Genomic DNA, 114,385 nt, shown 5'->3' with positions numbered 1-114,385 from the left:
AGCCTCTTACATCTCATGGTTACCATGTCTCTTGACTGCATCATTTTCTCTTGTGCGTAATTTAATTTTGTATTGTTTTGTACAGTAAATGCTGTACAGGCTTATAGCCTAGGAGCAATAGCCAGTACTGTGTGGTCCAGGTGTGTAGGAAGCTCTGCCATCTGGGTGTGTGTAAGTGCACTCGGTGATGTTCGCATGACGACAAAGTTGCCCAACAATGCGTTTATCAGGACATATCCCCGTCATTAAGAAGCACATTGCTCTTTGGGCACTTCCACTTTAGGAATTTAAATAATCATAATCAGAGAAGTGGCCAAGACTTATGTACAGGGTGTTGGAAAAATTAGAAACAACCTAGTAAAAAACAATTATGTTACATTAATATGGAAAAGTACATTAAATAAATTTATTTTGGAAGAACATTTAATGACATTAGATATATGATTATAATTTTAGCAGTGCTTATATAATATTAATGTGCCAGGGACTGTTATAAATTCTTTACATGTTTTAAATCATTTAGTTTTCACAACAACCCTGTAGCTTTATTAGTCTTATTTTATAAATTATAAAGAGATACAGTTTATAAGGAAACTGAAACCCAGAGACTTGAGGTAACTTACTCTATGATGATGTTTCTGAAGGTGGGGTCCATATACCCCTAAGCGTCCCAAGACCGTTTCAGGGGGGTTGTAAGGTCAAAACCATTTTTTAATAATAATACTCTGATGTTATTTGCCTCCTGCACTATGTTAGCACGTGCACGGACACGGAAGCCATGGGTAGAACTGTTGGTGGTTTTTACAAATCCAAAGCAATGATACCAAATGGTATTGGTAGTCATTGTATTCTTGACCCCCACATGTTCATGGATTAGAAAAATAAATCGTGCTTCATCAAATTAAAAATTTCTGTTCATCAAAAGTGGGTAAAGCCCTGGCCGGTGGGGCTCAGTGGTTGGGTGCCATCCTGTGCACTGAAAGGTTGACTTTTTTCTTTATAAGTGCATCAGGTGCTGTTTCCTTTTTTAAAAAAATATATTTTTATTGATTTCAGAGAGGGAGAGATAGAAACATCAATGATGAGAGAGAATCATTGATTGGCTGCCTCCTGCACGCCCCCTACTGGGGATAGAGTCCGAAACGGGCATGTGCCCTTGACTGGAATCTAATAGTCTGCAGGCCGACACTCTATCCACTGAGCCAAATTGGCTAGGGCAAAGATTGACGTTTTAATTTCCCATCAGGGCACATGCTTGGGTTTCGGGCTTGATCCCTGGTAGGGGGGGCTTGCAGGAAGCAGCCGATCTGTGTTTTACTCTCACATCAATGTTCCCCTCTCCCTTTCTCTCTCTCTCTCTCTCTCTCTCTGTCAAAAAACATCAGTAAGTCCTAGCTGGTGTGGCTCAGTGGACAGAGTGTCAGCCTGCAGACTGAAGGGGCCCGGGTTCCATTCCAGTCAAGGGCACATGCCCGGGTTTCGGGTTCTATCCCCAGTGGGGGGCATGCAGGAGGCAGCTGATTAATGATTCTCTCTCATTGTTGATGTTTCTATCCCTCTTTGAAATCAATAAATTTTTAAAAATCAGTAAAAACGTGGGTAGTGAAAGTATGTCTCCCTCTCATTTCCATCTTGTTCCCCTCCTTAAAAGGCCATTACCTTAACAGTTTCTCATTTATCCTTCTCAAAATATTATTTGCATTAAGAAGCATAGTTATTCTTTTATAAACACAAGTGTTAGTGTACCATACATACTACTTTCATCTAGCCTACTTTAAATTTAATGTTTAAAAAATATATATTTTATTGATTTTCACAGAGAGGAAGGGAGAGGGATAGAGTTAGAAACATCAGTGAGAAAGAAACATCGATCAGCTGCCTCCTGCACATCCCCCACCGGGGATGTGCCCACAACCAAGGTACATGCCCTTGACCGGAACCGAACCCGGGACCCTTCAGTCTGCAGGCCGACGCTCTATCCACTGAGCCAAATCGGTTAGGGCTAAATTTAATTTTTAAAATGGTTTACAAAGTAATTTATAGTTTTAAGATTCAAAGATTTTCCGCACTCTTGCTTCTACAACTTCAATCCCTTCAGCTAATTCTTCCTGTATTTACTTCTTTGTTGCTAAATAATAAGCTTATATGGCTACTTGCTAATTTTTCAATTTTAGCCACTATATACACTTTTTACAACATAAGATTAGGACTTAGCTCTCTAAATACTCCACATGGAACACTCATCCCTTCTTCCAAGAGTAGACTCTACTTCTTGCATAAATTAGTATTTATTGTGTTTATAATTATGACTATATAATTTTGTTTGCAATGGAACTGCATGAGTATTATGATTAAATTTGCCTCCAAGGCACATTTTCCTCCGCTGGAATTTATCATTGCCCTGTGTGTGTTTTTTTTTTTTTTTCATTCCTTCTGTCTGAAGTGTAAACCTTCTCTCAAATTTTCGGAACACAGCAGGTAGCCTGTTGACCTGGTGTGATGGCCTTCTGCTCCAATCTGTACTGGTTGCAATTGGCCTGCAGCAAAATTGCTCTGGCCCTTCCCTACACCTACATACAGGGAATCCCTTTGTTGCTCTTCTGTGTGGATCCTAGATACCAGGTTTTGATTTTCCTTGGTTTCATGCTCTGTTTTAGTAGAATTCATCATCCAGTAGCTTCCTGAGGAAGAGAGCACAGAAAGTAAATTTCCTGTGTTTGCACGCCTAAAAACACCTTATAGATATAAAATAATGTTTAGAATTTTGAAGATTTTCTAGATATCAAGGGTATTATTAAGAAATCCAATGCTACCCTGGCTGGTTTGGCTCAGTGGATAGAGCATCCGCCTGGGGATTGAAGGGTCCCGGGTTCGATTTCGGCCAAGGGCACATGCCTGGGTTGCGGGCTTGGTCCCCAGTAGGGGGCGTGCAGGAGGCAGCTGATCGATGATTCTCATAATAGATGTTTCAATCTCTCCCTCTTCCTTTCTGAAATCAATAAAAATATATATTTTTTTAAAAAAAGAAATCCAATGCCATTCTGAGTATGTGAGTATCCATTGTATGCAACCTGGTTTTCTGACAGCCTTTGGAAATTCTTCTTTTTTAAAATATATTTTTTATTGATTTCAGAGAGGAAGGGAAAGGGAGAGAGAGATAGAAACATCAATGATGAGGGAGAATCATTGATCTGCTGCATCCTGCAGGCCCCCTATTGGGATGGAGCCCCCTACTGGGATGGAGCCTGCAATCCCCAGAATCAAACTGGGGACCCCTTCAGCCCGCAGGCTGACGCTCTATCCACTGAGCCAAACCAGCTAGGGCTAAACATGTTTTTATTGATTTAGAGAGAGGGAAGCATCAATTTGTTGTTCCAGTTATTTATACATTCATTGATTGCATCTCATATGTGCCCTGACAGGGATTGAAGCTGCAACCTTGGAATATGGGGATGACACTCCAACCAAATGAGCTACCCAGCCAGGGCCTGTTTTCATATTTTTAGTTTACAAAAAGTTTTTGTTATTTTCTGAATGTTCCTATTTTTTAAAAAGCATCCTATTCTTGTATCATGAGAACAATATCTTCTCTTATTTTTTGGAGGATATTAATTGCAATTTGGGGGACATTTTTGTCTTTCTTTATCTTTTGGCTCCTGTCTTTCATGTTTGAGACTGCCCTCAGTTCTCTGAGGAACCTTGGCTGTCTTTCTACTTAAGCGGGAGACCCAAAAGGTCAGCAGGGTGATAGGGTCAGAGACTGTCGGCCAGTGTGCCTCAGCGTGGGGCAGGGGAGGGAGGGACCAGTTTTTTAGTTTCTGTAAACTTTTTCTCCTGGGCCACTCATTATCCCTGCTCCCCCCCCACCCCCCCGCAAAGGAATTTTCCAATTCTGTCCCTGCTTTCAGAGGACTAAGAATTTTTAAAATCTTTACAAGTTCTAAGATTCCAATTATTTTGTTCATTTTTGGTTCCCCTCTCCCCACTTCGTAAGTAGAATAGAAAATATTAAAACTTTAGGATTTAAACTCCTAGACCTATGACTTCCCATTTTTCAAAATATCATCTCTCATTTGTCTACCTCTTTGTCCTTGTACTTTTATGCTTTTTTATTTCTTAACTGTCATGTTGATGTCCATATTTAACTAGAAGCTCCTTACCTCCTGAAGTCTCAGTTACCTCTACCTCATAAGGTGTAACAGGATGTTGAAAGAGAATTTTTCTGTTGTTTTGGAGTCTGAGCTGAGTTCTCAAGGAGAAAAGAACATGTAGGTACCCCTCATGGTAAAGAAAGACTTTACTAGACAGGCAAAAGGGCATAAATCTCCAATAATGAAGGTTCCTATCATCGTGGTCAGCCCATATAAGTTGGTAAATTTACTGGGATAGAGCCCACAACCTGGGCATGCACCCTGACCGGAATTGAACCAAATACCTCTTGGTGCATGGGAGGACCCTCAATCCACTGGGCACCAGCGGCCAGCACAGAACCACTTGTAACAGCCACGCCCAGGTTGCCAGCGGCTGCGTGCGCACCGTCTACGAGGCTCACCGGCCAGCTACGGTGTGCGCGAGGTGGCACACTGGGCTAGCAGATGAATTCTGCTAGTGAGTGCTGATTACAGTATCAAGGCAACTCTTTTTTCCAAGCACGTCTCTCCCTTCTCCCGCCTCTAGGGGGCGGGGCAACAAAGCGCGGGAAAATCGGCCTGGACTCCACCCTCATCCTTGCTGGGGGCAGGGAAAAAGAGATCTTAAATGGGCAATGGATATATCTATATCTATGTATTTATACACACACACACACACACACACACACACGCAAATATATAATTCAGGGTGTCCCCAAAAATGCATGCACTGTAACAGCTGTTAGCTCAATTTTGAAAATGAAATGTATTTTAATAAACACTGCCTTTATGATTATTGTGTATACATTTTGGGGGACACTATGTGTGTGTGTGTGTGTGTGTGTGTGTGTGTGTGTGTGTGTGTATTTTGACTCCCTGCTCCCCTTCACGTGTTTCCGGAAGCCTACCAACCTGCCGCTTTAAGATCCCTTTGGAAACGGCCCAGGCCACGCCAGCACTCTAACGTCACCTCTCCCCCACTTCCGGTCTGCATGCCTGTCCCAGGCTTCAGGTGCCGGTTCCTTCCACACTCCAGCACCTGCTCTGCTCCAAGCCCTCCCGCATTGGGGGGAGCTGTGGGTGACGCCAGCCAGCTATGGGCCCGCGCGAGGACCCCATCCATAGGGCGATCTAGACAGTAGGAAAACCGCAAGAAAATAGTCAAACCAGATGACGTAATGTTTTGGGTGACGTCCCATTCTCTCTCTTCTGCATGGCATGACTGACATTGGAGTTTAGCCTGAGAAAGCGCAGACAGATCCTACACATCCGGGTCCTTTCAGAGTCGAAGAGATTCTCCTCAAAGTATTCACCAAATCGAAGCTGAGAGTTCCTGAAATTTGTATAAGTGAACTGCAGGCTTTCGGGATCGCGGCCAATCGGGAGCGAGGGGGCGGAGATGCACCTGGAGAGTCACCGCCTCCAGCAGCAAAGCAGGGAATCAGATCGGCTTCTTCCTAAACGACAGGTAGCGCGGCCAATCGCTTTTGAGATGCACAGATGGGGCAGGTGGCGGCACAACCAATGGCAAGAGGCACTTGAGAAGGACTAGGCTCCTTGCCCAATGAAGCTAGGAAGACCGTGCGGGGTTTGTCCGGAGCGGCAGTGCTCAAGGCCAACCCCGTGTGGGGCTGGGAGGGGCGCAGGACTGAACGACGAGGGGATTGGCCAATGGCGAGTACGAAAGCCGGCCGCCCAGACCGGGGACGCCGAGGGAGCTGAGGAAGGGGGAGGCCGAACGGGAGAGAAGCAGGAAGTAGCGGCGGCGGCGGGGAGGGCTGCGGTGGCGGCGGCGGCGGCAGCGGCTGGAGCAGGGGAGGGACCGCCGGCGCTCAGCCCGCACTGGGAGCCAAACAAGTAAGCGCGCCGGGGGTGAATATCCGCCCTTGGCTCCGCCCCCGGGGGGCGGGTAAATGCCCCCGCCCCTCCCCCACTTGGTCAACTACCCCCTTCTCCGCGCCGTCCCCCGGGGGCTGCTTCTAGGAAGGCCGGGACCCCGCTCCCCTTCCTTGGGGCGGATGGGCGCAACCCCCAGCCTGTTGAAAGCACAGCCCCTCGCCGGGTAAACGTGGAGGGCGGGCCGGGGTCTCCGAGTCCTGGGGCTTCCAGCCCAAGAAGCGTCCGAAGCGCGGCCCGGGGGCTGGAGGCTGCGGGGTGTCGCGACCTAAAATGGTGTCCGCGTCCAAGGGTGGGGGCGGGGGACCCGGCAGGCCGGAGCAGAGCCTGCACCCCAGCTGGGCGCGGGTCAGCGTCCGGGCCCGGGCGGGACTCGGGCTCGCGCCCTGGCCGCCGCGCGCCTCCCGCTCAGTCCCGTCTCGAGGGGTCTGGGGCGGAGACTGCGGGGCGCTGGGCGGCGAGGGGCGGCGGTCGGAGTTGGGACGGACCCCCGTGGTGTCCCCACTCCTCCGTTTCCGCGCGCCTAACCCCCTCGGGAGTCCTGGGCCCCGAGGTGCTTGCTGTGCGGCGGCTCCCTGAGGGCCGGTGCGAGCGGGAGGCGCCGCACGCCTCAGTTTCCCCTCTGGCTTCTCCCGTGTACACCCCGCCCCTTCCCCGCAGCGACGGACGTGCTCCCGGCGCCGGCCCTCGGCAGATGGCAGGGACTTAATTCCGCCCGCTGCCCAGCTTGGCGGCGGTCTAATCGCCCCCAGCCGCCAGCCCCTCGCCCTCCGCGTTGCAGGCCGCTGGCCAGGGAAAGGGCTGTGGAGCCCCCACCCAACCCGGGCCAGTTCACCCTCTTCCTGTTAAGCCCTTTCCTTTGGCTTTTGGGGAAGAACGGAGGGAAAGGGGGGGTGGGGGCGGAGCCCAAGAGACTGGGCGCAGCCGCCGCAGAAAGGCCTGGGCTGGGAGGTGGGGGAAGCCTCTTTGGCCTTGAGCTCCTCTGCGTGGTCTCCTGTCTGCTCCCGGCTCTCGGCCGACCTCTAAGTCACTGGGACGCCAGAGGGGGAGTTGCTTGGAGGAGGCGAGTTTGCAGATGTTTTCTCACAGTCCCCATTGATCTGTGCTCCGCCAGCCGAGTGAAATGTAGCTCAGGCCTCCCCAGGTCAGGAGAGAGCCGGGCAGAAGAGGGCCTAGCGATCCATCAGGGCCAGAGGCAGGAGATGGAGGGCTTTGTTTAAATCCAGAGCCTGCCGAATTGGGGTGGGTGGGTGAGGGGAGAACGCCCCTTTCTTCCTCTAATTGGTACCCTCACCCTCTACCCCCACCTTGGTCCCAGCAATGCCACCTGCCACCTGCTGGGACTATCTCCAGTTTCAGTCTAAGACTAGAAAGAGGTGAGAGAATTGGCCCTGGGAAATGGCTTCAGCCCGGGCAGGGAACGTGTAAAGGGGGAGACTTGAGTTGCTTCTTCCGAGATATCGGTGCACTGATGGGGAAGGCTGGGAAGGGAGCGGACCTGGGTCCCCCACAAGCTCTAGGCTGGCCTTCTTGTTGGTTTAGTGACGTCAGACTTGTGGGATTTTATTTTTTATTTTTATTTTTTGTACTGGGCAAGGTTGGGGTTGGGTGAGACTTCCTGGGCTACTGTCGCCAAAGGAAAATTAAATGGGGGAGGAGTGCCGTTAGGGGATAAAGTGGGGTGAGGGACTCAGAGCAGCCATGGTAGGGGAGAGGGGGCCTGGCTTTTCCCCATGTGGCAGCTGTGCTGAATAAGCTTGCACCCTGGAGTTCTAGCCCTGAGAGAGCAAGATGTGGAGGTAGGAGGGGCGGCCAGGGGAGGGCCCAGGCTCTCTGGGGAAGGTAGGTGAGGGAGCACCAGGTGTTTATGACGGAGGAGGCCCTTGTGACCAGGCTCCTCTCAGTTTTCCCCTGTCTTTTCTCTTTGTCTCTTTCTCTTCCTGTGTCTTATTCTTGGGTGATTACACTGAGTCCACTTCCCTCTGTGAACCAAGCTGGATCTCCAGGTGCCAGTGATGACCCAGGTGCCTCAGATTCGACCTTTTCATTATCCCTGGCTCTTGTCTCTGACCCCAGCTCTAGATTCCCAGTGCGTACTCCTCCCCAGCCCTGCCACGACCTGACATGGCCTTGTTTGTCCTGTCTTCATTAATTGTATTCTGGGTTCTGTCACGTTTACAATTCCATATCATGCTCAGGACAGCCCTATGATATATGGGTTACTTGCCCCCTCTTTCATTCAAATGACAAAAGTAAGGCAATGGAGTAACTTGCTTATCTCCAGCAGGCTATTGATAAAGCTGGAATGAGAATCATGTCTTGTGTCTCATGACATGGTTTTTCAGATCTCTGTAAACCCTCAGAAGATCCACGAAGAATATGAATGGAGCCCGGCCCGCATGGCTCAGTGGTTGAGCATCGACCTGTGAACCAGGAGGTCATAATGGTTTGATTCCCGGTCAGGGCACATGCCTGGGTTGCAGGCTCAGTCCCCAGTGGGGGGCATGCAGGAAGCAGCCAATTAATGATTCTCTCTCATCATTGTTTCTCTCTCTCTCTCTCCCTTCCTCTCTAAAATCAATAAAACTATACTTAAAAAAGGAAATAAGAATATGAATGGACACCATGCTGCCACGAATGAGCTCTTAAACAGAGCATTGTGCCTGTCCTCCTCCTCAATAGTACTGATGAGTTGACTCGGCTGGACACAGGAGGGGCTTAGGTGGTTTCACCCAAGACACACACTGAACTCCCTCCGTCTCTGTTACTCATCTTGTATACGTATTTCTGAGAAGTCTTTTCCTCTGCTTTCTCTGGATCTTGGTGTCTTCTGTGGGATGTGCACACCACATTTCTCCCTATTTTAGGGTTTGGCAAACCAAGCGCCTCTACCACCTCTCTAGGATTGCACTCTGATGGAGGTGTGCCTCAGTCAGTGTACGTGCGTTTCTGAGAGGAGATGACCACGGAGACCCGGAGGGAGGAGGTCAGGGTTTCTGCTTCCAGAGATTGCAGTTTCTCCCTCTTCTTCCTGTTTTCATCAGGTCTGGGACTTGCCGCCATGGGAGACATGAAGACCCCTGATTTTGACGACCTCCTTGCTGCCTTTGACATCCCCGACATTGATGCAAATGAAGCCATCCACTCTGGGCCAGAAGAAAATGAGGGGCCAGGAGGCTCAGGGAAGCCAGAACCCAGTGTAGCGGGTGAATCTGGAGAAGCAACAGCAGCAGCTACTGGGGATGGCCCTGGGGTTTCATCCCAGGTCTCTGATCATGACCTGTCGTCGGGGGATATCTCAGTAGTCAGCGTCATTGTCAAGAACACTGTGTGCCCTGAGCAGCCTGAGTCCCTGGTTGGAAGTTCAGGAGGGGAAGGGGTCCGGCCTGGGGTTACGATTAAGGAAGAACCTGTGGGGCCTCATCTGATGCAGAATGGTTTTGGGGGCCCTGAGCCATCCCTTCCAGGAAACCCCCACTCTCCAGCTCCTCCCAGGGAAGGTACCTGGAAAGAAAAAGCCATAGAAGGCAAAGCACCTTTGGACCTCTTTGCTCATTTTGAGCCTGAGCCAGGGGAGCACCCTGATCCCCTGCCTTCCTCTGTGCCCTCCCCACTGAGGGGAGGGACCCTGACCCCACCTCCTTTCCCTTCTCCCTTTGAGCTGGCCGAGGAGAATGGCCCCGCCCTTCTGCCGCCTGGTTCTCCCCCACCGCTGGGCTCCCTGAAGCAGGGCAGCGGCAGCCCCCTTCATCCCCAGGGCATAGCCCGGCTAGGCTCAGGCTCTGAGGCTGTGGGCATCCCTGCCAGCCCCTCACCTCCTCAGATTGCTGGGGTGCCCTTCTTCAAGCAATCTCCGGGGCATCAGAGCCCTCTTGCCTCCCCAAAAGTGCCCAGCTGTCAGCCCCTAAAGGAAGAAGAGGATCAGGGGCCAGTGGACAAGTCTCCCCCAGGAAGTCCCCAGAGCCCTTCTAGTGGAGCTGAGGCTGCTGACGAGGACAGCAATGACTCCCCTGCCTCCTCCAACTCTTCTAGGCCCCTCAAGGTGCGGATCAAGACCATTAAAACATCCTGTGGGAATATCACAAGGACTGTAACCCGGGTCCCTTCAGACCCTGGGCCCCCCGCCCCCTTGGCCGAGGGGACCTTCCTGGCTGAGGCTAACCTCCTAAAGCTGTCCTCTGCAGTTCTGACTCCGGAGAGTCCAAAAGTGGTGAACGTCCATTTGGGGGATGGCACAAGGCTAAAGGGCACTGTGTTGCCTGTGGCCACCTTCCAGAACGCAAGTACTGCCATGCTGATGGCGGCCAGTGTGGCCCGCAAAGCTGTGGTTCTGCCTGGGGGCACTGCCACCAGCCCTAAGACAATTGCTAAGAATGTGCTAGGACTGGTGCCCCAAGCCCTGCCCAAGGCTGAGGGGCGGATAGGGCTGGGGATTGGGGGGCAGAAGGTGAACGGTGCCTCGGTGGTGATAGTGCAGCCTTCCAAGCCGGCCACCGTGCCAGGTGCCGGGGGCGGCACGGTGATCTCGCGGACGCAGTCCAGCCTGGTGGAGGCCTTCAACAAGATCCTCAACGGCAAGAACCTGCTGCCTGCCTACCGGCCAAACCTGAGTCCCCCTGCTGAGGCCGGGCTGGCCCTGCCTCCGACAGGCTACCGCTGCCTCGAGTGTGGGGATGCCTTCTCACTGGAGAAGAGCCTGGCACGGCACTATGACCGCCGGAGCATGCGCATCGAGGTCACCTGCAACCACTGTGCCCGGCGCCTGGTCTTCTTCAACAAGTGCAGCCTGCTGCTGCATGCCCGGGAGCACAAGGACAAGGGGCTTGTCATGCAGTGCTCACACCTGGTCATGAGGCCTGTAGCCCTGGACCAGATGGTGGGGCAGCCGGACATCACGCCCCTGCTGGCTGTCCCACCTGCCCTCGGACCTCCAGTCTTGTCTGCCTTGGGCAAGGGTGACGGGGCCATCGCCACCTTTGCCATTTCTACAGTTGCTGCTGAGGCCCCTGTGCTGCCACTCTCAGCTGAGCCACCTGCTGCCCCTGCCACCTCTCCTTACACATGCTTTCGCTGCCTGGAGTGCAAGGAGCAGTGCCGGGACAAGGCGGGCATGGCTGCCCACTTCCAGCAGCTTGGGCCCCCTGCCCCTGGGGCCACCAGCAATGTGAGTTGCTTTCCAGTGCCCTTCCTGGGAAAGGGGCCAGCCGGGGGCTAGCACAGGGAAGGTGCGAGGGGCTTGGTTAGGAGAAGTAATGGGGGATAAGCCACTCCTCCCGGACTCACCTTGTTTCACCCTTTTGACAGGTGTGCCCAACCTGCCCCATGATGCTCCCCAATCGCTGCAGCTTCAGTGCCCACCAGCGCATGCATAAGAATCGACCTCCCCACGTCTGCCCTGAGTGCGGGGGCAACTTCCTGCAGGCGAATTTTCAGACCCATCTCCGGGAGGCCTGTCTGCACTTCTCTCGCCGTGTGGGATACAGGTGCCTCTCCTTCCCACAGTGTCTCCACACTCCCTCATGCCCTTGCTGGCCTCCTGGTTCCTAGCACCAACCTTTCAGATGGCCTGTAGAGAGCCCCATCTTTCCTGCTCAGTCCCGCGGCCCTGGTGTCCTGGCAAACAGAGCAGGGCCCCCTGTGCAGCTCCAGCTCTGCCTCAGTGGGCCTCCCCTGGGGATTGTCTCTGCAGCTCCCTCCTGCCCTCACCTTGCTCAGGCTTCACCACCGATTAGCTTCTCAAAGTCCACCCAGTCCTTGAGGATGAGCGTCGGGGGGAGCGGGGGGGGGGGGGGGATGGAGTTGGCCCACCTCACCACCGTGCCTCCCATGTCCTCCCTAAAGGTGCCCCAGCTGTGCTGTGGTGTTTGGGGGTGTGAACTCCATCAAGTCGCACATCCAGACGTCACACTGCGAGGTTTTCCACAAGTGCCCCATCTGCCCCATGGCCTTCAAGTCTGCACCCAGCGCCCACGCCCACCTCTACACCCAGCACCCCAGCTTCCCCACGCAGCAGGCCAAGTGAGACCTGGGATGGGGTGACGAGGGGTGGGCCAGAGGGGCTTGGGCCCTGGAGGGGCAGGTGTCTGCACTGTCCTCTCCACCTGCACAGGATGATCTACAAGTGCGCCATGTGTGACACGGTCTTCACTCACAAGCCCCTCCTCTCCTCACACTTCGACCAGCACTTGCTGCCCCAGCGCGTCAGTGTCTTCAAGTGCCCATCTTGTCCTCTGCTTTTTGCCCAAAAAAGGACCATGCTGGATCATCTCAAGGTATAGGAGTCAAGGGCTGGAGTGGGGGTGCTTGGCTGTGTTGACCTGGTGCAAGGGTCACATAACCTTCAGGAAGAGGGGGAGGGGGGAAACAAGGATTGTGGCAAAGCCAGGCCCTCCCCACAACCGCCATCCCCCTTGTCTCCCTCTCACAGAACACCCATCAGACTGGTCGCTCGGGAGAGGAGACTGCTGGGAAAGGGGCCGGGGATACTCTTCTGACCCCTAAAGCTGAGCCTGAGGAGCTGGCTGTGTCTCCGGGAGGAGCAGCTCCCCCTATAGAGGAGCTGTCTTCCTCTTCAGAAGAGGACCTACCCAGCTCCCCAGAGCCTCCTCATCCACCCAAACGGCCCCGGCGGGATCTAGGGAGCAAAGGCACCAAGGGTGGGGGTGGGGGCCCTGGAGGCTGGACCTGTGGCCTTTGTCACTCCTGGTTCCCGGAGCGGGATGAGTATGTGGCTCACATGAAGAAGGAGCATGGCAAGGTGAGCAAGATGGGCTGGAGGGGCAGCCTTGGGGTTGTCCTGTGTGGCAGTGGGGCTCGGTCCTGCAAGCCTGGCTCTGAGGTTCCCCTCCCTGCTCTCCTAGTCGGTGAAAAAGTTTCCCTGTCGCCTGTGTGAGCGATCCTTCTGTTCCGCGCCCAGCCTGAGGCGCCACGTCAGGGTCAATCATGAGGGTATCAAGCGAGTTTACCCATGCAGGTAACCCTTTTCTTCTTACCCTTCCTGTTTCTGCCCATCAGGTGACCCCTCCCATTCCCTACCCCTTCACGGTCCCCCTAAGTATTTGCCCACCTGCCTCTTGTGCGAGTGGACTAAGGGTAGAAGCTCTAGTAGTCCTCCTCCTCTCGAGCCACTGGCCTTGGTCTTCGGGCTGTGCCCTTGGCACCCACCCCGCACTCTCCCCTCTAGGTATTGCACAGAAGGAAAACGCACCTTCAGCAGCCGCCTCATCCTGGAGAAACACGTTCAGGTCCGGCACGGCTTGCCGCTCGGGGACCAGTCTCCTGGCCGGGGGAGTATTGTGGTTCGGGGCCCCGGTGCCAGAGCCCAGGTAAGCCCCCCTGCTGGGGTAGAGTTGTGGGAACTGCAGAGTTATAGACTGGCCTCCGCAAGCTAGGTGGGGGTGCCAGGGTCACTGGGGTGATGGGGAGGCCCAGTTCTTCACTATCTTCTCCAGGGGCCAGGACGGAAACGTCGGCAGTCCTCTGACTCTTGCAGTGAGGAGCCTGACAGCACAACACCTCCAGCCAAGTCCCCCAGGGGTGGACCCGGGTCGGGAGGCCCCCTGCGCTACCGGAGCGGGGGCTCAGTGGAGCAGAGCCTCATGGTGGGGCTGAGGGTTGATGGTGGGACCCAGCAGTGCCTCGACTGTGGCTTATGCTTTGCCTCCCCTGGCTCCCTGAGCCGGCACCGCTTCATCAGCCACAAGAAGAAACGGGGTGTGGGTAGTGCCAGTGCCCTGGGTGTGGGGGATGGGGAGGAAGAGGCGCCCCCTCCAATGAGGTCCGACCCAGAGGGTGCAGATTCACCCTTGCCTGCTTCTGCAGGTCCACTGACCTGTAAAGTCTGTGGCAAGAATTGTGACAGCCCTCTCAACCTCAAGACCCATTTCCGCACACACGGCATGGCGTTCATCAGGGCTCGGCAAGCGGTCAGTGGGGACAACTAGCCCCAGACCTGGACTGACTGGCCCCCTCCCTCTTCCCTGGGAGCCTGGGTCACTGCTGCTCCACAGGCTGGGGGGTTTCATTGTAATTCACATTTTGTTCAACTCCTCTCCCCCTAGTCCCCAGAGACAACAGACTTGAGCATTCTAGTTATTTGCAGTCCCCACTGTGGGTTTGGCCCTTGGATCCTAGTAGAGTGGGCCCTCCATTCTTCCTTTCTTAGCCCAACACTAATTATGCTCCTGCTGCAGCCCGCGTGGGACTGGGAGGATGGGACTTCCAGGCCTGCTAGACAGGTCCAAGGAGAGACCAGTGCCACAGTCACACTCCACAGCCCCTGCAGGCGGACTCCAGGCCTGGCCCTGCCCTAGCACCACCCCTTAGATTCCCTGGCACTCAAGCCCCCCACCCCTACAGTGCCTTTCACTTGTTTTTCCCCCCACCCCCAGAAATCCAGGGGGGGTTGGTAGGGATGAGTCCTGTCAAGGGGGCCCAGGGAGAGGAGGGGGCAGGCTCTCAGGAATCCTTTATTCTTGTAGTAATAATACTAACAGGGGGGGAGATGGGAAGGAGAAAACCAGACCATTAAACTGCTTGTGGTTTAATCCCCATTCAGGCTCTTTTTGATGTGACTTGGACAATGTAGACTTGATGGAGGGGGTGAGAATCAAATCTAGGGAGGCCTTTCTCTGGGAAGAAGTGGTACTGACGGAGACAGGTAGGGAAAAAGCAGTCTTCCTCCACCTCGTTCTGTGTGGCACATCTATTCGCTTCTCACTCACCCCACCCCCCAAAAAATACAACTCAGAAATGACACATGGCTAACTAAGGACTTTATTTCAAACAAAAATTAAAAAATCGAGAGCTATTTCCCTGGGTGTGGGAAGGGATCAGGGCAAGGAATTCCCTGTGGCTAGGCCCATACCCTCACGTAGGGGAGGGGTTGTGATAACCCTTCCTGGCCTCTGTGATGCGGATCTTGGCAAGGTCAGGGCCCTGTGCCAGAGCCCACCTGCCAAGGGGGGGGCTAGGAGTCAGTCCCCGGGGGGAACAGTCAGGCAGCAGCATGGCCAAAGGCGAACCACAGGATCAAATTGTAAGTACCAAGAACCCATTCTCCCCCCTTCCTGGGACCTAGGACAGATTAAGAAGATGGCCTGTGGAAAGAACCTCTTGGACCCTGGCGAGGAGAAGAAAGGCCCAGTGCCCTCACATCTGTCACCTCTCTTCTCTGGGGGGCAGTGAGTCCTGGAGTCCCTCAGGTGGTAATACTGACACCGCTGGGGGCAGGGAAGCCCCAGCAAGCCTGGACCCCACAGCTGCCTCCCCTGGCAAGCTCTCCAGTCACCACATGATCCTTTGTATTTCTTGCCTTCCATTTCCCATGGGTGGGTGGGTGGGGTTTCCTGGCTTGGGGTTTCTCCCAGGGAGGGTCCCCTGAATGCCCCACCATGCTGGGGCCTGAGAGAGGGTGTCACATGATGCCGTTGGTGAGGTACTGGAAGCCATCGTAGAGCTTGGTGGTGATGGACCGCATGCTGCCGTCCACCATCTGCTCCACCAGCAGCTGCAGTTGCTCCTCGGTCATGCTCATGTGGAACCTCTCCTTGAGGTTGCGGATGGTGCTGGAGCCGTGGAAGCAAGGGAGCTGAGAACCTGGGGAGGCAGGGATGGCAGAGGCTCATGGACGGAAAGGAGGGAGGACCAGTGGTAACAGCCCAGCAAGACCTTAGAAAGACCCCTGAGTATGTGGATGCAGTTCTGCTCGCGCACCGCGCAGAGAACAGAGAATGGCGGGAGGCCGTCTTGCACCCATCCTCATGCCATGCTCCAAAACCCCTCTATAGGTGAGGGCATGAGGGTAGAGGAGGGCAGGGGGCCAACACCACATCTCCCCCAGTAATAGCTGAGGGAGCCGAGTCTTAGGACCCAGAGGGAAGGCTGGGAGAAGGTCCTGGGTAATGGGCCCTGAGCTGGGCACTTATCTGGTCTGCAGGGCTCTGCCTATGCTACGTCTGACACTCACAGATGACCTGGGCCACTGTCGTCATGGGGCCAGACAGGGGTGCTCCTGAGCAACGGCGGCAACCTGTGGGGTGGGGGTGGGGATGGGGAGGAGGAGGAGACTGGCAGCTCAGAATGGGTGTATACTGCACCCCTAAGGAGTGGGGTTAGGACAAGGGCCCAGAGGGCTGGGAGAGGAGGGACAAGACTAGATGATGGCAGTGAGGACAGGACAGTGAGTGGATAGGTGACAGCTGAGGAACTTCTCAGCTCAGAGCAGGAGGGATGAGTATCGGGACAAGGAAGGGGCCTGAGGACGGGGCGATGGGAGGCCAAAGCCCAGTGGGGAGGAAAGTGGGGACTGGAACACCTGAGCTGGTGAAGAGCTGAGTGATGGGAGGAGGACCAAAAGGCTGGAGATGAGACCGTTCTCTCTCTCGCCGAGAGGAGGTAATTTCTGGGGCCTCCGCCCATCTCTCCCCTAGCTCTGTCAGGAGGCATGTCCCGAAGGAGAAACAGGGCACTGGGTCAGAGCTGGGAACCCCTGCCCACCTGGTGTCGAGGGAGAATGTACTTCCTAGAAATTCCATGCTGGGCACAGCCCTGTCCCCACCTGCCTCTCCCCAGCCCCACCTTGCTGCATGATCTCCACGATCTGCACCACCTTGTCCATGTGTTTCCGAGCAGCAATCAGCCCCTGCAGCATCAACATCTTGTAGTAATTGAACATGTCACCATCCAGGCCGCCCATGACCTGTGGGGAGGAGGAAGTTGTGAGTATAAGGGCTCAGCGTACCCCCAGCCAGAACTCCCACCTCAGGGCAAACATGCCAAACCCCACTACTTCCCAACTCTCAGCAGGCAGGAAGCCTCGGACAACCAGCCTCACCCTGACTTACTGCCATTTCTGTTCTGTTTGTCCGTAATTTGGGGGGAGCCCACTAGCTCCCCCTCCCATGACAGAGAAAGAACACAGTGAGGCACCTCTCCTTCCTGACTCACGTCCACAAACTCTGTGGTCAGCTTAAAGGCTGACGTCTCAAAGCCCAGGTTTCGGGGAGAGCTGGACAGGATGAAACCGAAGTCAATGTGGATGATGTGGCCCTCTGCGTCCAAAAGGATGTTCCCATTGTGTCTGAGGAGGGCAAAGGAGAGGAAGGCAGTGTCAGTCAGTGTGAGGTGGCAGCCTCAAGCTGAAACACTGGCCACATGACACCGGGCAGGGAAGTCCCTGCCATGTTTCCTGTAACTCAGTCCAACCTCCTATGACCTAAAGCTACCACAGAAACTGGAAATCAGGAACGTAAACTGCTAACAAAGGCTGTGGGGTCTGAAATCGCTTTTATTGACAACTTCATAGTTTAGGTTGTGATTCTATCACCCAAACTGATCCCAACCTAGGAAACCCAGAAGAAGGGAAGAAAGCCTCTGAGGCTCCCCCAGCTGTCACAGAGGCCACGCAGTTGGCTCAGGCCTCAGTCAGAACTTATGTACTTGCATTTTCTGTGAGCCCCACCAGAAGGGAGTGGCAGGCTGGGAGGAGTTTAAGTGTAAAATAATGTGGGGGCTTCAAGGGTGAGTTCTAACTATCTGGTAAGTCACCCCAATAAGAAATGCCAGGCTGCAATGACCAAGGCCAGCTGCAGGAAGAGGAGAGTTAAAGACGAGTCCAGGTCTGTGACCCTAGACATGAATAACCAGGAGGAGGAACAACGAACATGCAAAGCCTGTGAGGCCTGGCCCATTCAGGATAACCAGCCTCAGTGTCAACAGAGGCTTTGTTAGGCTGAGCGCTCCAGGTCTGAGGCTACCTTCTCCGCGGTTGGTCTGAGTGGCCAAAAGAGGGACAGAAAGAGAGCCAGTCCCACCCGAGTCCCCTCTACTCTGGGAAGCACTACGGTTCCACCTCTCCTTCCCGGGGAGGAAACAGGCCCCGAGAGGTCTGCAGCAGCGAGGGAGGCTCATTCTGAGGCAGCGCAAGACCCTAACCTGCATCTGCTGCGGGGCCCGGGGCAGTGTTGCCAGTTCTTCCCACGGGCTGATTCCTTCAGGGCTTGACTACATCTATTCTTTTTTGAGTTATTATTAAAGGTTTCTCAGCTGCCTGTTCCCTTCTCCTCTCCCCCCTTTTTAAAGGATGAACTCTGACCTTCCAAATACCTTCCTGAAGGAAAGCCACAGACCTGACCAGCACCTGCTTCCCTGCCCCCATTTACTCAAACCTGTGGCTCAGTTCTAGGCTGTGCCCTCGATTCAAAACCCTGACTGTTTAGGGACAGTCTAAAGCTTGTAAACAAATTCCTTATAAACAATTACATGTTCCTTCAGCCCTCAAATGCAAAGCCTCCACTGGGGTCATTTGTAGGGCTGACCAGATGGAATGAGCGCAGGTTCTGAAAGCTCTCTGACCGCCAGTCCCCTCATAGGAAACACCTGTCTGAGCGTTTCCAGCTGGTTTCCATAAAAGCATGTCAGGCCACAGCAGGCACTTACCAGTAATAGATGCTAGACTTCTGACAAGCTTCTCTGTTGGCTAGATCCTAAAGTGCCACCGTGTCCTGGGAGCTCTGAAAGCTCGGCCATTGTATTTCTGCCTTCCCAGGGCAGCTGCCCTATGCCCGTGAGAGGTGCAACTCACAGGAGCATTCAGGATACTGACCCTGAGTCACGTCTGGGTGGAATTATTTTTGTACGCTATGTTGTTCACCTATATGCGAAGCTGGGCCTCATAACGGTCACGTGATATTGGAAAAGACAGCTCTGGGGAAAGCAATAAATACTTAAAACATTTTGAAAATTGTATGTTGGAATAAAAGATTTCAGGGTTGGGAGTTTCAACTCTGTCTCCTCCATGCCTCTCGTATCTTCTCCTTTCTGCTCTCAGTCACTACCACCTCCCTCAGGTCAGGACTCATTACCTCCTGCTTTGTTGCTTAAAGGCCTAACTATAACCACCCTCACTCAGTGCCACGGGGTGCACTCACTAAACAAAGACCGGTCCTGTCATTCCTCACCTGCAAAGTACAACCCCTCAGCCTCACTGAGCAGGTGCTTCTAGTCTGGCCTCTGCTCACCTGTCTGACATCGCTGCCTACTATTCTGCCAGGCAGCAGAGCCCAAACTTTTCTTAAAATGTTTATTTTTTGTTATTCGTTGCTCACACTGACTTGTTCCTCTGGAACTCTGTGTCCTTCCGCCACAGCTTCCTCTACCCTCATTCTCCTTCATTCTTAAAAGCCTGCTTGTTCAAACCCTTGCTTCTCCCCATAAATCCTTCATATCTCGCTCCTTTACCCTAGTACTTGTCAGTCTGTCTCTCTGGCTTAATGGCACGTGAACATGTCTGTCCCTGCTTAAAACATGTTGTTTGTCTCATCTTTTACATCTTGGCAGTGGAAAGTGGTGGTGAGTATACAAGAACTACACATGAAGGGAGAGATAGCCCTGGACAAAAGGATGAGGGTCAGGAATTTACCTACCTGTCCTTGACTTGCAGCAGGTAGCAGACCAAGCAGTAGCCAGCGCAACTTTGCACGAAATTGCGCTGGGCACTGAGGAATGCCTCAGTGGTGTAACTGCCATGCTCCTGAAGGAAGTAATCGAGCAAGGAGAGCTGTGACTGTTTCTTCACCTGGTGGATGGACACAGCGTTGACCACTGGTTCAATCATGCCACTGTCAGCCGAAATCACAAGAATCTTGTATGGCTTGATCCACAGCGGCACTCGCTCCTGTTCCCAAATGGACTGTGAGGAGACACAGGACCATCATCTTTCATTCAAATTGGGGGAGGAGGCGAAACGCCCCGATCCCTAACCTTGGACGGTTCCCAGCCCTGGTGGCCTTGGATTCTAGTCCATCAAGTGAGTAAAACCCATGAGGACCAAGGAGTTTTAAAGAAAACCCAGGCTCTGACCAGACACAGGGAGGTGTATGGGAAAAGGCATCTTATAGGCAGATAGTCCCGAGAAGGCAGAGAGAACAGGGCACCACACAAGCAGCGAGAGTGGGAGCTATTGATTCAAATTCAAGGAACAGGGAAAAGGACTCAGGTCCACAGAAAGCTCCTCTAGAAAATGAAAATATCTGTGTTAAGATCTGGACTAAACAGGTGAAGCTGCTGGCAGGCGACCAACCCAGAGGCTCCGGGGACTGACGTCTCAGCACACTGCAACCCACTTACGAAGACCAGATGGGAGTTTTTATCTATTTATTTTATTGAATTTATTGGTTAATAAAATTATGTAGGTTTTCTCCAAAAAAATTCCTTGTCTTCAGTGGGTTTTACTCACTTGATGGACTAGAATCTAAGGCCACCAAGGCTAGGACATTGGTTTATGAAATTATAGGTTTCAGGTGTACAATTCCATAATATATCTACTGCATATTGTACTGTGTATTCACCACCCAAGGTCAAGTCTCCTTCCATCATAATTTATCCCCATTTTAACCTCTTCTATCTCCGCCCATCCCTCTTTCTCTCTGGTAATCACCATACTATTGCCTGTGTCTATAAGCTTTTCATATGGGAGTTTTTGACTGAAGGACAAAGCCAGCAGCCTGAAGTTCGAGAATCAGAGCGGGTGCAAATCACAAAAGGGCCACAAGAGGTTGCTGTGGAGCTGTTTTGTGGCTGTACTTGCAGGGGAAGTACAATAGGGAAGAAGCACCAGCTTTAGTTTAATCTACATCCAGTGTAGACCTGGGCAGGAAGCTGTCCTCAGTAGATTCCCTTTGAACAATCTGTGTGGTCCCCTCAGGTGGGCTGCAGTGAACTGAGTCCCTTCCTTCTCCCTCCCTGTCTTACCTGCAGCTGTTTCAACACCTGGAAGGCCAGCAGCTCTTGCCGAAGATCATCCCCGCACTTGACAATGACTGACAAGAGCCGCCAATTGGGGAGATGGCCATAGGGGGAGCCCTCTCTGATCCGCCTGCATAGAGAGAAGCAAAAGGTGATGACAGAGACAGAGCTTCTACAAAAAATGCAAATTCAACTCCCCACAAGGCAAGGACTGGGACTGCCTGGAGCATGATGGATTTGCGGGGAGCCCAGTGGACACTGGGATGGTGCAGTGAGTTCCTGCAGTTGTCTCCAAGCTTTGAGAGGTCTAGAGACACCCGCCTCCCACCCAACTCACCGCACTTTCTCCTGCCAGGGCTCTTTGAGAGCAACTGCAGAAGGGTCTTCTGGGTCTCGTTTGAAGGCTGTGGGGGTGTGAGCCAGCTGCTCCGAAAGGCGCCGTCTAGCAGGAAGAAATGGTATCATTTGCTTGGAGGAGTTACCCCAGAGCCTCATGTCCCTGTCTGCGGCAGCACTGCCTGCACTGTTTCCTTGATTCTAGGCACAGAGAGAAACCTGGGCTGAGAGACTCGTGGAAGGAAACATGCAACTGATACCTTTTTGCTAACCGGATGGTTTGGAATCATGATAAAATGATGATCACCAGGCCCTCCCATTCCTCTACCAAGATTCTGGTTCAGAACAGCTGTGGCTCCAGCATCTGCATTTTCAACAAGATCTCTCTCCCGATTCTGACATGTGAATCCTTGCACCCACTCTGAGAACGCTGCTCTAATTCCTCCCTCTGCTGCTTTCATCCCTTTGGAGTCCTTTTGACATTTAATTTCCTTTTTTAAAAAAAATGCATTTTATTGATTTTTTTTACAGAGAGGAAGGGAGAGGGATAGCGTTAGAAACATCGATGAGAGAGAAACATCGATCAGCTGCCTCCTGCACACTCCCCACTGGGTATGTGCCCACAACCAAGGTACATGCCCTTGACCAGAATCGAACCTGGGACCTTTCAGTCTGCAGGCTGACGCTCTATCCACTGAGCCAAACCCGTTAGGGCAACATTTAATTTCTTTCTGTAGTAACCTAGTAATTTCCCCACCTGCCCCTTCACTGCCTCAAGTTTGGTGGCCTCAGGACAAGGACAGAGTAAAAAAAGAGGAAAGGGAAAGACATAGGCTGACGGAAGAGGAGAGACAGGCAGAGCCTTAAAGAGGGATGAAAAACGAGAGGCAGTGTGGTCTGGCCATACCGGATGTCCCCTGCTGCAATGAACACAGGCTCCTTGCTCTCCTGGCTGGTGATGCTGTCCACAGAGAACTGGGAGATGTTGTCACAGCTGTTGGTGTGCACTTCAGGGAGCTGGGGAGAGCAGGGGATGGCAGGTCAGAAGCGCTCGGCACAGGTCTCGCTTCTTTCACCTCCTCCACAGATCACCTTGAGAGTTTTCTATCTGCAGATTATGATCATCCCTCTCTTCCTAAGTCTGCTCCAAACACCCTCCCCTGGTTACATACCATCCTGATCACTGGGACCCCAAACTGCCGAGGCACTCACATAGGCCCTACAGTGGTGTTTCTCAAAGTGGGAACTACCTCTATCAGAAACACCTGGTATGCTACTAAAACCATATGGAACCATCAATCTGGATTAGAATTACTGGGAATGGATCTGGAAGTCTGAACTTTTTTTTTTTAACCCTTACTCAAGGACCTGCTCAGAGAGAGGGACAGGGAGAGAAAGAGTGTAGCATTGATGTGAGAGAGAAACATCGATTCCGTATGTGTTCCGATTAGGGATTGAACCCACAACCCAGGTATGTGCCCTGACTGGAAATTGAACCCGCAACCATTATTGTGTACAGGACGATGCTCCAACCAACTTGAGCCACTCCAGCCGGGCTGGAAGTCTGAATTTTTAACAAGTTCTCTAGAAGACTCCCAGCACACTCAAGTTTGCAAACCACTGCCATGACCATCACAGAAAGCAGACCTTTCAGTCATTTTTTTAAAAAATTCATTTCAGAGAGAGGAAGGGAGAGGGAGAGGGATAGAAACATCAGTGATGAGAGAAAATCATCAATCTGAATTGCCCCTATTGGGGATCAAGCCCATAACCCTACCCCTACTGGGAACCGAATTGTGACCTCCTAGTTCACGGGTCGATGCTCAACCACTGAGTCACACCGGCCAGGCAGAACTTTCAGGCTTACACTGAGCTCCCACGGCTAGGGATGCATTTACTATTTTCCCTTAAGGTCCAGAACAGACTCTCCAGACTAGGGTCCATGACCATTTCTTCAATCTGATCTCCCCTTCTCTCTCTAACTATCAAGTCCCTTCTCTTCTTTTCCCTTTGTACCAGAGCATTTCTCCTCAACTCCATCATCACTTACTGTACACTGCCTTGTTGTATATCTTAAATGTCTGTGTCCAATCTCCCCAACTGGACTGTAAGCTCAAGGACAGTCTGTCTTTCCCCAAAGTTGTGTCACAGCCCTACATCAAATCCTCCCCTGGCTCCGTACAATCCCAGAATAAAGTTTAAGTTTCTTCCCACAGCGTATAGGCCCATGCGGGCCTCTCCAGCCTCATTTGTCACCACTTCACACATCATACAAAATTTCTTTCAGGTCCTAAGACGAGCCACGCTCTCTTGTCTTCCAGTCATTGCACGTGCTATCCCCTCTGCCTGAATAGGTAATTCAAACCCATCTTTAGGCCTCAGCTGAGATATTACTTCCTTGAGGAAATCTTTTGGGGTGTGTCCAACCCCAAGTCTGGAGTAAGTGCTACCCCCACTATCAAGTGCTCTCATAATTCCCCATCCTCTCCAGCATAACCTGGGTCACACCACACTACAACTACCTGCTGGCTAGTCCTCTACTCTCTCCTGTTAGGTCAGAAGCTCCTTGCAGGCAGGGGCCAGGTCTTGTTCACTAACACACAGCATTCAGGCACAAAGAAGGCCCTCCATAAATAGTTCTTCAGTGAATGAACAAATGTTAATTTACCATTTTCTGCTTTTCTAAAACAAGTTTATATAGCAGGTGTTCAATAAATATTTTGATTAAATTTCTCTTTCCTCAGCTTAGAAGTTCCTCCTTCCATTTAACCTAAATTCCTGCTGGAAAATGAGCTCTACCTGAATCTACTCCAGACTAGAGCTGTTCAGAGCTTTCCCCTTTCATACCCAACACTACCTGCCCCTCTCATTTGTGCGTTGCCTCAGCCTGCCTCAGGGTGTTGTCTTGTCTCCAATACACCAGCAGCTCCTGGAGAATAGGTGTTGTTGCCAGTATTACCTCTGTGAGTTCCCTCACCTCCACCTGCAGCTCGCCTATGTCGTCCACGGACCAGGCCTCATCATCGTTGTCATAGTTGGGCACAGTACTAAAGCTGCCTGCCCGCTGCTCATGGGTGATGCCGCATTCGGGCAGGTTCTCTACGGACCGTGTGCTCCGGATTCGGTTCTCCGGGATCCGGGCAGGGACATTGGTGGTGTCAAAGTTTTCACATTCAAGGACTTCCACATAGATCAGGTAGGGAGCCTGGGGGAAAGTGAGAACAGTATTTGCAATTCACCTGCACCACTGTCCCCCAAATCGCAACTCTATTAACACAGTTGTTCCTGCTGCCTGCTCCTAGCTTCAACCCGCAATCATCAGTCCCCTGACACTATGAATGCCATATTTAGGGTAGGAACTTGTCCTATGAACACCTATGTAAAGAATTTGGGTGAGAGAGTGCACCCAATCTTCAAAATGGCTCAGCTGAGTTTCAAAATGTGTAGATGATGCAGTTGGGCAAAACCATTCCAAACTATCGGTTACAACCCATCAGAGAGGCGTGGGAGCCTCTCAGGGCTTGTCCTAAAGACAAAAAGACTGGGAGAGAGTGGGCACTGTTTCAAGCAGGGCTCTAACCTTCACTACTTCTAAAAGGAAAATCTGAACCCTGAATACTATTCCAACCAGCAGATAAATTTAGCTAATTCTCTCCAATGTGAATAAGGCATAATCTCTCCTTCTTGCCCACTCTGTTCAGAAAAAGTCTTAGAAACAAAATATTTCTCTATTCCCATGTTGCTATATCTGGAAAGCCAACAAGTTATAGAGGGTTATAGAGAGGTAGAGAGTGACTCTCTCCTGAGACATGGCAAGAGGTGAGCTGGGAAGATCAGGCCTCTGTGGTCCAGAGAAACCAAGCCCAAGAAGGGAACAAGAGGGCCCTCAGAATCACCACCACGAAGTCAAGTTAAGGTGGACACGTGCACATGAACCAGGAAGGAGTCTGGATGCTGGTCGGGCACCTCTAGGCACAGACACAAACCCTGGACAGCCATGGAGTAGAGCCCACCTACCTTGTCCTTGGAGTTGAGGACAACAGCCTGGGTGTGGGGCACGCGGACCACGTGGTGGTCAAAGCCAGCAGTGGGCAGCCAGACTCGGGCAGGGAGCTTATGGTTAAGCAGGGAGAGCTCTGAGATCAGCCGCTGTGTTTTCTGCTCCTTAGTGGGGAGCGTGGCCAACCGCTTGCCGATCGCCATCAAGGACTTGATGAATTCTCTCTCAGGAGCTAGTCTGACAGGCTATAGAAGGTTGGGGTGAAGTAAAAGATGGTAAAGAAACCATAGCAAAAAGTGGCCCTCCCACTCAGTCACTCCTGACCGTGCAGGCCAGGGGTCTGTCTGGAGAACCCCAGGGAAGGAGCTACCTCTCAGCCTAGTAGATTCCACCCACCCCTGGCAAACTGAGCTGGGAACAGGTGAAAGCCAGCACATTCCTTTCCACAAGCTGCTCAGTGGGGTAAAGGAGTGTGGAACCAGGTCTCTGGGATGCACTCCTCTTCTGAACCCGAGTTCCTCAGGAACTGTCCCAAGGCTTCAAGACGGGTGGGGGTTACAGGACTCCAGAGCGAAGAGCTGCTTACACCTAAAGTGCTTCACCCATCTGGAGAATGAGGGTGTCCCTCTCCCCACCTGGATCCCTGGCCGAGCCCCAGCCCACAAGGCTAGGGAGGGGAGCCCCAAGTCAATAGCTCCCCTTTCAAAGGAGGACTCACTCCATTCAAATGACTTTTGTTGCTTTACATGGCATCCCCGCCCACCCCACGATTTCTTACAAGAGGTCAATGCGCATGCAGGGGATGAGAAGAGGATGAGCAGACTCGGGATTAGGGGATGATCAATGCGGAAAGAAAAAGCAGGTGGAGGGAGACTGGTGTGGGCAGGTAGGAGGGGAAAGCAATGGCTCCTTTCACTCCTCAACAATGGCCCTGAAGGCCTGTCTCTTTTCTGTGATTCCTCCTTGGGTCCTCTTCCCCTACTTCTCAGGACGAGGGTCCCCAGATCTGCTCCCTGTTGTGAGCTTGGCTCCTCATGTGGGCACTTCAGTCATTCCCAGAAAGGGCAGTCAGTCTGGGGGGTGAGGTGGGGTGGACTAAGCTAGACATGAAAAGGGGCTCTTTTCCCTAAGTCCTCCTACCGTAAGGGCATTTTATCAAGGTAGCCACCCAGCTCCCCATCCCGTCTCCCCTCAGCTAGATAAGAACAGTATCTCCTCTGTTCACAGAAACAGTATTTCATTCACCAGACTTTTCTCTCCCTCTCTGTGTCTTGCTTAGTTTCCTGATTGAGAATTTCTACCCTCACTCCCTCAGACTGCAAAAAAGAGCTTCTTTCGAAAGCTGGGCAGTACCGGCCCACCTCTGCATGTGTGCAGAGCCAGGTTCAAAGGAACAGCTCATCTCTCAGCCTCTACCCAGCAAGGGGCTGGCTCTGGGGCCCCACAATAATGAAACAGGGTGTCTGGATCAGTCACGAATGCCTTGTGAGGCAGGGTTGAAGAGAGATTCAGGAAGACAATAGAACGAGGCTTCTGTGGTCCCTGGAAATATCCCAGGGGCCTAACAGAGAAAGAGAAAGAAAGGAAGAGAACTCACTTCTTCATTCATTCTGATCCCCTAATCCATCCACTCAGGTGGCAAATGGTCACTGTTCCAAGGATCCTCCACCCCAACCAATTCAGAGTCATTTCAGATTGAAAAAGGCAGAATTCCTTCCCCTCTTCAAATCAGCATTTGGGATGGGGGCCCCTACGTCACATGAGCATGTTTGAAATGTGACCCCAGGCCTCCAAATACAGGCTCTGCCACGTGGGAGGAGATAGGAATCATGATTGAAAGGGGATCAGCACAGAACAGAGAAAACTGATTGGGTAGACAAATCAAAAATAAAATGTAAAAAAAATAAAAAAATCAATCATCCAAACTCCCAGAGGGTCCAGCATTTCCTCTCACGTCTCTGCCCAGCAACAAGGTCCAAGACCCTGTAGGACCGGAAGGTCAGGAGTTATTCCAGAGGCAACAAGAAAGGAGAATAATGATTAAGGAACATCCTGCAGGGAGCTGGGAAAGGGAAGAACTCAGACCTGGGAGAAATGTGGTTGAAGCTAAAAAGAAAAAAAGACTGTGGGGAGATAAAACTTTCCTTCAGACCAAATCCTGTTTGCTTTTGGAATCAGCTCACCCAGCACAGGGCCTAGCATTTAGAAAACACTGAATAAATATTTGATGGTCTGATGGCAGAAGCCATGGGGAAAGGGTCCTGGGTGGGAGAAACAGGATCCTGGGGGCTTCTGCCAAGCAGGTGTTGGCATCACTCCAGGGGTAAATTCTACCTCTCCCAGCTGTTGGATCTAGAGACCCAGGAGCTGGGGGCTAAATCACACTGCATCCCAGCTGTCCCTGGGAAAAAGATCGACTGAGTTCCACTGAGCCTGGGCTCAGGGCACTGGCGACAGGCAGGGGACTCCTCCAGGCCTGAGAGGCCTGGGAAGGAGGGGCTGATCTCCCAGGAAGAAAAGGCACCTTTTAACTCCAGCCTTGGCCTGGGGACTTAGAAGACCTGGGGACGGAGAGGAAATGCGGCCATGGGGGGAGCCTGCCACCCAGTCCCAGCCTGGCCCCACTTACGGAACTGAATGAGTTATCAATACTCTCGGTGCTGGAGGAGAGCTCCTGGGAAAGGGCCGAGGGCAAGGGGAGAAGAAAGGGGCAGGGAGGGAGGGGAGAGAGACAAAGGCAAAGAATTTAGGTCCAACTTGGATCATACCTGCTTCTCTTGTGTAGCTCTACCTTTCTGCTTTAATGAAAGAAAGTCAACCCAGAAATGCCGCTTGCCCAGAGTTATGACACTGTGGGAGATGCTGGAAGGCTAGCTCAGACCTGAGGTCAGAGGGTTAAAGAGACAACAGCCTTGGTTTTTTCACTTTCTTCCTTTCTATTCTTGCCTGCAGGAACGTTCTTCTTGGGACAGAACCCTAAAGCTGGGACCCTTAGTGAGGTAACCCTGCTCTCAACCAAACCCTTCTCTGTGGAGGCACCACAGAGGGACTGAATTTAACAAGCTGCATGGCCCCTTACTACCCATATTGGAAACCCTGTGTTCCTCTAGCTTCTTGGAAGCGTCAAGGAGGAAGCAGAAAAGCTAAACTTCCAGTGCCAGGTGTTATGTCCTCTCAAATCAGCCTCATTATCACCTGGGAAGCCTCATCCCAACCTTAAATCATGTGACAAGGGGTATCACAGACCCATGAGCATGAAACCTCTGGGCTAGATGCTGCTGGAGTAAAGGATGAATACCTTTCCTATCTACCAAACCTCCACAGGCTTCCTACCAGGCTATTTCACATGACAACCAATTACAATTTGTTGTTGTAAGTTGGGAGCTAGGTCCTAGCTTACTCCCTCTGAGAAAGCTGAGCAGCTGAGCAGCAGCTGTCCTGGTCCCAGCCTAGGGGGTTTATCTAAACCTTGCCTGTGTCTTACTGGGATCGGTGAGGAAAACAGGGGAAAGGGCCAAGCTCACTCAGTGGCTGTGCTACAGCTCATGCACAGGCCCATCCTGGGTTCTGTGCAACAAGCTCTCCCAAAGCAGGGAGAAGGGCAATATTTGTGCACAAACCTGCAGTTAGGGGAGGGGCCTGGACTTAAGAGACAAAGTCCTGGGAGCTCTCAGGGCAGAAGGGCAGTGGTCACTGAGCTTTTACTCTGCAATTAGCATTTCAAGCATCTACTTAATTCAATTCCGGGGTGTAAGTTCTATGCTGGCTGGAGGTCCTGTAGTCAGGCCATTCCTTGAAGAATCTGGGGAGAGAGGCACTTTGGCACAAGCCAAACACTCCCCAGGCAGGGAGATCTGAGGAGCGAGGACACCAGTCTATTATGACTTAGTGGTTCAACTGCTACCCGTGCACTGGTGGGGGAAGTAACAGCAGGAGGATGCTGGCTCCATGAACAATGATCCAGCTGAGCCTCCCACAGACAGGTCCTGTCTGACTCATTAACAGCCTTGGGGGAGGGGAGGTATATCATGACCGACTCCTCTCTCCTACTCTGTACACTTGAGTCACTCACACTGAGTCAGCTCCAAGGAGAAAAGCTGCGTCCAAGAAGCTGGTATCACACCTTATCGGGCTGGAAGGCCCACTGGGGCTTTCAGTGTGACATGCAGCAGATTTCTCTGTACAAAGGTTGCAGTTCTGGAAAGACAAAGCTGATCCACTAGCGTGTCATTATAGGGCAGGGTGTGGGGTAGGACGTAACTCGGCCCCTCCCTAGGCCAAATGATGTACCATTTGGTTATAAATGGGAAGGGAAACTGCCTAAGCACAGTTCCCTGGCGAGGCTGACAAATACGGTTTTGCAGAGGTGGGCTTTGGGGATGGCAGAGGGGAGAAAGCAGTGCGAGTGCTGACTGTCGGGGAGTGTCAAGGACCCCTCGTTAAAAGGATAGGAGGCTGTGAGATCGGGGCAGAGAAGGGCTCTCGGAGAAGCAGCCTTCTCTGGCCTCACCCTCGAGAGCTCCTCCACTGGTGGCAGGAGCGCAGGTTAAACTCAGACCCTGTGGGGAAAGCAAGGGATGGGAGCAGCCAGGTCTCCTTCTCGAGTCTCTGTTCAGAACTTAGAAAACTACGCGCCCGGTGTTAGTAAGCTGTATACATCTTCCTTATATGTAGGCAACAACTTTTCAAGAGTCAGAAACTCCACCAAAACACTGTTCAGATAGATTCAGTAAAGTTTCAGGATACACAATCAAGAGCCACAAACTAAACAGTGCCCTAGATAATGGGGTCTCCATGCTACCGGGTAAGTTCCTGGAGAGAAGGACAGCATTTTATCTTCCATCCTCCACTGCCTCCAGCACGGGGCTTTACACATTGTACAAGCTCAACAACTATTTGTTGAGTGAATGAATGTTGCATGACAGGAGAGAAGGGGAAGTATTGGTATTTGGGGGACAAAGGTCCTCAAAATGCCAAAGGCACTTGGAGAGACCTCTGTGCTGCAGGTTCCAATGCTTAGACTCCTAGCGATATTCCTGTTTACTCTCTCACTCTCACATTTCCTGAGGAGCTGCAGTGGACTCAGGTGTCTTGTCCTGCCAGCATCAGATAACCTGGAGGCTGGGATGCAGTATCTCCTTCCTCTCCTAGGTCTGGTGTTCCACCATAACGAAGCCAGGCTGGGAAGAATGGCAGCTGGAGAGGCCACACTGAGGATTCAGGCACTCACAAAACACCTGCACCTCAGTGTGCTGCCCATAACCTCACCTGAGCAGGGGTCAGATGCAAGGAAGAGGGACTAAGGATTAGAGGAAGAAAAGCCCTGAGGTTCGCCCTTTCTGATGCTAAGATGAGGACACAACACACAGAGAAAAGGCAAGCCTGACAAGAGGCACCTGGGGTTCACTTCCAAGTGCTCACACTCATACTTCTATAGACTTGACCCAAGAGGAAGAACTCCCAAACCTTTCATGACCCTAGTCTCTCCAGATCTGGATGATTCTTCTTGCTTTGCAACAGCCCCCTTTATGGCCTTGGGCTTCCCTGCCAAGTACAACCAGAAATTAAAATGGTCCTTTTAGTTCTGAGAAAACAGGGGGGCTCTGCCCATGCCTGAATGTGGGAATCGAGATGGCTAAGGCCTCGGCTGTTCTTCCCCAAATGGACTCTGACAGCTGAAAACCAGGAAAGCAGATGCTGAGAAATAACCAAGACAGATCAGCTGAATGATCAGGAGTACCAGCTGTGATGTGAGGTCCAGTCTGACAGGCACTAGTTGAGAGACCTTGGGCAAATCGTCTAGCCTCTCTAAGCCTGTTGACTCAATGGTAAAAAAAAAATATCTGTCTGCTAGGGTGGTTGTGAGGATTAAATGTAAAATACTTCACATGATGCATGTAAGAAGCGCTCAATAAATGTTAGCTCTTTTAGCCTCACTGTTATTAAATGGATCACAATAAAATACTGAATTTCCAGAGAAAGCAAGCTCTATAGTCTCCTTCTCTCCTGTGCTTTCCCTTCCCTAGTCACTCTGACCTCCTTCTTGCTGAAAGAGGTCCCACTGTATCAAAACTGTGGGTGGGTTATGTGCCCCACAAAGGCAGATGCCAACACCATGGCTATATGCATTTTCTAACAACTGCAAATTCCTCATTCTTTTCTCCCTTCTTTTCTGTGCTGGGCTGGTCGCCAGGATGGGAGCTAGGCTGGTGGTGAGTCAGAGGGGGGAACTGGGGAACCACTGTCTGGCTGGGATACCAGGTCACTGACACTTGGTTGTCCATTGGGCAACTTCGCCTGCTGACAATGTGGGAAGGAAGGTGAGTATAACCTACTGATGGGCTTATCTCTTCCCTGCTCTGTATCCTAAATGGCTATCTACAACTACTGCTGTAGCTCAGTCTTCTTTCTAGACACTGGGCATGTCCGTGATTCACTCTATACCAAGATTGCTTCCTTCTTTCCTTGTGCTCCTCCTAAATGATTTGGGAAAGATCAACCAACATCCCTTCCCCTAAGAAAAGACAGGTAGCAGGCAGGCTGCAGATGCCTCAGTGATAAAGAATGAACCTTACCCTTATGAAAACAAAAAGCAGGGTCTTCAGGGAGTGAGGGAGGGATTATGAAGAGGAGTGGTCAGGAGAATGAGGCTGAGGTTCTTTCTGAGGTTCTATTTAATATCTCCCCTTCCCAGCACACACAAAATTCACACACATAGTCCCTTCTCCTCCCCATGGTTGCTGCTCTGAGAGGTTCTGGTAGATATCCCAGGTCTCAAGTCAGGGTGGGGAGGGTCTCTGCCACAGTTCCCAGTAAGTAAGGAGTTAATGGAAAGGCAGTGCCGTTCAGTAAAAACACCATTGGACACAGTCAGGTGTACCAGCCTTGCTTTTAGCTCTATGACCTGAGACAAGTCACTTTATCTCTCTGGGTCTCTGAGTTCTTCCTTTGTAAAATGAGGTAGCTGGGATACATGAATTCTAAGGTTTGTTTCCATTCTGACATTCCATGCTTTTATCAGTGAAATGAAACAGATGGAAGGAAAGAAAAGGACAGAGTGACCCTATGTCAGACATCCTGTCTCCATGCCACCTTGCCCCTCTGTCCCTCCCAGGGATTTTACCTCATCCTCATTCTCCACTTTGGGGTTGCTGGCTGTTCGTTTCAGGTTGCTGCTGAGACTTATACTGGCGGTGGCATCTGACTTAGAGCGCTGGTGAGTCCTTTTAGAGGGAGACAGCCCTGTGTCAGGGGCTGGGCTCAAGGAGGGCAGCTCCCTCTTTCGGTGAGCTGGCTTCAGCTCATCTGAGAGGATCAGCTTCCGTAGCTTGGTCCCACGGGAGTGTCGTTGAGTGGAAATGTGCATGTCTGAAGAGTAGGCCCCGAGCAACAGGGCACACTGTAGGGAAAAGTTAATGCTCTGGCGGCATCGGTGGACTATGTAGGGCTTGATGGCGTCACCTACGTCCTCATCCATGTGGATGTACATGTTAAGCAACTGAGGCAGATAGAAGTCCACGTCCTCATTGCGAAAGCAGAAGAGCCGATTGCCGATGTAGGCTTGTACTCCAGGCTCCTTGGAGTTATACAGGTATGAAATGGCCATGGAGATGTCAAATAGTTTGGACTCAAACAGCCTCAGCAGCCAAGACTGTTTGGCTGAGTTGTTCTGCCGCCGCCTTCTTGCTCCCTTGGCTGTGCCCGAGGCCACAGTGACCCCCATCTCATCTTCCTCCTCTCGTATCTGGGCAGGAGGATCGTCCAGGCAGCGGATCTCACTGTCCACACCATCCCCATTGACCACCTCCAGCGGAGTGCCTCTGCTAGAGACGGCCACGCCGCCGTGCAAAAGCTTGACCTTCTCTAGCACCTCCTGGCAGGCCTTTTGGGCCACTTCGGGGTCAATCACTGATAGCTCCCCGACCCCCTCCGTGATGACGCTTAGCAAGGAGCCCCCATTATTCCCTGATGGACCAGGCGTGGGCTCAGAAGCTGGCTTCAGGGGCGCAGGTTCCACTACCGTGTCTCCCATGGCCACAGCCAGACTTCGAGCTTCCAAGCTACAGGAGGGAGGAGGGAGAAAGGAACAGAAAGGGAGATACATACACATAGAGGTTAGTGGTGCCATCCTCAGGTCTTCCCTTTGCCATGAACCTTCCCAGGACTCCTTCAAAAACAGATGAAGCGCCATCTCCCGCCAAGAAGCTTTCCCTGACCACCTCCCCTCTGATCACCGCTTTCCCCTTCATTCCTTCTGAATTTAGTTACTCAGCTTGGGCTCTGTTCCTAACTTGTATTTGCAAAATGTTGCTTTATATGTGTTATGTTTATACAGGGTTACAAATTCTTCAGCTAGACTGAAAAGCAATTCTGGTCTTATTCCCTTGTCCCTATTCTATCTTTGTGCTCTTCCCATGTCTCCTTTAAAATGCCCGCCATAACCTTTTTCTTTTCCTCTTTAAACTGTATTTCCTTCCTCATTAACACTCCATACACAGGTTCTGAGTATCTCACCTTTATTTAATATTAAAGTCTTGATGTATTTTTCTAGTTAGTGATACATTTTTACCTTCCCTTTTAGAATCAAAGTTCCCATGGAATAAGGGCGAGCAATACCAAGCCAAGCTTCATTTGGAAATAAATTCCTCTAAAACAACTATCAACCACCCTGCTGAAGTTGTGCCATGTGTCTAACTTCATGATGTCATTTCCTCTTTCTCCAGTGCTGTGGCAGCTAAAGTATAGTGGAAAGAGTCCTGAACTTGGGGTCAAATAGGCTGGAGTTAAAAATTCTGCCATTATGAAATGTATAAACTTATGCAAGTCATGTGGCTTCTGAGTTTCAGTTTCCTCGACTGCAAAAATGAGAAAAACATAGGTTTTTATACCTCACTATTGCCACACAGAATAAATAACTTCACGCACGTAAAAAGATCGAGCATAGTCTCTGGCATAAAGCAGCACTCAGTAAATGCTAGTTGAATCCTAATTACTGAAAAGCTTAGTAAACTGTGTGTGTACCTGTGTGCGTGCACACGCATATACTGTTTATTATAAGGGAAGTGAATTACAGTTACCTTGTTTGAAAATCTTCCAAAACATTTATGACAGCCCTCTGCTATCCCAACACTACTTTCCCCATTATCATACACACACTCCAAGAATTGGAGGGGCTGTGGGAGAAAAAAAAAAAAAAAAGGAAAAGAAATTAGGCTGGAACTCATGGGTCTAGAACATCTAAAGAACAGGGGGAACAGGAATTACACAACCAGGAATCCCTCTCTGGAGGGCGTCTTGGGAGGAATTTCAGTGAGAACACTGCTGACAAAAGCCATTGCCTTCCTAAAGTGATTCCCCAGAGCCTCACCAAATCCAGATCAGGAGAATCAGTGCAGAACAGAAAGAAATTTCAAAGTAAGGACCGGGAGAGGCACACAATGTCAGATCAACCCAGCTCAAGAGTATGACTGTAGTCAGCTCAGAGGCGTCCTCACAAAAATGCAGACAGAGTGAATCTAAAACATGCTCAAGGATGTGAGCAACAGAAAGGCACAGGCTGCTGTAGAGCTGGAGTGCAGGTAATTTCCAACTAACAGTGGCCTCACCTTTGACCCTAGTGAACCTGGGTGCATATACTTTGTGGAGGTGGAAGGAGGCTCCAGATACAGATGCACTAGTCACTCTGGAAAGCCCCATTTTCCACCGTCCCTTCTTACACCTCTAACATGTTGAGTCCAGGTTACTTTCATCTGCCCAATGTTCTGTAGTCTAGCTCCCTGTCTCCCAGCAGTCAGCATTAAAATCTTGCAGGAAGGCAGAGGGAACTCTTCTGTTCTCAGAGATCACCAAAAAAGGCTACTTCAGTTTATCTTTCTCCCAACTCCGTCAAGTAAGACGTTCACTCCCGAATTTAATATCCCGATGCAGTTTGAGTTTGTCATTGGTAAAAAAAGGTGGCAACTCTTTCACTATACTCTCTCCCCAAATTATGCAGTGCCTTCTGAGCAGTAGAACCAGCGTGGCTGCCTGCATGGATCTGTCTCTACTCGCAACTACGGGTTACACAGGAATAAGAAGAAGAAAGCTTTAATCATCCCCTGCCACACCTCTATAGGGCACTCTGCACCAGAAGGTCATTCTAATTCAACCGGGACCACTACCTTTTAGGTCTACTTAGAAACCCTCATGACAGCTTCAATCGTTTCACGCAAACAACCCTTTTTCTTCTCAATCTCCCTATGCTTGGCACATCTTTCCCATTTTCTCTACTCTAGAGACTTTCAAGTCACCAACACCTCGTAAGGCCCACTTTTCAAAACTTCCAAGAAAAATGAAGTTAAGACCTTCTCCCACATACAGCGTCTCAGATCTCACCAGGAAATGCAGTGGTTGTCTGCTCCCATTGATCACAGTGGGGATTATTACTGGCACCAGTAAAAGAGGTAAGGATAACATTTCTTTCACCCTGGGACTCAGCTAGGAATCCCCTCTGACAGTATTCAGGGGACTTTCCCACTGAACAGAAACCCCATTTGGCAGCCGTTACTCCCCAAGGAACCAGACGATGTCAAGAGGTGCAGGAAAATCAGACTTCTCTCCTGTAGACGCAGCTCTGCCACTGGAAACTGCCCAGCTGGGCCTCCCTCCTGGCCTCTCTGAGCCTGCATCTGAAGCAAACAGGGGGGAAGGAAGTACTGAGGGGAATGTAGGTTGTTTTTGTTAAATTTAGACAATAAAAAATAGGAAAGGTATTCTCTAAAATCTAAATCCAGATATGGTCCTCAATATCAATTCGTATTGAGGACCATATCTGGATTTAGATTCATTCACTTTCAAATGCAAAGAAAAAATAGCACTGATAAGGAACCATTCTGAAGTGAAAGGACTAGAAAGTGAAAGGAAAAAGGAAGAAACAGGTCCTGCAATCAGCACCCTTCTTACAAGCCAGAGAGTAAGTAAAAACTGAGAGAAGACAATCAAATGCCTCCCAGGGCTCTCCATGACATGCAGACGAATGCGGCTCCACATGTTGCACTAGGTGCCCGATGTGGCCTTCCAATGAGACTGGAAGGGAATCGAAGGGGCCTCCCTTACCCCAGCCAAGCAGCTGGCTTCTAGGAAAGGGGAGCGAACGGCCTGGGTTCCACAGCTGTGTCTGGGCAATGTCGGGAATCCTCATCTGAGCGCCAGGGGGGTTTTCAGAGCAGAGCAGCTGTAGAGGGCAGAGGGGCTACAGGCATGTGTTCTGTGTGATTGAGCGTTTAAGTAAATGTCTCCAGAGGACTCTGGGGTGAGGGAATGTTATCACTTAACTTGGCTTTCCACTTCTCTTCACCGCAAAAGATTCTATGCAAACAACCCTCCATTGGCCTCCTTTAAAGGATTTACTGAACTGGTCTCTGCTAGGACAGGATGGTAAAGAGCCCTGAATCCGTCCTCTCACCCTGTTCATCACCATTCCCTTCTTCAAATATTTTTCCATGGGCTAAATAATTATGAATTGGTTCAGAACAATCCCCATGTTTTTATATGTTCCTGTATTTTCACAGAATGGCCTTTAAAAGATCATCTGATTTCGTGCTCTGTCTCCAAAGAGAAGGTGAGATCAACTTTCCTCCTCCTTTGAGATGGATCATATGAATTGGAAAAAGGGAAAGCGGAGCCAGTATCTTCATCCCACAAGATGGGTCGTTGAGAGAGACTTAAAGTTAATGGAGCCCAGCCGGTGTGGCTCAGTAGTTGAGCAACAACCTCTTTCTCTCTCTCTCTCTCCCCTCCTCCCTTCCTCTCTCTCTAAAATCATTAAAAACATTTTTAAAAAAGTTAATGGGAAAGAGGGAGCACCTGATATCTTGCTCCCCAGTGTATGTCATCAGTTTGGCTCAAACTCATAAACATTCTTTAAAAATTGTTAATGGAAAAGAAAAGGAGGTTCAAATATGTTATTTAAGGTTTCCTTAATAATGAAATAAAAGTAACATAATCACTTCCTTAAGTGAAAATGACATAATCATGTAGACAAGAGGCATAAATCCTAGAGCTTAATCCTCTTTGTAACAACTAATAAATCCAGAAATAGAGACACAAGCATTTTATCTGAAGTTCTGGCAATAACCTTCAGAAGTCAACACTGAGCTAATGAAGAGGTTACTTCTAAAGGAGTAGGAGAAGAGATGAATGGAAAGTCCTGCTGCTTTTCATCATAAACCCTTAGGTACCATTGGATTTGTTACCAAGAACACATATACCTTTTATGATGATTTTTTAAAAAGCTGCTCTTCAAGAGAGACTCCACATCACTCGAGGCTACCTGTTCTCCTGTTGAGAAGTTCCTTCTCATGCTTTAAGGTCTAATTCACACCTTGCTTTGAGGAGGTCTCAGCTCATCTTTCCCCCTTGACCTCAATGATAGAGATGGAGATTGAGTACTACTTTTTCCTTGTAGAAACAAAGGGCCAAGCAGTCAAGCAGGCTCAAGCCCTAATAGGAACCAGGTAAATGGTTACCCAAAGCCCCAAGGGGGGTTGGCATCCGGAGAGAGGGCATTCTCAAGCTACCAGCAGGAGGGCAGTGGTCTCAGGATAGTTGAGTCAATATTGAATCAGGCTGAGAACTCTCTGCAGTGCCACGGAGCTAGTCTAAGCAGATTCCAGCCAGACAGCCCAAGCCAGCTCTGGGAGCCTCTGCTGAAACAGACGACAAAGAAAGCAACCTGTACACTCACCTCTCTCTGAACTGATCCTCCCTGCTGCAAGCCCCAAATGGGCTTGGACTAGGTTCTCTCTTATCTCATGCCAATGACTGAAAGGTTCCTCCCAAAGTTCTTCCCCAAATCAAAGAATCTCAATTTGCTGCTTTGGATGGTGTTCAGCAAATATGTTCTCATGCAGTGTGAACCCAGCTCTGAGAAGCAGGAAAACCAAGGAAATACGATTTCTCTTCGGAAGTGCTTCCAAGGAGTAAAGCTGCTCCTAAAAAAGGGAGGTGATGAGCAGGCTGCACTCTGGCTAATGAGGAAAGACAAGGGAGGAGTGGGATGAGGTTGTGTGATTACTTTCAAACAGGCCTAGAGCCGGAAGATGAATGGAACTTCACGCGTCCTCTTTGCTATCGCAGGCCGAGAGACATGGCACGCAAGGGGGCAACTAGTTCCCTAAGTCCCAACTCACTCCAATTCTCTTCTCCAGCTAGCTTCCTCAAAGGTCTTGGCCGCAAACATCCTTTCCACCTATGGAATCTGGAGTTATGGATCAAGTACAAGAGGACGAGCTCAGCAACTATTGCAGTGGCGGGGGGAGGGGGGAACGGGGATGGGAGGGCAAGGTAGACGGAAGGAGCAGGCCTGGAGCTTGTCTTTCAAACAGATTTACTCCCATGGTTGTAGACTAGACCAAGGAAAATTCTCCAGACAACTCAACCATTACTCATAACTTTTGTCTGAGAAACCCAGAATGCTTTGTAAAAAAAAATAAACTGAGTCTACCCCCTACCCCCAACCCATATCCTGCTATTAGCCTATCACTGCCCTGATGCCTATAGAGTGGGCCACTTTCCCAAAAATGTCACTCTAGAGGTCAAGTAGGAAGTCACGTGAACCCCGAAGTCCTGGTTTTGAATGGACGCGTTCTTCCCCTTGTTCCTGGGCTCCTTTGCCCAGTTACCCCCCAGCCCCATGCCAGCCTTCAGCTCTTGTGGAATAAACCAAAACGACTCCAGTAAACCAGACAGTAAACTGATTCCTTTGGAATCTGGGCAGGGGGTGGGAGGTCATTCTACACTTTGATCCCTTTAAGACAAGGCTAAAATTATATAATTTAAAAAAAATCCCCCCCTCTCCCCCCAAACAACTTCATTCAGTTTCCCGGCAGGACTGTTCATCCCTCCTAGAGGCTGATCCTGAGCAGTCAACAAAGTGTAATCGGACAGGGGCTTCTTCAAACCGTGCTCCCTCCTCCAGAAACGCCCGGGAGACAGCTGAGGCTGCCCCTCCTCCCAACACATTTTCTTCTCGGTTCCAGGTTTAGCTGATCCTGAAATAAGTGGTTTGCGGCGGTAAAAGAGCATGACCCAGAACCCAGAAAGACCACAGGAAAACCAGAGCCAGGTGTCACGAGGGTCAGCAAAGCCCCGCCGCTCAGGGGAAGAAGGTGTCCGAGTTGGAGATCCTGGACGGGAAGAGGGGCAGGAAGAGAGCTGCCAAGGCTGGAGTACTGAGGAGGGGGCAAGGGAAGCTGGAGAGAGTTACCGGAATCCTAAAACACCAGAGAAGGGTAAGGATCACGGTTAAAGCCTAATTCAGAGGATGGTGTGGGAATGAGGGTGAGACCCCCTGCGGACAGGGACACAGGCAGCTCCCGGGAGCCCGGAGCTGGGTGGTGGGCGGTGCGGTAATGGAACCTGAAGAAGCGAGGAAGAGGGGGGGCCACAGCCTTCAGCGCAGGGAAAGGGGGACCCGGGGCGGGGGCTGCACAGAGGCATCTGTGGGAAGGGGCAAAGGACGAAAAGGGATAAAGGCGGAGGCCCGGGGAGAGGTTCGGGGCAGGAGCACAGGCTGGGAGGACAGACCAACAAGGAGGGACATTACAAGAGGCGTCCGAGGTGAGAGGAGTCCACGACTGGAGAGACAACATAATTCGGGAAAGGCGGCGGGGATAGGAGGGAGGGAGGGAGGGGGGAACCCCCGGGACAGAGGGAGGAGCTAAACAGAAGAGGAAGCCAAAAGGCAGAGAAGTACCCCAGGCTTGGCTGGAAAAGGGGGAGAAGGAACCCGGGGTGCAGCTGCCACCGGAGGGCAGTTTTGTAGTCGAACCTACGTGTGGGGGCGGGGGAAGGCTGTGCGGGACGGGGGTGGCGGGGGGGAGAGGAACCCCCACAACACAGGGCAAGGAGGGCTCACGGAGTAGGAGTCGCTTACCTCCGGGGGACCCCCGCGGAGGGGGTGCGGGCGGTCGGGGTCGGGCTGCCGACACCGCCGCCTCAGCAGCAGCGGCCGCTCCTGGGTTCCATTGGCCGCCTGCGCTTCCCTGACAGCGGCCGCGGCGGCTGCACCAGGCCCCGGCGGCGGGGCTGCCCTCGGCGCCGCCTGAGGGGGCCTTCGCGCTGCCTCAAGTTCGGCCGGGCTACACAAGCTCCTCTTCCTCCCTCCGCACAACCGAGATCCCCCCCCAAAAAAATATCCCCAGTAGGGCTTGATTCTTCTAAACCCAAGCCCTTTTCCTCGGGATAGGCTTTCCTGCTTCTCCGACGCTCAGGCCCCCCTACCATCCCATAGTAATCTAAGGAGTCCAGTGAGCTGCCTGAAACACGCCTGTTCAGAAATAGGAAAGGGGGCGGGGAACAGATGTTTGGAAGCGGGAGGGGGCGGGGAAGAGGTCAAGGGGCGGGGCCTACGGGTGGAAGGAGCGGCCAGTCTTTGGGAGGCGGACCTAAAAGGTGGAGTTTGGGAGGCTAAGGAAGCCGAAAGGGAAGTGAATTTTCCTGAATCAGGGGCTGGGGCTCCCGGCGTTGAGTGGCGGGCGGGCGTGGGTACCCAGTTAGAGGAGGAGCACAGACATATTGCGTGCTTCCATAGGTACATGCAAATGCCATGTAAATAAGTCCGTTTGAGTTAGCGAATAACTGCAATCAGTGCCTTTACCTCCTCCCCTCTTCTCTTAGTAAATCAGGCGTGGAATGGACGCTGGGGCCCAGTGAGAGAGGCAAAGAGGGAGGGTGGGCGGAGAAGATAGTCACCCTCGAATACCCTTTTCCTGTTCATTTTAAAGGACGGACGGGGCCCAGATTACGCCCCTTATCGCTTCGGGAATCTTTCCTACCTTCAGTGGTTCGACTTGAGGCCACGGTTCTGCCTCGGAAGTCACCACTTGCCTGGGTAGCCTTTGGCCTCCGGCCTCTGGACCTCGATCCCTCTAGGGAGCGGCTGGACAGGGCCAGTTTGGGAGAGGTGAGTGAAATGACAAAGGCTTGGAGGGCACAACCCTTTCATCAAAACTGAACAAAATCATATGAAACTAAACGAATGAACAAAACCAACCCTGCAGCCCTAGCTGGCTTTGCTCAGTGGATAGAGCCGTTGGCCTGTGGACTGCAGGGTCCTGGGTTCGATTCCAGTCAAGGGCACATGCCCCGGGTTGCGGAGTGTGCAGGAGGCAGCAGACCAATGATTCCCTTTCATCATTGATGTTTCTCTTTCCCCTCTCCCTTCCTCTCTGAAATCAATTAAAAATAAATATAATTTTTAAAAAAACCAACCCTGCAAATGACCTCTGTTGTTGGTTTTGTGTATTTGCCAGCATTTTTATTGATTGGAAGCTCTCTCCATCAGAACCTCTCTCCCAACCGTCATAGGGCCTTATTTTACGTCGAGGCTAGTGCTTATTTTGTGTTTTTATTGATTTTTAGAGAGAGAGAGGGAGAGAGGTAGAGATAGAAACATCGATCAGAAAGAAACACCATCCATCTGCTGCCTCCTGCAGCGCTCCCCACCGCCCTCCACTGGGGGTCGAGCCTGCAATCTAACAGGTCACCCTCCTGGTTCCTGGGTTGACGCTCAACCACTGACCCACTGAGGTGCTAATTATTTGAGCCCAGGTCTCAGATGCCACCTTCCCTGCCACTTATAGGCTGTTTGATTTGGGATGACTGATTTAACCTCTTTGTACCGAGGTTTCTATGTCTGCAAAGTGGATCCAGGAATATTAACTGTCTACGGGGGTTTGTGAGGATTAAGAGTACAGATTACTACCATGTGTAGTACTAGATTTCCATTATTGGGACAATAATATAGGGTAAATGGTGAAAGAAAAGAGGGTCACTGCTTCGGTTTAATTGGAAATATATTTTATGTCATGACCAGTGAAGAACACAGACATATCTTTACTGAGATACGTTTCATAAAACAATACTTACCTTTACTATATGTAATGCATTCTGATATTTTCTATTTCACTTTTTTTTAAAGTTTTGCATCTTGCTAAACAGCTTCATAATCTACTAATAGGATACAATCTACAGTTTGAAAGAACTGGACTAAATAAATGTTCAAAATCATACAGAAAGTGGTAAAGCTAAGATTTAAACTGAATTCACACTCTTTCCAATAAAAAAGTTTCCTATGAACAATTGATAAATACTGCTTTATTAATTATGTTATGCTTAGTTTTATCTTATAGGATGGAGCAAGCAGGATGATCCTAGACAAAGAAGTAGACCTACTGAGAAACTATAACGAGACAAAATACTTAGATGAATATATAATGACATTAATTCTTCTGTTCGGTATGTGAGTGAATGTGGTAGTTGCTTTGAAAGTTGTTACCCACAAAAGTGGGCAATAAATTTATTTGGAGACATAGACTAGACATAGAGTTTGTCTTAGTTTAACAGCAAAATATTATTTCAAATTTTAGTAAATTATAAATGATCTTTAACTTCATTTATGATAGAGCTAAAATGAAAGAAGATGACACGGGGTGGGAGGTAAGGTAATGGGGAACAGGGTATTGGGGAGAGAGTAAGAAATGGTAGGTAGAGAGGAAGCAGTACAGTCCCCAAAATCTTAGTTTAGCCCTTCATCTAATGAACTGAAGATTGCTTGGACTACAGAATAACTTGTTTCATATTTTAAAAATCGTGTTTTAAAATTGGACTGCTTAAAAACTACCTATCCTATCACCAGTGATTTATTTTTCCATATGTCTATCACCTCTACTGTGTCAGAAGCCTCGTCCAGTCCCTCATCCCCTCCCACCGATGCCTGGCTGGTTTCTTTTGACTCCATTCCCACATCCTAGAATGCAGACTTTATACCTTTTGTACATTCATTCAATCAACACTGGTTGTGTATTCTTTTAGTTTATTTCCCACTGTTGTTCATACACATCCATTTTGCTGACAGGTCTTTTTATTGGGTTATTCTGCCATGCCCGCACCCCCAAAACCCTGCTTTTCCTGGAATGCCCTCTTCTTTTCCACCAATCTGTCTACTTACCTTAAAGGATTAACTCAAGCCTAACTTTTCCATGAAGCCTTCCCAAATTACTGAGTCCAAAGTGACCTCTCTGAGTTTACATTCAGCTCTTGCTCTTATGCAGTAGAGTGGGTATCATGATTTAGCGCTTTTTTTCATGTCTTATGTTGTTCTGTTCTTATTTAAGAGTTAGACTTTTCCAGCTAAATTCCTACTCACCTCTACTGGGAAGTCATTCCTGATCCATGTCTGAGTTATGTGCTATTCTTCTGGGTTACCACAGCTCTCTGTGCTTACTCTTAACGTAACTCACTCACACTGTGCTGAGATTACTGAGTTGAAAATAGGGCCCAAGTCTACTAGCTTCTAAAATGCAAATACCTAGCACTTAAAAAACAAGGGAAATATTAAAACACAGTAATCGACTCCTACTTCTGATAGCATGGATAGAGAAAGGGTTTTCCCATTAAAATACAACTAGATCCTGGACAAATTATAGCAAGCATGATATTTAGCACATTGCTGAGCTTGCTAGAAAGGGAAATCACAAAAAGAAGAAAAAAATAACATCAAGCTGAAACCTATGAAGGATGATCAACATGCAGTAGGAAAAGCAGGTTTGCCCTAGGTCTTAGGACAAATGCCAAAACCAGTATTGTGAGCAGAAGCTAAACCTTGGGCCTAACCAAGGAAGGGGAGAAGCTGGCACTCCTGAATTAAACTGGGATCTTGAAGGGGCTAGCACAGTCCCTGGTCAAAAGCAACTTTTGGCTCCTAGTGAAAGCAAATACAAATCCTCTCTGGAGAAAGGTACCCACAACTGAGACCCTCTGGATTCCTGTAGATTAAGTTTAACAAAATATGAGCTCGAAACCCAAAAATGGAAAATATATAAGGAAACAAGCTACCACAGGCAAAACAAAAAAACAGATTTAGACATCCAAGATAAGTTACAGAATATAAAATAACAATGCAAACAAATTTCAAACAACTGGTATCACAGTTGGGTTATTCTGCCATGCCCGCACCACATTCTCTGAGCACAAAAGATAAGCTGAAAATATAAAAAAAGATATATTTTTAAATATTCAGGCACTTGGAAATTATAAAACTCTGAAATAATTCATGAATCAAAAAAGTCATAAAGGTAATTTAAATATTCTTAGAACTAAATAACAAAATACTTTACAACAGAAAACTTGGAGACTGTAGAGAAGCAGGTCCTTAAAAAACTTACACTAGAAAAAAAAAGTTTGAAAATTAATTAGGTAAGTATCAAAATGAAGAAGTTATAAAAGAACATAAAATTAAATCTAAAGAAACCAAAAGAAAGGAAACTATAGATAAGATCCGAAATTAATGTAATGGAAAACGAATACACAGGGAGAGGACCAACAAAGCCCAAAGGAATAACTGAAGATAGATAAGTAGCCCTGGCCGGCATGGCGCAGGGCAGGCGTCCTCAAACTACGGCCCGCGGGCCACCTGCGGGTGTTTTTGCCATTTTGTTTTTTTACTTCAAAATAAGGTATGTGCAGTGTGCATAGGAATTTGTTCATAGTTTTTTTTAAACTATAGTCTGGCCCTCCAACGGTCTGAGGGACAGTGAACTGGCCCTGATTAAAAAGTTTGAGGATCCCTGGTGCAGGGGGTTGAGCATCCTCCTGTGCAACAAAAGGTTGCCAGAGGGGTTGTGGGCTCAATTCCCAGTGGGGGGCGTGCAGGAGTCAGCTGATTGATATTGCACTCTCACATAAATGTTTCTCCTCTCTGTCCCTCTCCCTTCCTCTCTAAAAATATTTTTTTTTAAAAAAGATAGACAAAACAACAAATTTCAAATTTCTGATGCAGTTGATCAAAGGAAGAAAAAGAAAGCACAAGTAGTAGAAATGAAAAAGAGGACATGACTACACAGAGCAAAGGCAAAAAAAAAAAAAATTTCATTTAATAAAAGACAAAATTGCCCTCGCCGGGTTGCTCAGTGGGTAGAGTATCGGCCTGCAAACTGAAGGGTCCTGGGTTCGATTTCAGTCAAGGGCACATACCTAGGTTGCAGGCTGGATTACTGGTCTGATCAGGGTACATACAGGAAGCATCCAATTGATGTGTCTCTCTCACATCTATGTTTCTCTCTTTGTCTCTCCCCTTCCCTTTTACTCTTTCTAAAAATCAATGGGAAAATATCCTTAAGTAAGGATTAACAAAAAAAGAAAGAAAGAAAAAGAAAGAAAGAAAGAAAGAAAGAAAAGAAAAGAAAAGAAAAGAAAAGAAAAGAAAAAAAAGAAAAGAAAGCAATTCGGTTCATTTCTTTTTTTTAAAAAAAGACAAAAAATGCACAAAGTCTTAAATACTTTACCTAATTATACTAAAAAAGAAATGAAAAGCCCTGGCCGGCTTGGCTCAGTGGATAGAGTGTCAGTCTGTGGACTGAAGGGTCCCAGGTTCAATTCTGGCCAAGGGCATATGCCTGGGTTGCGGGCTTGGTCCCCAGTGGGGGGCATGCAGGAGGCAGCCGATCAATGATTCTCTCTCATCATTGATGTTTCTACCTCTCTCTCCTTCTCCCTTCCTCTCTGAAATCAATAAAGAAATATATTATTAAAAAAAATGAAAGCCCAAATAGCCTATAATTATTAAAGAGATTGGATTAATAGTTAATATTTCCCCCACAAAGAAATGCCAGGCTCAAATGGTTTAATAGGTGAGTCTTACCACTTTCAGGGGATGGTTCATTTCAATCTGATAAAAACTCTTCCAGGAGGAAACAGTCTCCAGTTCAGGATATACAGACCAAAAAAACCATTTTAGAAATCTTGCTAAAAACAAAAGCACTAACATACACAAGAATGCTCATAGCAGCAGTTTGTAATAGCAAAAACTGGAAATAACTCAAAGCCCATTGACAGGTGAATGGAAAAGTAACTTGTGGTTTATGTACTGATGGAATAGTATGCAGATGAAAATGAGTGAATCATAGCTATCTACAATATAGGTGAACCTTAGAAATTAATGTTAAGTGAAAAAAGCAAACTACAGGATATTATTAGAGAATAAATTTTTCATAAAGCTAAAAGCAAAACTGAACAATACATTTTTAAATACATATATATATATATTAGGTAATTAATAAACACAAAATTAAGGACAGTAGTTACCTCTAGGGAGAGGCAGGGGCTCGGACAGGGGAGGAACACAAGAAAGTCAATGATATTTCTAATGTTTTAATGTATAGGTTGGGTGATGGGTCATAGGTAGTCATTTAATTATTATACTTCATAATTTATTCATGTTAAATATATTTTATAGATCTCAAACATTACATATTATAATTTTTAAAAATCTGTGGTGGAAATAAATGAACAAATGAAGTCTCCCTGAAAGAAAATCTAAATTTCTTGGAAAGAACCAAGATTCCCTGACAGGAGCTACCCTATGCAAAAGACAAAGTAGTAGGTCCTTGATAAATATTGGTTGGATTACTGCTTTTCCCAACGACCCACCTGGAGGGTCGGGATCCCCTTCCTATTGGTGTTCCCATATGCAGAGCTACCTCCTCCACACAGCTGGCCTAAACCTGGCTAGTCCAGACATCTGTATAAGAGACTGACACCTGGTGGATACAGAATGAATTTAATAAAATGATTAGAAGTGAATCTCACTCTATTTAGTGATAGTGGCAGAAGGGTGGAGACAGGGAGGCAGAAATGAGGAGAAACTAAAGTTCTGAAACAAGGAGCTCCATCTCTGAGCCATAGGTGAGAAAAAAAAAAAAGGTGTTGTCATCTAAAGGAGACTAAAGAGATAGTTCCTAAAGGAGAGCGACTTTCCTCTCATTTCTTCTGAGACCAGAATCAAAAGAGGTTACAGCTGCAGTAAGAAAAATGCAAGACTATGAGGGGAAAAGCAGGTATAGCTAATCTTAACCTCGCAAGCTAAAATCACTGGTACTTCATAGTAGTGGCCAGGTGTCAGCCGCCTCCCCAGGAACTTCCCCTCCCAGTTTCTAAGGAGGCTAATCCCACCCTTATTCCACAGCTGCAGTCCAGATGTAGGCTACGCAAATTAGCACATACAGCCCCCTGGCCACAGGGATTGGATAGGGGTGGGCATGTGACAGTTCGCCTAATCAGAGTGAATCGTAGGTTTTTTTTTGCTAGGATTCTTGGCGGAAAGATGCCCCATTTCTGATTGGACCTAAATGAGGAAACATCATAATTCTAGGGGTGCTGGCAGCCACAAGGCAGCCCAGGGTTCCTATGATCCTACAGAAGGTAGAACAGTGGGGGTGGCGAGGCAATCAGGTATTTGGAGATGTGCTGAGCCACTGGATCAGCTTTGCCTGGAGCGAGCACTACCTGTGGACTTTACAGTTACAGGAGCCAGTAAATCTTTGCTTTTAAGCCAGTTTTGAGTTAGGTTTTCTATTACTTAAAACCAAAAGATTCCTAGCGTATACATTCATCGTATCACTCCATCCCTATCTTCCCCACAGGGTAACACCCGGATCGGATTTACTGGTGACTCTAAAGCCAAGGGTACTGAGCTGAAAGGTCAGGGGCAGGGAGCAGGCACTGCGTAAGACAGGGTGCCTCAGCCGTCTGTACAGAAGAGCGTGAATTCCCTTTGGAAAACAAGAGCCAGAGGAGAAGCGAGGAAGAAGGGCTTTACAAGGCAGACAGGCAGAGTTCACACCTGGTTATAAACACTCTTCTCTACGGATTTATCACGGGGGCGTTGCTTTGGGGTCTTTCTGCTCATGGGATGAGGAACTTGGAAGCTTATGCCCCTTTAAATCTTTATTACCCTGTGCTACAGTATCTACCTCTCCCTTTCCCAAATGAAGAGCCTCCTTGTGGCTTCTACTGCCCCTGATGACACTCACTCTCTGGTGGATGAGAGGAATTTTATCTTCCCCTCCTTTGGCATGGCGGGAACTGGAACTGGGGCCCCTTCCTCCTTTAGAGACGGCACCATCCTCCTGACCTTGGGCGAGCACCGTCCCCTTCTCAGCCCTTCCCATTGGCCCTGGCCTCTCTGACCCTCCAGCTGAGCTGCTTTCCTCTCTAGTAGCCCACGTCTCCCGTGGTAACCTTGAGGACTGGGGAGAGTCCATGGCAGCTGCTGGCTTATCAGGGGCAGAATTCCTTTCCCTACTTCCACCCGATTTTTTCCGAGGGCGCCCCCGTTTTCTTTTGGCATCACTTCCTGTATCCTCTATATCCTGCTTTGCAGCTTTTGCTGGTGGGTCCTGCCCGTTGGTCTCACTCATATTAACTTCGGCTGTCCTCTTGACACCCTTGTCATGAGGTCCTGGGTCACCACCTAGGCCGACCTCCCTACTCTCTGTGCCCAGGGGCTGAGTGAGCCCCCCAGGTGGAGCTTGCCCAGGTCCAGGTCCAGGTCCAGGTCCAGGCAAAGCAGGAACAGTCGGTAAGATCATATTAATGATGGGCACAGCTGCCTGGGGTCCCCTAACTCTATTGGACACAGGCAGGGCAGTCAATTTCAGAGTGCCTGAAGAAAGCTTGGGGGTCACCATGGATGGAGAGACGGCGATTTGCTGAATAAGTGGGCGAGGGGCCCGGGGGAGGAGCAGAGGCAGCCGGGCCATCAGGGCATTAACCTGTGGGTTATTGGCTGCTGGGGCCGGACTCTCTACTACAGTCTTCTTCCGTTCTCCGTGTGCTGAGGGACCAGCCCCAGCGCGGGGTTCCAGCTCCTGAGGAGGCTAAGAAGTAAAGAGAGGACACAGTAAATGGGAAGAAACAGGCACAGGAGGTGAACGCAGGGGACCCACGGAGGAAGGGTACATTAAGCCTGAAGGACAGGGCAGCAAGGTCAGGGGCTCCAACTTCCTACCTGGGTCAGTCTCTCCGGCTTCTTTTGGGCTCCACCCTCCAGGTTCTCTACACCATTCTTAGATTTAGACGTCCGTTCCCGGGGGGCATGTTCATCCTCTTCTGCAGAAGTGTCAGAAAAAGTAGTAAGTTGAGGAGGTAACAGAAATGGAGGGATACGGCAATTCTGACTGGTAGAGGTAGCGGAACGAAGGTGGCCTAAGGCATGTCCTAGAAGGGTCTCTAGGAATAGAAGGCCAATTCAAGGTGTCTCTGTCCTAGCACACGGGAGGGCTTTTGAGGTTGAAAGTGGCGGAGGGTTTCTCAGGACAGAAGACAGGGTCCACCCACCAGCAAGCCCCATGGCCTTGAGCACGTGGGCATGTGCAGATCGGGCGGAGATGAGATGATGTTGTAGCAGGAAGCGGGCGACCTCAACGATGGAACTGAAGGACCGTTTCAGGATTCGCTCCGCCCAGTCGCAGGTCAGGGCACAGGCTGCCTCAACCAGTTCATCCCGAGGTGCTGGGGTGACTTCTGGGCCCATTTCTGGCTGCAGTGGGGGAAGGACATGCCTCATAATACTCCAAACTAAAGGACCCATGGCCCCTTCTGAACATCCACGTTGACCACAGTAAGACCAAACTAGGGATGGGATTAGCCTGTCCCATCCCGTCCCGGAAACCCACATGTGCTCTTCATCCTCCGCCTCAGCCAGAGGGCGGGCAGAAGGGCACACCTCTATACTCAGAAGCTATGTGCAGAGTCACCTAGGCTGTGTCAGTCTTCAAAACATGTCCCCAAGACCTCTGACTTCTACCTTGGAGAGAGGAGTGCCATCAGGGTTGTTACTTACACTCTCAGAGCCCTTTAGGTCAAGGCCAGGCAAGGGTGGCATAGATACCAAAGTCTTTCTTCGTATGCCACTGTAGCAATATCTGACGTAAGTTAAGGAGAAACCAACATCGGGGGATCACCAAGCCCCTTAGCAAGGTTGGGCTGTTTCTACATATCCTGGCTCTCCATATCCATACGTGTTCCTCCCCAGGTCCTCTGGCCCCAAGCTCTCCAGTCAAGGATACTTGGACTGACCCCGGCCACCAAGCCTTCGGGCCTTGATGTCAGGGAAGATCTCTCTGATGATTTTGCCAAAGTTGGCTGTGCTGAGTGGGCGGCAACAAGCGAGGCTCTCACAGTACTTCCTGAGTGAGGGGTGGGGGCAGAGTGGGAAGATACTCAGAGAAGGAGGTCATGGGTGGGTTCAGAGGGTCCCTGGGGATGAAGTTTGGGAAAGCTTTTTAAGAAGTCAGGCTCTCCCAAGGCAGGGAGCTCTCCAGAGACAACGCACCCTTCGACTCCCCCTATCCACCCACCGATAGGCATCATAAACGCTTTGCTTTGGTAGACAGGTGTCAGTATGCTCTTCCAGGTGGTTTCGGATCCACTTGCAGGCATACATGTACTCCTCATTGTTCGGGGTACTTGGCTCCGAGCTGCAGAAGAGTTAAAAAGAAAACCATTACTAAATCCTCAACCGTTGTCCTGGTTCTATCCGGACTACCACTTCGGTAGTGCCGGACCAAGTCACTTCACTCAGAATCTACTTTTTGGTAAGTCAGTGCAGGACAGGGACGTTTCTTCTTGATCAAGGACAGCCATCGTGAGTATTCCTCTTCACCCCACCCTGTCCCAGTGAGCCTTTTAAGAATCACAACCTCTGACATCTGAAAGCCTAGCACCAAACATACCTTTTGTCTCCAGTACTGGGCCCTGAGGGGAGCTGAAGGTAGAGATACAGCTTGTCACTGTCTGAAAATTTCTGTACATCTTGCTGAGGTAAGGAAGAACAGAGGCAAGAGACATAATAAGGCCAAGAAGGACCCAAGGGTGGACCCTCTGATCCGTACCAAAAAGTCTAGCTGACTTAGGGACTGTCAGACTGAAAAACGTCCTTAGAATGATTTAAGGCTGGGTGCCCGCTGCGCTCTGAGGAACCCGGATGGGCCACCACGGTGACAGGGGGAGCAGAGGGGATCGACTGATTTTATTGCTATTGGGCTTCCATCCAACAGGTCAGAGAGAGATGAAGTGAGGTGCTCAAGGTCAAAGTGGTAGTAAGTTGCAAAGCCAATTATCTTCTGGACAGGGTAGACATCACTGCCTCTCCCACAAAAACCTTTAATTTACTCATGTCTTCACCAACCTCATCCCCCACCAGTTCAATCTCTCTATTGCCCCTTTCCCCCAAAATACTTACCAAGATTCCCTCTACTTTGTTCTGCACGGCCTTACTGTGGAGAAGAGGAAAAAGCGGGAGGTCAGACAAGATTTCCCCCCATCCTGCGTCTGACGGCTAGGGGGAGGAGGAGGACGCCAATGCCTGGCAGGTGCTCAAGAACTGCTCCCACGTGAAAACGCTCCCCCTCGTCAGATGCATTTGCTCAGGGGGAGGCAGTTCATCTGCAGAGGAAGTGGGGTGCCCTGGGGAGCTATCCTGGGGATCTATACAAGATTTGGAGGTGGTGACGAGTACTCACGAGATGGTACCCCGGAGCCTCTGCAGAAGCGTGGTGGGTTCCCCGGCGTCGGCACCGCCTGAGCGGGCCCGGCCCGCAGGCTTCGGGCTCTTGGTGTCGGCTTCGTCTTCTGCCATCCTGGCATGAGGGCGAGAGCTGACAGGAGACAGGCGATTTTATGTCCCTTCCCTGGAGACACCCCCCCCACCCCCCAATCCTCATCTCTCATCGCTCTACCCAGAAAGAGAAGTAGAAAGCAAGCCTCCGAATGTCTCCAGTGTTTTTGTGTGTGTTTTTTCCTCTCTCACCACTTGCCTTCTCCAAAAATTAGAAATCACTCCATTACTTCTCCAGGCCCATATATATATATATACACCCCCCAAAAGTCCTTTGCCATCCCCATTCTATCTGCCCCACCACCTCCTTGCAGTCTCCTATATGTGGAAAAGCTGTAAAGGACGAGACAGGAGGATAGGGAATCCACGCGAGGCAGAAATTTTCATTTCTGACTCTGACCTCATACTGCCCTTTTCTCCCTCAAAAAAAACCCACAAAAACAACCAACCACAAAACGAAGTTATTCTAATTCTCTAACCAGACGCCTCACCGTTGCATTTGCCCTGGGAGGTCAGGAAGGATACGGACATCTTCTGCCCTTTAGGCTCGGGGGTGGGGGGAGAAACTGGGCCCAAGTTCTCATTGCTTAATCTGGTCGCCGCTCCCCCTGCCCAAGTCGCCAGCCCCTACGTCATCGCCCTCAGCACCCCATCCCGATGCGCGCCCCCACCCGCGGCCCTTCCCCCTCCATTCAATCCCGGGCTGCTGCCAAGTGGGGGGCTCAGGGTAGCGGAACTCCCGGGCGGGGCGCAGGAAGCCCGGCTGGGGAAATGAGGTCCCAGATTCGGGGCACGTGCACACGGGGTGAAGGCGCTGCTGAAAAACACGGCGAAGATGTTTCTCTCCTCTCCTCCCAACTCGCGGGGCCCCCCTCCCCATCTCGGGATCGCCGCCTTCCCGCACAAGCAACAATAAAGGTAAGGGAGAAAGAGAAACTACCTCGTAGCCACCTTCACTCCAGCCCAGCCCCACGGTCCTGGCCCGGCGGGCTCGTGCGTTGCTTTATTTTCTTTTCCCTGAGTGGCTGGAGCAGCCCCGATCTGCCCGGATACTCGGAGGGCCTGCTCTCTCATTGGTCGCTGCCGCCACCCGGAGACAGAAGGCGCCGGCTCGCCCGGGCGGCAGCTGAGGTCTGCCTGGTAACAGAATCTGATTGGTCAACAGGGGAGGGAAAATCCAAAATTGGTCTTATTTGAGTCAAGAGGGGGAAGTCCGGGTTAGGTTTCGGTTAAAACTGGGGTCGGTTGGGACTGCAAGGTCCCAAGAGGTTCTTCTCTTAAAGGGGCCGCAGGACAAAAGTCCGGGCGCTTGGCCCCCCCTTTGGTAGCTTCCTTTTCTTTCGCTCTCTCCTTCCGTGTTTCGGTTTGGCCTTCGTTCGTCAGAGCTACTGGGAGGAAAGAACCAATGGGTGATTAAAAATAACTGGAAAACGATGGGTAGTAGTGATGGAAATTCACTGTAAGCTCACATAACCCCCTTTCGATGAAAAATAAGTCGAGCCATTTCTTCCTCCAACCCCCATAGGTATAGAGGCACAACAAACCCGCCAGCAGGCTCGCTGTCTTCATTGGTGGAGGCCTGGAAACCTCAGCAGCTGTGCTAAATGAGCTGAATTGTAAGCTAAAATGCCCTGGTGTTCCTTGGTTTCCTGTGTCTACTTTATTTCCTTACAGAGGAGTTGCTAATGCCTTTGCAGCCCCGTGGTTCTGCACAGGGGAACACTAGAATTGTGGCTGACTCCCCCAGGGGCATGCTGGACGCCCACCCGAACTTTTTACTCTCAGAGAACTTCCTCCGGAATAGGTCCTGGGTTCTTACCCCTCTCCGTTAGTTAGGCTTTGTAGGTCGTGACTCAGGTGGAAGCAATGCACTGTGAAAAGGAATCAAGGGAATTTCAATTACAGTTGGAGTCTGGAATGTCTCTAGAGGGAGCTCTCACACTCTGAGCAAGAAGAGCCGACCTGGCATCTCTACCGGAAAGGTGCTTCTACTGGACTCCCGGGTAACGGGAAGGAAGATTTTCTTCTAGCCCAGCAACAAGCCCAGCCAAGGAGAAAAGTGCTGTGCAGCCAACCAACAGCCATTGTCACCCTGAACTCTTACTTTCCTCCAATGAACTTCCACTTTTCTAATGATGTCTTTGACCCACCTCCTTCCTATGAAAGACTTGCATTAAAAAATATATTTTTCAATTACTTAGCCTCTGTGTATTTGTGTTTTTCAATTTTTTTTTTGTAATGGGTTTCTACTTTCATACTATTGTGGTCAGAAAAGATTCTTTTGATATGCTTTCAATCTTCTTGAATTTATTGAGACTTGTTTTGTGGCCTAACATGTGGTCTATCCTGGGAAAGGTTCCATGTGCACTTGAAAAGCATATATATTGTGCTTGCTTTGGGGTGAAATGCTCTGAAAATATAAATTAAACCCATCTCGTCTAATCTGTCATTTAAGGCCACTGTTTCCTGTTGTTGTTTTTTTAATATACTTTTATTTTTTACAGAGAAGAAGCGAGAGGGATAGAGTGTTATGAACATCGATCAGCTGCCTCCTGCACGCCCCCTACTGGGGATGTGCCCCGCAACCAAGGGACATGCCCTTGACTAGAACCGAACCTGGGACCCTTCAGTCCACAGGCCAATGCTCTATCCACTGAGCCAAACCAGGTAGGGGTCCTTTTTAATTTTCTGTCTGGAAGATCTACCCATTGTTGTCAGTGGGTTGTTAAAGTCCCCTGCTATGATGGTATTACTGTTGATCTCTCTCTTTATACCCATCAATATTTGCTTTATATATTTAGGTGCTCCTGTGGTGGGTGCATAAATGTTTATAGGTGTTATATCCTTTTTTTAAAAAAAACATATTTTTATTGATTTCAGAGAGGAATAGAGAGAGGAATATTAATGATGAGAGAGAATCACCAATTGGCTGCCTTCTGCATGCCCCACACTGGGGACTGAGCCCACATCCGGGCATATGCCCTGACTGGGAATCGAACTGTGACCTTCCAATTCACAGGTCAATGCTCCACCACTAAACCACGCCGACTGGGCTCTTTTTCCATCTCTTAACCTTGATTCTGTGTGTGCCTTTTGATCTGAAGTGGGTCTTTTGTAGACAGCATATATATGGGTTTTCTTTTGGAGAAGGCGAATTTGTTAAATTTAAAAGGTCAATATTGTAGGCACAAGCAGCCATGCACTGCCCTCTGTTGGCCAGGTAAGACGTGGCATAGGAGCTATGGGGTGCATGGATCTATCTGTCAACACTAAAAGCCCACACCAGACTGAGACCTCTTCCCAGGCTTGCTGTTAGACCAGAATAAATTCTGTAAGAGTCAGTGTTTTGGGGGTGCCTTCTAGTAGAAGTCATTGCCCTGTCATTTCACACTAGAAAAACATAGGCCACATCCCAAGTTCTGTAGTTCAGAGAGTGTGCATTGAGCTCCTGAATCCGGCCTTGGGTTCTAGGACAGTCCTTGTCTGAGGAGAGGCCTGGTCAGGGAACACTGGAGTGCACTCCTCTCCACAGCTACCCAGGGTGGAGGAGGCTCGGCCCCTTTTATGCTGAATCTATGCTTACGCAATTCCGAATCTCACCCTCACTGGATACTTGGGAAACTGAGGCCCATAGAGATCCAGGGACTAGCCAGGGTACCTAACAGGCACAGTCCAGAGCAGGGGTCCTCAAACTTTTTAATCAGGGGACCAGTTCACTGTCCCTCAGACCGTTGGAGGGCCGGACTATAGTTTTAAAAAAACTATGAACAAATTCCTATGCACACTGCACATACCTTATTTTGAAGTAAAAAAACAAAACGGCAAAAACACCCGCATGTGGCCCACGGGCCGTAGTTTGAGGACACCTGGTCCAGAGGTCAGGAGTGTTCCGACCTCCTAGGCAAGGTTTTAACCTCTCCCATAAGATTGGTTTGGAAATTAGAAATCCTAACATATTGGGAAGCTCTTGCCTATTTCTGCCTATGTGGGGACTGATTTTTCTGGGATCCAGTAAATGAGTACTGGCCCTGCGTCTCTCTCTCTCTCTCTCTCTCTCTCTCTCTCTCTCTCTCTCTCTCTCGATATATTGACTATGGGAGGGATACTAAGAGGAGCATACACAGAGGAGGTGACAGCAGAAAGAAAATACAGATTGGAGTCACTTCCTATACATGATAGCACTCCTCCAACTTTATACATATCTTTCCACATGTGCCTGGACATTATTATTTCTAAGAAGTACATACTGGAATAATATCATTGTGCGGGCAGGAGACAGACAGGCCCTGACAGTCACAATGGCTCATCCAGGATCAAGAAGGGGACTCAGGGAAGGGGCTCACAGGAAGTGAGGTCACTTCCCTAAAGAACTTAGAACCCCCGTTACCAGGCAGCCACATTCTAGCCACAGCCCAACAGCCAGTTCACTTGGCAAGAGACACTTGATAGTTGAAGATGTCCTCTTGCTGGTTCTCCAGTTCTCGGGGCTCTTGCTTCCGGAGACCCCGCAGTGGGAGTTTTTCTAAACTCTGGAGACGTTGGTTTAACCCTCATCCCCGGCGTCTCTGGCCATTCTCCAGGCGATCCCCTCAGGTAACCTGTCAGCCCAGTTGAGGCCGGGCCCCCTCTGGGAGCCGTCCCTGGGCAGCCCCAGCCCCTCCTCTTCATGTGGGGGAAGAGGGACCTGAAGGGAGGACCCCTGGGCAGGAACAGGTTGCAGGGCGGGGCATCTCCTAGTGACGCTGTCATGATCACGGCCAGCACAGGGCTGGCAGGGTGGAGAGGGGCTTTCTGAGGGCCTTTCATCTGTGCCAATGAGAGCCCTAGGCCCTCAGGCCGTCACATCTTTCCTGTCCTTCGTGGAGGTGTGAGTACAATGTGGTGTGTGTGTCTGGAGTGGGAAGAACCACAGGGTCTGCGAAGCACAGACCGGGCTCTGAGGCCTTCCGCCTGGCGGCGGGGCACTGTCTTTACAGAGCGCCCCACAGGAGGTCAGACCAGAGGTCAGACAGGAGGTCAGACCGGAGCTGACTGAGGGGGTTCTCCCGCAGGAGGCACAGGGGCCCCACGCTGCCAAAGGAGTGCAGCTCGGTCTCAAGGTGAGTGCAGAGACCCCAGTAGTCAAAGGGCCCGGGTTCCAGAAGCCACCCCGCTACTCCCCTGAGCCCCTCCCTAGAGTCCTGCTCCCAAAGGAATCTGGGTTTCCCTCTTCTCCCCCAACCCACCCTCCCTGTCCATCCCCTCCTGGCCAGGAGCAAAGTCACTGTCTGCATGTTTGTAGGAATATCATTTCACCTCATGTTCAGTCAAGAGGATTTCTGCATTTTTCTACAGATTTTCCTGTTTTAACACCCATCCCCAAGTGTCCATGTTGGCCTGACAATCCTTATACTCCTTCTCCCAGTCTTACCCATCATCACGATTAGTAGGGATGCTTGTCCCCAAAGAGACATGGGGCTCAGGGTACCATAATTGTTGCTTTGCAATTTTCGGCCCCGGAGGAATGCATCCCTGTGGTTCCTCCAGGTCAGGAGCTGGGGTCTCCCAGGGCTGTATATCATACTCCCAGGGGGACCGGTTACCATGGCAATCCAGCCCTTCACTGCTGTGGAACCTGGAGGTGATCCCCTTCTGTTGCCATGTCAACGATGCTGCCCTGAACATCTCACATGCCCTAATCTCCTGACCCCTCCCACCCCATGAAAAGCCTGTGTGTTCTCATCTGACCATGGGCTGCTTTGTCAGAAATCCCAGGATGACACTGTTAATACAGGGACGTGCTGTCCATCCTCAGCCAGCAAAATATGACCTAAGTTACTGATGTGCTTCATCATTCCCCTCCTCCAATTCTACTTTTCATGCCAAGAACATTTTCTCTCCTGCCCCCAGTCACTGAGGGCTTGGGGGTTCGGTCTGAGCTGCAGCTGCCAACCCACCTGGTGGTCCGTGATGCTGTTTTGACTGCATGTCCCTCCTCTGTCCCACCCCAGGGGCAAGAAGCATCAACCGGGAGCACAAATAAAGCCTGTGTGGTGCAGACCGCCCGGGCACACCGGCTGGGCAAGCTGGTGGAGCACCTGGTGCCTGCCGTCCTGGGCAGGGACCCCGCCTTCGTCCCCACCTTTCTCTGGAACTACAGAACTTTGGCCACCTCCCAGCAGGTGTTGGACCTACTATTGACAAGGTGAGCACCTGCCCCTCCACAGCGCAGTGGTCATCCGGGCACTTGCTAGCTGTGAGTCTTCAGGTCACGCATCTCCTTTGGTCTGTGTGCTCCTCTGAATAACGAGCGGGGTGAACCCAGGAGCAAACTCATAGGATAATTATAGAAACCTGGTGGGGTCCTCCCTGTAACGTGCAACGTGCTCTCTGGGTGCCTGGCCACTGGAGAGGGCTGCAGGGGTGGGGGGATGGGGGGTGGGGGCAGGCAGTGGTTGTGCTAATTGGTCATTTTCTCTTCCTCATGACGAAGCCTCTGCCTCATCCCTCACTTTCCTCGGGGCCTTGGGCTGAGCTGTTTTCTCATTTGAAAAGGAGATTGGAGATTTCATTAGGGTTCTCTGTCCTGGGTGAAGCCAGAGCAGGAATCCCAGGGGGGAGCAGCCGGCTAACTGAGATGCCTGTGATGGGGCTCGTTCATTCAGCAAATGTATCGGCAGGTGCAGGCATGTTCTAGGCACTGACCACAATCCAGCGCACAGAGCAGACCCCAACCCTATTTCCAGAACTTCCTTGTAGTCAGGAGTGAGACAGTCACCCTAGACTTCACAGGCAGGTAGCGTCCACAGGGCAGTCGATGTGACGTCCTCCTGGCCTCCTCTAGGTATGGCTGCATCTTCCCCTATGCTGAAGAGGATGGTGGGCCTGTGGACCAGCAGAAAAAGTGAGTGGGCTTTGGATCAGAACCGTGAGGGGCGTATAGGGACCCCAGGCTCCCACAGGGATACTCTGGAGGTTAGTGTGGAAGGAAAGGCCAGGCCTCAGACTCTGGGGCCCATGTCTCTCCCCAGGGCCATCATCTCCATCCTGGGCATGTGGCTGGACCAGTACCCTGAGGATTTCTTCCAGCCCCCAGAATTTCCCTGCCTGGTGATGCTGCTGGCCTACCTCGACCTCAATTTTCCAGGCTCAGACCTGGAGCGCCAGGCCCAGCTGCTCCTTTCAGAGCTGGAGCGCCGTGAGCCCGCAGAGGCAGAGGCAGAGGGTGAGGAGGACTCGGGGTGGGTGATGTGGGCGCGTGGGGAGGAGATGGGGCTCGGCCACACAGAGAAGAGCTGTTAGAGGCCAGGGGCAGAGCCGGCGCAGATCACCATCCCCATGGCCTGCAGTCCGGGAAGACTTCCTGGGGTGGGCTCTTGAGCGGGGACTCCATCGATGGGTAGGACAGAGTTTCTGTCTCTAGAAGGCACACCGAGGCAGTCATGGTGACAACATGTTCTCTTCTGGGATCCACAGAACCAGCTCCAGAGCAAGAGCAAAAAAGACCTCAAGAGGCAACGCCGCCTCCAGTGGCCTCTCCAGAGCCAGAGCAGGCTCCGGCACAGCCTTCCCTGACCTCCAAGAGGCAGAAGAGCCACCTGCAGCTCCTGCGAGGCCTGTGGTCCCCGGTCCTGGGCCGCAGCGTGGCAGCTGCCACGGCAGAGAGGGCTTCCCCTTGACATGCAGTTTTTAAATATCTGTGTTTATCTTACATATGCCTAGAATTTTAATGTAGTTTTGTATAATATTCAGTTAAAATAAAATATTTTTAAATAAAATCTAATAATATATTAATAAAAATAAAATTTAATTTAAATAAAATATTTGTCTATGATCCTTCAAAATGTAACTTCAGCAGCATTAAGTACATTCACAATTCTTTTAAAAAAATATATATTTTATTGATTTTTTACAGAGAGGAAGAGAGAGGGATAGAGAGCTAGAAACATCGATGAGAGAGAACATCGATCAGCTGCCTCTGCACACTCCCCACTGGGGATGTGCCTGCAACATGCCCCTGACAGGAACCGAACCTGGGACCCTTCAGTCCACAGGCCGACACTCTATCCACTGAGCCAAATTGGTCAGGGCTCACAATTCTTTATGACCATCACATCATATCACAATCACTCTCCAGTTCCAGAACATTCTCATCCAGGACAAACCCAGGACCTGTCACTCCTCATCCTCCCTACTTGATCCCTGTCAATCACTGATCTCTTTCTTTCTTTTTTTAAAATATGTATTTTTATTGATTTCAGAGAGGAAGGGAGAGGGAGAGAGAGATAGAAACATCAATGATGAGAGAGAATCATTGATTAGCTGCCTCCTGCTTGCCCCCTACTGGGGATCGAGCCTGCAACCTGGGCATATACCCTGACTGGGAATCAAACCGTGACCTCCTGGTTCATGGGTTGATGGTCAACCACTGAGCCACACTGGCCTGGCTAAATTTTATTTTAAATTACAGTTTATATTTGCCTGCCCAGGTTCTATGTTGGTTTGACCAGCTGGTGGCCTTGTTAAATTGGAGGGTTAAAATGATCATGAGTAAAAAGGGATAAAAAAAAATAAGCTGAGCCCTAGCTGGTTTGGCTCAGTGGATAGAGCGTCAGCCTGCGGACTGAAGGGTCCTGGGTTCGATTCTGGTTAAGGGCACATGCCTGGGTTGTGAGCTTGATCCCCAGGAGGGGGCGTGTGGGAGGCAGCCAATCAATGATTCTCTCTCATTGATATTTCTTTCTCTCCCTCTCCCTCCCTCTCTGAAGTCAATAAATAAATATGCTGGGGGGAAAAATGGTCATTGTAAAAGTTAGAAAATACCTGTGATTCCCCCCACCCCTCCATAAAACCAAAATTTACTCTCTCTTTCTTATTGATGAATACTTAGTTAATTTATGAGGATCCACTGTGTTACAGGACCTTTTCCAGACATTTTCCTTCCATGATTCTGCTGACCCTCAAGGCACTGTTTAGAGTAATTTTTACCATTTCTTTTAAAGTTGAGGAAACTGGGAGGGAGAAAAGTAAGGTTATTTTAAAAAACCACACAGATAATAAGTAGCAAGACCTGGATTCTGTCCCAGGTGTGTCTCACTTCTAATCCAGGCTTTTATCTGTGATGATACACACACCTCACAGTTTCTTGTGAGGATTAAATGAAATAAAGCATGTGGAACATTTAACACAGTCCCTGATACACAGCAAGTCCCCAATAATGTTTGCTTCTTTTAAAAAAAATATATTTTTATAGATTCCAGAGAGAGGGAGATGGAAACATCAATGATGAGAGAGAATCATTGATTGACTGCCTCCCACATGCCCCCTCCTGGGGATCGAGCCTGCAACTAGGGCATGTGCCCTTGACCAGAATCGAACCCAGGACCCTTCAGTCCACAGGCTGATGCTCTGTCCACTGAACCAAACTGGCTAGGGCTTCCTTCCTTCCTTCCTTCCTTCCTTCCTTCCTTCCTTCCTTCCTTCCTTTTCTTCTTCTTCTTCTTCTTCTTCTTCTTCTTCTTCTTCTTCTTCTTCTTCTTCCTCTTCTTCTTCTTCTTCTCCCTTTTTACTCATGATCATTTTATCCCTCTAATTTAACAAGACAACTAGCTGGTCAAACCCACATAGAACCCAGGATAAATTTATAAGCCAATTTGTAATGAAATGTACTTTTATGATATTTTCAGAGAACATGACATTGTTTTCCCTGTGATTCTTTTGCCTACAGAATGTTTTTCATGTTCTTAATCCTGAAATGCAGGATTTGGGACAGTTGTAGTAATCCTATAGATGCCCACTAGAGGACAGAAGAAAGGCAACATCAGAGAAGACATATTCAGGGACCAGTTGTCCTTGGTTCCAGGATAGAGCATAGACCTTCCTATTATGGGAAACTCAGACACCAGAGCCTGAAAATTGTTTTGATTCAGTTAAATAATGGATCAAAAATCTCTCCCAAAGTTGTTTTGTTTTGTTTTGTTTGCCTTTCAAAGGTAGTAAGGGGACAATTTTCATTTTATCATTTTGTATTTATACTTCTATTTTGGGTCTCATGTAATTTTGCATTTTTTTCATTTGTTTTCATGCTCGGCATCAAACACCACTATATGTAAAACTTTTGAAGGCTGGTGTGTGAGAAGCTCATTGGAATGACACTAAGTCTGCCTTTTCCCCTCAGGATTATTGTTAGTTCTTGGTAAGAAACAAGAGACTGAGAAGCTGGGGAAGAGGGCAGCTGCTAAGTCAGAAAAAACAGAAACACTAAGTAATCTCATGGACCTGGACAGAAAAAAAAAAAAAAAAAAAGAAGAGGAAGAGGAACAGAAAGGAGGAGGAGGAGAGGAAAAGAAGGATCGGGAGGAGCAGGAGAAGCGAAGAAGGAGGAGAAAGACAGGTGGTTGTTTTTTCCAGGGAGTATTAATCCATTATGTGAATATACAACGGTCTGTATATCACTTCTCTGTTGATGGACATGTGGGTTTTATCCAGTTTTCCTGGTACAAATCACATTGCTGTGAACTTTCTTAAAGAACCCTTTTTGGATATATGCATTTATTTTTCTTGGTAAGTAAGTAGAAGGGATATTACCAGGTAACAGGGCAGGTATATTTTTAAATATGGGAGCTGCCAAATATTTGGAAAATGGTGGTGCTCAAGTACAGTTTAATCAATATCACATTGTAAGCTCAGACATACTCAGTCCTGGGATTGAGAGAAAAAACAACTTTAAAAAATCTATTTTTCTAGGGTATGTGTCTTCACCTTCTTTCAAATTCTTTTTTAAAAAAAAATATATTTTATTGATTTCTTACAGAGAGGAAGGGAGAGGGATAGATAGCTAGAAACATCAACCAGCTGCCTCCTGCACACCCCCTACTTGGGATGTGCCCACAACCAATGTACATGCCCTTGACCAGAATCGAACCTGGGACCTTTCAGTCCACAGACCAACGCTCTATCCACTGAGCCAAACCAGTTTCGGCCTCTTTCAAATTCTTAGTGGCATCTATCAAGATGGCTGTGGTCTCACCAAGTGTCACCACTGTCCTATTCAGCTCCGGCAGTGGAGTCAAAGAGATACTCCAGGGCCACCACTCCAGTCTCAGACTCAGCTCTGTACCATTTAAAATGATTTCTTGTGCTTGCTTTCCATCCCTCCATTGTCTGGCCTGGATTGTACCGGGCCTGTTAGCTGGTCATGGTCACAGACTCTGTCCATGGCTCTAGAGCAGCCCAGGCAGGAACCCAAAGGGCCCATTTTGGCCAGAGAATAGCAAAGAGATCCCCTTTGCCAAGAGGACACCAGAGAAGCGCTGAGACCAATGGGCTTGCGTGGAAAGAGCGCACAGGTCAGGTGCAACGGAACAGAGAGGAGGGAGGGCAGGGAGAACAGTTGCATGGTTCCTGGGTCCATTCGAGGCACCCGGTCATTGGTCAAGAGCCCAGAGCACTGACCGCTGGCACCACGGAAAGGGCCCCTATGGCGTGGGTTACAGCCCTGGAGGGGTGGTGTCCACACTGCTGAGAGCCAACTCAAGAGCCAGGTCCCAAGAAGGTAAATTATGACAATGTCTGGCACCCAATGAAAGAATGCCAGGCGTGCACAGAGGCAGGAAGGATGACCCACATTGAGGAGAATAATCAGTGTATTGAAACCGAACCATAACTGACTCGTTGCTGACATTAGCAGAGAGGATTTTAATACGATTATGATGGGTGTTATTATGTCTGAAGAATTCATTAGAAACTTGGAACATACTAGTATATGAATGTCCAGAGTCAAACTTTATAGATGAAAACAATAATGTCTGAGAAAATAAATTCACTATATAGAATTTATAGATTAGACATTGCAGAAAAAGGATTGGGGAACATAAAGCCATGAACGATTGAAAATATAAAAAATGAAACAGAATCCAAAAAATTTTTTAAATCAGTGAGTGATAGGGCAACTTTAAAAGGCCTAATAAATGAGTAATGGATTCCCTGAAAAGACTGGGGGTGAAGAGACAATTTTGAAAAAACAATGACAGAAACCTTTCCCATCATGATAAACATTATAAACCCACCAATCCAAGGAGCCAAATGAACACAATGAGCGAGCACGAGAAACAGAAAGAAAACCACATCTAGTAGTCACATAATTAAATTGCTCAAATCCATTGAAAGAGCAAAAATCTCCCAAGCTGCCAAAGGAGAGAGACATGCCACATACTGAAAAAAAAAAAAAAAAAGTCAGATTTCTCATCAGAAACAGTGCAAGTGAGAAGATGGTGGAGCAGCAGTTTTAAAGGACTGGGGGGAGGGGGGGGGCAGGTCAAAGTAGCATTCTATGCCTCCCGCAGAAGTCTTTCAAAAATGAAGGTGAATGATGACATTTACAGAAACATAAATGCTGAGAGACTTCACCACCAGCAAACCCACACCACAAGCAATGTGCTTCCAGGAAGAGGGACAACTGATACCAGATAGAAATCTGGGTGTACAGGAAGGGATGAAGGACGACAGAAATGGTACCTGCACGGGAAAATATATAAGATGTAAGATGTCTGTCATATTATTTACATCTCTTTAAGAACGTGGGATGGACACAACAACAGTAATAACGATGGATTTCGGGGCTTATAGCATATGCCAAGTGCAATGCATGACGACCACAGCATAAGGGCAGGCAGGAGGGAAATGGGAGAGGTACTCTACCACTTGAAGGCAGACTGCGGTAAGTGACAGGTGTGTGCTCTAGAGCCTAAAGCAGCCGCTGAAATAACAAAGGAGAGAGTGATATATAGTAAGTCAACAAAAGAAGAGAAATTGGAGTCCTATAGAAAGCACGTAAACCCTGCGTTAGAGCAACTAACTGCTCTTCTGGGACTCCACCCTATAAAATGCTTGAACAAGTGGTTGGATATTTGTGCAAGACTTTTAAACCCACATTAATTTGAAAAGTATATGAAAAGTGTTCAAAACACACTACTACAATGTCTGCTGGATTTCCCTTGACCTGTTTTATGCCCCTGAGTTTGGCAGGTTTGGCAGGTCCCCCTGTAGTGCAGGAGGCGCAGAACACAAGAGGTTAGTGGAGACCTCTTCCCAGTAATGGTTGAAAGAGCATGTGCTGAGAAAGAGGTGCAAAGGTTTGGCTTCTTTTCAAGAGTAAGAAGGACGTCCCTGGGTGGGCTCGAACCACCAACCTTTCGGTTAACAGCCGAACGCGCTAACCGATTGCGCCACAGAGACCTACAGGGGCCTACGTCTCCATGTAGTAGAGATCAAGTCCTTAGTGACCGCTAGGTAGAGCCACATCCCTGTTACTGGACAGAGGACCGTGTAGACTCCAAAACCTCGGAAAACCCTAGAGGGGCGGCGGGGGCAAGAGGTGGAGTTCACGCTGCACGTTGGTCGCGTTTGAAACGCGGGCACTGGGTGATGCCGAAGGCAGTGGGCAGCCGAGTGGCCTCCCTGGCCTTGCTCTACTCTCTCCTTAGATGTCAGCGCCCCAGAGACGCCCGGAACCGGGACTCCCTGGGCCTGAGCCGAGTGGGGCCCAAAAGCAGCTGAACGACCCGTGGGCTCCAGTGATGACGCTTCTCGTTTGCTTCGGCTGCAACCGACCTCACGGAGGCTGCAGGGCACTTACCTGGCGGGGGACACACCTTCCCCTGAGGTGGTGCCCAGAGCAAAGCGCCGGTCTGTGGCCCCCAGATAAGGAAGGGGCGCCGCCTGCGGGGGTTTGGACCTGTGTGTAAAAGCTGAATTCCAGGCACCACGGAGGTTCCTGCCGTGACTCGGATTCGAGCCGAGGTTGCTGCGGCCACAACGCAGAGTACTAACCACTATACGATCACGGCGCGCCACACCCGCAGCGCCACTCCGCGCTCTTGCTCCATGAGCTTTGACGTAAAACCATTCCATTGACTGCGCTTTGTTCCTGAACAACCGCAGGCATCTCCTCTTTCCTGCTCATTCTGTTCCCCTCCCTTCCCCTCAATTCCGACGATAAAACAAAACAGACTCCTCCTCCTCCTCCCCGCAATTCTCATCTCCCCAAATCCGGCCCAAGCCTCTGCCCCCGGTCCCCGTCCCCATCTCCCCCGCACTTTCCCGCCTCCTCGCGTTTGCCACGGCGACCCCAGCCTCCCCACTCTTTCCAGCTCCCGTCGCACCGACCGCTGCGGAGCGAGGGCAGTGCCAGCGGCGCAGACTTGGGGGCCACTTTCTGCGGCTTCCCTGGCATTTCCCCGTCGCCCGGGGAAGCCGGATAAAGTGGCCCCCGAGTCTGCTCAGCAGGCTCTACGCAAACACGGGTGACGTTCGGGAAGGAGCAAGAGGACCCAGCCCTCTGCCTGGCTGGCCCTCGCGGGGTTGATTTCGAGGACAGAACCAAAGGGAAGGCCTAATGGTAGAAAGCCCCACGATCTCGAGACGAGTCTCAAATCCCACGTCCAAGTGAGCCGCCCCCCCCCCCCCCCCCCCCCCCCCCCCCCCCCCCCGCGCCCTGATCAGGCAAGTCCTGAGACCAGGAGCTGCAGGGACTGTGCACCCGGCTGGTTCTCAATCGGGGCGATTTAGTCACCTCTTCTCCCCCCCCCCGTCCCCTCCCCCATCTCCTCCCCCAATGCACACCAAGCCCTCGCTGTGACTCTAGTGCTCGTCTGGAGTGGTCGCGCCTGGGGGAAGGGGCGAGAGTTTCCCGCCGGCATCTAGTCCGCAGAGTAACTCAACACCCAGCAACCCATCCCTCGTGCAGACCCAGCTCGGCACACCGGACCGACGAGAGAACACCCGCCTCCTTGGATGTGGGGAAGCTCCGGCGACCGAGAGAACTTCAGGTGGTTTCTGGCCAGAGCATCCGAACGGATGGACTTTCCATCAACCAAGCGGGGGAAATGCGGGGCGGCAGGTGGCGGCAGGTCCGGGGCGCAGAGCCTCCCTTGAAAGCGTGTTCCACCCCGCTATTCGGGTCCCGCACCCCGCAGAGTGCCTTCTGAGGTTGGGGATCCCGGGGTCTCACCCTGGGCGCCTCTCCTCTCGCCTCCTCCCGACCACTTGGTCCACTGACGCGCCCAGGCGACCTTCTCTCCACGCGGGGCCGCCTCGCAAAGGCGCGCTCCCGGGCGGTGCGGAGGGGCGGCGGGGGCAGGACAACTCGCTCCCGGACCGTGGACGTGGCGGGCTGCGCGGGCGCTCGGTGGGCGGTCTGCGGGCTTCCCGGGTGCAGAGGGCAGGAAAGAAACGTGGCCCCTGGAAGCATTCCTGGGAGGATGGGTGACGCGCCCCTCTCCACCCCTCAGCGCGCAGGAGAACCGTCACTCTCTTCCGAACTGCAGGGGCAATCGGAGCACTTACCGAGTCCCTGGTGGTCTAGTGGCTAGGATTCGGCGCTTTCACCGCCGCGGCCCGGGTTCGATTCCCGGTCAGGGAACTTCTTTTGCGCCGTCTGACATCTGTCCTCCCGCAGGAATCTGCTTCATCTCCACACGTGCGGTGTCGTGTGCTCCTCGCACCGAGTGAGTCTTCAGCTCCCGCAGAAGGGACACGGGGGCGCGCGCGGCGCTTCTCGGGGCTCACGGGTCTTGCTTTTCTCTACGGCAGCCGCCCTCCCGCACCAGGGGCTTCAGAGGGCTCCTCGGCCTCCCGCTCAGGCTTACGGGGCCGGCCGTGAGGAGGTCGCATCCCGGGGGGCTGCACCCGAGCCCACGCTGCTGGCGGGGCACCCGCCGAGCCGGCTCGGCCCGCATCACTGAGAGGGGGGCGGGTGGGTGCGCGCCCCGGAGACGCGCCGGGCGGCTGGGCCTCCCCAGCTCGGTCGCACACAAAGGTTTGCTCGGCTTCGGAAGAGGGGCCGCCGCCAGGGGGGACTGTCCGTCTGTCTGTCAAGCCGGGCAGGGAGGTGACAATGGAAAACGCTGGTTGCCGTTTGCCGCCGTGAGCAGCGGGGGGAGGAGGAATCAGCACCAGCTCCAAACCGCCGGACCGGGGTCCAGGCCCACGAGGACGGTTGCCTTTAAACCCGTGGGCTCTTCCAGGTGCGGGCACGGCGCCCCTTTCCCTCCGAAGACCGGCTGGATAAACGCGGTGTCCTCTGGCCCGGGGGGGAGCGAGCAGACGGTGGGTGACGGGACCCGCCGCAGAGCCGCAGAGGGAGCAGCAGGTGACCGCGCCGTGGCTGCGGGTCGCTGGGTCCGGCGCCGCTGCTGCCGGGCGGAGGGGGAGGGGTCTCCCGTGTGCGTTTGCGGGGCCGGGGTGGCGGCCCTGAGGGTACGGAGGAGGGATCGGAGGCTGCGCGGTGCTGGAGGCGCTCACACTTACCTGGCGGGGAGACACGTGATCACGAAGGCGCTTCTCCCGGGGAGGCTCGGCCGTGCACCCAGGGGCTGGTGAGCCCCACGAGCTCTCCCCTGGCCTCCCCGGTTCCCGGTGCCACACTGCGCCGCTCCGGCCCCACAGCGTGCGGGTTCGCCCCTCCCAGCGCTTCACCATCTCCCAGGCTCCCCCATTTCCTGACCCAAGTGTGCGGACCCCTCCGCCTCCTGCGCCGCGCCTCCTCCTGTTTTGTTCTGGGATCCAGAATGGGGATTGGCACGTGAACCGCGTCCAGCACGGCCAGGGATGAACCTGAGGAGGGGCGGTGGAGGATTTCCAAGGCTCTCTGTCTCACCTGGGCCCAGGGACAGTTACTTCCACCTGAACAAGGTTGTGCATGTGGCCTGGCTTCTCTCATTACACCAGTCCTCCAAACCACCTGGAGAGCCCGGACTAACACCCTCCTAGGGCACCGTGCCATGGCCAAAGCTACAGTGTCTCAGGACAAATGGGCATAAACATTGGACCAGACTCATGCCCCTGCCCCAAGGAGATCACCTCTCTGGTTGACACAGGTATGAAAAACAATCCTAATAGAATGTGATGAGTTCTACAGTTGACCTTGACCATAAGCATGGAGAACATGAGCCCATTGGGGATCACACACAAGGCTCTCTTTAGGATGTGATTCCTAAATCCTACCAGAAAATGAGTAAGTATATGTCTATCCACTTCATCCTAATCTTTAATGTACCGTGGAATGGCGGGAAGCACTGTGAGATTAAACAGAGGTTGGAGAATTCAAGGGAGATTAGGTCCACCTCAGAGGCCATGGTCAGTCGACTTGTACCAGCAATGGCCTTGGAAGTGGGGCCTCCCACCGAGCGGGAAGCAGCTCCTCCTTTCGGGAGATCAGGACTGTGGTCTCCACAGCAGCCGTTTACGCTTTCAAATGACACTTTTTAACAAACTGGCCTCACTTTCCAGGGTCCTTTCCTAAGTTTCACAGCCGACTTTGAAACTGGAGGTTTTTACATTTTTGATTGCTGTTAACATTAGATGCGATGGACCTCACCTCAGAATTTGAACAATTATATTTTAACAAAACAAAAAAAATAGTTTTAGAGTAAGGACTATGTGCTGGAACTGCTAGGGACTAGAGATCAGTGAAGCTAAAATAAGAGTTTTTCCTCCCTAATTTGGAATACGGTCATACGGGGACAACGACGTGATGGGGTTCCCATAGTACACGTGGGCTTAGGGGACAGGCAGCATACAGGGGAAAGAGCACATTTCTTTATGGGGAAGTGGTCTGTGTCCACGTCCAAGGAGGATCCCTAGAGAGAAGTTCAGAATTCTAGTCTGTTGAGATATATCACATTAAACAGGAAGGTGAGGGACTGGAAGATATTCAGGCAGAGGGAAGCATTAGGAAAATGGACGAGTCAGGAGGCAGTAAGACATGTTGGACGGGGTGGCAGGTACTGGGACCATCAGGAGGCGAGTTCCCAGGACAGGAACAGGGATGGCTGAGCAGAGAGGAAGTCAGACACCAGCTCTGGGAGCCCTGGCAGGATGGTTCCTAGCAGAGACCAGCAGTCCTGGTGCAGGAAGAGAGAAGACAAGTGGAGGGATTGGTTCAGGCTGGGAGGTTTGCAGGGAGGGTGTGGCCCAGAGGCAAGTCAGCACCAGAGATTCTAGTTGGTGGAGAGCAGATGGTGTGGTGGATCATGGGGTGCAGGCTGCATAGCGACAGAGCAGGGCTCTGACAAGAGAAAAGTGAAAAGGTCCGGGGAAGCAGGTCCTCCTGAGTTTGAGAGCAGGTGGAATGAAAAGGAGGGGGGGAGGGGACAGACAGTAGTAGCGAGAGTCTTGCTGGGCAGGAGGGTGGGGCTGGAGGCACCATTTTCACACCTCCCTGGGCTCCTGCTCCCTGCAGTTCCTGGATCCCCAGATGCTGATCACAGCTTGAGAAGGAAAAGCATGGCTGGGGCCAGCAGAATGCTCTGCACTGCTGACCCCGGGACCTGGCACGCTGGCTGCGCTAGGGAGCAGGGGCAGAGGTGGACAGAGGCCCTGCTGAGAGAGGAGGTCAGTTGTGCTGGAGGCCAAAGGGAGGGCACCCTCCTGGCACATTCCTGGGTAATCCCCCATGGAGAATCCACAATTACATTCACCAAGAAGGCGCAGTACTGACAGCATAAGTAGCCAAAGAAAAGCAGGAAACAGGCTGTATCTGGGCAAGAGACACTTTATTGTTTCTTGGGGTTTCTGGAGGCCTCAGGCTGGGCTGGGCTCACTGTCCTCCCCCAGAACAGAGAGGGGCTCCGTGGCTATGATCGTGGTAGTCCGTGGCTATGACTCCCAACACCGACAGGAACTCGGAAAACTCGATCTTCTTATCCTTATTCTTGTCATGGTCCTCAAAGATATGGGCCAAGAAATCTTTGCCCCTTTTGTCCTGTGGAAAAGACAAATTCAGTCCCAAAAGTGTTATGGGTGGGAGAGGAGGAGGAGGAGGCAGAGAGGGGGAGAGAAGCACCTGGGGCCGCACAGGTGTAGCTGGTGTGGGCCAGTGGAGGGTGTCTGGGGGTGAGGGGGACGTGAGCATTACCCTGCAGGTCACTGAGGGAGATTCCTTGGACCAAATATCATCATGAAAGAGAGACCTAGTGCTGGTGGGCAGACTCTGGCCAGAGCCTCACTGATCAATGAGCTGGTGGGTGGGTGGTCTTGAGACCCAGACCTGCTCCCCCCACCCACTTCCAGGACCCCATCTACCTAAGTTCTACCCAGAAACTAAAGATAGGCCCTACCCCTTGTCTCTTCATTCCGAACCCTCCTCTCCTGTCTCCTATCTGCCTTCCCGAATCTTCCATGCTAAGTGCCCTCTTTTGCTCACCTACTCTCTGTGTCACCTAATAGTCTCTCTTTTTGTAATCAGTTCAGTATATTCTAACTGTCAGACTAAATCAGGTCTACGAACGAGTTTTTCATTGTAATGAAAGGTGTTAAATTTTATCAGCCATGGAATTTCTATCGCCTTCCCTTGGATCTCAGAGAACCTAATGGCGGCTTCTAGAGGCAGAGCCTGAACCTATGGGCTTCAGTCTCCTGGATGGAGAGTGACAAGTGGGAGGGGACCCATTCTTCACTCTCCTATTTGACCACCTAATAACCACCCTTGATCTCCAGATGCCTCTACACTTGGCCACCTGTATCATCTCTTTCATCCTGATAATAACTCAGGAGAGTCCTCTTAGGCCTTTTTGCAGATGAGAATATGGAGGATGAGGGAATGGGATTGACTTGTCCAAGACCCTCCGCCATGCCAGGGCCCAAGCAACCTTGAGAAGTCACCCAGACTCACACAGGCCTTGAGGAAGTTAGGGAAATTCTCCTTCAGCATCTTCAGCAGGCCCTGCTTGTCGATCTTGTCATCAGGTTTGGTGTATTTGTGGAACAGGTCGATCAAGTCCATCACGGACTTCTCAACTGGAGTGTTGCTCATCTTGGTTTTCAAGGAAGCTGCCAGAGAGAAAGACGGGACCGTTGTTATCTTTCCCCCCAGGTGAGGGTCCCTAAGTCAGGACAATGGGGTGGGAACTGGGCATCCAGTGAAGTGAGGCTCAGGTGGAGCAGAAGGAACTGTATCACCTAGGAGGTGGGATGAGAAGCTCACAAGGAGGAGAGTGTGACCAAGGCTGGGGCCTGGGCCGTGCAGGTCAGGGCCCAGAGGAGATGGAGGAGAACACAGAAGCCCACTGTGGACAGAGCCACAGGAGCAGAAGCAGAGAGCGTAGGGGTCAGCCACACGGAAAAGGACTGACGTTTTAGTTGGAACCTGAGCCAAACACAGCACTTGGAGGACTCTGCTCTTCAAGAGCATCAACACCAACTCCTCAGGGTCAACGTCAGGGTTAGAGTCATGGGGACAAAATAACTTCCTGACTAGTCTGGCCTGACCCGCCCTGAGCAGCTCTTGGAACGAGACCCCTGAGGAGCCCATTGTGAACATGAAGCAAACTCTAAATGAAATGGGCCCTGGAGGCTCCCAGCGGTGAGTGTGAGTAGGAAGGTCAGTGTGAGCAGAGAGATACAGCCCTGTCCTGAGCTCCCGCAAGTTTTCCTGGTCCATCCCCACCAGGGGGAAAGGAGGACTGCTGAGCAGTGTTGGCATCATGTTTGAAATAATCAGAAATACCTGCCTCAGTTTTAGACTCTTGGGTGGAATGTGGGGAGATAGGCTCCTTGAGGTGACCTTTGTACCTCCCTGCTATCTGGAACCCCAAGGCTAGACCACATTTAAGGAAAGAGGTCTGACTTCCCAAAGCCGGTACCTCCACCTACAGTCTGGACCCCAAGCAGAGAAATGGGACAGTGCAGCCCTCACACCCCAGACTTTCCAAAACTCTCAAGAAATGTGTGTGGCTCACATGTGCGGGCATCTGACAAAAACTACCATTGTCTCCTGATCTGGGAGAAAGATCCTCCCTGTTATGTCCCTAAGTGAAACCACCCAAGGCCTTCTGTGAACTTGGCCGAGGTCAGAGCTGAGCCCTGTGCACAGAAAGTCACTGGTCTTTCCCTCAGGTGAGGAGAAGGTCCAAAACCTTAGTTGATGGGTCTCTGATCCATGTAGTGGCAGGTCTTCTCACCAGGACAAGGTTAGTGGGACTCCCAGGCTTGGGTTTAGTAGAACCTTCCAGACTTTGACAGAGACACCCACTCTCCCCAGAGGTTGGGGTGCAAATTGTGTCTTCCCCAACCTGTGGTCTGAGAGTCAGGTGAGTCCAGAGAGAAAAGAAGAGGAGAGGAAGGGTCATTTCCTCAGCTCCCAGCACAGATGTTTCCACAGAGCTGTCACACAGAGGACAACAGAGCAATGGGAGCATCGGTCCAGCCATCTTGTAGATGAGGTCCTCTGGACCCAGTGGGATGAAGTCACACAGCCCCATGACAGGCAGAGCCCCATGACAGGCAGAGCCCCATGACAGGCAGAGCCCCATGACAGGCAGAGCCCCATGACAGGCAGAGCCCCGTAACAGGAAGAGCCCCGTAACAGGCAGAGCCCCATTACATCTGGACCCAGGCTCCTGAATCCTCTCCCATCACCGCTTTCCCTACTCCTGCAGACAGCAGAACACACTGGGCCCTGAGCACCCCCTCTGACCCCCAGCAAAGAGTCAGGTGCATACTTACCGGAGCTGACGAGGTGTCACTGAGGAGAAGGATGAGTGTGCTGTGCATCTGGGCAAAGACTGGTCCCTTTATAAGGCTCAGTCTGGCTCCACCCAGGCACTGGGAGCCTTTGGGTCATATCTGTCTACTTCCTGGACCATTGTCCCATTCAGGGGCACACACCTAGAAGAATGTGTTCATCATGTTCCTGTAAAAATCCTAGGCAACTCCCAAGGGAAAACACCCAGAGCCTTCTTCTGTCCTCACTTTACTGGGATCAGGGGTGTGGAAGACAATGGGATGTGTTTTGAAAGCACAGGAATTGTGGTAGAGAAAACTGGGTTTCTGAACTTAAAGAGGGTGGGACTCTGAAAGGCAGCATGGTCTGTGTTTGCTCATCACTCAGTCCTTCCACAAGTTTGTTCTGGCATCTAACAAAACTCTCTCCAGCGGTTAATAAGTCCATAATGATACCGCGAATCACCTTACCTGTCATATTGACATTCCTCCTAAAACCTTATGAGATGGTGCTGTTACCCTCATGTTGAGGACGGGGAATTGAGGGATTAAAAGATAAGCAAAGTTCCCATGTGTATAAGGCTAATAGCATGCTCAAGATGTGATTCCAATAAAGCCTGATTCAAACCTCCCTCCTAACCCCACTACTAGACCTCTGGGGTCACTGCAGGGCCTGTGAACTCAAAGTCCAGGGTCACCTCACTCCAATCTTCACGTTGAATCCTCATTGGAGGGGTAGAAGGCAAACAGTTGGCATGACCCACAGTGACAGACCAGAAAACACAGAGAGAGTAGTGGCTCAGCATGTCACCTGCAGGTGAGGGAAGACAGGAGGTCAAAGCTCTCTCTGAGTCCTGGCATTAGCCCCACACTCTAGAAATTCACTTAGTAGCTCCAGGGCCCACCGGGACCCACCAAGGAAGCCACTGTCTGAACTCAGGGATGGTGACCACCATGAAATGAGCCAGCAGGAGATTGGGCAAAGTTGCCTCCCCTCCTATGATGATGCCTTCCTATAAATTCTTCAGTGATGTTTCTCCTTCCCTTATGCAAAACAGTCTGCTTAGGAGTCAGTGGCTCATGCCCTGAGGTCTGTTATGTCCTAACCTGCTGAGGAAAATCTAGTTCAGGAGCGGGAAACAGCTTGGAGGTCAGGATGAAACCTGGGGACCTCTGGGGACATACCATGCTGATTCACTGAAGAGTCCTTGTTCCTGCTCTCTGCTCCCCTTAGAACATCCTCCCATGTAGTAAGGGGACTGCTCAGGCATTGGGCACCCTGGGACCAGGCCCACCGCTGAGCTCCTAGGTCAGGCCCCCCAATGCACTGGGCCTCCAGACTGCAGCCTGGCCTTTCTGTCCCCAGTTATGTCCATGTTTGCATCAACACCAGACCTCTCTAGTTCACTCATTTAATTTATTCTCACCTCCACTCAAAGCCTCCCAGGAAGGATACACAGAAAACCTGGAGCACGAACTGCCTTCGGGCAGGGGAACTGAGATGGCATGCCCACTTTGGCCCTGGTGTAGCTTTTGAAATTTGAACAATGTCAAGATACTTTAAATTAGTTTTTAATTATTTTAAGTTTTGCTTTGTTCAATCCTGGCCTCACTTTCAGAGTCTGAACCATGTATAGTCCTCAGCTTCCGGAATCTAAACATCATTGATCTGTTGCAAGGTCTCTCTGTTATTTTACTTATTTTTCCTTAATTTTCATTACTATTCAATTTCCCCCAAAAATCCAAAAAAAGAAATATATGTTTTCTGTTTATTTTTATGAATACTTATCAATGTAAATGATTATATTGGCCTATGTTCTATCTATGTCCTTTATTTGATATAGATCAATCATACAGAAAAATACAATAAACTACAATGTACAGCCCAATGAATTATTTCTAACTCCTGTGACTGCCACCCAGGTCAATGAATGAAATATTGGCACCACCCCTACCAGTCACTGCCCCTTTCCTTTCTTCCCCAAAACCATCATCTGGACTTTTATGATAAGGCTCTCTCTTTGTTTCATTTGTATTTTACCATTTAAGCAAATTTACTTGAAGGGAAACATATCCTGTATATTCTTCTGTGTCTGCCTTAGTTTGCCCAGTATTACATTTATAAGCTATATCCATGTAGTACTGTTTGTTCATCATTGTATGCTATATATCTTGGTATGAATATCACATCATTTTCTATAATTCTGCTTTAGATATCACATGCCCTCAATTTCCTTGTTTTCCTTTTGTATGGTTTCCAGCTCAGGTGACCAGGGATTTTGACCTCTGACCTCATGTTCCCGTGGGCATCAGCCACCCTGCCTGGTGAGGATGTGGAAAGGGCCCAGGACAGGCCCTGGTTGTGTAAGTCCTGGGTGTTTAAGGAAGAAGAAGAGGATGAGCCCATGTTTCAGGGACCAACTTCAAAACAGCCCTGTTTATTGTCAGAGACATTAGTGTTTGCAACTATTGTGACTGACAGCCAAGTCCCACCCCAGCATCTCCCTTATCACTCACCACCGAAAGGCTGTAAAAATCTTCCAATCCCTGAGCCAATAGTCCTTTGGCAACATGGTCTACACATCCAGGTCATCACTTGGAACCATCTCGCAAGCATTTACTGTTTATCCTGAGCCGCTCTTTCATTCATCCCAATGGACTCTGGACCCCAGCTGTCCTTGGCTGTTTGGAGCTGAGACCTGGACCATTTGTTCAAGGTACAAAATTTAAGGAGAACCCACTGAGCACCACTCACTGTGCTTTAGGATGAACATATGGCAAGAGAAAATTTTAAAGAATTTATCTCCCTTCAATGCTCACACTTTAGAAGTGAAGACAAAAAGAATAAAACAGAAACTGTGGATGCTGGAGATGTACAATGACACACTCTATAACTCAAGAAGAGAGGGGTAACTTTCTGGGGAGGAGAGGTGGACCGAGATACCTTAGATGTGGCATTTGAGTGAATGTCAACACCTAGTGTTCAAGCAAGCAAACCAGGGAAAGAGATTCCAGACCATGACATGTGAGCAAAACTACAGCGCAGCACAGACATGACATCAGGAGGACAGAAACAAGTCTAGAGCCAACAGTGTTGGAAGTGAGAGGTTTGGGACAGGCACCAACTATGTCCAACCCAGTACCAACCCCTCTTCCGAACTAACAGAGCCCAGTTTTGCTTGGGGTTGGAGTGCCCAGTACCTCCATGTATGTGGAGTCTTGTCTAAGCCATTCGGAGAGTCCTGTCCCTGCTTTCCCTGTGCCCCTGGCAACCAAGAGTGAACATGTGTCCCACCAGTTCTGCTCAATGAAACTGAGTGATGCTGGGCCAGGCTTCTGGGGCTCTGCTTTTCTGACAGAAGGGGACAGGGAGAGCTGGCCCTGCCCTGCCTCAACCCATGCCTGGGTTGCTGGTCCTGGACAAGGCAGTCATCAAAAAACACTTACCCAAGTGAGTTGAAGAGTTACAGCTTCATACAAACCTCCAAATGAATGATTTTAGAAGCTTTAGTCATAATTGCCCCAACTGGAAGTAACAAGATGTCTTTCAAAAGGTGAATGAATAAACAAACTGTGGTACAGCCATACAGTGGAATGTTATCCAGCAAGAAAAAGAATTGAGCTATCAAGCCACACGAAGACATGGAGGAAACTACAAGGATAGTGCTGAGTGAAGGAAGCCATTCTGAAACAGCCACATACTGTATGGTTTCAAATATATGATGTTATAGAAAAAGCAAAACCATATTGACAATAAAAATATCAGTAAACGTCAAGATTCAGGATAGGAGGGGATGGCTGGATAGGTGGGGCACCGGTGATGTTTAAGGCAATGAAACTACTTTGCATGAGACTGTAATGATGAATATGTGGCATTACACATTTGTCAAAAACCACAGAATTTCACAATACGAACTGAACCCTAGTTAATCCATGGACTTTAGTTCATAATAATGTATCAATATTGGTTCATTAATTACAACAAATGTTCCACGCTAATTAACATGTTAATAAACAGGGGACACAGTGGGGAGAGGGGGTATATAGGAAATAAACTCTCTGTTCCAAAATTTTCTGCCAATCTAAAACTGTTCTACAAATTAGAGTATATTAATAATAAAAATAATAAGATCATGTTTCTTTTTATTGTAAGCCAAGTTTGATTGAAACAAATAGCCCTAAGAGTTTTCTAGGAGTTCCCTCCTGACCAATGATGCTGGGTTTATGAGCAAGCATTCTATTTTCTTCTTTTCTATATTTTTCTGGAGCTCTCTTACAATATTATCTAAAAGCTAGCTAATCAATTGAATCTGTTGTTTGAGAACTAAGTCTCTGAATGTAAACTTATTAGCATTTTAGATTTTCTGTCCAACAGGAAATTACTTAACCAATTTATTTTATTTATTTATTTTTAAAAATATATTTTTATTGATTTCAGAGAGGAAGGGAGAGTGAGAGAGAGATAGAAACATCAATGATGAGAGAGAATAATTCATCAGCTGCCTCCTGCATGCCCCACACTGGGGATTAAGCCCGAAACCTGGGCATGTACCCTGACCAGGAATCGAACCGTGACCTCCTGGTTCATAGGTCGATGCTCAGCCACTGAGCCATGCTAGCTGGGCCCAATTTATTTTAATTCCTTTAATTCCATCTCTCCTCCCCAGAAAGTTACCCCTCTCTTCTTGGGTTATAGAGTGTGTCATTGTACATCTCCAGCATCCACAGTTTCTATTTTATTCTTTTTGTCTTCACTTCTAAAGTGTGAGCATTGAATGGAGATAAATTCTTTAAAAATTTCTCTTGCCATATGTTCATCCTAAAGCACAGTGAGTGGTGCTCAGTGGGTTCTCCTTAAATTTTGTACCTTGAACAAATGGTCCAGGTCTCAGCTCCAAACAGCCAAGGACAGCTGGGTCCAGAGTCCATTGGGATGAATGAAAGAGCGGCTCAGGATAAACAGTAAATGCTTGCGAGATGGTTCCAAGTGATGACCTGGATGTGGAGACCATGTTGCCAAAGGACTACTGGCTCAGGGATTGGAAGATTTTTACAGCCTTTCGGTGGTGAGTGATAAGGGAGATGCTGGGGTGGGACTTGGCTGTCAGTCACAATAGTTGCAAACACTAATGTCTCTGACAATAAACAGGGCTGTTTTGAAGTTGGTCCCTGAAACATGGGCTCATCCCCTTCTTCTTCCTTAAACACCCAGGACTTACACAACCAGGGCCTGCCCTGGGCCCTTTCCACATCCTCACCAGGCAGGGTGGCGATCCCCACGGGAACATGAGGTCAGAGGTCAAAGTCCCTGGTCACCTGAGCTGGAAACCATTCAAAAAGAAGACAAAGTGATGAGCATGTGGTATTTAAAGCAGAATTATAAAAAAATCATGTCACATTCATATAAAGATATATATAGTACACTAGTACAGTGAAAAACACACACAGTACAACATATAGCTTATAAATGTAATACTGAGAAAAATAAAGCAGATACAGAAGAATGCATAGAATATGTTTCCCTTCAAGTAAAATTTGAAAGCAGGGGATATTGCAGTGTTCAGAAATGTATGCTTAGGTGGTAAAATAAAGATGAAACAGAGAGAGGGTCTCATCATAAAAGTTCAGATGATGGTTTTGGAGAAGAGAGAAAGCAGGCTGGTGTGGGCGGTGGCAACGTTTTATTCATTGACGTGGGGACAGTCACAAGTGTAAGAGATTCATTAGACTGTGTATTGTAGTTTGTTGTGCTTTTCTGCATAATTAATCTATATATTTTTAAAAAACATGGATTGAACACGGGCCAAAATAACTATTTACATTGGTGAGCATGCATAAAAATAAACAGAAAACATATATTTCTTTTTTGGCTTTTTTTTTGGGGGAAATTGAATGGTAATGAAGATTAAAGGAAAATAAGTATATAAGTAAAATAAGATACCTTGCAACAGATTAATGTTGTTTAGATTCCGGAAGCCAAGGACTATACATAGTTCAGACTCTGAAAGTGAGGCCAAGATTGAACAAAGCAAAACTTAAATATAAAAATTAAAAATGGATTTTCAGTATCTTGACATTGTTCAGATTTCAAAAGCTATACCAGGGCGAGTGTGGGAACGACATTTCAGTTCCTCTGCCCCAAGTCACCCCCTGCTCCAGGTTTCCTGTGTGTCCTTCACAGCAGGCTTTTAGTGGCGGTGAGAACACAGTACATAAGTGAACCAGAGAGGGCTGGTGCTGGTGCAAATGTGGACATAACAGGGGACAGAAGGGCCAGGTGTGGAAGCCCAATGCATTGGCGGTGGGCGGGGGCAGGAGGCTGACCCAGGCTCAGCGGTGAGCCTGGTCCCAGGGTGCCCACTGCCTGAGCAGTCTCGTCACTCATGGGAGGATGTTCTAAGGGGAGCAGAGAGCAGGAACAAGGATTCCTTAGTGAGTCAGCAGGGCCGTTCCCCAGAGGTCCCCAGAGGTCCCCAGGCCTCATCCGAACCTCCAAGCTCCTGTCTCCTGCACCTGACCTAGATTTTCCACAACAGACCCTAGGGCATGGCCACTGACTCCTAAGCAGACTGTCTTGCATAAGGGAAGGAGAAACATCACTGAAGAATTTATAGGAAGGCATCATCATGGGAGGGGAGGCAACTTTGCCCAGTTTCCTGCTGGCTCATTTCATGGTGGTCACCATCCCTGAGTCAAGACAGTGGTTTCCTTGGTCGGCTCAGGCAGCCCCCAGAGCTGCAAAGTGAAGTTCAAGAGTGTGGGGCTAATGCCAGGACTCAGAGCTCTGACCTCCTGTCTTCCCTCACCTGCAGGTGATATGCTCTGCTCTCTGTGCTACCTGGTCTGTCACTGTGGGTCATGCCACCTCTTTCCCTCCCAGTGCTCCAGTGAGGACCCCACGTGAAGAGGGGAGTGAGGTGACCCTGCCTCCCTCCCCTGGACTTTGAGTTCACAGGCCCTGCAGTGACCCCAGAGGTCTAGTAGTGGGGTTAGGAGGGAGGTTTTGAATCAGGCTTTTTGGGAATCATATTTTGACCTGGATGTCTATTAGCCTTGTATACATAGGAACTTTGCTTACCTCTTACTCCCTCAATTCCCCGTCCTCAACATGAGGGTAACAGCACCATCTCATAAGGTTTTGAAGGTTTAGGAGGAATGTCAATATGACAGGTAAGGTGGTTCGTGGTATCATGATGAACTTATTAACCACTGGAGAGAGTTTTGTTAGATGCCAGGACAAACCTGTGGAAGGACTGGGTGATGAGCAAACACAGACCATGCTGCCTTTCAGAGTCCCATCCTCTTTAAGTTCAGAAACCCAGTTTTCTCTACCACAATTCCTGTGCTTTTAAGACACATCCCATTGTCTTCCAAACCCCAGCCCTAGGTTTCCTTACCCACAGAACAAGGCTCTAGAATAGTGCTATCCCTTGGGAGTTGCCTGGGATTTTTACAGGAACATGATGAACACACACTCCTAGGTGTGTCCCACCCACCTGAGTGAGGCAATGGTCCAGGAAGCAGAGAAAGAACATGGCCCCAGGGCTCCCAGTGCCTGGGAGGAGCCAGGAGGAGCCTTATAAAGGGACCAGTCTTTGCCCAGATGCACAGCGCACTCATCCTTCTCCTCAGTGACACCTCGTCAGCTCTGGTAAGTCTGTACCTGTTTGCCAGGGGGGTTCATCAGGGGCCAGTGTGTTCTGTGTGCAGGAGCAGGGAAAGCGGTGATGGGAGAGGATTCAGGAGCCTGGATCCAGTCTCTGCTCTGCCTGGTATGGGTCTTTCCAACTTCATCCCCCTTGGTCCCGAGGGCCTATGTCCAACAAGATGTCTGTACTGATGCTCCCACTGCTCTTTGGGCTCTTCTGTGGCAACTCTGACATCCCTGGTGGGAGCTAAGTATCGGAACCTTCCTCTCCTCCTTGTCTTCTTTTCTCTCTGGAATCATCTGACTCTCAGGCCACAGACTTTGCACCCCAACCTCTGGGGACAGTGGGGTCTCTCCCAAAGTCTTGAAGATTCTCCTAAACCCAGGCCAGCAATGCCCACTCACCTTGCCCAGGTGAGAAGACCTGCCACTACATGGATCAGGGACCCATCAACTAAGGTTTTGGACCTCGTCCCCAGCTGAGGGAATGACCAGTGACCTTCTGTGCACAGGGCTCAGCTCTGGCCTTGGCCTAGTTCACAGAAGGCCTTGGGTGGTTTCACTTAGGGACATAGCAGCAAGGTTCTTTCTTCCTGATGATGAGGAAATGTAGTTTTTGTTAGATGCCCGCACATGTGTGCTCCATGCACATTTCTTGGGTGCTGTGGAAAGTCTGAGGTGTGAGAGCTGCACTGTCCCATTTCTCTGCTTGGGGTCCAGACTGTTGGTGGGTATACTGGCTTTGGGAAGTCAGACCTCTTTCCTAAATGTGGTTTAGCCTTGGGGTTCCAAATAGCAGGGAGGTACAAAGGTCACCTCAAGGAGCCTATCTCCCCACATTTCACCCAAGAGTCTAAAACTGAGGCAGGTATTTCTGATTATTTCAAACATGATGCCAACACTGCTCAGCAGTCCTCCTTTCCCCCTGGTGGGGATGGACCAGGAAAACTTGTGGGAGCTCAGGACAGGGCTGTATCTCTCTGCTCACACTGACCTTCCTACTGACACTCACCGCTGGGAGCCTCCAGGGCCCATTTCATTTAGAGCTTGCTGTATGTTCACGATGAACTCCTCAGGTGTTTCATTCCAAGAGCAGCCCAGGGTGGGTCAGGCCAGACTAGTCAGGAAGTTATTTTGTCCCCATGACTATAACCCTGACATTGACACTGGAAGAGTTGGTGTTGATGCTCTTGAAGAGCAGAGTCCTCCAAGTGCTGTGTTTGGCTCAGGTCCCAACTAAAACGTCAGTCCTTTTCCGTGTGGCTGACCCCTACGCTCTCTGCTTCTGCTCCTGTGGTTCTGTCCACAGTGGGCTTCTGTGTTCTCCATCTCCTCTGGGCCCTGACCTGCACGGGCCAGGCCCCAGCCTTGGTCACACTCTCCTCCTTGTGAGCTTCTCATCCCACCTCCTAGGTGATACAGTTCCTTCTGCTCCACCTGAGCCTCACTTCACTGGATGCCCAGTAACCACCCCATTGTCCTGACTTAGGGACCCTCACCTGGGGGGAAGGATAACAACGGTCCCCGTCTTTCTCTCTGGCAGCTTCCTTGAAAACCAAGATGAGCAACACTCCAGTTGAGAAGTCCGTGATGGACTTGATCGACCTGTTCCACAAATACACCAAACCTGATGACAAGATCGACAAGCAGGGCCTGCTGAAGATGCTGAAGGAGAATTTCCCTAACTTCCTCAAGGCCTGTGTGAGTCTGGGTGACTTCTCAAGGTTGCTTGGGCCCTGGCATGGCGGAGGACCTTGGACAAGTCAATCCCATTCCCTCATCCTCCATATTCTCATCTGCAAAAAGGCCTAAGAGGACCCTCCTGAGTTATTATCAGGATGAAAGAGATGATACAGGTGGCCAAGAGTAAAGGCATCTGGAGATCAAGGGTGGTTATTAGGTGGTCAAATAGGAGAGTGAAGAATGGGTCCCCTCCCACTTGTCACTCTCCATCCAGGAGACTGAAGCCCATAGGTTCAGGCTCTGCCTCTAGAAGCCGCCATTAGGTTCTCTGAGATCCAAGGGAAGGCGATAGAAATTCCATGGCTGATAAAATTTAACACCTTTCATTACAATGAAAAGCTCGTTCATAGACTTGATTTAGTCTGACAGTTAGAATATACTGAACTGATTACAAAAAGAGAGGCTATTAGGTGACAGAGAGTAGGTGAGCAAAAGAGGGCACTGAGCATGGAAGATTCAGGAAGGCAGATAGGAGATAGGAGAGGAGGGTTCGGAATGAAGAGACAAGGGGTAGGGCCTATCTTTAGTTTCTGGGTAGAACTTAGGCAGATGGGGTCCTGGAAGTGGGTGGGGGAGCAGGTCTGGGTCTAAAGACCACCCACCCACCAGCTCATTGATCAGTGAGGCTCTGGCCAGAGTCTGCCCACCAGCACTAGGTCTCTCTTTCATGCTGATATTTGGTCCAAGGAATCTCCCTCAGTGACCTGCAGGGTAATGCTCACGTCCCCCTCACCCCAGACACCCTCCACTGGCCCACACCAGCTACACCTGTGCGGCCCCAGGTGCTTCTCCCCCCTCTCTGCCTCCTCCTCCTCCTCCTCTGCCACCCATAACCCATTTGGGACTGAATTTGTCTTTTCCACAGGACAAAAGGGGCAAAGATTTCTTGGCCCATATCTTTGAGGACCATGACAAGAATAAGGATAAGAAGATCGAGTTTTCCGAGTTCCTGTCGGTGTTGGGAGTCATAGCCACGGACTACCACGATCATAGCCACGGAGCCCCGCTCTGTTCTGGGGGAGGACAGTGAGCCCAGCCCAGCCTGAGGCCTCCAGAAACCCCAAGAAACAATAAAGTGTCTCTTGCCCAGATACAGCCTGTTTCCTGCTTTTCTTTGGCTACTTATGCTGTCAGAACTGCGCCTTCTTGGTGAATGTAATTGTGGATTCTCCATGGGGGATTACCCAGGAGGGTGCCAGGAGGGTGCCCTCCCTTTGGGCTCCAGCACAACTGACCACCTCTCTCAGCAGGGCCTCTGTCCACCTCTGCCCCTGCTCCCTAGCGCAGCCAGCGTGCCAGGTCCCGGGGTCAGCAGTGCAGAGCATTCTGCTGGCCCCAGCCATGCTTTTCCTTCTCAAGCTGTGATCAGCATCTGGGGATCCAGGAACTGCAGGGAGCAGGAGCCAAGGGAGGTGTGAACACGGTGCCTCCAAGCCCCCGCCCTCCTGCCCAGCATGACCCCAGGGACATAGGGGAGATGGCACCACTGAAATAGCATTGGGTGGAGGGCTTTGGGGGCACATGGGCACTGGTCAGTGTGCATGGGACACTCAGCAGTGCCCAGAGGACTGGATCCCTTGTCCTACACTTTTAAAGCCACATTAATTTGAAAAGTATATGAAGAGTATTCAAGAAATACTGCTACAAACAATGACTGCTGGATTTCCCTTGACCTGTTTTCTGCCCCTGATTTTGGGCAGGTCCCCCTTGTAGTGCAGGAGGCGCAGACCACTAGAGGGTAGTAGTGGAGACCTCTTTCCAGTAATGGTTGAAAGAGCATGTGCGGAGAAAGAGGTGCAAAGTAAGAAGGACGTCCCTGGGTGGGCTCGAACCACCAACCTTTCGGTTAACAGCCGAACGCGCTAACCGATTGCGCCACAGAGACCTACAGAGACCTACAGAGACCTACAGGGACCAATGCCACCATGTAGTAGAGATCAAGTCCTTAGTGACCGCTAGTAGAGCCACATCCCTGTTACTGAACAGAGGACCGTGTAGACTCCAAAACCTCGGAAAACCTTCCGTAGAGGGGCGGCGGGGGCAAGAGGTGGAGTTCACGCTGCACGTTGGTCGCGTTTGAAACGCGGGCACTGGGTGATGCCGAAGGCAGTGGGCAGCCGAGTGGCCTCCCTGGCCTTGCTCTACTCTCTCCTTAGATGTCAGCGCCCCAGAGACGCCCGGAACCGGGACTCCCTGGGCCTGAGCCGAGTGGGGCCCAAAAGCAGCTGAACGACCCGTGGGCTGCAGTGATGACGCTTCCCGTTTGCTTCGGGTGCAACCGACCTCACGGAGGCTGCAGGGCACTTACCTGGAGGGGGACACACCTTCCCCTGAGGTGGTGCCCAGAGCAAAGCGCCGGTCTGTGGCCCCCAGATAAGGAAGGGGCGCCGCCTGCGGGGGTTTGGACCTGTGTGTAAAAGTCGAACTCCAGGCACCACGGAGGTTCCTGCCGTGACTCGGATTCGAACCGAGGTTGCTGCGGCCACAACGCAGAGTACTAACCACTATACGATCACGGCGCGCCACGCCCACAGCGCCACTCCGCGTTCTTGCTCCATGAGTTTTGACGTAAAACCATTCCATTGACTGCGCTTTGTTCCTGAACAACCACAGGTATCTCCTCTTTCCTGCTCCTTCTGTTCCCCTCCCTTCCCCTCAATTCCGATGATAAAACAAAACAGACTCCTCCTCCTCCTCCCCGCAATTCTCATCTCCCCAAATCCGGCCCAAGCCTCTGCCCCCTGTCCCCGTCCACGTCTCCCCCGCATTTTCCCGCCTCTTCGCGTTTGCCACGGCGACCCCAGCCTCCCCACTCTTTCCGGCACCAGCGGCGCAGACTTGGGGGCCACTTTCTGCGGCTTCCCTGGCATTTCCCCGTCGCCCGGGGAAGCCGGATAAAGTGGCCCCCGAGTCTGCTCAGCAGGCTCTACGCAAACACGGGTGACGTTCGGGATGAAGCAAGAGAACCCAGCCCTCTGCCTGGCTGGCCCTCGCGGGGTTGATTTCGAGGACAGAACCAAAGGGAAGGCCTAATGGTAGAAAGCCCCACGATCTCGAGACGAGTCTCAAATCCCACGTCCAAGTGAGCCGCCGCCCCCCCCCCCCGCCCTGCGCCCTGATCAGGCAAGTCCTGAGACCAGGAGCAGCAGGGACTGTGCACCCGGCTGGTTCTCAATCGGGGGCGATTTAGTCACCTCTTCTCCTCCCCTCCCCCGGCCCCTCCCCCATCTCCTCCCCCAATGCACACGCACCCAGCCCTCGCTGTGACTCCAGTGCTCGTCTGGAATGGTCGCGACTGGGGGAAGGGGCGAGAGTTTCCCGCCGGCATCTAGTCCGCACAGTAACTCAACACCCAGCAACCCATCCCTCGTGCAGACCCAGCTCGGCACACCGGACCGACGAGAGAACACCCGCCTCCTTGGATGTGGGGAAGCTCCGGCGACCGAGAGAACTTCAGGTGGTTTCTGGCCAGAGCATCCGAACGGATGAACTTTCCATCAACCAAGCGGGGGAAATGCGGGGCGGCAGGTGGCGGCAGGTCCGGGCCGCAGAGCCTCGCTTGAAAGCGTGTTCCACCCCGCTATTCGGGTCCCGCACCCCGCAGAGTGCCTTCTGAGGTTGGGGATCCCGGGGTCTCACCTGGGCGCCTCTCCTCTCCACGCGGGGCCGCCTCGCAAAGGCGCGCTCCCGGGCGGTGCGGAGGGGCGGCGGGGGCAGGACAACTCGCTCCCGGACCGTGGACGTGGCGGGCTGCGCGGGCGCTCGGTGGGCGGTCTGCGGGCTCCCTGGTGCAGAGGGCAGGAAAGAAACGTGGCCCCTGGGAGCATTCCTGGGAGGATGGGTGACGCGCCCCTCACCACCCATCAGCGCGCAGGAGAACCGTCACTCTCTTCCGAACTGCAGGGGCAATCGAAGCACTTACCGAGTCCCTGGTGGTCTAGTGGCTAGGATTCGGCGCTTTCACCGCCGCGGCCCGGGTTCGATTCCCGGTCAGGGAACTTCTTTTGCGCCGTCTGACATCTGTCCTCCCGCAGGAATCTGCTTCAGCTCCACACGTGCGGTGTCGTGTGCTCCTCGCACCCAGTGAGTCTGCAACTCCCGCAGAAGGGACACGGGGGTGTGTGTGTGTGTGGGGCGCGCGCTGCGCTTCTCGGGGCTCACGGGTCTTGCTTTTCTCTACGGCAGCCGCCCTCCCGCACCAGGGGCTTCAGAGGGCTCCTCGGCCTCCCGCTCAGGCTTACGGGGCCGGCCGTGCGGAGGTCGCATCCCGGGGGGCTGCACCCGAGCCCACGCTGCTGGCCGCAGAGAGGAGGGCGGGTGGGTGCGCGCCCCGGAGACGCGCCGGGCAGCTGGGCCTCCCCAGCTCGGTCGCACACAAAGGTTTGCTCGGCTTCGGAAGGGGGGCCGCCGCTAGGGGGGACTGTCCGTCTGTCTGTCAAGCCGGGCAGGGGGGTGACTGGAAAACGCTGGTTGCCGTTTGCCGCCGTGAGCAGCGGGGGGAGGAGGAATCAGCACCAGCTCCAAACCGCCGGACCGGGGTCCAGGCCCACGAGGACTGTTGCCTTTAAACCCGTGGGCTCTTCCAGGTGCGGGCACGGTGCCCCTTTCCCTCCGAAGGCCGGCTGGATAAACGCGGTGTCCTCTGGGCCGGGGGGGGGGGAGCGAGCAGACGGTGGGTGACGGGGACCCGCCGCAGAGCCGCAGAGGGAGCAGCAGGTGACCGCGCCGTGGCTGCGGGTCGCGGGGTCCGGCGCCGCTGCTGCCGGGCGGAGGGGGAGGGGTCTCCCGTGTGCGTTTGCGGGGCCGGGGGGGCGGCCCTGAGGGTACGGAGGAGGGACCGGAGGCTGCGCGGTGCTGGAGGCGCTCACACTTACCTGGCGGGGAGACACGTGATCACGAGGGCGGTTCTCCCGGGGAGGCTCGGCCGTGCACCCAGGGGCTGGTGAGCCCCACGAGCTCTCCCCTGGCCTCCCCGGTTCCCGGTGCCACACTGCGCCCCTGTGGCCCCACAGCGTGCGGGTTCGCCCCTCCCAGCGCTTCACCATCTCCCAGGCTCCCCCGTTTCCTGACCCAAGTGTGCGGACCACTCCGCCTCCTGCGCCGCCGCGCCTCCTCCTGTTTTGTTCTGGGATCCAGAATGGGGATTGGCACGTGAACCGCGTCCAGCACGGCCAGGGGTGAACCTGAGGAGGGGCGGTGGAGGATTTCCAAGGCTCTCTGTCTCACCTGGGCCCAGGGACAGTTACTTCCACCTGAACAAGGTTGTGCATGGGGCCTGGCTTCTCTCATTACACCAGTCCTCCAAACCACCTGGAGAGCCCGGACTAACACCCTCCTACGGCACCGTGCCATGGCCAAAGCTACAGTGTCTCAGGACAAATGGGCATAAACATTGGACCAGACTCATGCCCCTGCCCCAAGGAGATCACCTCTCTGGTTGACACAGGTATGAAAAACAATCCTAATAGAATGTGATGAGTTCTACAGTTGACCTTGACCATAAGCATGGAGAACATGAGCCCATTGGGGATCACACACAAGGCTCTCTTTAGGATGTGATTCCTAAATCCTACCAGAAAATGAGTAAGTACATGTCTATCCACTTCATCCTAATCTTCAATGTACCGTGGAATGGCGGGAAGCACTGTGAGATTAAACAGAGGTTGGAGAATTCAAGGGAGATTAGGTCCACCTCAGAGGCCATGGTCAGTCGACTTGTACCAGCAATGGCCTTGGAAGTGGGGCCTCCCACCGAGCGGGAAGCAGCTCCTCCTTTCGGGAGATCAGGACTGTGGTCTCCACAGCAGCCGTTTATGCTTTCAAATGACACTTTTTAACAAACTGGCCTCACTTTCCAGGGTCCTTTCCTAAGTTTCACAGCCGACTTTGAAACTGGAGGTTTTTACATTTTTGATTGCTGTTAACATTAGATGCGATGGACCTCACCTCAGAATTTGAACAATTATATTTTAACCAAAAAAAAAAAAAATAGTTTTAGAGTAAGGACTATGTGCTGGAACTGCTAGGGACTAGAGATCAGTGAAGCTAAAATAAGAGTTTTTCCTCCCTAATTTGGGATACGGTCATACGGGGACAACGACGTGATGGGGTTCCCACAGTACACGTGGGCTTAGGGGACAGGCAGCATACAGGGGAAAGAGCGCATTTCTTTAAGGGGAAGTGGTCTGTGTCCACGTCCAAGGAGGATCCCTAGAGAGAAGTTCAGAATTCTAGTCTGTTGAGATATATCACATTAAACAGGAAGGTGAGGGACTGGAAGATATTCAGGCAGAGGGAAGCATTAGGAAAATGGACGAGTCAGGAGGCAGTAAGACATGTTGGACGGGGTGGCAGGTACTGGGACCATCAGGAGCCGAGTTCCCAGGACAGGAACAGGGATGGCTGAGCAGAGAGGAAGTCAGACACCAGCTCGGGGAGCCCTGGCAGGATGCTTCCTAGCAGAGACCAGCAGTCCTGGTGCAGGAGGAGAGAGGACAAGGGGAGGGATTGGTTCAGGCTGGGAGGTGTGCAGGGAGGGTGTGGCCCCCCAGGCAAGTCAGCACCGGAGATCCTAGTCGGGGGAGAGCAGATGGTGTGGCGGATCATGGGGCGCAGGCTGCAGAGAGACAGAGCAGGGTTCTGACAGGAGAAAAGTGAGAAGGTCTCCCTGAGTTTGAGAGCAGGTGGAATGAGAAGGAGGGGGGGAGGGGACAGACAGTAGCAGAGAGAGTCTTGCTGGGCAGGAGGGCGGGGGCTGGAGGCACCGTGTTCACACCTCCCTGGGCTCCTGCTCCCTGCAGTTCCTGGATCCCCAGATGCTGATCGAGCTTGAGAAGGAAAAGCATGGCTGGGGCCAGCAGAATGCTCTGCGCTGCTGACCCCAGGACCTGGCATGCTGGCTGCGCTAGGGAGCAGGGGCAGAGGTGGACAGAGGCCCTGCTGAGAGAGGTGGTCAGTTGTGCTGGAGGCCAAAGGGAGGGCACCCTCCTGGCACATTCCTGGGTAATCCCCCATGGAGAATCCACAATTACATTCACCAAGAAGGCGCAGTACTGACAGCATAAGTAGCCAAAGAAAAGCAGGAAACAGGCTGTATCTGGGCAAGAGACACTTTATTGTTTCTTGGGGTTTCTGGAGGCCTCAGGCTGGGCTGGGCTCACTGTCCTCCCCCAGAACAGAGCGGGGCTCCGTGGCTATGATTGTGGTAGTCCGTGGCTATGACTCCCAACACCGACAGGAACTCGGAAAACTCGATCTTCTTATCCTTATTCTTGTCATGGTCCTCAAAGATATGGGCCAAGAAATCTTTGCCCCTTTTGTCCTGTGGAAAAGACAAATTCAGTCCCAAAAGTGTTATGGGTGGGAGAGGAGGAGGAGGAGGCACAGAGGGGGAGAGAAGCACCTGGGGCCGCACAGGTGTAGCTGGTGTGGGCCAGTGGAGGGTGTCTGGGGTGAGGGGGACGTGAACATTACCCTGCAGGTCACTGAGGGAGATTCCTTGGACCAAATATCAGCATGAAAGAGAGACCTAGTGCTGGTGGGCAGACTCTGGCCAGAGCCTCACTGATCAATGAGCTGGTGGGTGGGTGGTATTTAGACCCAGACCTGCTCCCCCCACCCACTTCCAGGACCCCATCTCCCTAAGTTCTACCCAGAAACTAAAGATAGGCCCTACCCCTTGTCTCTTCATTCCTAACCCTCCTCTCCTGTCTCCTATCTGCCTTCCCGAATCTTCCATGCTCAGTGCCCTCTTTTGCTCACCTACTCTCTGTGTCACCTAATAGTCTCTCTTTTTGTAATCAGTTCAGTATATTCTAACTGTCAGACTAAATCAGGTCTACGAATGAGCTTTTCATTGTAATGAAAGGTGTTAAATTTTATCAGCCATGGAATTTCTATCGCCTTCCCTTGGATCTCAGAGAACCTAATGGAGGCTTCTAGAGGCAGAGCCTGAGCCTATGGGCTTCAGTCTCCTGGATGGAGAGTGACAAGTGGGAGGGGACCCATTCTTCACTCTCCTATTTGACCACCTAATAACCACCCTTGATCTCCAGATGCCTTTACACTAGGCCACCTGTATCATCTCTTTCATCCTGATAATAACTCAGGAGAGTCCTCTTAGGCCTTTTTGCAGATGAGAATATGGAGGATGAGGGAATGGGATTGACTTGTCCAAGGTCCTCCGCCATGCCAGGGCCCAAGCAACCTTGAGAAGTCACCCAGACTCACACAGGCCTTGAGGAAGTTAGGGAAATTCTCCTTCAGCATCTTCAGCAGGCCCTGCTTGTCGATCTTGTCATCAGGTTTGGTGTATTTGTGGAACAGGTCGATCAAGTCCATCACGGACTTCTCAACTGGAGTGTTGCTCATCTTGGTTTTCAAGGAAGCTGCCAGAGAGAAAGACAGGACCGTTGTTATCCTTCCCCCCAGGTGAGGCTCCCTAAGTCAGGACAATGAGGTGGGAACTGGGCATCCAGTGAAGTGAGGCTCAGGTGGAGCAGAAGGAACTGTATCACCTAGGAGGTGGGATGAGAAGCTCACAAGGAGGAGAGTGTGACCAAGGCTGGGGCCTGGGCCGTGCAGGTCAGGGCCCAGAGGAGATGGAGGAGAACACAGAAGCCCACTGTGGACAGAACCACAGGAGGCAGAAGCAGAGAGCGTAGGGGTCAGCCACACGGAAAAGGACTGACGTTTTAGTTGGGACCTGAGCCAAACACAGCACTTGGAGGACTCTGCTCTTCAAGAGCATCAACACCAACTCCTCAGGGTCAACGTCAGGGTTAGAGTCATGGGGACAAAATAACTTCCTGACTAGTCTGGCCTGACCTGCTCTTAGCTGCTCTTGGAATGAGACCCCTGATGAGCCCATTGTGAACATGAAGCAAACTCTAAATGAAATGGGCCCTGGAGGCTCCCAGCGGTGAGTGTGAGTAGGAAGGTCACTGAGCAGAGAGATACAGCCCTGTCCTGAGCTCCCGCAAGTTTTCCTGGTCCATCCCCACCAGGGGGAAAGGAGGACTGCTGAGCAGTGTTGGCATCATGTTTGAAATAATCAGAAATACCTGCCTCAGTTTTCGGGTCTTGGGTGGAATGTGGGGAGATAGGCTCCTTCAGATGACCTTTGTACCTCCCTGCTATCTGGAACCCCAAGGCTAGACCACATTTAAGTAAAGAGGTCTGACTTCCCAAAGCCGGTACCTCCACCAACAGTCTGGACCCCAAGCAGAGAAATGGGACAGTGCAGCCCTCACACCCCAGACTTTCCAAAACTCTCAAGAAATGTGTGTGGCTCACATGTGCGGGAATCTAACAAAAACTACCATTGTCTCCTGATCTGGGCGAAAGATCCTCCCTGTTATGTCCCTAAGTGGAACCACCCAAGGCCTTCTGTGAACTTGGCTAAAGTCAGAGCTGAGCCCTGTGCACAGAAAGTCACTGGTCATTCCCTCAGCTGGGGACGAGGTCCAAAACCTTAGTTGATGGGTCTCTGATCCATGTAGTGGCAGGTCTTCTCACCAGACATGGTTAGTGGGAGTCCCAGGCTTGGGTTTAGGAGAACCTTCCAGACTTTGACAGAGACACCCATTCTCCCCAGAGGTTGGGGTGCGAATTGAGTCTTCCCTAACCTGTGGTCTGAGAGTCAGGTGAGTCCAGAGAGAAAAGAAGAGGAGAGGAAGGGTCATTTCCTCAGCTCCCAGCAGAGATGTTTCCACAGAGCTGTCACACAGAGGACAACAGAGCAATGGGAGCATCGGTCCAGCCATCTTGTAGATGAGGTCCTCTGGACCCAGTGGAATGAAGTCACACAGCCCCATGACAGGCAGAGCCCCGTAACAGGCAGAGCCCCATAACAGGCAGAGCCCCATGACAGGCAGAGCCCATGACAGGCAGAGCCCCGTAACAGGCAGAGCCCCATAACAGGCAGAGCCCCATGACAGGCAGAGCCCCATGACAGGCAGAGCCCCATAACAGGCAGAGCCCCATGACAGGCAGAGCCCCATGACAGGCAGAGCCCCGTAACAGGCAGAGCCCCGTAACAGGCAGAGCCCCATGACAGGCAGAGCCCCATGACAGGCAGAGCCCCATGACAGGCAGAGCCCCGTAACAGGCAGAGCCCCGTGACAGGCAGAACCCCATTATAGGCAGAGCCCCGTAACAGGCAGAGCCCCATGACAGGCAGAGCCCCATGACAGGCAGAGCCCTGTAACAGGCAGAGCCCCATGACAGGCAGAGCCCCATGACAGGCAGAGCCCCATTACATCTGGACCCAGGCTCCTGAATCCTCTCCCATCACCGCTTTCCCTACTCCTGCAGACAGCAGAACACACTGGGCCCTGAGCACCCCCTCTTACTCCCTGCAAAGAGTCAGGTGCATACTTACCGGAGCTGACGAGGTGTCACTGAGGAGAAGGATGAGTGTGCTGTGCATCTGGGCAAAGACTGGTCCCTTTATAAGGCTCAGTCTGGCTCCACCCAGGCACTGGGAGCCTTTGGGTCATATCTGTCTACTTCCTGGACCATTGTCCCACTCAGGGGCACACACCTAAAAGAATGTGTTCATCATGTTCCTGTAAAAATCCTAGGCAACTCCCAAGGGAAAACACCTAGAGCCTTCTTCTGTCCTCACTTTACTGGGATCAGGGGTGTGGAAGACAATGGGATGTGTTTTGAAAGCACAGGAATTGTGGTAGAGAAAACTGGGTTTCTGAACTTAAAGAGGGTGGGACTCTGAAAGGCAGCATGGTCTGTGTTTGCTCATCACTCAGTCATTCCACAAGTTTGTTCTGGCATCTAACAAAAACTCTCTCCAGTGGTTAATAAGTCCATAATGATACCGCGAATCACCTTACCTGTCATATTGACATTCCTCCTAAAACCTTATGAGATGGTGCTCTTACCCTCATGTTGAGGACGGGGAATTGAGGGATTAAAAGATAAGCAAAGTTCCCATGTGTATAAGGCTAATAGCATGCTCAAGATGTGATCCCAATAAAGCCTGATTCAAACCTCCCTCCTAACCCCACTACTAGACCTCTGGGGTCACTGCAGGGCCTGTGAACTCAAAGTCCAGGGTCACCTCACTCCAATCTTCACGTTGAATCCTCATTGGAGGGGTAGAAGGCAAACAGTTGGCATGACCCACAGTGACAGACCAGAAAACACAGAGAGAGTAGTGGCTCAGCATGTCACCTGCAGGTGAGGGAAGACAGGAGGTCAAAGCTCTCTCTGAGTCCTGGCGTTAGCCCCACACTCTAGAAATTCACTTAGTAGCTCCAGGGCCCACCGGGACCCACCAAGGAAGCCACTGTCTGAACTCAGGGAGGGTGACCACCATGAAATGAGCCAGCAGGAGATTGCGCAAAGTTGCCTCCCCTCCTATGATGATGCCTTCCTATAAATTCTTCAGTGATGTTTCTCCTTCCCTTATGCAAAACAGTCTGCTTAGGAGTCAGTGGCTCATGCCCTGAGGTCTGCTATGTCCCAACCTGCTGTGGAAAATCTAGTTCAGGAGCGGGAAACAGCTTGGAGGTCAGGATGAAACCGGGGGACCTCTGGGGACATACCATGCTGATTCACTGAAGAGTCCTTGTTCCTGCTCTCTGCTCCCCTTAGAACATCCTCCCATGGAGTAAGGGGACTGCTCAGGCATTGGACACCCTGGGACCAGGCCCACCGCTGAGCTCCTAGGTCAGGCCCCCCAATGCACTGGGCCTCCATGCTTCAGCCTGGCCTTTCTGTCCCCAGTTATGTCCATATTTGCATCAGCACCAGACCTCTCTGGTTCACTCATTTAATTTATTCTCACCTCCACTCAAAGCCTCCCAGGAAGGATACACAGAAAACCTGGAGCACGAACTGCCTTCGGGCAGGGGAACTGAGATGGCATGCCCACTTTGGCCCTGGTGTAGCTTTTGAAATTTGAACAAGGTCAAGATACTTTAAATTAGTTTTTAATTATTTTAAGTTTTGCTTTGTTCAATCCTGGCCTCACTTTCAGAGTCTGAACCATGTATAGTCCTCAGCTTCCGGAATCTAAACATCGTTGATCTGTTGCAAGGTCTCTCTGTTATTTTACTTATATACTTATTTTTCCTTAATTTTCATTACTATTCAATTTCCCCAAAAATTCCAAAAAAAAAAGAAATATATGTTTTCTGTTTATTTTTATGAATACTTATTATTTTGGCCTATGTTCTATATATGTCCTTTATTTGATATAGATCAATCATACAGAAAAATACAATAAACTACAATATACAGCCCAATGAATTATTTCTAACTCCTGTGACTGCCACCCAGGTCAACATATAAAATATTGCCACCACCCCTACCAGTCACTGCCCCTTTCCTTTCTTCCCCAAAACCATCATCTGGACTTTTATGATAAGGCTCTCTCATTGTTTCATTTGTATTTTACCAATTAAGCAAATTTACTTGAAGGGAAACATATCCTGTATATTCTTCTGTGTCTGCCTTAGTTTGCCCAGTATTACATTTATAAGCTATATCCATGTAGTACTGTTTGTTCATCATTGTATGCTATATATCTTGGTATGAATATCACATCATTTTCTATAATTCTGCTTTAGATATCACATGCCCTCCATTTCCTTTTGTATGGTTTCCAGCTCAGGTGACCAGGGATTTTGACCTCTGACCTCATGTTCCTAGGGGATCAGCCACCCTGCCTGGTGAGGATGTGGAAAGGGCCCAGGGCAGGCCCTGGTTGTGTAAGTCCTGGGTGTTTAAGGAAGAAGAAGAGGATGAGCCCATGTTTCAGGGACCAACTTCAAAACAGCCCTGTTTATTGTCAGAGACATTAGTGTTTGCAACTATTGTGACTGACAGCCAAGTCCCACCCCAGCATCTCCCTTATCACTCACCACCGAAAGGCTGTAAAAATCTTCCAATCCCTGAGCCAATAGTCCTTTGGCAACATGGTCTACACATCCAGGTCATCACTTGGAACCATCTCGCAAGCATTTACTGTTTATCCTGAGCCGCTCTTTCATTCATCCCAATGGACTCTGGACCCCAGCTGTCCTTGGCTGTTTGGAGCTGAGACCTGGACCATTTGTTCAAGGTACAAAGTTTAAGGAGAACCCACTGAGCACCACTCACTGTGCTTTAGGATGAACATATGGCAAGAGAAAATTTTAAAGAATTTATCTCCCTTCAATGCTCACACTTTAGAAGTGAAGACAAAAAGAATAAAATAGAAACTGTGGATGCTGGAGATGTACAATGACACACTCTATAACTCAAGAAGAGAGGGGTAACTTTCTGGGGAGGAGAGGTGGACCGAGATACCTTAGATGTGGCATTTGAGTGAATGTCAACACCTAGTGTTCAAGCAAGCAAACCAGGGAAAGAGATTCCAGACCATGACATGTGAGCAAAACTACAGCGCAGCACAGACATGACATCAGGAGGACAGAAACAAGTCTAGAGCCAAGAGTGTTGGAAGTGAGAGGTTTGGGACAGGCACCAACTATGTCCAACCCAGTACCAACCCCTCTTCCGAACTAACAGAGCCCAGTTTTGCTTGGGGTTGGAGTGCCCAGTACCTCCATGTATGTGGAGTCTTGTCTAAGCCATTCGGAGAGTCCTGTCCCTGCTTTCCCTATGCTCCTTGCAAACAAGAGTGAACATGTGTCCCATCAGTTCTGCTCAATGAAACTGAGTGATGCTGGGCCAGGCTTCTGGGGCTCTGCTTTTCTGACAGAAGGGGACAGGGAGAGCTGGCCCTGCCCTGCCTCAACCCATGCCTGGGTTGCTGGTCCTGGTCACAGGCAGTCATCAAAAAATACTTACCCAAGTGAGTTGAAGAGTTACAGCTTCATACAAACCTCCAAATGAATGATTTTAGAAGCTTTAGTCATAATTGCCCCAACTGGAAGTAACAAGATGTCTTTCAAAAGGTGAATGAGTAAACAAACTGTGGTACAGCCATACAGTGGAATGTTATCCAGCAAGAAAAAGAATTGAGCTATCAAGCCACAGGAAGACATGGAGGAAACTACAAGGATAGTGCTGAGTGAAGGAAGCCATTCTGAAACAGCCACATACTGTATGGTTTCAAATATATGATGTTATAGAAAAAGCAAAACCATATTGACAATAAAAATATCAGTAAACATCAAGATTCAGGATAGGAGGGGATGGCTGGATAGGTGGGGCACCGGTGATGTTTAAGGCAATGAAACTACTTTGCATGATACTGTAATGATGAATATGTGGCATTACACATTTGTCAAAAACCACAGAATTTCACAATATGAACTGAACCCTAGTTAAACCATGGACTTTAGTTCATAATAATGTATCAACATTGGTTCACAAATTACAACAAATGTTCCACACTAATTAACATGTTAATAAACAGGGGACACGGTGGGGAGAGGGGGTATATAGGAAGTAAACTCTCTGTTCCAAAATTTTCTGCCAATCTAAAACTGTTCTACAAATTAGAGTATATTAATAATAAAAATAATAAGATCATGTTTCTTTTTATTGTAAGCCAAGTTTGAATGAAACAAATAGCCCTCAAGAGTTTTCTAGGAGTTCCCTCCTGACCTATGATGCTGGGTTTATGAGCAAGCATTCTATTTTCTTCTTTTCTATATTTTTCTGGAGCTCTCTTACAATATTATCTAAAAGCTAGCTAATCAATTGAATCTGTTGTTTGAGAACTAAGTCTCTGAATGTAAACTTATTAGCATTTTAGATTTTCTGTCCAACAGGAAATTACTTAACCAATTTATTTTATTTATTTATTTTTAAAAATATATTTTTATTGATTTCAGAGAGGAAGGGAGAGTGAGAGAGAGATAGAAACATCAATGATGAGAGAGAATAATTCATCAGCTGCCTCCTGCATGCCCCACACTGGGGATTAAGCCCGAAACCTGAGCATGTACCCTGATCATGAATCAACCGTGACCTCCTGGTTCATAGGTCGATGCTCAGCCACTGAGCCATGCTAGCTGGGCCCAATTTATTTTAATTCCTTGGCCTATCCATCTCTCCTCCCCAGAAAGTTACCCCTCTCTTCTTGGGTTATAGAGTGTGTCACTGTACATCTCCAGCATCCACAGTTTCTATTTTATTCTTTTTGTCTTCACTTCTTTTTTTTTTATTATTATTTTTTTTTTATTTTTATTTTTTTTTTTAAATTTCTTTATTGATTAAGGTGTCACATATTTGTCTTCATCCCCCCATTCCCATCCCACACCCCTCCCCACGGATGCCCCAACACCCTGTTGAACTTAACCGTTGGATAGGCTCATATGCATGCACACAAGTCCTTTGGTTGATCTCTTCCTCCTCCCCCCAACCTCCCCTATCCTCCCTCTGAGGCCCGATAGTCCGATCGATGCCTCCTTGTTTCTGGTTCTGTTCTTGTTCATCAGTCTATGTTGTTCATCATTTCCCCTAGATGAGCGAGATCATGTGTCACTAGAGATATACTTATAAGAACTGAATGTGAGACGAGCAATAATAGCTATGCTGACAGGCAAATGAATCAGTCTGTAGTGAGTTTCTTTCTGGACCAACAGTTCTTTAGCGATGCAATTTCAATGTCCACCAGTTCTTTATGTGTACATGTCAGCACTGACCCCTCAGCTCTGGATGGTGGACAAATGGTGGTAACGGAGGTCCGACTCCCTCTGGTTTGGTCTCGGCCGGACCCAGGAACATGGCTTCACCCAGACTCAGGGGCACGTGGCCTGACCCAGACCCAGGGGCGCGTGGCCTCTCCCAGACCCAGTGTCTTCACTTCTAAAGTGTGAGCATTGAAGGGAGATAAATTCTTTAAAAATTTCCCTTGCCATATGTTCATCCTAAAGCACAGTGAGTGGTGCTCAGTGGGTTCTCCTTAAACTTTGTACCTTGAACAAATGGTCCAGGTCTCAGCTCCAAACAGCCAAGGACAGCTGGGGTCCAGAGTCCATTGGGATGAATGAAAGAGAGGCTCAGGATAAACAGTAAATGCTTGCGAGATGGTTCCAAGTGATGACCTGGATGTGTAGACCATGTTGCCAAAGGACTACTGGCTCAGGGATTGGAAGATTTTTACAGCCTTTCGGTGGTGAGTGATAAGGGAGATGCTGGGGTGGGACTTGGCTGTCAGTCACAATAGTTGCAAACACTAATGTCTCTGACAATAAACAGGGCTGTTTTGAAGTTGGTCCCTGAAACATGGGCTCATCCCCTTCTTCTTCCTTAAACACCCAGGACTTACACAACCAGGGCCTGCCCTGGGCCCTTTCCACATCCTCACCAGACAGGGTGGCTGATCCCCACGGGAACATGAGGTCAGAGGTCAAAATCCCTGATCACCTGAGCTGGAAACCATTCAAAAAGAAGACAAAGTGATGGGCATGTGGTATCTAAAGCAGAATTATAAAAAAATTATGTCACAGTCATATAAAGATATATATAGTACACTAGTACAATGAAGAACACACACAGTACAACATATAGCTTATAAATGTAATTCTGAGAAAAATAAAGCAGATACAGAAGAATGCATAGAATATGTTTCCCTTCAAGTAAAATTTGAAAGCGGGGGAAATGGCAGTGTTCAGGACTGTATGGTTAGGTGGTAAAATAAAGATGAAACAGAGAGAGGGTCTCATCATAAAAGTTCAGATGATGGTTTTGGAGAAGAGAGAAAGCAGGCTGGTGTGGGCGGTGGCAACGTTTTATTCATTGACGTGGGGACAGTCACAAGTGTAAGAGATTCATTAGACTGTGTATTGTAGTTTGTTGTGCTTTTCTGCATAATTAATCTATATTTTTTTAAAAAAACATGGATTGAACACGGGCCAAAATAACTATTTACATTGGTGAGCATGCATAAAAATAAACAGAAAACATTTTTCTTTTTGGCTTTTTTTGGGGGAAATTGAATGGTAATGAAGATTAAAGGAAAATAAGTATATAAGTAAAATAAGATACCTTGCAACAGATTAATGTTGTTTAGATTCCGGAAGCCAAGGACTATACATAGTTCAGACTCTGAAAGTGAGGCCAAGATTGAACAAAGCAAAACTTAAATATAAAAATTAAAAATGGATTTTCAGTATCTTGACATTGTTCAGATTTCAAAAGCTATACCAGGGCGAGTGTGGGAACGACATTTCAGTTCCTCTGCCCCAAGTCACCCCCTGCTCCAGGTTTCCTGTGTGTCCTTCACAGCAGGCGTTTAGTGGCGGTGAGAACACAGTACATAAGTGAACCAGAGAGGGCTGGTGCTGGTGCAAATGTGGACATAACTGGGGACAGGAGGGCCAGGTGTGGAAGCCCAATGCATTGGGGGTGGGCGGGGGCAGGAGGCTGACCCAGGCTCAGCGGTGAGCCTGGTCCCAGGGTGCCCACTGCCTGAGCAGTCTCATCACTCATGGGAGGATGTTCTAAGGGGAGCAGAGAGCAGGAACAAGGATTCCTTAGTGAGTCAGCATGGCCGTTCCCCAGAGGTCCCCAGGCCTCATCCGAACCTCTAAGCTCCTGTCTCCTGCACCTGAACTAGATTTTCCACAGCAGGTTGGGACACAGCAGACCCTAGGGCATGGCCACTGACTCCTAAGCAGACTGTCTTGCATAAGGGAAGGAGAAACATCACTGAAGAATTTATAGGAAGGCATCATCATGGGAGGGGAGGCAACTTTGCCCAGTTTCCTGCTGGCTCATTTCATGGTGGTCACCACCCCTGAGTCCAGACAGTGGCTTCCTTGGTGGGCCTGGCAGCCCCTAGAGCTGCAAAGTGAAGTTCAAGAGTGTGGGGCTAACGCCAGGACTCAGAGCTCTGACCTCCTGTCTTCCCTCACCTTCAGGTGATATGCTATGCTCTCTGTGCTACCTGGTCTGTCACTGTGGGTCATGCCACCTCTTTCCCTCCCAGCGCTCCAGTGAGGACCCCACGTGAAGAGGGGAGTGAGGTGACCCTGCCTCCCTCCCCTGGACTTTGAGTTCACAGGCCCTGCAGTGACCCCAGAGGTCTAGTAGTGGGGTTAGGAGGGAGGTTTGGAATCAGGCTTTTCTGGGACCATATCTTGAGCTTGCTGTCTATTAGCCTCGTGCACATAGGAACTTTGCTTACCTCTTACTCCCTCAATTCCCCGTCCTCAACATGAGGGTAACAGCACCATCTCATAAGGTTTTGAAGGTTTAGGAGGAATGTCAATATGACAGGTAAGGTGATGTGTGGTATCATTATGAACTTATTAACCACTGGAGAGAGTTTTGTTAGATGTCAGAACAAACTTGTGGAAGGACTGGGTGATGAGCAAACACAGACCATGCTGCCTTTCAGAGTCCCATCCTCTTTAAGTTCAGAAACCCAGTTTTCTCTACCACAATTCCTGGGCTTTTAAGACACATCCCATTGTCTTCCACACCCCAGCCCTAGGTTTCCTTACCCACAGAACAAGGCTCTAGAATAGTGCTATCCCTTGGGAGTTGCCGGGATTATACAGGAACATGATGAACACACACTCCTAGGTGTGTCCCACCCACCTGAGTGAGGCAATGGTCCAGGAAGCAGAGAAAGAACATGGCCAAAGGGCTCCCAGTGCCTGGGAGGCGCCAGGAGGAGCCTTATAAAGGGACCAGTCTTTGCCCAGATGCACAGCGCACTCATCCTTCTCCTCAGTGACACCTCATCATGTCTGGTAAGTCTGTACCTGTTTGCCAGGGGGTTCATCAGGGGCCAGTGTGTTCTGTGTGCAGGAGCAGGGAAAGCAGTGATGGGAGAGGACTCAGGAGTCTGGATCCAGTCTCTGCTCTGCCTGTTATGGGTCTTTCCAACTTCATCCCACTTGGTCCCGAGGGCCTATGTCCAACAAGATGTCTGTACTGATGCTCCCACTGCTCTTTGGGCTCTTCTGTGGCAACTCTGACATCCCTGGTGGGAGCTAAGTATCGGAACCTTCCTCTCCTCCTTGTCTTCTTTTCTCTCTGGAATCATCTGACTCTCCGGCCACAGACTTTGCATCCCGACCTCTGGGGACAGCGGTGTCTCTCCCAAAGTCTTGAAGATTCTCCTAAACCCAGGCCAGCAATGCCCACTCACCTTGCCCAGGTGAGAAGACCTGCCACTACATGGATCAGGGACCCATCAACTAAGGTTTTGGACCTCATCCCCAGCTGAGGGAATGACCAGTGACCTTCTGTGCACAGGGCTTAGCTCTGGCCTTGGCCAAGTTGACAGAAGGCCTTAGGTGGTTCCACTTAGGGACATAGCAGCAAGGAGATGATGGTAGTTTTTGTTAGATGCCCACATGTGTGCTCCATGCACATTTCTTGGGTGCTGTGGAAAGTCTGGGGTGTGAGGGCTGCACTGTCCCATTTCTCTGCTTGGGGTCCAGACTGTAGGTGGAGGTACCGGCTTTGGGAAGTCAGACCTCTTTCCTTAAATGTGGTCTAGCCTTGGGGTTCCAAATAGCAGGGAGGTACAAAGGTCACCTCAAGGAACCTATCTCCCCAAATACAACCCAAGAGTCTAAAACTGAGGCAGGTATTTCTGATTATTTCAAACATGATGCCAACACTGCTCAGCAGTCCTCCTTTCCCCCTGGTGGGGATGGTCCAGGAAAACTTGCGGGAGCTCAGGACAGGGCTGTATCTCTCTGCTCACACTGACCTTCCTACTGACACTCACCGCTGGGAGCCTCCAGGGCCCATTTCATTTAGAGTTTGCTTCATGTTCACAATGGGCTCCTCAGGGGTCTCGTTCCAAGAGCTGCTCAGGGCGGGTCAGGCCAGACTAGTCAGGAAGTTATTTTGTCCCCATGACTCTAACCCTGACGTTGACCCTGAGGAGTTGGTGTTGATGCTCTTGAAGAGCAGAGTCATCCAAATGCTGTGTTTGGCTCAGGTCCCAACTAAAACGTCAGTCCTTTTCCGTGTGGCTGACCCCTACGCTCTCTGCTTCTGCTCCTGTGGCTCTGTCCACAGTGGGCTTCTGTGTTCTCCTCCATCTCCTCTGGGCCCTGACCTGCACGGGCCAGGCCCCAGCCTTGGTCACACTCTCCTCCTTGTGAGCTTCTCATCCCACCTCCTAGGTGATACAGTTCCTTCTGCTCCACCTGAGCCTCACTTCACTGGATGCCCAGTTCCCACCCCATTGTTCTGACTTAGGGACCCTCACCTGGGGGGAAGGATAACAACGGTCCCGTCTTTCTCTCTGGCAGCTTCCTTGAAAACCAAGATGAGCAACACTCCAGTTGAGAAGTCCGTGATGGACTTGATCGACCTGTTCCACAAATACACCAAACCTGATGACAAGATCGACAAGCAGGGCCTGCTGAAGATGCTGAAGGAGAATTTCCCTAACTTCCTCAAGGCCTGTGTGAGTCTGGGTGACTTCTCAAGGTTGCTTGGGCCCTGGCATGGCAGAGGGTCTTGGACAAGTCAATCCCATTCTCTCATCCTCCATATTCTCATCTGCAAAAAGGCCTAAGAGGACCCTCCTGAGTTATTATCAGGATGAAAGAGATGATACAGGTGGCCAAGTGTAGAGGCATCTGGAGATCAAGGGTGGTTATTAGTTGGTCAAATAGGAGAGTGAAGAGTGGGTCCCCTCCCACTTGTCACTCTCCATCCAGGAGACTGAAGCCCATAGGCTCAGGCTCTGCCTCTAGAAGCCGCCATTAGGTTCTCTGAGATCCAAGGGAAGGCGATAGAAATTCCATGGCTGATAAAATTTAACACCTTTCATTACAATGAAAAGCTCGTTCATAGACCTGATTTAGTCTGACAGTTAGAATATACTGAACTGATTACAAAAAGAGAGGCTACTAGGTGACACAGAGAGTAGGTGAGCGAAAGAGGGCCCTGAGCATGGAAGATTCGGGAAGGCAGATAGGAGACAGGAGAGGAGGGTTCGGAATGAAGAGACAAGGGGTAGGGCCTATCTTTAGTTTCTGGGTAGAACTTAGGTAGATGGGGTCCTGGAAGTGGGTTGGGGAGCAGGTCTGGGTCTAAAGACCACCCACCCACCAGCTCATTGACCAGTGAGGCTCTGGCCAGAGTCTGCCCACCAGCACTAGGTCTCTCTTTCATGCTGATATTTGGTCCAAGGAATCTCCCTCAGTGACCTGCAGGGTAATGCCCACGTCCCCCTCACCCCCAGACACCCTCCACTGGCCCACACCAGCTACACCTGTGCGGCCCCAGGTGCTTCTCCCCCTTCTCTGCCTCCTCCTCCTCCTCTTCCACCCATAACACTTTTGGGACTGAATTTGTCTTTTCCACAGGACAAAAGGGGCAAAGATTTCTTGGCCCATATCTTTGAGGACCATGACAAGAATAAGGATAAGAAGATCGAGTTTTCCGAGTTCCTGTCGGTGTTGGGAGTCATAGCCACGGACTACCACGATCATAGCCACGGAGCCCCGCTCTGTTCTGGAGGAGGACAGTGAGCCCAGCCCAGCCTGAGGCCTCCAGAAACCCCAAGAAACAATAAAGTGTCTCTTGCCCAGATACAACCTGTTTCCTGCTTTTCTTTGGCTACTTGTGCTGTCAGAACTGCGCCTTCTTGGTGAATGTAATTGTGGATTCTCCATGGGGGATTACCCAGGAATGTGCCAGGAGGGTGCCCTCCCTTTGGGCTCCAGCACAACTGACCTCCTCTCTCAGCAGGGCCGCTGTCCACCTCTGCCCCTGCTCCCTAGCGCAGCCAGCGTGCCAGGTCCCGGGGGCAGCAGTGCAGAGCATTCTGCTGGCCTCAGCCATGCTTTTCCTTCTCAAGCTCGATCAGCATCTGGGGATCCAGGAACTGCAGGGAGCAGGAGCCGAGGGAGGTGTGAACACGGTGCCTCCAGCCCCCGCCCTCCTGCCCAGCACGACCCCAGGGACATAGGGGAGATGGCACCACTGAAATAGGCATTGGGTGGAGGGCTTTGGGGGCACATGGGCACTGGTCACTGTGCATGGCACACTCAGCAGTGCCCAGAGGACTGGGCCCCTTATCCTGTGTCCTGGGCTTCTGGACTGTGCCTGTCCCTGTGCGTGTGCGTGTGTGTGTGTGTGTGTGCGCGTGTGCGTGCGTGTGTGTGTGTGTGTGTGTGTTAGCCTGTGTGGGTGTCCCTACGGAGGTGAGAGCCATCCTGTCTGCTGAGCTGATCCTCACAATGGTTTGCTAAATGCAGGCGCTGGGTGTCTGGGGAGAGCACAGAGTGATGGGTGATCCAGGAAGAGGAGTAAAGCTGGTGCTGGAGTCCAGAGAATGGGCAGGTAGTGAGAAGCAGGACTGAAGAGGAGCGGGGAGGAGAGGGCAGGGATCGATGAGCAGAAAGCTCATGCGGAGTCATCAGTGACAGTCCACTCCGCTAGCCGTGGAAAGAGGCGTGCCATCACCCACACAGGGCCCTTCCCATCTGCCTCTGTCCTTCCTGTACCTACAGAACCAGCTCAGACCTGGAGCACTGCACCCAGCTGCTCCTTTCAGAGCTGGAGCGCCGTGAGCCCGCAGAGGCAGAGGCAGAGAGTGAGGAGGACTGGGGTGGGTGATGTGGGTGTGTGGGGAGGAGATGGGGCTCGGCCACACAGAGAAGAGCTGTTAGAGGCCAGGGGCAGAGCCGGCGCAGATCACCATCCCCATGGCCTGCAGTCCGGGAAGACTTCCTGGGGTGGGCTCTTGAGTGGGGACTCCATCGATGGGTAGGAGAGAGTTTCTGTCTCTAGAAGGCACACCGAGGCAGTCATGGTGATAACATGTTCTCTTCTGGGATCCACAGAACCAGCTCCAGAGCAAGAGCAAAAAAGACCTCAAGAGGCAACGCCGCCTCCAGTGGCCTCTCGAGAGCCAGAGCAGGCTCCGGCACAGCCTTCCCTGACCTCCAAGAGGCAGAAGAGCCACCTGCAGCTCCTGCGAGGCCTGTGGTCCCCGGTCCTGGGCCGCAGCGTGGCAGCTGCCACGGCAGAGAGGGCTTCCTCTTGATATGCAGTTTTTAAATATCTGTGTTTTTCTTATATTTGCTTAAAATTTTACTGTAGTTTTTGTACCATGCAGTTAAAGTAAAGTGTATTTTAAATGAAATATAATAAAATGTTAATAAATTTTAATTTAAATAAAATATTTGTCTATGATCCTTCAAAATGTGCATGCCAGTGACACTGAGTACATTCACAATTTTCCACAACCACCACATCACATCACCACCTCTCTCTAGTTCCAGAGCCTCTGCATGTGGCTGTGGGAGGTGGCTGGCAGGGGAACAGGGTGGCTCAGGCAGGGGAAGTGGTGGAAATTCATTTCTATCCTTCCCCCTAGCACGTGGCACACATGGCAACATTTGGAAGAAATGTCAGTGTTCAGCAAGAATTAACCTTGAATCGTATGAACCTAACATAACTTAAATGGCAACTGGTAATGGATTAAAGAGCAATTAAAAATCAGGCTACATTGACTTAGTGTGTGACAGATGTCCACAGCATCTACACTAATAAAAGAGTAACATGCTAATTGACTGTACCTTTGTGACGTCCACCAGCCAATCAGGAGTGCCATTACCGCACAGGATTGCAGATGGGTGGGAGGTGAGAGACAAGGTGCTGCTGAAGGACCTGTGAGGAGTCACAAATTAACAAAGGGTTAATTTGCATATGCAGGCACTGAGCTGCGGGGTGGGGTGGGGGGGAAGGGGGGGTTGCAGGCATTCTGCACCACCCCAGCGGCTCCGGGCCTCTGGTCAGTGTGGGAAGGCAGAAAGGCGGCTCCAGCCAGAGCAAAGGCGGTGTGGGCAGCCAGGGGAAGGAAGGGCCATTCTTGCAGGAATCTTCGTGCAGCAGGCCTCTAGTAGTATTAATGAGAAGACTAGTTACAGCACAGCTGTAAGGAGATCATCACTGTGTATTGAGATGGTGTGTGTGTGGGATTTGTTTTTGTCCCAGATTGAAAAAAAGGCAGGGTGAAGGGGGTACAATATGAAACCTCTACCCCCAACAAGCTCTGTGTCTAAAATGAATTATTTTTTAAGTGATAAATTATTATCTTTAAATTGCCCAAGGTCATATTGGCACACCAAATTTCTTAATTAGGTGGCTTCTAGGTTTTTATTTTTAAACAGTTTCTTTTTTAAAAAAATATATTTTTTTATTAATTTCTTATAGAGAGGAAGGGAGAGAGATAGTTAGAAACATCGATCAGCTGCCTCCTGCACACCCCCTACTGGGGATGTGCCCGAAACCAAGGTACACGCCCCCAACCGGAATTGAACCCAGGACCTTTCAGTCCGCAGGCCGACGCTCTAGCCACTGAGCCAAACCAGTTTCAGCTAGGTTTTTATTTTTGCTATTTGGCTATAGACATTGCTGTGGTAAACACCTACTTATTGCTTTTTCTTACCAGACTTATTGCTGTTTAATTACTTTCCTGGGACGAATTCCCAGGGGAATGATGGCTGAATCTAAGGTTTTCTTTCTTTTTTTTAAAATTTTTTAATTTCTTTATTGATTAAGGTGTCACATATTTGTCCTCATCCCCCCATTCCCATCCCCCACCCCTCCCCATGGATGCCCCCACCCTCCTGTTGTCCCCAACCATTGGTTAGGCTTGTATGCATGCACACAAGTCCTTTGGTTGATCTCTCCCCCATACCCCTACCCTTCCCTACCCTCCCTCTGAGGCCCGACAGTCCGATCGATGCCTCCTTGTTTCTGGGTCTGTTCTTGTTCATCAGTCTATGTTGTTCATCATTTCCCCTAGATGAGTGAGATCATGTGTTACTAGAAATATACTTATAAGAACCGAATGTGAGACAAGCAATAATAGTTATGCTGACAGGCAAATGAATCAGTCTGTAGTAAGTATCTTTCTGGACCAACAGTTCTTTTGAGACCCGATTTCAATGTCCACCAGTTCCTTATGTGTACATATCGGCACTGACTTTTCAGCTCTGGATGGTGGACAAATAGTGGTAATGCAGGTCCGACTCCCTCTGGTTTGGTCTCGCCCGGACCCAGGGGCGCGGCTTCACCCGGACTCAGGGGCGCGTGGCCTCACCCGGACCTGGGACCCAGCATCACCCGGGCCCCGGGGCGCGTGGCCTCACCTGGACCCAGGTGTGTTCGGCCTCACCCGGTCCCAGGATCCAGCCTCACCCGGACCCAGGGGCGTGTGGCCTCACCCGGACCCAGGGGCGTGTGGCCTCACCCGGACCCAGGGGCGCAGCCTCACCCGGACCTGGGATCCAGCCTCACCCAGACCCAGGGGCGCGTGGCCTCTCCTGGACCCAGGGGCACGGCCTCACCTGGACCTGGAACCCAGCCTCACCCGGATCCAGCTGAATCTAAGGTTTTCAATAAATTCTCTGTGACTCTAGCTTGGCATTGCAAATTGTTTTACCTCTTAGACACGTGGGCCATTTTCATTTTATTTTAGTGTATTGATGAACCACTTATTTGCCGAGGAAATCATTATGTTGGGTAGATGAAGGCTCACCCTGTGAACTGGAAGAAGTTTGGCTTCAGTATTCACCTGCTTCTCTCAAACCTTCAGAAATGTGGAGGCTTAATCTCGGGTTCAATAACCTGCCCTTTGGCGCCCCCCAGGGAGAGAAGGGCTGGCTGGCTGGCAGAAAGCTGGAGATGGGGGAGGAGTTCACCTGCCACTCAGAGGCCCAGGTGGTAGCTGTATGGAGGCCAACCACGCCTTGGACCACGCGGCTCCCTCCGTCTGGAGTGCTGGCCCTCCACGCTTCTCCTCGCAGCAGCATCTTTTCTTCAATCACCTAAACGCTGCCTCCTGAGGAAGGCTTCTTCAGCTCCCCAGGCAGACGGTGTCCCTTCCTGGGTGCCCCGTTTGTGCCACTAAATTAGCAGTGTTCACAGTGTGACTGTCCCCTCCGCTCGTTCCCGCCCTGTGAGCTGGCTGCGTGTCTTACTCATGTGGCCTGGAGAGTCCTGGCACACGGCAGGGCCTTGAGAAATAGTTGTCGGGTGAGTGAATGTCCTTCATGACTGTGGAGTCTGGGGGTTCACTAACTGAGGTAGGACATGCAAGGGAGGTGTACTGGAGTTGTGGGTGTGGCCCCACCCAAGCCCTGGAGCTGGGAGGGTGAGCTGGGAGGGTGAGCTGGGAGGGTGAGCTGGGAGGGTGAGCTGGGAGGGTGAGCTGGGAGGGTGAGCTGGGAGGCAGGGAGGTGGATGACCTTGTGACCTTGTGTGGGTCTGAGATGCTTCAGATCAGGCTCTGAGGGCAGGTGGGTCCCTGAAACTGGCTGAGTTCATCTTAGGGAGCAAGTGCGTGTGATGTCATCTCAGGAATGCAGTGAGGCTCAGCTGTGCTGTCGAAGGACCCGTGAGGCGTCACAACACTGGCCGCCATAATTGGAGGCCCCGAGGATGGGCAGGGAGGGGCCCTGAGACCAGGCCGGCAGGAAGCAAAGGGCAGAGGCGGCTTGGGCTGGCCCAGAGGAGGTGCTGCTCTCTCTTCCCAGCTTCTCCACTGTCCCCAGCTGCTCCACCTCCACATCTCTGGACTTGGCCCTTGTCCCGCTGCCATCAGAGGGGCCCCGCTGCCATGACGGACACGCCAGTCGAGGAATCCCTCTTCCAAATCATCCACAGCTACCACCAGTACGCGGCCCGGGAGGGGGACGTGGAGACCCTGTCCCTGGAGGAGCTGAAGGCCCTGCTCATGGACAACGTGCCCCGCTTCATGGAGAGCCTGGTGCGCGGGCCTGGGGGCAGGTGGGGGGCAGTAGAGGGTGGGTTGTGGGGTTTGACGTGAGGGTTTTGTACAGGGAGCATCTCCCAGGAGCACTGGAACTTAGGGGAAGGGAGGGGAGTGCTGAGGCAGGATCAGCGGCCACGGGGAGGACGGCCCTGGCGGCTTTTCCTCCTGAAACTCCCTGCCTGGCCCCGCTCCAGCCCCGCTCCAGCCCAAGCATCACTGACCCCTGCAACTCCATCCCAACCCCAAAGCCGTGTGGTGCTCTGCTTGTTTTGCTTCCCCTGCCCCTAGGCCCTGCCCCACCTTCTCCTGGGGTCTAGCACAGCCTCCTCCTGCCCACCCACATGCTGGGGAGGATAGTCGGGTTAAAGGGAAGCCAGGAGGGACTAGGTGTGGGCAGGTAGGACATGGAGCTTCCCCTCCCCCTCTAGTCCCAGGCCGAGTCTCAGACCAGCCTAGGGGCCCAGCCCCGAATCTAGGCTGCTCAGCCACCTGCTCAGGCCTGGAATCTTCTCTGCCTTCAGGACCAGCCATGTGATTACCCGGCTCCCTGGGGACTGCAAGGCCAACCCGAGTGTCTGCCCTCGGTGCCATGCCCCCGGGGTGACCCAAGGCTGCTGCATCCAGGACAAGCACCCTAGTCCCTGCAGGTCTCCCTGGCCTCCCTTTTGGGAACATCAGAGGAGAGTCTTGTCCTGGGCTTATTGGAGCGCAGCCACCAGGTCACAGAGGGGGGACTGGGTGACTCTGATGAGTCCCCTGTTTCTAGGGAAACCTTGCCACCTGGGCACGGGGCCCACAGGGCAGGCCCCTGGGCACAGGGCGGAGATGGCAGCCTGGCCAGGTGGGCTGCGTGAGGGAAGCCTGGGAGAGCTGCCCGGGCAGGAAGCCCGTGCACTGTCGGGTCAGCCAGCCCTGTGGCGGGGCTCCCTCACCTTCGCCTGTCCCGTCTCCTCCTGCACTCTGACCTTGACTTCCTCCCTGCCGTCCCTTCCACCTCGAATGCTCCTTTGCTCTCCTACGCCACCCCCAGGCCTTAGCCCTCAGGGCCACTGCTCTGGGACATCCGGACAGTCCCGGGGCCCATGGCGTTGGCCTTCCCCCACCCCGCCCTTTCCTTAGGACACAGGCCAGTTGCCATGAACAATCCTGGGCAGATGGCACCCCCTGCGGAAATCTGACCCCAGCGTGCGGGTTCGCCCCTCCCAGCGCTTCACCATCTCCCAGGCTCCCCCGTTTCGTGACCCAAGTGTGCGGACCACTCCGCCTCCTCCTGTCTAGAAGGTGCCAAACCTGTCCTCTCCCCACAGCGCAGGTGGCCCCACGAGGACTCCCACAGTCACCACAAACGCCCCCCGGTGCGTGGCGCTGGGAAAGCGTGACAGACGTGTCCCCAGGACCTCCCACTCCACCGTCCTTCTCCGTCCAGGTCCGAGGGAGGCACCCCTTCTTGGAAAGGTGAGGCCCGAGCCCTGCCTTTGCCTGGAGGCTCCCGGCTCCCGGTTCCCTTTCCAGCGCGCCCTTTCCCTGCCCGGAGAGCCAGCTGCTTCTCTCGCACCCACTTCCCTTCTCCCTCCTCCTCTTCCAGCCCAGCTGTGCTCCCGGGGACTGACACACACACACACACACACACAGACACACACACACACAGACACACACAGACACACACACAGACACACACACACACACAGACACACACACAGACACACACACACACAGACACACACATACAGACACACACACACACAGACACACGCACAGAGACACACACACAGAGAGACACACACACAGACACACACACACACACAGACACACACACACAGAGACACAGACAGACACACACACAGACACACAGACACACACACACAGACACACAGACACACACACACAGTCACACACACAGACACACACACAGAGACACACAGACACACACACACAGACACACAGACACACACACAGACACACACACAGAGACACACACAGAGACACACACAGACACACACACAGACACACACACAGACACACACACAGACACACACACACACACACACACACACAGAGACACACATAGACACACAGACACACTCACACACAGACAGACACTCACACAGACACACACACAGACACACACACACACAGACACACAGACAGACACACACACAGACACAGACACAGACACACACACAGACACACACACACACACACACAGACACACACATAGAGACACACACAGACACACAGAGACAGACACACACAGACAGACACACACACAGACACACACACACAAACACACACACACACAGACACACAGACACACACACACACACACACACACACACACACACTCCAACCATCGGGTGTGACCCAGCCGCCTCTCTGGTGCTGGAGGAGGAGGGGGATCAGCCTTTCCTCACGGAGGAGAGAGGCCCTGCGGCCGCAGGAGGGCAGCCGGTCCCCTGCTGCTTCTCTGGGCTCAGCCCGTCGAGGCGGCCCGACCCGAATCCTCGCTCCTCCTCCGGGGCCGGGGGCGGAGCCCGCGGCGCGGTCCCGGGACCCGCAGGGCCGTCCACCCCGCGGAGTCCGCTCTTACCAGAGAGACGCCGGTCCGGCCTCCATCCGAAGCCGGGCTCTGCGCGCTGGGCCGCCGAGGAGCCACGTTGCCGTGGGCCGTCCTTCCGTCGGAGGCCCTGGGAGAGGAGAGGCGATGGAGGGGGATGCGCCCTTCCAGGCCGCCCCGTCCGGGGCCGAGGGAAGCAGGGCAGCCCTGACGCCGGCGGCCGCAGAGAGCCGAGGGGCCAGAGCGCCCGGTCTGCACCCGGGTCAGCTGACTGCGGTCCGCGTCCCACCTGTGGCTGCACCTGCCCCGCCCCGCCCCGCCCCCCTTCTCCTCCTCGCCCTCCGACCGCTCTTCCTCAGCCCTCCCCCACCCCCCCTTCTCTCTCCTGGGGCTCCTGGAATCCATCTTCCCTTTGTGCCCTGGGACCCCTCACCCCCACCGCGGGCCTACCCGACGGTCACTGCCTGCGGCCAGGGAAAGGGGTCTGCTGGGTGTGCTCCCCTCCGGCCGCTTCTGGCCGCGCCTTCTGTCTTCAGGCCGAGAGCCAGGAGGACAGCCCACAGGGTCCACGTTCTCCCTCCCCCGCAGGCCTGTCTGATGTACAAAGAACCCCAGAACCCCTTGCCCAGCTGTCTTTCAGCCCACGTGTAGAGTGTGGGTCTTTCTTCCTTGCATTGTCAAATCGAGGGCAAAGGTGTGTGTGTGTGTGTGTGTGTGTGTGTGTGTGTGTGTGTGTACTCAGTCTCAGGGCGTGTGGGTAGTGTGGCTCAAGAGGCTGCTAGCATTTGGTATACACAACTGGTACTGGATAGATTTAATGAGTTATTTTAAAACGAGAAGAAAAAGACAGACCTGTAGAAAAATAACCAAGGTCTTGGGGACAAAAACCTTATAAGAAAGAATCCAAGTGGCTACCCAACATGTAATAGTGCTCAAATCCATTAATAATAGGAGATATTAAAAATGAAACCCCAGTGAGAGAACTTACAGATTGGGGGTGGGGGGCAAATTAAGTGGGAGTAAGGGATGCGATAGAAGGTTATGACCTAGTAAAGCATGGGAGGAGCTGATTGAAAGACTAAGACTGTTTTACTTCTTTATCTGTGTGTAGGTTACACAGCGGTGTACCTTATTTTATAATCATGTTATATTGTACATCTACGTTCTGTGCATTTTAGTTTATGTATATTAAACTTTTTTTTTTCAAACTCTCCTTCCACTCCACAATGAATCTGAGGGCAGAGAGAATGTTGTTGAGATTTCAAAACGTTGTTTCAAGAGAAAGGTGTGCTCGTGACTCTTTACTGCAACCACGGACAGCCCTATGGAGACAAGGCCCATGAGGCTGAGCTGTTAGCATGATGTGAGCTTAAAGAGTGCTCTCTAGGAACCAATACAAGCTAAATTCCTTTATTTGTAGCATCTGAATATTCTGAAAAGGCTATAGGCCAAGCCAACGCTACTCACATCTCTGCTTTGCTTTCTTTCCCGTTGCTTATTTCACAACCCACGGCTCCTCTTTCCTCACTCTCCTTCAAGCTCGCCAATAAAATTCTCCTGCAGCCCTTGCTTTGTGGGTCTTCATCCCTCTCCCCTCATGTTCTTCCAGCTTCTTTATTGAAGAAGTAAAAAAAGGAGGAGACAGGACAAAGAAGAGAAGGAAGGAAGAAGAGAAGAAGAGGAGGAGGAGGAAGAGGAAGAGGAAGAGGAGGAGGAGGAGGAGACTGGAATATGGAGGGAGCTCCCCACAGGCCATGACTTTCCCTCAGGAAGGGGGTCAAAGATAGACTTTTTTTTTTTTTTCAGGAAACAGTAAAGGGGAAATCTGGAGATATTACAGTCTTTAAAAACTTTATCTTCTAAGTAATTAATCCTATTCCTTTAATAAGTCAGAATTCCTGCTGTCCTCAGCCCCCACCATCTAAATCCTGATTCCTGTCTATAGAGACAAAAGCAAGAAATTATACCACAGTTCTGAATTTATTAATTAAATTTCAGACTTCCAAGAGAGTTCAAAACAAAACAAAACACAAATACATGAATAAAATAACTTCAATGCTAACAACACAGAATCACCATTGTTTTATACTTAAACTGTAGAGAGAGAATCTCAGACTGAGGAAACTTTTTTTTGGTGTTTTTTTGTTTGTTTTGTTTTGTTAATCCCCATTCTCCATTGATTTTTAGAGCAAGTAGAAGGGAGGGAGGGAGGGAGAGGAGAGAGAGAGAGAGAGAGAGAGAGAGAGAGAGAGAGAGAGAGAGAGAGACATCAGATGTGAGGGAGACACATTACCCGTTGCCTCCCACATATGCCCCAAGGAGGGCTGGAGCGGGGCTTCGGTGATCTTGCAACCCAAGTACGTGCCCTTGACCAGGAATCAAAGCCCCGACTCCTTAAGCCACGCAGGTCAGGGCAGACTCAGGAAACTCTGGAAATTAAATAAGTCAAGTTTATCTTTAAAACAGAAAGGGGAAAGAAACCTCCCCAAATGTCACTGATCTTGTATTTAAAACCACTGTTGGTTAGGGGGCTTCTCCAAAGATTTTTGGATGAAAATGAATCCCATGTAGTCTGTAAGTCAATCACATGTTAGCATTCTCAAACCGGAATCTGTTCCGAGTATTCAAGAGGAATGAAAGGAAGCCGCTTCCCAGAATCTGTAGTTCGTTTTCCCCTTTTCCAAAAGTATGAATTTCAGACCAACATTTGTGGACACACGTGGCCAGGTA

The 114,385-nt window shown here is 50.9% G+C and overlaps 9 protein-coding genes and 5 non-coding genes across 26 annotated transcripts; 7 read left to right on the top strand and 7 right to left on the bottom strand.

Annotated features, from left to right (window-relative positions):
• The first annotated feature begins 5,576 nt into the window (after positions 1 to 5,576).
• On the top strand, positions 5,577 to 14,776 carry ZNF687 (zinc finger protein 687). Of its 4 annotated transcripts, none has more exons than XM_054712199.1 (9): positions 5,577 to 5,598; positions 9,071 to 11,190; positions 11,331 to 11,509; positions 11,868 to 12,044; positions 12,136 to 12,298; positions 12,454 to 12,783; positions 12,887 to 12,999; positions 13,210 to 13,351; positions 13,478 to 14,775. In XM_054712199.1, the coding sequence occupies exons 2-9, from the start codon at positions 9,088 to 9,090 to the stop codon at positions 13,967 to 13,969; spliced, it is 3,699 nt and encodes a 1,232-aa protein (XP_054568174.1). In that variant the 5' UTR covers positions 5,577 to 5,598; positions 9,071 to 9,087; the 3' UTR covers positions 13,970 to 14,775. The 4 variants fall into 4 exon arrangements, with proteins under 4 accessions (XP_054568174.1, XP_054568175.1, XP_008154089.2 ...); XM_054712200.1 differs by lacking the exon at positions 5,577 to 5,598 and adding an exon at positions 5,832 to 5,987 and having other exon boundaries at positions 14,584 to 14,776; XM_008155867.3 differs by lacking the exon at positions 5,577 to 5,598 and adding an exon at positions 5,832 to 5,987.
• Positions 14,777 to 14,783: 7 nt separating this feature from the next.
• On the bottom strand, positions 14,784 to 40,359 carry PI4KB (phosphatidylinositol 4-kinase beta). Of its 7 annotated transcripts, XM_054712202.1 has the most exons (14): positions 40,022 to 40,359; positions 34,185 to 34,280; positions 32,231 to 33,167; positions 27,737 to 27,781; positions 25,125 to 25,352; positions 24,085 to 24,312; positions 22,015 to 22,124; positions 21,109 to 21,213; positions 20,778 to 20,901; positions 19,451 to 19,716; positions 16,974 to 17,106; positions 16,605 to 16,725; positions 15,994 to 16,056; positions 14,784 to 15,623 (listed from the first exon to the last, which is right to left on the bottom strand). In XM_054712202.1, exons 3-14 carry the CDS (start codon positions 33,137 to 33,139, stop codon positions 15,442 to 15,444), a joined length of 2,514 nt encoding a protein of 837 aa, XP_054568177.1. In that variant the 5' UTR covers positions 33,140 to 33,167; positions 34,185 to 34,280; positions 40,022 to 40,359; the 3' UTR covers positions 14,784 to 15,441. The 7 variants fall into 7 exon arrangements, with proteins under 7 accessions (XP_054568177.1, XP_054568176.1, XP_054568178.1 ...); XM_054712201.1 differs by lacking the exon at positions 34,185 to 34,280; XM_054712203.1 differs by lacking the exons at positions 27,737 to 27,781; positions 34,185 to 34,280.
• A 5,840-nt stretch (positions 40,360 to 46,199) lies between these two features.
• RFX5 (regulatory factor X5) lies at positions 46,200 to 52,550 on the bottom strand. The gene is made up of 10 exons (XM_028131753.2): positions 52,485 to 52,550; positions 51,450 to 51,584; positions 51,170 to 51,203; positions 50,661 to 50,743; positions 50,286 to 50,405; positions 49,995 to 50,114; positions 49,769 to 49,850; positions 49,264 to 49,465; positions 48,935 to 49,035; positions 46,200 to 48,803 (listed from the first exon to the last, which is right to left on the bottom strand). The coding sequence occupies exons 2-10, from the start codon at positions 51,563 to 51,565 to the stop codon at positions 47,799 to 47,801; spliced, it is 1,863 nt and encodes a 620-aa protein (XP_027987554.2). The 5' UTR covers positions 51,566 to 51,584; positions 52,485 to 52,550; the 3' UTR covers positions 46,200 to 47,798.
• A 3,808-nt stretch (positions 52,551 to 56,358) lies between these two features.
• Positions 56,359 to 59,281, top strand: LOC129148017 (ral guanine nucleotide dissociation stimulator-like). Its single transcript, XM_054712254.1, has 6 exons — positions 56,359 to 56,409; positions 56,596 to 56,643; positions 57,535 to 57,728; positions 58,368 to 58,427; positions 58,555 to 58,748; positions 59,000 to 59,281. Exons 1-6 carry the CDS (start codon positions 56,359 to 56,361, stop codon positions 59,200 to 59,202), a joined length of 750 nt encoding a protein of 249 aa, XP_054568229.1. The 3' UTR covers positions 59,203 to 59,281.
• Positions 59,282 to 64,685: 5,404 nt separating this feature from the next.
• TRNAN-GUU (transfer RNA asparagine (anticodon GUU)) lies at positions 64,686 to 64,759 on the bottom strand. The gene has a single exon. It is a non-coding gene; the product is annotated as a tRNA-Asn (tRNA).
• Positions 64,760 to 66,872: 2,113 nt separating this feature from the next.
• TRNAE-UUC (transfer RNA glutamic acid (anticodon UUC)) lies at positions 66,873 to 66,944 on the top strand. The gene has a single exon. It is a non-coding gene; the product is annotated as a tRNA-Glu (tRNA).
• Positions 66,945 to 70,060: 3,116 nt separating this feature from the next.
• Positions 70,061 to 73,113, bottom strand: LOC129147048 (protein S100-A7-like). The gene is made up of 3 exons (XM_054711657.1): positions 73,028 to 73,113; positions 71,196 to 71,353; positions 70,061 to 70,286 (listed from the first exon to the last, which is right to left on the bottom strand). The coding sequence occupies exons 2-3, from the start codon at positions 71,334 to 71,336 to the stop codon at positions 70,122 to 70,124; spliced, it is 306 nt and encodes a 101-aa protein (XP_054567632.1). The 5' UTR covers positions 71,337 to 71,353; positions 73,028 to 73,113; the 3' UTR covers positions 70,061 to 70,121.
• Positions 73,114 to 80,592: 7,479 nt separating this feature from the next.
• LOC129147888 (protein S100-A7-like) lies at positions 80,593 to 83,506 on the top strand. Of its 3 annotated transcripts, none has more exons than XM_054711605.1 (3): positions 80,593 to 80,675; positions 82,216 to 82,373; positions 83,281 to 83,506. In XM_054711605.1, exons 2-3 carry the CDS (start codon positions 82,233 to 82,235, stop codon positions 83,443 to 83,445), a joined length of 306 nt encoding a protein of 101 aa, XP_054567580.1. In that variant the 5' UTR covers positions 80,593 to 80,675; positions 82,216 to 82,232; the 3' UTR covers positions 83,446 to 83,506. The 3 variants fall into 3 exon arrangements, with proteins under 3 accessions (XP_054567580.1, XP_054567582.1, XP_054567581.1); XM_054711607.1 differs by lacking the exon at positions 80,593 to 80,675 and adding an exon at positions 80,720 to 80,796; XM_054711606.1 differs by lacking the exon at positions 80,593 to 80,675 and adding an exon at positions 81,016 to 81,086.
• Positions 83,507 to 84,226: 720 nt separating this feature from the next.
• TRNAN-GUU (transfer RNA asparagine (anticodon GUU)) lies at positions 84,227 to 84,300 on the bottom strand. Its single transcript has one exon. It is a non-coding gene; the product is annotated as a tRNA-Asn (tRNA).
• Positions 84,301 to 84,862: 562 nt separating this feature from the next.
• Positions 84,863 to 84,934, bottom strand: TRNAH-GUG (transfer RNA histidin (anticodon GUG)). The gene has a single exon. It is a non-coding gene; the product is annotated as a tRNA-His (tRNA).
• Positions 84,935 to 86,341: 1,407 nt separating this feature from the next.
• On the top strand, positions 86,342 to 86,413 carry TRNAE-UUC (transfer RNA glutamic acid (anticodon UUC)). Its single transcript has one exon. It is a non-coding gene; the product is annotated as a tRNA-Glu (tRNA).
• A 3,097-nt stretch (positions 86,414 to 89,510) lies between these two features.
• LOC129147887 (protein S100-A7-like) lies at positions 89,511 to 92,882 on the bottom strand. Its single transcript, XM_054711602.1, has 3 exons — positions 92,797 to 92,882; positions 90,645 to 90,802; positions 89,511 to 89,736 (listed from the first exon to the last, which is right to left on the bottom strand). The coding sequence occupies exons 2-3, from the start codon at positions 90,783 to 90,785 to the stop codon at positions 89,572 to 89,574; spliced, it is 306 nt and encodes a 101-aa protein (XP_054567577.1). The 5' UTR covers positions 90,786 to 90,802; positions 92,797 to 92,882; the 3' UTR covers positions 89,511 to 89,571.
• An 8,160-nt stretch (positions 92,883 to 101,042) lies between these two features.
• On the top strand, positions 101,043 to 103,909 carry LOC129147895 (protein S100-A7-like). Of its 2 annotated transcripts, none has more exons than XM_054711671.1 (3): positions 101,043 to 101,092; positions 102,614 to 102,771; positions 103,679 to 103,909. In XM_054711671.1, exons 1-3 carry the CDS (start codon positions 101,086 to 101,088, stop codon positions 103,841 to 103,843), a joined length of 330 nt encoding a protein of 109 aa, XP_054567646.1. In that variant the 5' UTR covers positions 101,043 to 101,085; the 3' UTR covers positions 103,844 to 103,909. The 2 variants fall into 2 exon arrangements, with proteins under 2 accessions (XP_054567646.1, XP_054567647.1); XM_054711672.1 differs by lacking the exon at positions 101,043 to 101,092 and adding an exon at positions 101,438 to 101,502.
• Positions 103,910 to 108,536: 4,627 nt separating this feature from the next.
• Positions 108,537 to 110,256, top strand: LOC129147907 (protein S100-A15A-like). Its single transcript, XM_054711756.1, has 2 exons — positions 108,537 to 109,095; positions 109,623 to 110,256. Exons 1-2 carry the CDS (start codon positions 108,946 to 108,948, stop codon positions 109,737 to 109,739), a joined length of 267 nt encoding a protein of 88 aa, XP_054567731.1. The 5' UTR covers positions 108,537 to 108,945; the 3' UTR covers positions 109,740 to 110,256.
• Positions 110,257 to 114,385: the final 4,129 nt, after the last annotated feature.

Source organism: Eptesicus fuscus, chromosome 22 (assembly GCF_027574615.1).
Source record: "Eptesicus fuscus isolate TK198812 chromosome 22, DD_ASM_mEF_20220401, whole genome shotgun sequence".
NCBI lineage: Eukaryota > Metazoa > Chordata > Mammalia > Chiroptera > Vespertilionidae > Eptesicus > Eptesicus fuscus.
The sequence above is the reverse complement of the archived record's forward strand: the minus strand, read 5'-3'. Positions and strand labels throughout refer to the sequence as shown.

Excerpts from the sequence above, each read along its gene's own strand:
- RFX5 (XM_028131753.2), bottom strand. The coding sequence starts at position 51,565 with ATGGCAGAAGACGAAGCCGACACCAAGAGCCCGAAGCCTGCGGGCCGG. Across the intron at positions 50,744-51,169 it reads ACAAAGTAGAGGGAATCTTG|CAAGATGTACAGAAATTTTC; the intron begins GTAAGTATTTTG and ends TCCTTACCTCAG. Across the intron at positions 49,036-49,263 it reads CAAGGCCATGGGGCTTGCTG|AAGAGGATGAACATGCCCCC; the intron begins GTGGGTGGACCC and ends ACACTTCTGCAG.
- LOC129148017 (XM_054712254.1), top strand. The coding sequence starts at position 56,359 with ATGAGAGCCCTAGGCCCTCAGGCCGTCACATCTTTCCTGTCCTTCGTG. Across the intron at positions 56,410-56,595 it reads CTTTCCTGTCCTTCGTGGAG|GAGGCACAGGGGCCCCACGC; the intron begins GTGTGAGTACAA and ends GTTCTCCCGCAG. Across the intron at positions 57,729-58,367 it reads TTGGACCTACTATTGACAAG|GTATGGCTGCATCTTCCCCT; the intron begins GTGAGCACCTGC and ends GGCCTCCTCTAG.
- LOC129147888 (XM_054711605.1), top strand. The coding sequence starts at position 82,233 with ATGAGCAACACTCCAGTTGAGAAGTCCGTGATGGACTTGATCGACCTG. Across the intron at positions 82,374-83,280 it reads CTAACTTCCTCAAGGCCTGT|GACAAAAGGGGCAAAGATTT; the intron begins GTGAGTCTGGGT and ends TCTTTTCCACAG.
- LOC129147048 (XM_054711657.1), bottom strand. The coding sequence starts at position 71,336 with ATGAGCAACACTCCAGTTGAGAAGTCCGTGATGGACTTGATCGACCTG. Across the intron at positions 70,287-71,195 it reads CTAACTTCCTCAAGGCCTGT|GACAAAAGGGGCAAAGATTT; the intron begins GTGAGTCTGGGT and ends TCTTTTCCACAG.
- LOC129147887 (XM_054711602.1), bottom strand. The coding sequence starts at position 90,785 with ATGAGCAACACTCCAGTTGAGAAGTCCGTGATGGACTTGATCGACCTG. Across the intron at positions 89,737-90,644 it reads CTAACTTCCTCAAGGCCTGT|GACAAAAGGGGCAAAGATTT; the intron begins GTGAGTCTGGGT and ends TCTTTTCCACAG.
- LOC129147895 (XM_054711671.1), top strand. Across the intron at positions 102,772-103,678 it reads CTAACTTCCTCAAGGCCTGT|GACAAAAGGGGCAAAGATTT; the intron begins GTGAGTCTGGGT and ends TCTTTTCCACAG.
- PI4KB (XM_054712202.1), bottom strand. The coding sequence starts at position 33,139 with ATGGGAGACACGGTAGTGGAACCTGCGCCCCTGAAGCCAGCTTCTGAG. Across the intron at positions 21,214-22,014 it reads ATTGCAGCAGGGGACATCCG|ACGGCGCCTTTCGGAGCAGC; the intron begins GTATGGCCAGAC and ends TCTTCCTGCTAG. Across the intron at positions 17,107-19,450 it reads CTGCTGCAAGTCAAGGACAG|ACACAATGGGAACATCCTTT; the intron begins GTAGGTAAATTC and ends TGCCCTCCTCAG.
- LOC129147907 (XM_054711756.1), top strand. The coding sequence starts at position 108,946 with ATGACGGACACGCCAGTCGAGGAATCCCTCTTCCAAATCATCCACAGC. Across the intron at positions 109,096-109,622 it reads CCCGCTTCATGGAGAGCCTG|GACCAGCCATGTGATTACCC; the intron begins GTGCGCGGGCCT and ends CTCTGCCTTCAG.
- ZNF687 (XM_054712199.1), top strand. The coding sequence starts at position 9,088 with ATGGGAGACATGAAGACCCCTGATTTTGACGACCTCCTTGCTGCCTTT. Across the intron at positions 11,510-11,867 it reads TCTCGCCGTGTGGGATACAG|GTGCCCCAGCTGTGCTGTGG; the intron begins GTGCCTCTCCTT and ends TCCTCCCTAAAG. Across the intron at positions 13,352-13,477 it reads GCCCCGGTGCCAGAGCCCAG|GGGCCAGGACGGAAACGTCG; the intron begins GTAAGCCCCCCT and ends TATCTTCTCCAG.